The sequence below is a fragment of the Lithobates pipiens genome, unplaced genomic scaffold (genome assembly GCF_037356315.1).
Source record: "Lithobates pipiens isolate NorthernLeopardFrog02 unplaced genomic scaffold, aLitPip1_a1.2 Scaffold_3, whole genome shotgun sequence".
Taxonomy (NCBI): Eukaryota; Metazoa; Chordata; class Amphibia; order Anura; family Ranidae; genus Lithobates; species Lithobates pipiens.
In genome coordinates, this window is record NW_027507790.1 from 202,365,094 (window position 1) to 202,509,272 (window position 144,179).

Below are 144,179 nucleotides of genomic sequence, written 5' to 3' on the forward strand. Positions count from 1 at the left end.
ATGATCAGGTATAGATAATAGTTCCTTCAGGCCTGGGTTATCCCATAGTGGTGTGTGTGAATGTGTGGATGGTGCTTTCAATCTACGTCTAGCTATTTCCCATATTTTACAATGGTTGTAAAGTAATTCTCTATTACCCAACACCCAAGGGTCTACTGGGTCTCTAAATAGTATTTGAAAGGGATGGGTGTATGCACGGGCATATGGGGCGCACACCAAGACAAGGTAACGATCTTTATCCTGTTTGTCTAAATAATAGAAGTGAGATAATTGCACCGCTAAATAATATATTGAATATATTGAATAATATATTGAAATCGGGCAGTGTCGTGCCCCCCAGATCCATGGGAGTTTTCAACGCTTGCCATGACAATTTGTGTCAACTGGTTCCCCACACAAAGGAGTTCAGGATAGCTTCAAATGCAGCACCAGAATCTTAGCCAGGATTTTAATATCTAGTTGGAGAAGGGATATCGGGCAGTATGATTCAGGGAGTTCAAGATTTTTGCCAGGTTTGGGTATGGGTACTACACAGGCCTCCCCCATGGATTTGGGTAGAGAGCTGACCCTGAATATGTGGGAAAATAACTCCCGCAATCTAGGGATTATGGTGTCGGCGTACTTTGTGTAAAATTCAAGAGTGAGCCCATCAGATTTGGGTGCTTTTGATGGTTTGAGATGGGACATTGCCCTGGATATGTCCTCTTCAGTAATGGGGGCCTCCAGCATATCTACCTGCGATGGAGAAAGCGTGGGCAAGTCTATGCCAAATGCATTGCATTTTACTGAAAATTACAGAGCTACAGATTGAAAAGGAAAGGTCATTGTTAATAACTTTCAATTACAATATGACTTGTGTTGCAATTGTTTATGCTATATTATTTTTTAATATATTTTTTATTTTTGCTATTTTGTGTCCATTGAAAGTAGAGTTACCCTTTAACCACCTCAGTACAGTGCAGTTACACCCCCTTCCTGACCAGACCAATTTTCAGCTTTCAGCGCTCTCACACTTTGAATGACAATTACTCAGTCATCCAACACAGTATCCATATGAAACTTGCGTCCTTTTTTCCACACAAATAGAGCTTTCTTTTAGTGGTATTTAATCACTAGTGGGTTTTTTATTTTTTGTGCTATAAATAAAATAAAACGTAAATTTTGTGAAAAAAATGCCTTTTTCTTCGTTTCTGTCATAAATTTTTGCTAATTAGTAATTTTTCTTCATAAATTTTGGCCAAAATTTATACTGCTACATATCTTTGGTAAAAATAACCCACATTAGTATATATTATTTGGTCTTTGTGAAAGTTATAGAGTCTACAATCTATGGTGCCAATCACTAAAAATTCATCACTTCTGATCAGGCCTTCAGTACATCAGGTGTATCTCATTTCTTGAGACTCTAACTAGTCAGGAAAGTACAAATACCCCCCAAATGACCCCTTTTTACAAAGTAGACATCCCAAGGTATTAAGTAAGTAGCATGGTGAGTTTTTTTAAGTTGTCATTTTTTCCCACAATTCTTTGCAAAATGAAGATTTTTTATTTTTTTTTATTTTTTTTTACTAAATTGTCATATTATCAGGTTATTTCTCACACACAGCATATGTATACAACAAATTACCCCCCAAAATACATTCTGCTACTCTTCCCGAGTACGGCGATACCACATGTGTGAGACTTTTACACAGCCTGGCCACATACAGAGCACCAACATCGATGTAGTACCTTCAGACGTTCTACGAGCAAAAATGACGCATCTCATTTCTCAACCACCTATTACACTTTTGAAGGCCCTGGAGTACCAGGACAATGGAATTTCCCATAAAATCACCCCATTTTGGAAAGCTAACACCCCAACGTATAATCTGTGAGGCATAATGAGTCTTTTGAATGGTTAATTTTTTTCCAGAAGTTTTTGGAATATGTGGAAAAAAATTAAAACGCATTTTTTTTTACACAAAATTGTCAATTTATAAGATATTTCTAACACATAACATGTATATAGCAAAAATTACACCCCAAAATACATTCTGCTACTCCTCCCGAGTATGGCGATACCACATGTGTAGGACTTTTACCCAGCCTGGCCACATAGATGGGCCAAACATTGAAGTAGTACGTTCAGGCCTTCTAGGAGCATAAATTACACATCTTATTTCATTCCTACCCATCACACTTTTGAAGGTCCTGGACCACCAGGACAGTGAAATTACCCACAAAATGACCCCATTTTGGAAAGTAAACACCCCAACGTATATTCTATGAGACATGGGCTGCAAATAGGTACTCGGGTACTCTGATGGGCTGGAGATAGGTACTCGGGTACTCAGATGGACTGTGACAGGTACTCGGGTACTCAGATGGACTGGAACAGGTACTCGGGTACTCTGATTGCCTGGTGACAGGTACTCGGGTACTCTGATGGCCTGGTGACAGGTACTCGAGTACTCTGATGGCCTGGTGACAGGTACTCGGGTACTCTGATGGCCTGGTGACAGGTACTCGGGTACTCTGATGGCCTGGTGACAGGTACTCGGGTACTCTGATGGCCTGGTGACAGGTACTCGGGTACTCTGATGGCCTGGTGACAGGTACTCGGGTACTCTGATGGCCTGGTGACAAGTACTCAGGTACTCTGATGGCCTGGTGACAGGTACTCTGATGGTTTGGTGACTGGTATTTGGGTACTCTGAAGGGCGGTGACAGGTACTCAGATGAACTGTGACAGGTACTCGGGTACTCAGATGGGCTGTGACAGGTACTCGGTACTCTAATGGACTGTGACAGGTACTCGGTACTCTAATGGACTGTGACAGGTACTCGGTACTCTAATGGACTGTGACAGGTACTCGGTACTCTAATGGACTGTGACAGGTACTCGGGTACCCTGATGGGCCGTGACAGGTACTCGGGTACCCTGATGGGCCGTGACAGGTACTCGGGTACCCTGATGGGCCGTGACAGGTACTCGGGTACTCTGATGTGCCGTGACAAGTACTCGGGTACTCTGATGTGCCGTGACAGGTACTCGGGTACTCTGATGTGCCGTGACAGGTACTCGGGTACTCTGATGGGCCGGGACAGGTACTCGGGTACTCTGATGGGCCGGGACAGGTACTCGGGTACTCTGATGGGCCGGGACAGGTACTCGGGTACTCAGATGAACTGTGACAGGTACTCGGGTACTCAGATGGGCTGGGACAGGTACTCGGGTACTCAGATGGGCTGGGACAGGTACTCGGGTACTCTGATGGGCTGGGACAGGTACTCGGGTACTCTGATGGGCTGGGACAGGTACTCGGGTACTCTGATGGGCTGGGACAGGTACTCGGGTACTCTGATGGGCTGGGACAGGTACTCTGATGGGCTGGGACAGGTACTCGGGTACTCTGATGGGCTGAGACATGTACTCGGGTACTCTGATGGGCTGGGACAGGTACTCGGGTACTCTGATGGGCTGGGACAGGTACTCGGGTACTCTGATGGGCTGGGACAGGTACTCAAATACTCTGATGGACTGTGACAGGTACTCTGATGGACTGTGATTGACAGGTACTATGAGGGGTGGTGACAGGTCCTCTTTATTGGGGGGGGGGGCAATCAGTATGTTTGGTGTACACTGTATGCGGTAACGAGATGTTACCGCAATCTCCTCCTCACACACGATCGGTGTGTGAGGAGGAGAACCCGGTAACATCCCGTTACCGCGGTTTGTTTACATTTTAGTGATCGGCTGTGAAAGGATCACAGCCGATCACGTGGGTAAACAGCCAGCCAATGGCTGTTTACTAGTGTCGGTGACGAGCAGTGTTCCCGGGGAACACGCCGCCACCGACGTGCACGCGCAGCGCGCTCGCGATCGCGCGCATGCGCCGTGCACGTAGGGGGTGTGACCATCTGTGATCGGCCGTGACTTCATCACGGCCGATCATGTGGTAAACAGCCATAACGAATGGCTGTTCACCCCCTTCGGTGGCGAGCGGTGTCTCCGTGACACGCCGCCACCGAAGAAACAGGGATGCGTGCCGTCATTTGACGGCCGGCGGTCAGCAACTAGTTAAACAACATATGTTTTGTTGGAGCTAGGCTATAAATACATTTGTGTAAGTGACATATCATGCTAAAATACATGCTGCTAGGACAGAAAAAAAACTGTTAATGTGCCAAAAGCATAATGTGTTAATACTTTACTCTTTAACATGAAAACATTTTGTGCTGACATTTTAAAGTGGTGTTCCTCTCAAAAATGTAAGGTCAGCTTGTTTGGTTCCCCTCCTCCAGTTCCACATTTGGCACCTTTCGGGGGGGGGGGGTACCTGTTTCCTGTTTTTGACTTCCGGGAGACCTGGCTGCGACGAGATGCGGCGAGATCCCCCAGAAGTTCGGCCCCCTCCTCCTTTCTCCGCTGCTGGGCCAGTTAGAAAGTGCCACGTGCTTCGTGCATTCACAGTAGGGAACCGGCTGTGAAGCGGAAAGGCTTGAAGGCCGGTTTCCCTTACCACGAATGGAGGCAGCAGCACCAGAGACCCGATCAGGTGTCGACATTGTGGGATCCCTGGACTGGTAAGTGCTCTAATATTTAAAAAGTCAGTAGTTACAGTATTTGCTGACTTTTCATATTTGGAGGGTGGTGCTGGAGCTCCGCTTTAAGCACATGGTCTCAGCCTTGCCTACTTAATTTCTGATGGATTACAAAGAACACGGACCTCTCCTTATCTCCATAAACCTTCCTTGTGTACAGGCAGAGAGCACAGGATGTTAGCGGCTTACAAGATCTCTGGCAGGATAAACAGGTATTTTTTTATACTTATTGAACAGATATAAATAAAAAGTAAAAAAGATGCAAAGATAAAATATAAATAAAATATCCTGGCATTAACAACGCATAAAGTGGGGTACCCCCTAAAAAAAAAAAATTAAAAGTCAGCAGCTACAAATACTGCAGCTGCTGGCTTTTAATAATCGGACACTTACCTGCCCCAGGGTCCAGCGATGCGGGGGAACGAAGCCCCCCCCCTCGCTCCCCGCTCCGCTCGCGGCGCCGTCATGCATACTGTGGGCACCCGGCTGTGGCTTCACAGCCGGGCACCCACTGCGCATGCGCGAGCGGCGCAGGGAGCCGTGATATGCTGTACAGTCACCTGGGACACATGACAGGTCCCAGGTGAATGTGCGGCGCGAGGGGAAGTGATGTCACCAGCAGAAGGCAGATTACGAGGGACCCCCTAGCAACCGGTATTTAGAGGTGAGTAAAAAATTTTTTTTTTGCCAATTATTTTTTTTTATTTTTTTTACTAATTTTAAGCAGCTTTTATTTTTTTGGTGGCAACACCACTTTAATAAACATATAACCAAAGATGTTAAAGTGCAAAATGTACCATACATGAACCCAACATTCATATATAATAAAGTCCCAATGAAAAGTCCATAGGGTAAATGAAGTGCTCTGCGATCCCTGAGAAACGTAGGACTGCTTCAAAGACTATACACCATCACCAAAAGAAGACATTTCGGTGATTGCTTAGGATTGCTCATCACAACAGCCATGCAAAGAAGAAGGGATTCTCATAGCATAACACCGTTTTTATATGAGACCATCCCCACAAACAATACAAATATGCTTACATGATAAAACAGATCAAACAGAATTAGAGATATTTGCGTCAATACCGCACAGTGCTTAGTCAATTCTCACCACTTTCTAAGATGTTGTTTGGACTTGGTGAGACCCGGGAAGACACACGCCCTCTGAGGAAGACGTGATTACGAAATGCGTTAGGCGTGTTCATGCAGCTCTCCTGTCTACCAGCCTCAGCGTGTGTCTTCCTGGGCCTCACCAAGTCCAAACAACATCTTAGGAAGTAGTGAGAATTCACTAAGCGCTATTGACGCAAATATCTCTAATGCTGTTTGATCTGTTTTATCATGTAAGCATATTTGTATTGTTTGTGGGGATGTTCTCAAATAAAAACGGTGTTATGCTATGAGATTCCCCTCTTCTTTGCATGGCTGTTGTGGTGAACAATCCTAAGCAATCACCGTGGTATATGCAAGAAGAGGATTTCAGATCGCAATATAAAGCCGAGTCCAGGTTTACCCACAATAGGATTGCTGTCCTTGGCAGGATTCCAGTCCAGATTAGTGGCATATGCAGTACTCTCCGGAGATTTTAAGGCTCATTTTTAACCCATTTGGGGTAAATGCATTACGAAAGGGGACCACTTCGAACACGAGGTTTCTTCTTTTGGTGATGGTGTATAATCTTTGAAGCAGTCCTATGTTTTAGAGGGATCACGGAGCACTACATTTACCCCTATGGACTTTGCATTGGGACTTTATTATATATGAATGTTGGGTTCATGTATGGTACATTTTGCACTTTAACATCTTTGGTTATATGTATTTTAAGCGCTGTTAATGCCAGGATATTTTATTTATATTTTATCTTTGCATCTTTTTTACTGATTTATTCTTATAACAGTAGCTATAATGCACTGACATCTTTTTTCCATTGTGAGTGCTTGGATCAGCAATACGTTGTGTTTCTGATACTTTTTGATTATTGAACAGATATAGCAAAAACCACTATCGTTAACAGACCGAAAGAAAGCAAATAGTGAACGTTCGTTGTTATGGTTTACATCTACTTTTTATTAAGCAAATCAGTTTTCTTGTATATAACAGAAAATAAAAGGTAATTTCTTTATTTATTGTTTCTCATATAGACTTTTTCTTCAGCGCTTGACATCTGAAACACAAAACGTGACCTACAAAAGAAAATGGTGTTGATTTTAAGTATATTACGGAGTTCACAGATGTATCAATGTACAGTTACTCACTCTCTCTTTTATGACCTTTCCCCAGACACATGGGCCTGACCTTGTGCAAACATTTCTGTGGCATTACCTACCAGACATTTATTCATGAAGAATAAAATAGAGAAGGACAGAGAAGGAGATACAGGAGAGATAAATAAGTAGTAGTCTAGACAGACAAACACACATACCTGAAGGCTGTTCAAGAAACCATTCATTTTTCTGTAGATGATAACTGACACTGTCGAGGGTTATGTGAAGAAAAGAGCAGAATTTTATAGAAGGAAAGGCTAAGAAGAGAATTTTCATTCTTTATGAATCACTCATCAAATCTGGTAATCATCAAAGAGCGTTGAGTTAATTACCTAGATTTATATTACAGTACAGTATGTGTGCTTATTTAAAAAAAAAAAAAAAAAAAAATATATATATATATATATATACAGTACATCTGGAAAGTATTCGCAGCTCTTCATTTTGTCCACATTTTATTTTATTTACAGCCTTATTCCAATAGCATTACATTCATTATTTTCCTCAAAATTCTATAAACAAAACCCCATAATAACAATGTGAAATAAGCTTGTTTGAACTCTTCGAAAATGTAAAAAAAAATGTAAATAAAAAAATAAAATCACATGTACATAAGTATTCACAGTCTTTGCCATGGCACTCGAAATGGAAACAGAGGCACCACTCTAAGTGCAGTATTAAAAAAGTGCTTTAATAAAAACTTAAAATTAGGTACTTACAAAAGTCATAGATCATAGAGTCCATTTCCGGTGCGTTTTCCTCTGGCGGAGCGTTTTAAACATCTCTCTGAGAGAGAAACTTACTGGATTTATATTTTGGATTCTCTTGCTCCTGGAGGTTTGAATGAGGTCATAGAGGTGAGAAGTCTAATTTAATAGCTTCCCTTCCCCCTCATTCAGACCCTTCCCCCCCCCCTTTTTTTTTAGCACCTTCCTTTTTTCCCCCCTTTTTTCATTGCACATTTTTCTTATCTAGTTGTTTTTGAATCCCCTTGATGTATGCTTAAGAACAGTGGCATATATGTAAGTCCATAAGAAAAGTCCCCCTGAGAGGTCTGTGGTTCTTTTCAATCTTTTTGGTCCAGTTTAGATCTTAAAAAAAATGTTTTTTTTAATTTATCAAATCAACTCACATTTGTCCCTCCATCTTATTTATGTTCCTTCTTTTCCCGAAGGGACCTTGAGTTTTCTTTTTCCTGGGACCTTGAGTTTTCTTTTGTTTTTTAGGTCAACTACATCATAAACAGTGTTCTTGTTCTTTCCTTTTTCATTTTGAAAAAAGTTTTTCTTCCTTTTTTTTCTTCTTTTTTCTTTTTCACTCATATTTTTTTTATATTTTTATATATACATTTTTATTTTTATTTTCATCTTTTCATTTTTTTTTTTTGGAATTTGCTTTTTCTTTTTCTTTCTATTTTTATTTCGATTATTATTTTCATTTTCATTTATATTCTTAATTATTATTGTGTTTCCATTCCTATGTTTATCCTAGTTTCAACAATTAATCTTCATTTTCATTTTTATTTTCACTTTTTCATTTTTTCTTTTATTTATCATTTATTAAACATTTATTTTTATTTTTCACTTTTAATTTTTAAAATTTTCATTTTTGTTTTCATTAGTTTGTATTTGATAAAGTAGAAACAATCTGCTGTACGCATCCTTTTATATAATATTTTCTATATATACACAATTGTTTAGATAATTGTCAAGTATTCCGTGTACATCTCATTTGCATATGGACTGTTATTGCTTTCCCATTTTTGCATACTATCCACAAGTGACCCAGTGTGTCCCTTATCAGCACCATTAGAACGCTGGTTGTTTTGGTCAATCGGGGCCTTTTCCTGGCCAATTAACTCCGGTCCAATCACTGCCCACGTTAGGCCTGAGGAAGGAGCGTAGCTCCTCAAAAGCGTTGGCTATTCATCCATCCGCTCCAGCACCCTGAAGTGATGTCATTCCCCTGGTTGTCAGCGTGCGTTCCACCGACCGGAAGTGTCAGCAGTGTGTGTTCCAGCTAGCTCTACTGAATACCACCATCCTCCAGTTCACAGAATGAATCCACTCCATGGATGTTTGGCAGTTTCTTGTTTACTCGCCTATTGCTAGTGTACTTTTGTGAGTACCAAATTTTACGTTTTTATTAAATCACTCTTTTAATACTGCACTTAGAGTGGCGCCTCTGTTTCCATTTCCAGTGTTCCTAAAAGATTGCTTTGCTGCTTCTTAGTCTTCAAACATGGCTGCCTTCTACAGTTGCTGGTTTTTTAAAGGGATTGTAAAGTGAATAAAAAAAAATAAAAATAAATAACAAACATGTTATACTTACCTCCACTGTGCAGCTCGTTTTGCACAGAGTGGCCCCGAACCTGCTCTTCTGGGGTCCCTCGGCAGCTGTCTCTGCTTCCTCCCGCAGGTGCTTCTCACGTTCATGCGAGCTCCCTCGCATGGTGAGAAGCATCTGCGGGCGCGCTCCCGTGATACAGCCGGCGGCTATAGCCACTCGCTGTATCACACGGCCCCGCCCCCCAGTGCTCCGCGTCAGTGGATGTGATTGACAGCAGCGCGAGCCAATGGCTGCGCTGCTTTCCATCCATCCACTCCAGCCAATCAGCGGCCAGGCTGAACGGTGGAAAGGACGGACGCGGGGGCGACTTTCGAGGGGTGCGGTAAGTAAAACGGGGGGGGGGGGGGGCTGGGGGCGCAGGCACTGTCAGATGTTTTTTCACCTTAATGCATAGAATGCATTAAGGTGAAAAAACATTTACCTTTACAACCCCTTTAACTACATGATATGGACTTTCATAAGCTATGACTTGTTTTCTTGTCATTATTCCTCTTGTGACTGTTTATATGCTATTTTAATTTGCCCTTTCCCCCCTCCTTTCCCCCCCTTCCCCCCGTCCTTCCCCCCCTTCCCATCCCACCCTTTTTCCCATCCCCCCCCACTCCTCCTTTCCCCTTGTTTATGAGCAATCTGATGGTGAAATATACAGTGTAAGAGTTAGCGCTCACCCTACCCACCTGTATGTTGTTTTGCCATGACACTCAAAATTGAGCTCAGATGCATCCTGTTTCCAATCCTTGAGATGTTTCTACAACTTGATTGGAGTCCACCTGTGGTAAATTCAGTTGATTGGACATAATTTGGAAAGGCACACATGTGTCTATATAAGGTCCCACAGTTAACAGTGCATGTCAGAGCACAAATCAAGCCATGAAGTCCAAGGGATTGTCTGTAGGCCTCCGAGACAGGATTGTATTGAGGCACAGATCTGGGGAAGGGTACAGAACATTTTATCCAGCATTGAAGGTCCCAATGAGCACAGTGGCCTCCATCATCCATAAATGGAAGTAGTTTGGAACCACCAGGACTCTTCCTAGAGCGGGCCGCCCGGCCAAACTGAGAGATCAGGGGAGAAGAGCCTTAGTCAGGGAGGTGACCAAGGACCCGATGGTCACTCTGACAGAGCTCCAGTATTTCTCTGTGGAAAGAGTAGAAACTTCCAGAAGAACAACAATCTCTGCAGTACTCTACTAATCAGGGGTGCAAGGTAGAATGGCCATAAGGAAGCCACTCCCCAGTAAAAGGCACATGACAGCCCACCTGAAGTTTGCCAAAAGGCACCTGATGGACTCTCAGACCATGAGAAACAAAATACTCTGGTCTGATGAAACAAATATTGAACTCTTTGGCCTGAAGGGAAAGGGTTTATGTCTGGAGGAAACCAGGCACTGCTCATCACCTGGCCAATACCATCCCTACAGTGAAGCATGGTGGTGGCAACATCATACTGTGGGGATGTTTGTCAGCGGCAGGAACTGGGAGACTAGTCAGGATCCAGGGAAAGATGAATGCAGCAATGTACAGAGGCATCATTGATGAAAATCTGCTCCAGAGCGCTCTGGACCTCAGACTAGGGTGAAGGTTCCTCTTCCAACAGGACAACTACCCTAAGCACACAGCAAGATAACAAAGGAGTGGCTCCCGGACAACTCTGTGAACGTCCTTTAGTAGCCCCAGCTGGAGCCCAGATTTGAACCCGATTGAACATCTCTAGAGAGATCTGAAAATGGCTGTGCACCAACATTCCCCATCCAACCTGATGGAGCTTGAGATGTCCTGCAAAGAAGAATGGGAGAATCTGCCCAAAAATAGGTGTGCCAAGCTACCGTAGTAGCATCATACTCAAAAAGACTCTAGGCTGTGACTGGTGCCAAAGGTGCTTCAACAAAGTATTGAGCAAAGGCTGTGAATTCTTATGTAAATGTGATTTAAAAAAAAAAATATATGTAGCACTAACCCCCGAAGGAGCTGCTGGTTATTTTTGGGCTTACCGTTACCTTCCGTTCTCCTTGTGACAAGTCTAGGGGATGTCCCGTAGTAGACGACCCAGTAACTTGAGACTGACAATAGATCCAACTTGGGATCAGAGGGTTGGAAAAGATAGTTCAGGTACTCTCAATGTCAAAGTCCAAAAACGTTAAAGAACTTGCTTACTTTGACTGCATCCAGAGAATAGCCATTCACAGCTGGATGAACATTCAGGTTGGACAGTCCCTCTCTCACATGGCCTAGCAGCCAACAAGGTGCTTACTCAGGAACAAAGTCTTTGTCACAGACGTTGTTGCAGAACACGTAGGGAAACTAAGCTGTAGAACACTTGTGGGATACCTGGATCTTTCAGCATGCTTGGCAATATCCACAAGACTGGATTCTTTTGGTAACTTCAGCCCTTCCAGGTTCTTGTTAAGAAAACCAACCTGTGAAAGGTGTTCTTCTAAAGAGTCCTCCCCTGGAATGCTCGAAGTACAATGGGTCGCTCCCGAACCGGAGACGGCACCCAACCACCTCAGAATCCTCCTTTAGTTTCCTTGCCCTGGGCTAGCCAGCCCCGAGGCATCATAGTTGGGTGGATCCGCACCCCAGGCCATAGCCTTACTGGGGGCTGGTCAGGGGGACCAGGACCATGTAATCAGCACATCACACTGGACCAGAACCCTGAACCACGTGACGTCCGCATCTTAAATACCCAGAGGGCACAGCGAGAGGGCCACTCCCACTGACCTGGCTCCGAAAGAGCGTAACTTAAGCGCCTGACCAGACCACAGTTCCATGCCTGCCACCTGAGACAGTGCCCCCTGTGGCCAGGCTGAACATCTCACATCTCACAGTCCAGTCAGACTGATACAGAAGTCAAATTTAGACAAATAATGCCCAAACCTAACTGCAGTTTTTGTAGAGTTTAATTTCGAAAAACACGCCGCTACAAATATTTTTAAGAAATTTGCAGATTTCAAACAAACTTCTTTCATGTTGTCATTATGGGGTATTGTTTGTAGAATATTGTGGAAAATAATGAATTTAATCCATTTTTTTAATAAGTCTGTAACAAAATGTGGAAAAAGTGAAGCGCTGATAATACTTTCTAGATGCACTATATATATATATATATATATATATATATATATATATATATATATATATATATATATATATATATTATATATATACAGTATATAAATATATATTATAGGAAAAAACAATATTATTTCCTAAACTCCCCTTTCACAGCAAAAAAAATTTAATACAGTATATAATTCCTACAACTGCTCTTTGTAATCAAGTCTGAGTATGCACCCACTGGTAACCTTAAGCAAGTCTACTCACTAAAACATGTCCATGGTGCATATATAGGCTGCCATGCCCTTCCTGACATGAAGGTCTGAAATCTTTTTTTTGTTGTGCTGCAAAATGGAATAGTGATTTGCAAAATTGCATTGACATTGAAAAATAAAATGTTCAAGTAAGGTGTTTTTAAAAAAAAACAAATGTTTTGCACCAGAATACTATCAGAGCAGAGAAAGTAGACTTTTGCAGTCACCCTCACCATTGGTACCATTTATCCAATATATACTACATAAACATACAGTAAACTCAAGTGTTTCCATGGTTGGCATTGATTGGATTTCTGGTTCACTTTTAATATGTCCCAGAATAACCCAACATTGGAGGAGTTGGAGCAATGTGTAACATTTGCTATCACATTTCCCTGTTCAAATATTAAAACAGTAAACGCTGTATAACAGAATTACTAAAACAATACTATGGAGAGAATTTTGGAGGCACCATGAAACCAACATAATACTAAAATACAAAAAGTTTATTGTACAATTATTTTAAAACCAAGTTTGCTTGTTTGTTGAAATTCATACAAAATACATGTCCATATACATAATGACCATGAACAAGAAAAAAGAAGACTCATGGATGATAGAATGAACCCCAACCTGTTTCAACTTTCAAAGGGGTTTGTACAGTAAGATGGATAGATTCTGAAAAGCAGATAACCAAAAAGTAAAAAGAAATACACACCTAAAAATATGACATTCTAGATTACAAAGATAACTCACAATGTGGTTGATGGAGACCAAACACATTCAGCCACCCTGGGACTTCCCCAAGCAACCCAGCAGCCAGGGGGAGATTCAAGGGACTATGGCCTAGTGGCAAATAAATTGCACATAAATAAATCAATAACCTGTACTATAGGAGAATATGAGAGAAATAATAATGCATTCTATGGTTCCAAGATGTATAGTATCTAGAACCAGATGTAGCTAACCCCACAAGAAGATAAGGGGGAGGGGCTTATGTAGCCAAGAGTAATAAAAATGGGGTAGCAAAAAACAGTTAGGTTGGACAAATCTATAAAAATAATGAAAAAAAGAGTTGAACAGAGTTATACAATTGAACAGCTCAAATGCTACGCATGACTACAAGGTAGACTTACTTGATAAATAGAACCAGCAATGTACTGTAAGCTAGACATGGGCGCCGCCCAAAAATTTGTTTTGTTTCATACAAATTTTTAATTTTTTTTTGTAATTCGTGTACGAAATTCAATTCGGATTCGTACGAAATACAAATATTTGTTAGATTCTCAAAATTTTCGTTAAAATAATGAAAGTTCGTTATGATGAATTTATCATTATGAGGGGCTACCCCCATCCCTGTGCTGTGCTGACTTCCTGGGTTTTTAACTTTTAGGTTTGTTAACTTTTCGTAACAATTACGAATGTTCGTTATGATAAATTTATCATTATGAGGGGTCCCTACCGCCCTTGTGCTGAGTTCCCAGTTCTGTACACCTGCTGTGTCCATTATGAGGTACTCCCACCATCCTTGTGCTGAGTTCCTGGGTCTGAGTGTACACCCGCTGTGCCCATTGTGAGGGGTTCCCACCATTAATGTGCTGTGCTGACTTCCTCTGATTGGTGAACAAAACACCAGTCATGTTTCTGTTAATTTGGATCCAAAATTCCGAAATTCGTTAACAAAATTTCGTATTTCAAATGAAATTCGTAAGCATAGAAATTAGCATAGGGTTCCCACCATCCCTGTGCTGAGTTCCTAGGTTTATAAACCCGCTGTGCCCATTATGAGGGGTTCCCACCATCCCTGTGCTGACTTCCTGGGGTTTTAACTTTTAGGTTTGTTAACTTTTCATAACAATTACGAATTTTCATTATGATGAATTTATCCCTGTGCTGTGCTGACTTCCTGAGGTTTTAACTTTTAGGTTTGTTAACTTTCCGTGAAAAAAATACATAAAGTGTAGCGCTAAAATTCAAAGAATAAGTGGCCTGACTGTATCCATACAAATAGAAGAAGCCGCGCTGAGGTGTTAATCTAATAGGTTGCTGCTGTCCCCCAAATTCTCTGCCCCCTTAGGAGGCAGTGAATTTACAGCTGATATATATATAGGAATAGGGATCCAGGCGCTACCTCAAGAATTTATATAGGTTACACCCTAATAATATAAGGTGATCTGAGGTCTATCTGCTATGTTGAACCTATATCCCGTAAAGAACGGGGGAAGAGAAACCGCAGAATCCTCCACAGTAAAAAACAAAGAAGCCAAACTATATAGTCCAAAACAACTGGAAAAATCTCTGAACTTATATATAGCTTAGGTGTATAGTAACAATCGCAGGGTATAAAAACCCTCTATTGTCTATATACGCCTACTAGGTCTATGAGGGTACTGTATAATAGGTATCTTACATCATTGATACATAATTAGACATAACCAAGCAATAAAGTTAAAGAGACAATAATTGACCTATATACTTCAGTATAGTTTCACATTTATCTAACTCTATATAATTTGTTCAATCCTCATTACGTATGGTGCAATCAGTCCACATTAGGAATTTCCAAACAAGTATACCAGGTGTCTCAGTCCGATTCACTGGAATAGTTGGATATTAGGTAAAGTTCACATCAAATGTAAAAAAATTGCAGAAAGAGGATGAGTGTGCAAAGGTGCAAAAAATGTGCAAAAATGCAAAAAACACAAAAAAATCAAAAAAAATCGAAAATGTGCAAAATACCAAAAAATTACAATAAAAATTTAAATATTATGAATAAAGATAAATAAAAGTATGAGTGATGAATAAACCTGTGCAAAACCAAAGTGCAAAAGGGGCATATGCTCAAAATACGTTATACTCTAATGTGCAAAAATATGCAAGAAATCCCAAAGTTCACAAAGTTCCTTAAGAGAAAGTTCTATATACAACGCATTTTCATACGGCTGGACCATAAGGTGACATTAGTGCTCAAAAGAATCGGTGACTTCTGTGCTCACCCCCTCAGGTCCCCATTCACAGAATCCCTATACCCGCAAGGGCTAATTGTGCGTGTAAATTCCAATCTTCAGACGCTTGTCAGACAGATCATAGACCTTGTTTCACTTTTCTGTTATACAGGTGATTCCTCTTTTGGTCAGATGCAGGCAAGCCAGTAGATCCTCAGTAGGGATGAGCCGAACACCCCCCGGTTCGGTTCGCACCAGAACTTTCGAACGGACCCCACGTTCGTTACGAACGTTAGAACCCCATTGAAGTCTATGGGACTCGAACGTTCGAAATGGAAAGTGCTAATTTTAACGGCTAATATGCAAGATACTGTCCTAAAAAGGGTTTGGGGACCTGGCTCCTGCCTCAGGGGACATGGGTCAATGCCTAAAATGTTTTTAAAAATGTCCGTTTTGGCAGGAGCACTGATTTTAATGATGATTAAAGTGAAAAAAAAAGTGAAATATTCCTTTAAATATGGTGCCTGGGGGGTGTCTGTAGTATGCCTGTGAAGTGCCACGTGTTTCCCGTGTTTAGAACAGTCCCTGCACAAAATGACATTAAACGGAAATAACACCATTTAAAACTGCTTGCGGTTTTAATGTTATATCTGGTTCCTGCAATATGGTTGAAAATCATTGAGAAAAATGGCATGGGTAACCCTTCCTGCCCATTACCAGCCCCTTTGGGTCTTGTACGCATATTAAGGGGAACCCCGTACCCATATTAAAAAAAGGAAATGCGTGTGGCCCCCAGGCCCTATATACTCAGAACAGCAGTATACAGGCGGTGAAAACAAGACAGGGACTGTGTAGGTTTGTTGTGTTAAGTTGAATCTGTTTGTAATTTTCAACTGGTACATTTTTAAAGTGTAGCTCCAGTCAAAAAAACTATTTTTAAGCTTTTTGGAAAACATAGGGAAGGGTTATCACCCCTGTATAATTTGTTTTGTCGTCCATCTTTTTTCATCTCACTTGCTGTTGTCTCCTTCCGTTTGCAAGTAGGAGATGTTTGTAAATTGGATGTTTGAAAGTAGGGGCCTGCCCTATATGCTCTGCAGAAATGGCGGAACAAGGTGTTGGTTTTGCCACAACATTGTAAGCCCTCAAAGTGACTCTTGGTGGGCACTGGAGCGCCCTGCTGTGAACGATTATATCAAGAATTGTAATTACATGCCATTGTTGAACAGTGGTAGAAAAATTGACCTTTGGTGGTTGTGGTGCTGGTGCCACAACACTATAAGTCCTCACCGTTACTCTGGGTGGGCACAGGAAGGGGCCCTCCTGTGAAATATTATATCAAGAATTGTAATTACATGTCCCTGTTAAACAGGGGCAGAAAAATTGGGCCTTAGGCACTGGTGCCATCACACTGCAACCTCTGCCATATACTCTAGTTTTATTGCAGGAATTAGCCCTGCTGCAAAGCATTGCATCAAAAATTGTACTTAAACGCCCCTGTTAAACAGGGGCAGAAAAATTGGGCCTTAGGCACTGGTGCTGGTGCCACCACACTCCAACCTCTGCCATATACTCTAGTTTTATTGCAGGAATTAGCCCTGCTGCAAAGCATTGCATCAAAAATTGTAATTAAACGCCCCTGTTAAACAGGGGCAGAAAAATTGGGCCTTAGGCACTGGTGCTGGTGCCACCACACTCCAACCTCTGCCATATACTCTAGTTTTATTGCAGGAATTAGCCCTGCTGCAAAGTATTGCATCAAAAATTGTACTTAAACGCCCCTGTTAAACAGGGGCAGAAAAATTGGGCCTTAGGCACTGGTGTTGGTGCCACCACACTCCAACCTCTGCCATATACTCTAGTTTTATTGCAGGAATTAGCCCTGCTGCAAAGCATTGCATCAAAAATTGTAATTAAACGCCCCTGTTAAACAGGGGCAGAAAAATTGGGCTGCTGGCATCACCCAGAACCAAAAATGTTCTTCCAACATATCAGCGGAGGAGGAAGAGGATAGACAATCAACATAACAGGACAGTCACTCAGCATCAGCATAGGCAGTCTTGAAGGGATGTGGTATTTCAAAAAACATTATTCGGTTACATCAGCTTCAGGTGCTTGGTAGCTGTGGGTGATCCAAGACTGATTCATCTTGATGAAGGTCAGTCGATCAACTGATTCGGTGGACAGGCGCACCCTGTGATCGGTAACAAAGCCACCAGCAGCACTGAAGGTGCGTTCCGAAAGAACGCTGGATGCAGGACAGGCCAGTAGCTCAATTGCATACTGTGCAAGCTCTGCCCAGTGATCCATCCTCAAGACCCAGTAAGCCAGAGGATTTTCAGTGGGAAAGGTGTCCAAGTCTGACCTTGTCCCTAGGTATTCCTGGACCATGTAAATTAGGCGCTGGCGATGGGTGCTGGAACCAATCATACCTTGGGGCTGCGGACTAAAAAATTGTCTGAAAGCATCAGTCAGACGGCCACCTTCTCCACCGCTCCTTCTGACTGATGCCTCAGCAACAAGTTGTCCAGGACCAGGAGTTTGTGACCTCTCAGTCTCTGGGAACGCGTTGCAATGAGCTTTCTGCAAGGCCTCCCGGAGATGTCTCATCCTCTGCTCCCTCTGCGATGGCAAGATAAGGTCGGCAACCTTACCCTTGTACCGTGGATCAAGGAGAGTGGCCAGTCAGTAATGGTCCCTCTCCTTGATCCGAAGAATACGAGGATCCTTCCGCAGGCTTTGCAGGATCAGGGAGGCCATGCAGCGTAGGTTAGCTGAGGCATTCGGTCCGGAGTCCTCTGGGTCACTAAGGACAACATGATCCGCAGCTACCTCTTCCCAGCCACGTACAAGTCCACGTGTTTCTTGGGACTGTAAATCATCCCTATAAGACTGCTGCTGCTGATGCTGATGCTGAGTGCCAGCCTCCACCTCCATGCTGACACAATCATCCTCCTCCTCCTCTTCCTCCTCCTCACCCTCTTCCTGTGTGATGGGTGGCACAGCAGGAACACTGTCTGGATAAAGGGGGCCTTGAGAGGCAAGGAAGTCCTCCTCTTCCTGCCTCTGTTCTGCCTCAAGTGCCCTGTCCATTATTCCACGCAGCGTATGCTCCAAGAGGTGGACAAGAGGTACAGTGTCACTGATGCATGCACTGTCACTGCTCACCATCCTTGTGGCCTCCTCAAACGGTGACAGGACAGTGCATGCATCCCTGATCATGCCCCACTGGCGTGGTGAGAAAAAACCAAGCTCCCCTGACCCTGTCCTGGTGCCGTAGTCGCACAGGTACTCATTGATGGCCCTCTGCTGCGTGTGCAGCCGCTGCAGCATGGCCAATGTTGAGTTCCATCTGGTGGGCATGTCACATATAAGGTGGTTCTTGGGCAGGTTCATCTCCTTTTGGAGCTCAGCCAGCCGAGCACAGGCATTAAATGATCGGCGGAAATGCACACAGACTTTCCTGGCCTGCTTCAGGACATCATGTAAGCCGGGGTACCTGCCCAAGAACCGCTGCACCACCAGGTTAAGGACGTGAGCTACACAGGGCACATGGGTCAGTTGTCCCTGTCGGGGGGCGGAGAGGAGGTTGGTGCCATTGTCGCAAACCACCATTCCTGGCTTAAGCTTGCGTGGCATCAACCACCTCTCGGCCTGCCCCTGCAGAGCTGACAAAACATCCGCCCCAGTGTGGCTCCTGTCCCCCAAACAAACCAGCGCAAGCACGGCATGGCATCGTTTTGCCTGCGTACTTGCGTAGCCCCTGGAACGCCTACGGAGCACCGCTGGTTCTGAGGACAGAGCACTGGAAGAGGCCATGGAGGAAGAAGAAGAGGAGGGGGTGGAGGAGAGAGGTGTGTCACAACCAATAGTAGCATTTTGAAGGCGTGGTAGCGGAACAACCTCCAACACTACTGCACCTTGTCCTGCATCCTTCCCAGCTGACAGAAGAGTGACCCAATGGGCCGTGAAAGACAGGTAACGTCCCTGTCCATGCCTGCTGGACCATGAGTCAGCGGTAATATGCACCTTACCACTGACCGCCCTGTCCAGCAAGGCAAGGACATTGCCTTCCACATGCCGGTAGAGAGCCGGAATCGCCTTCCGTGAGAAAAAGTGGCGTTTGGGGACCTGCCACTGAGGAACTGCACATTGTACAAACTCACGGAAGGGGGCCGAGTCTACCAACTGAAAAGGCAGCAGTTGAAGTGCTAGCAATTTAGCCAAGCTAGCATTCAACCGCTGGGCATGTGGATGGCTGGGAGTAAACTTCTTCCGCCGGTCCAGCAGCTGGGGCAGGGACATTTGCCTGCTATAATCGGATGTGGATGTACCACTAGCAGAGTTCCCGGAAGCACTTGGCTGTGACACACCTAATTCTACACCTTCATTCCTCTCAGAGCAGGTTTCAGAGAGGACTGAAGGTCTAGTGGGGTTGGAGATGCCAGCTGATGAGGAGCAAGGAGAGGTCCGCTTTGTTCTTTGGTGTGGGTCTTTGAGGTACGCTTGCCAACGAGCTGCATGGCAGGTCAACATATGTCTGGTCAAGCATGTGGTGCCCAAGCGGCTGATGTTTTGGCCACGTGAGATACGCTTGAGACATATGTTGCAAATAGCAGCGGTGCGATCTGATGCACTCGTCTCAAAAAAGGCCCACACCAAAGAACTTTTAGAATAACGCGCAGAGGAAGCGCTCTGCGCAGGCGGAGCTCTGCGGTGTGATTCAGTCGGTGGGCTGCCCCTAAGCTGGCCCCCGGAGGGCATCCTGCCTCGTTGGACATGTGCCTCCTCCTCCTCCTCCTCCTCCCTCCTTCCAGGCACCCACGTGGAGTCAGTGCCCTCATCATCCCCTCCCTCTTCATCGCTGTAGCAAACCTGGCAGTATGCTGCAGCTTGTGGAACATGACTGCCAGATTGCTGTCCTTCTTGAGCATCCCCTCTCTCTGCGCTCACGCTACTGCCTTCCTCTAGCTGAGTGTCATCATCAGAGCCCACCAAACACTGGGCATCCTCCTGGAGCATGTACCCAACACTGTGCTCAAAGAGTTCAGGAGACTCCTCAGGAGGACGTGGTGGGTCTAGGGAAGGAGTCACTGATGATGACATTGAGAGGAGGGAAGACGATGCGTTGGCAGCTGCTTTGCTACTACCCTGAGACTGGGTGAGAGAGGATGAGGAGGATGAAGAGGGCTTGGTCATCCACTCTACCAAGTCGTTGGCATGTTGCGGTTCAACATGTCCAGCTGCAGAAAAGAAGGACAAGCATGTCCCATGGCCACGTGCTGATGACAATGCACCGCGTCCACGACCAGCACTGTTGTCTCTAGACACAGAGCCTGCTTGCCCTCTTTTATCAGCTCGCGCCTGTCTGCCTCTCCTTGCTGGCCTTCCAGACATTGTAATGGCCTGAAGGGAGTTGGGTAAAACAGTAGTTGGGTAGTTTATATTGTGCTGGAGGCACACAACACCCACTAACTCCTGCAGATGCCTTTTTTTATAGAACAGCAGAGATAAACGGGTATATACAGATGTATACTGTGCTGTGCTGGAAGCACACACAACTTCCAATAACTCCTGCAGATGGCAATTGGGCTCAAATAGAGAACAGCTATGTAGGTGGATTATAGCGGTATGTACTGGGTACAGAGCACGCAGACAGCACGCACTATCTCCTGACACTACTGACTGCAAGCTCTATTATTAAAGATGGACCACTAGCTATATAGGTGAGGTGAATATCACAGTGTATACTGCGGTCAGGGCACGCAGACAATAACCAGAAAACAGCAGAGTTAAAGGGGTATATACAGATGTATACTGTGCTGTGCTGGAAGCACACACAACTTCCAATAACTCCTGCAGATGACAATTGGGCCCAAATAGAGAACAGCTATGTAGGTGGATTATAGCGGTATGTACTGGGTACAGAGCACGCAGACAGCACGCACTATCTCCTAACACTACTGACTGCAAGCTCTATTATTAAAGATGGACCACTAGCTATATAGGTGAGGTGAATATCACGGTGTATACTGCAGGCAGGGCACGCAGACAATAACCAGAAAACAGCAGAGTTAAAGGGGTATATACAGATGTATACTGTGCTGTGCTGGAAGCACACACAACTTCCAATAACTCCTGCAGATGGCAATTGGGCTCAAATAGAGAACAGCTATGTAGGTGGATTATAGCGGTATGTACTGGGTACAGAGCACGCAGACAGCACGCACTATCTCCTAACACTACTGACTGCAAGCTCTATTATTAAAGATGGACCACTAGCTATATAGGTGAGGTGAATATCACAGTGTATACTGCGGTCAGGGCACGCAGACAATAACCAGAAAACAGCAGAGTTAAAGGGGTATATACAGATGTATACTGTGCTGTGCTGGAAGCACACACAACTTCCAATAACTCCTGCAGATGACAATTGGGCCCAAATAGAGAACAGCTATGTAGGTGGATTATAGCGGTATGTACTGGGTACAGAGCACGCAGACAGCACGCACTATCTCCTAACACTACTGACTGCAAGCTCTATTATTAAAGCTAGATCACTAGCTATATAGGTGAGGTGAATATAGTGGTATATACTGTGGTCAGGGCACAGACAATAACCACTACACAACAGCAAGATAGGAAATCAGCCAAAAACGATTGGTGTGTAACTGTGTTGAAGGTACACAGAACACCCACTGCTTCAGACGCCAACACACTACACGAGGCCGCCTCAAAGGCGGCCTTATATAGTGTGGGGCGTGCACTACACAGCCTGAGCTATGATTGGCCACAGGCAGGATGCCTGTGGCCAATCATGGCTCTCCTCGCTGCTGGCGATGCGATTGGCCAAGCATGCGGGGTCACAGTGCATGCTTGGCCAATCACGAGCCAGCAATGCACTGCGCCATCGCAGTGCATTGTGGGCCGTGCGTGCCACACAAATTTTGACGCGAACGGACCAAGAGTTCGGATTTCGCCGAACGGACGAACAGCCAATGTTCGAGTCGAACATACGTTCGACTCGAACACTAAGCTCATCCCTAATCCTCAGGGAGATGAAAAGATATATTCCATAGTGCAGTAACTTTTTGTCACCAAAAAAATGCTTTTTATTAATTAAAAAGTTTTTAATTGCAAACCGGCCCAAAGGCCATAAAAATCATCAAAAAATAGAAAAATGCAATAAAAATAAAATTACAAAAATTAAAAAAATCATCAAAAACCATAAATAATAATAATTAAAAGAAAAAATGTATTGTAAAAAATTAATTAATTATGTATAAAAGCGCCAGACTAAATGGCCAGGACCACCAGATAAATAATGTAGGGGACAGGAATAGTTCAATTGAGTATAACAATTAGGTTCCGGAGAGCGTCTCAAATCTAATGTGCTGGAGATAACCTAATTGCTCAAAAGAACGCTGCCCCCATTCATTATATAGAAAAATATATATATATAAAAACAGAGTTCTAATTGTAAGCTCCAGTTTGTGTTGCAAGAAGCAGCGGGGAGTCAGCGTGCATTCCAGCTGCGCTTCACGCAGACTGCCAACCGGAAGTGACATAGTGTGCGTGGCTCCGTTGTACGCGTTTCGTCATAGACGTCCTCAGCGATATATATATATTTGTCCGGAGAGAGCTCTTGCGTATGCTTAGGAACGTAATGCCTGCGATTCTATTCATCTGCTGGCATCACTAAGCGTGTGTGACCCATGGAATGTATGTTCTTTTGGGTCTGAAATTGAGTATGCTATATATGTGATGGTATATTAATTATTATATATTCACTCACGTTTTTCACACATATATGTGGTCTTTGGGCATGGATACAGTCAGGCCACTTATTCTTTGATTTTTAGCGCTACACTTTATGTACGTTTTTCACTGTTTGAACAAAGATATCTGTTTTGTTGTGCTAGCTGCTATGGATGAGCCGAACACCCCCCCCCGGTTCGGTTCGCACCAGAACTTTCGAACGGACCTCAAATTCGTACGAACTTTAGAACCCCATTGAAGTCTATGGGACTCGAACGTTCGAAATTAAAAGTGCTAATTTTAACGGCTAATATGCAAGATGCTGTCCTAAAAAGGGTTTGGGGACCTGGCTCCTGCCCCAGGGGACATGGGTCAATGCCTAAAATGTTTTTAAAAATGGCCGTTTTGGTGGGAGCACTGATTTTAATGACGATTAAAGTGAAGAAAAAAAAGTGAAATATTCCTTTAAATATCGTGCCTGGGGGGTTTCTGTAGTATGCCTGTGAAGTGCCACGTGTTTCCCGTTGCACTTGCGGTTTTAATGTTATATCTGGTTCCTGCAATATGGTTGAAAATCATTGAGAAAAATGGCATGGGTAGCCCTCCCTGCCCATTACCAGCCCCTTTGAGTCTTGTACGCATATTAAGGGGAACCCCGTACCCATATTCAAAGAAGGAAATGCGTGTGGCCCCCAGGCCCTATATACTCAGAACAGCAGTATACAGGCGGTGCAAACAAGACAGGGACTGTGTAGGTTTGTTGTGTTAAGTTGAATATGTTTGTAATTTTCAACTGGTACATTTTTAAAGTGTAGCTCCAGTCAAAAAAACTATTTTTAAGCTTTTTGGAAAACATAGGGAAGGGTTATCACCCCTGTATAATTTGTTTTATCGTCCATCTTTTTTCATCTCACTTGCTGTTGTCTCCTTCCGTTTGCAAGTAGGAGATGTTTGTAAGTTGGATGTTTGAAAGTAGGGGCCTGCCCTATATGCTCTGCAGAAATGGCGGAACAAGGTGTTGGTTTTGCCACAACATTGTAAGCCCTCAAAGTGACTCTTGGTGGGCGCTGGAGCGCCCTGCTGTGAACGATTATATCAAGAATTGTAATTACATGCCATTGTTGAACAGTGGTAGAAAAATTGACCTTTGGTGGTTGTGGTGCTGGTGCCACAACACTATAAGTCTTCACAGTTACTCTGGGTGGGCACAGGAACGGGCCCTCCTGTGAAATATTATATCAAGAATTGTAATTACATGTGGAAAAATTGGGCCTTAGGCACTGGTGCTGGTGCCACAACACTGCAACCTCTCCCATATACTCTAGTTTTAGTGCAGAAATTAGCCCTGTTGCAAAGCATTGCATCAAAAATTGTAATTAAACGCCCCTGTTAAACAGGGGCAGAAAAATTGGGCCTTAGGCACTGGTGCTGGTGCCACAACACTGCAACCTCTCCCATATACTCTAGTTTTAGTGCAGGAATTAGCCCTGCTGCAAAGCATTGCATCAAAAATTGTAATTAAACGCCCCTGTTAAACAGGAGCAGAAAAATTGGGCCTTAGGCACTGGTGCTGGTGCCACGACACTGCAACCTCTCCCATATATTCAAATTTTAGTGCAGGAATTAGCCCTGCTGCAAAGCATTGCATCAAAAATTGTAATTAAACACCCCTGTTAAACAGGGGCAGAAAAATTGGGCTGATGGCATCACCCAGCACCAGAAATGTTCTTCCAACATATCAGCGGAGGAGGAAGAGGATAGACAATCAACATAACAGGACAGTCACTCAGCATCAGCATAGGCAGTCTTGAAGGGATATGATATTTAAAAAAAAAATATTCGGTTACATCAGCTAAGGGGGTTGGCAGCTGTGGGTGATCCAAGACTGATTCATCTTGATGAAGGTCAGTTGATCAACTGATTCGGTGGACAGGCGCACCCTGTGATCGGTAACAAAGCCACCAGCAGCACTGAAGGTGCGTTCCGAAAGAACGCTGGATGCAGGACAGGCCAGTAGCTCAATTGCATACTGTGCAAGCACTGTGATCCATCCTCAAGACCCAGTAAGCCAGAGGATTTTCGGTGGGAAAGGTGTCCAAGTCTGACCTTGCCCCTATGTATTCCTGCACCATGTAAATCAGACGCTGGCGAGGGTTGCTGGAACCGATCATACCTTGGGGCTGTGGACTAAAAAATTGTCTGAAAGCATCGGTCAGACGGCCACCTTCTCCACCGCTCCTTCTGACCGATGCCTCAGCAACACGTTGTCCAGGACCAGGAGTTTGTAACCTCCCAGTCTCTGGGAACGCATTGCACAGACCTTTCTGCAAGGCCTCCCGGAGATGTCTCATCCTCTGCTTCCTCTGCAATGGCAAGATAAGGTCGGCAACCTTACCCTTGTACCGTGGATCAAGGAGAGTGGCCAGCCAGTAATGGTCCCTCTCCTTGATCCGAAGAATACGAGGATCCTTCCGCAGGCTTTGCAGGATCAGGGAGGCCATGCAGCGTAGGTTAGCTGAGGCATTCGGTCCGGAGTCCTCTGGGTCACTAAGGACAACATGATCCGCAGCTACCTCCTCCCAGCCACGTACAAGTCCACGGGTTTCTTGGGACTGGAAATCATCCCTACAAGACTGCTGCTGCTGCTGATGCTGAGTGCCAGCCTCCACCTCCATGCTGACACAATCACAGTCCTCCTCTTCCTGCCTCTGTTCTGCCTCAAGTGCCCTGTCCATTATTCCACGCAGCGTATGCTCCAAGAGGTGGACAAGAGGTACAGTGTCACTGATGCATGCACTGTCACTGCTCACCATCCTTGTGGCCTCCTCAAATGGTGACAGGACAGTGTATGCATCCCTGACCATGCCCCACTGGCGTGGTGAGAAAAAACCGAGCTCCCCTGACCCTGTCCTGGTGCCATAGTCGCACAGGTACTCATTGATGGCCCTCTGCTGCGTGTGCAGCCGCTGCAGCATGGCCAACGTTGAGTTCCACCTGGTGGGCATGTCACATATAAGGCGGTTCTTGGGCAGGTTCAACTCCTTTTGGAGCTCAGCCAGCCGAGCACAGGCATTAAATGATCGGCAGAAATGCACACAGACTTTCCTGGCCTGCTACAGGACATCCTGTAAGCCCGGGTACCTGCCCAAGAACCGCTGCACCACCAGGTTAAGGACGTGAGCTACACAGGGCACATGGGTCAGTTGTCCCTGTCGGAGGGTGGAGAGGAGGTTGATGCCATTGTCGCAAACCACCATTCCTGGCTTAAGCTGGCGTGGCGTCAACCACCTCTCAGCCTGCCCCTGCAGAGCTGACAGAGCTGTGGCTCCTGTCCCCCAAACAAACCAGCGCAAGCACGGCATGGCATTGTTTTGCCTGCGTACTTGTGTAGCCCCTGGAACGCCTACGGAGCACCGCTGGTTCTGAGGACAGAGCACTGCAAGAGACCATGGAGGAAGAAGAAGAGGAGGGGGTGGAGGAGAGAGGTGTGTCACAACCAATAGTAGCATTTTTGAGGCGTGGTGGTGGAACAACCTCCAACACTACTGCACCTTTTCCTGCATCCTTCCCAGCTGCCAGAAGAGTGACCCAATGGGCCGTGAAAGACAGGTAACGTCCCTGTCCATGCCTGCTGGACCATGAGTCAGCGGTAATATGCACCTTACCACTGACCGCCCTGTCCAGCAAGGCAAGGACATTGCCTTCCACATGCCGGTAGAGAGCCGGAATCGCCTTCCGTGAGAAAAAGTGGCGTTTGGGGACCTGCCACTGAGGAACTGCACATTGTACAAACTCACGGAAGGGGGCCGAGTCTACCTAATGAAAAGGCAGCAGTTGAAGTGCTAGCAATTTAGCCAAGCTAGCATTCAACCGCTGGGTATGTGGATGGCTGGGAGTGAACTTCTTTCGCCGGTCCAGCAGCTGGGGCAGGCACATTTGCCTGCTATAATCGGACATGGTTGTACTGCTAGCAGAGTGCCCGGAAGCACTTGGCTGTGACACACCTAATTGTACACCTTCATTCCTCTCAGAGCAGGTTTCAGAGAGGACTGAAGGACTAGTGGGGTTGGAGATCCCAGCTGATGAGGAGCAAGGAGAGGTCCGCTTTGTTCTTTGGTGTGGGTCTTTGAGGTACGCTTGCCAACGAGCTGCATGGCAGGTCAACATATGTCTGGTCAAGCATGTGGTGCCCAAGCGGCTGATGTTTTGTCCACGCGAGATACGCTTGAGACATATGTTGCAAATAGCAGCGGTGCAATCTGATGCACTCATCTCAAAAAAGGCCCACACCAAAGAACTTTTAGAATAATGCGCAGAGGCAGCGCCCTGCACAGGCGGAGCTCTGCGGTGTGATTCAGTCGGTGTGCTGCCCCTAAGCTGGCCCCCGGAGGGCATCCTGCCTCGTTGGACATGTGCCTCCTCCTCCTCTCTCCTACCAGGCACCCACGTGGAGTCAGTGCCCTCATCATCCCCTCCCTCTTCATCGCTGGAGCAAACCTGGCAGTATGCTGCAGCTTGTGGAACATGACTGCCAGATTGCTGTCCTTCTAGAGCATCCCCTCTCTCTGCATTCACGCTACTGCCTTCCTCTAGCTGAGTATCATCATTAGAGCCTACAAAACACTGGGCATCCTCCTGGAGCATGTACCCAACACTGTGCTCAAAGAGTTCAGGAGACTCCTCAGGAGAACGTGGTGGGTCTAGGGAAGGAGTCACTGATGATGACATTGAGAGGAGGGAAGACGATGCGTTGGCAGCTGCTTTGCTAGTACCCACAGACTGGGTGAGAGAGGATGAGGAGGATGAAGAGGGCTTGGTCATCCACTCTACCAAGTCGTTGGCATGTTGCAGCTCAACATGTCCAGCTGCCGAAAAGAAGGACAAGCGTGTTCCATGGCCATGTGCTGATGATGACGATGCACCGCGTCCACGACCAGCACTGTTGTCTCTAGACACAGAGTCTGCTTGCCCTCTTTTATCGGCTCGCACCTGTCTGCCTCTCCTTGCTGGCCTTCCAGACATGGTACTGGCCTGAAGGGAGTTGGGAAAACCAGCAATTGGGTAGTGTATATTGTGCTGGAGGCACACACAACTTCCACTAACTCCTGCAGATGGCAGATGGCTCAAATAGAGAAGAGCTATGTAGGTGGATATAGCGGTGTATATTGGGTTCAGAGCACGCAGACAGCACGCACAATCTCCTACCGCTGACTGCAAGCTCTATTTAAAATGAGCAAGATAGTTTGCTATATAGGTGGATATAGCAGTGTATACTGTGTTCAGAGCACGCAGACAGCACGCACAAGCTCCTACCGCTGACTGCAAGCTCTATTTAAAACGAGCAAGATAGTTTGCTATATAGGTGGATATAGCGGTGTATACTGGGTTCAGAGCACGCAGACAGCACGCACAGGCTCCTACCGCTGACTGCAAGCTCTATTTAAAACGAGCAAGATAGTTTGCTATATAGGTGGATATAGCGGTGTATACTGGGTTCAGAGCACGCAGACAGCATGCACAAGCTCCTAACACTGACTGCAAGCTCTATTATAAAAGATAGATATATCGCTAGCTATATAGGTGAATATAGCGGTGTATACTGCGGTCAGGGCACGCAGACAGCAACCACTACAGAAGAGCAAGAACGAAAAATCGGCCGATAACGATACACAGAACACCCACTAACTGCTACAGCTGGCGGCCTTATATAGTGTGGGGCGTGTACTACACAGCCTGAGCTATGATTGGCCACAGGCATCCTGCCTGTGGCCAATCATGGCTCTCCTCGCTGCCGGCGCTGTGATTGGCCAAGCATGCGGGGTCACAGTGCATGCTTGGCCAATCATGAGCCAGCAATGCACTGCGCCATCGCAGTGCATTGTGGGCCGTGAGCTCCACACGAATTTGGCGCGAACGGCCCATAACGTTTGTGAATTCGCCGAACGGGCGAACAGCCGATGTTCGAGTCGAACACGAAGCTCATCCCTACTAGCTGCTATTGGATAATCTGACAACGCAGTGTTTTTGATTTTATTTTTGTTAACTTTTCGTAACATTTACAAATTTTTGTTATGAATTTGGATCCAAAATTCGTAAACGAAATTTAGTTGAATGTACGAATTTCCAGAAAGTCGTACGAATTTTCGATTCGTACGAAACTAATCGCACATGTCTACTGTAAGCCCAGGAAGGTAGAAATTCTCTAAGAAAGGCATGCAGGTATACAGTTGCGTTGCCAAGAAACAGTAAGGATGGGGCTGCCGAAGAATCTTTAAAGTGTAACGCCACTTTTGTTGAGAAAAAAACCTTTCCTCTCCTTTTTACATTACAAGGATTTTGACAAACTTTGTTGCAGATCCCTACCTTTTGTTATTCTGAAGAAATCCATGTGTGTTTGTCTGTGCCGATGTGCATAAGTGAGTCTAATGGGAGGGGATTCTTAATTATCAATCCGCTGCTGCAACTGCGCAGCTCAATGTGATTTCCTATTGGGATTACCTCACCAAAAAATACATTTTTGTTACAGGGGATGCCTGATATCTGATTTGTATCTTAGTGCAGACTTCTGGGAAAATCAGTGAGCCAATCACACAAGCAGGAAATTATGTTTATGGGGGGCTATCTGTACATATTCTGTGTACAGAACACCTCCAGGTAGCCATATTGCATTGCATTCACATAAAATTGCAGAGCTGCAGATTGAAAAGGAAAGGTAATTTTTAATAACATTCAATTACATTATGACTTGTGTCGCAATTGTATATGCTATATTATTTATTTTTTTGCCATTGTTTAGTTGAAGAAAGTGGAGTTACCCTTTAATAGGCATCTCTATAAGAGAAGTATTTACAGTAATAAAAGGAAATTGCTAAAACATGCCTTCCAAAAGGTTATATAGCAACAAAACCATGCAAAGGGGCAGTAAAGAATAATGTATGGAAGTCAAAGATATTTACCAAAGGTTATGAAGGTAATTGAGACTGAAGTAGTTGAAAATCTATCACATAAGGAACCCAACCGATCCCATAAGTTGAGGAAATGTATAGTGCCTACATGAAAAAACAAAACAATAGTATAAGAGGATATACAAATGGATTGGGATCAATCAATAGAGGGGTTAAATTGTAATGCATTATTTAAAGGGGTTGTAAAGGTTTGATTTTTATTCTCTAAACAGGTTTCTTTAAGCTAGTGCATTGTTGGTTCACTTACCTTTTCCTTCGATTTACCTTCTAAATGTTTTTTTTCTTTGTTTTCTTTGTCTGAATCTCTCACTTCATGTTCCTCCTCAGTAAGCTGTTCAGTAAGCTGTTCTGGCTGACTAAACACCAAGAAAAAAAAAATTTAGAAGGGAAATCGAAGGAAAAGGTAAGTGAGCCAACAATGCACTAGCTTAAAGGAACCTATTTAGAAAATAAAAAATGAAGCTTTACAACCCCTTTAAGCATTTCTCTAGAATTTCCAAACTCATTATATACTCTTGGAGTAAAAATTGAATAATGTTATTATTTATGGTATTAAAGTTTGAAAACTACAGATTTAATCATCGTGATATATAACCAATGTTAATTTTGACATCAAATTTGGATTTAGTTTTAGTTATAATCTTCTGACTAAAATGCCATTTTAGTTTTAGTCATATTTTAGTTATCTGAATTGTTTTAGCCGAATAAAATAGTGTTATTTCGTCAATGAAATTAACACTGCTGGATAGTATATAATGATTTCTGCACACCAGTTACAAACCCGCTTCTTTAAATGGTTTAAACACTAACCATATAAGATTGTTTCCTAACCAATTGAACCCTATAGGCTCTACTATTAGGTCTTTGTCACATACCTGGTCGGAGGTTGAAGTGCTGAGAGGGCTTCCCTTGTGGCTAAGTGCAGAGTGCCCCCTGAAGGTGGTACAGGGAGTGCTATACTTACAGAAGCAGGGGTTGCCAGCTGCAACAGGCTGAAGTGATGAAGCGATGTCCGCTGGAAGGCGGCTCATGAGCAGGGTGGACTGCTGGGTGGGAGTCCCTCAGGAGTACCAGATAAGACTTGGCAGCAGGGAGGGCCAGGAGCAGAGTCAGGAGCCAGGCCAGAAGTCATACACAGAGGATCAGCCAGGGGTAAGCAGGAGTCATACACGGATCAGCAGGCAGAATTGGAGTCACTGGAACAAGCCCAGGGTCAAAGCCAGGAATTGCAGATAAGATATGTCAAAGGTAAGCCGGGTCGGTAACAGGAAATCCAATGATAGCAGGAACTCAGGAAACACAGGGAAGCTGAAGATCATCCAGAAGTGAATAGTTGTTGCTGCAGGCTGTAAATAGGCCACTGAGTCTATCACATATTGCGTGCGCTTTGGCATACACGCATGCGCACTGGAGAATATAACTTCCTGACCATTCTTGCCTGTGTGTGCATGCACGTTAGCATTGGCAAATTTGTGTTTGCCAATCTGTGATTCTGCTGGCCATTGATAGATATACCAGTTCTCTTGTTCTCTGACAGCCTTTAAAGGTGAAACTTGTTGGAGGGAAGAACGTGTGTGGTCTAGGTTTAGATCAAAGGAGTGAGAAGATGGAGCATATGTGTGCCTTGAACTGGCCTGCATCAATAGTTTCTGTAAGCATTGTCTGAATGTCATGTATATAACCCCTGAAGCATAACTTATAGAAGTTCGCCTACACAGATATGAACTCTTTCAACTTAAGTGATTTATTGCCCTTGGCCCATAAACATCCACATATGAGCCAAGAGCTGTGTGAAGTTTAAGCCCTTATCTGGGATCCATCATGTTTAGATGTTGGTTGATTGGAAATGTTGGGTTTTAGGAAATATTTTGTCCTAAAATGTTTTGTCTTGCCTAACAACTAAGCTCATAGAGCCCTTGAGACCTTATACATCTCCATCTTGAGTAAGTGTATAGAGTCTCTTACTTAAAGAACTTTTAATCGTACAAAGGTTATCTTGTCTTGGTATTAATAGCATAAAAGCAGGTAATAAAAGCTTGTGAAAAGAAAATTAATCTCTTTCCAACATTTTACTAAATGGTAGAAAGAATCTAATAGCCAGGACCAGCAAAGACAAGATTCTTTTAAGCACTTCTCCCTAGAAGCACTAGGGTTTTTGGTTTGAATACCAACCACGACACTGCCTGCCTGGAGGTTGCAGGTTCTCCCTGTACCCGTGTAGGTTTCCTCCAGGTACTCCGGTTAAATCCCACACTTCACAGACATACTGGTAGGTTAATTGGATCCTGTCTAAATTGGCCCTACTATGTGCATGCATGAATGTCAGTTAGGGACCTTAGACTGTAAGCTCCTTGAGGACTGGCTGTAACAGAAAGAAAAAAGAGGCGCGCCTCTGAGAGTAGACTGTTGTGTATATTTATTTAAAAAAGCCATACAAACGTGCGCTCACAATTGTTGGTAAAAAGACAGGCTCATAGAACATCAGCAGGCATCTGTGTCTCAGACATGCTGCTGGAGTAGGCTGGAGGGCCTGCCAATGTCCGCTGCCGCAAGGAAGAAGGAACTACGAAGCTGACAGTATCTCTTCAAGATGGTGCCGGAGCATGGCGTGGTCCGCAATGTGTGCGTGATGACGTCACCGGGATACCAGGAATTCCTCTTCTCTTGAATTTATGTAGCACAAATTGGTTTTACCCCACGGTGTGGGATCCCTACCTGGTGCACCTTCATACCCCTTCTTTCCATTCCATGAGGGCAGAGACTGATGTGAATGTTCAAAATATAAGTAAAGGGCTGCGTAAATTGATGGTGTTATATAAGTACCTGTAATAAATAAAAAAAATCAATAAAAACAACCTCATAACCAACACCTTTCAGATCAGACCCATGCCTCAACATCCCATAGAAAGACTGGTACATTGTAGTGTGAGATGTTGATGGGTGGTAATGTCCTGGCTTGGATTTATTCTTCCTTTTTGAGAAATGTATGACTAAAGACTGTCATTCCTGCTTTTATGGAAGATTTGATGAAGATATTGTTTTAATTCAATTTGCTCCAGACTGGAAGTGCTGAGTAGGGATGAGCTTCGTGTTCTAGTCGAACGTACGTTCGACTCGAACATTGGCTGTTCGGCCGTTCGGCGAATTCCGAACGTTTGGGCCGTTCGCGTCAAAATTCGAGTGACGCGCGCGCGGACCACAATGCACTGCGGTGGCGCAGTGCATTGCTGCCCCATGATTGGCCAAGCATGCACTGTGACCCCGCATGCTTGGCCAATCGCAGCGCCGGCAGCGAGGAGAGCCATGATTGGCCACAGGCATCCTGCCTGTGGCCAATCATAGCTCAGGCTGTGTAGTGCACGCCCCACACTATATAAGGCCGCCTTTGAGGCGGCCTCGTGTAGTGTGTTAGTTAGCATCTGAAGCAGTGGGTGTTCTGTGTACCTTCAACACAGTTACACACCAATCGTTTTTGGCTGATTTCCTATCTTGCTGCTGTGTAGTGGTTGTTGTCTGTGCCCTGACTGCAGTATACACCACTATATTCACCTCACCTATATAGCTAGTGATCTAGCTTTAACCACTTAACAACTGCCCATTGCTGATTAACGGCTTCAGGGCGGTTGTTTAACTCTGAGAGGCCGTTAATTAACGGCCTCCCAGAATTCTGCTCTCGCGCGCCCCCTGGGGAGCGCACTCGAGAGCATCCGTGACCGCCGGGTCCACGGATCACGGCTCATAGCGGCCGTTTACCACGTGATCGCTCCGTCAAATGACGGAGTGATCACTTGTAAACAAACCGGCGTCATGTTATGACGCCGGTTCCTCCCTCCCCTCTCTGTACCGATCGGTACAGCGGAGGGGAAAGAGATCGGTGTCAGCAGCGATGTGGGTTGCATCTGCAGTGCCCACATCGCTGCTCACCGAATTTAACCCCTCAATTCCCTGCCAATACTCTGCAATACCAGTGCATACTCTGCAGTACCCTGCCATTACTCTGCAGTACCCCGCCATTACTCTGCAGTGCAGTACCCTGCCATTACTCTGCAGTACCCTGCCATTACTCTGCAGTACCCCCCATTACTCTGCAGTACCCTGCCATTACTCTGCAGTACCCCCCATTACTCTGCAGTACCCTGCCATTACTCTGCAGTACCCCCCATTACTCTGCAGTAACCCCCATTACTCTGCAGTACCCCCCAATACTCTGCAGTACCCACCATTACTCTGCAGTACCCCCAATACTCTGCAGTACCCTGCCATTACTCTGTAGTACCCCCCAATACTCTGCAGTACCCTGCTATTACTCTGTAGTACCCCACCAATACCCCGCCAATACTCTGTAATACCCTGCCATAAATTGCCATACCCAGCCATACTCGGAGATACCCAGCCATACTCGGTGATACCCTGAAATACCCAGCCATAGACGCCCCCCACCCCTCACCGCCCTCCGGTGCTTCTACCAACTCGCCAGTACGATCAAAGCCAGAATCTTTTTTTTATTTTTTATTTCAGGCTCCCCAGCCTAGAGGTGAGAAGTGGGGTCATATTGACCCCCCAGATTTCACTGTAAAGAGGACCTGTCACCCCATATTCCTATTACAAGGGATGTTTACATTTCTTGTAATAGGAATAAAAGTGATCAAAAATATATTTTTGGGGAAAAAAACGTCAAACTAAAATAAATAAAGTAAAATGAACAATAAAAAAATAAAATAAAAATTAAAACGCCCATGTCCCCATGTGCTCGCATGTGGCACACATGTGAGGTATCGCCGAGAATGTTAGAGCGAGAGCAATAATTCTAGTCCTAGACCTCTTCTGCAACTCAAAACATGTAACCAGTAAAAAAAAATTTAAAGCGTCGCCTATGGGGATTTTTTAAGTAGCGACGTTTGGCGCCATTCCACGGGCATGTGCAATTTTGAAGAGTGACATGTTTGATATCTATTTACTCAGCATAACTTCATCTTTCACTTTATGCAAACATTGGGCTAACTTTACTGTTTTTTTTGTTTGTTTTTTAAGCACAAAACTGTTTTTTCCCCCAAAAAAACGCGTTTGAAAAATTGCTGGGCAAATACCGTGTGAGATAAAAATTTGCAACGACCACCATTGTATTCTCCAGGGTCTTTGCTAAAAAAAAAATATATATATAATGTTTTGGGGTTCTCTGTAATTTTCTAGGAAATAAATGATGATTTTTACATGTAGGAGAGAAATGTCAGAATTGGCCTGGGTGCTCCAGAACGCCTGATGGCGCTCCCTGCATGTTGGGCCTCTGTATGTGGCCACGCTGTGTAAAAGTCTCACACATGTGGTATCGCCGTACTCGGGAGTAATAGCAGAATGTGTTTTGGGGTGTAATTTGTGGTATGCATATGCTGTGTGTGAGAAATAACCTGATAATATGACAATTTTGTGAAAAAAAAAAAAAGGAAATAGGCCGTCAGTACTTCAGGTGTGATCAATTTTCAGATATTGGCACCATAGCTTGTGGACTCTATAACTTTCACAAAGACCAAATAATATCCACAAATTTGTACTTATTTTTACCAAAGATATGTAGTAGTATGAATTTTGGCCAAAATTTATGAAGAAAAAATGACTAATCTGCTAAATTTTATAACAGAAACGAAGAAAAATTCATTTTTTCGCAGAATTTTCGGTCTTTTTTTCTTTTATAGCACAAAAAATAAAAAACTGAGAAGTGATTAAATACCACCAAAAGAAAGCTCTATTTGTGTGAAAAAAGGACAAACATTTCCTATAGGTCCAGTGTTGCATGACTGAGTAATTGTCATTCAAAATGTGAGGGCACCGAAAGCTGAAAATTGGTCTGGTTATTAAGGGTGTTTAAGTGCCCAGTGGTCAAGTGGTTAATAATAGAGCTTGCAGTCAGTAGTGTTAGGAGATAGTGCGTGCTGTCTGCGTGCTCTGTACCCAGTACATACCGCTATAATATAGGGCAGGCCCCTACTTTCAAACATCCAACTTACAAACATCTCCTACTTGCAAACGCAAGGAGACAGCAGCAAGTGAGATGAAAAAAGATGGACGACAAAACAAATTATACAGGGGTGATAACCCTTCCCTATGTTTTCCAAAAAGCTTAAAAATCGTTTTTTTGACTGGAGCTACACTTTAAAAATGTACCGGTTGAAAATGACAAACAGATTCAACTTAACACAACAAACCTACACAGTCCCTGTCTTGTTTGCACCGCCTGTATACTGCTGTTCTGAGTATATAGGGCCTGGGGGCCACACGCATTTCCTTTTTTTAATATGGGTACGGGGTTCCCCTTAATATGCGTACAAGACCCAAATAGGCTGGTAATGGGCAGGGAGGGCTACCCATGCCATGTTTCTCAATGATTTTCAACCATATTGCAGGAACCAGATATAACATTAAAACCGCAAGCAGTTTTAAATGGTGTTATTTCCGTTTAATGTCATTTTGTGCAGGGACTGTTCTAAACACGGGAAACACGTGGCACTTCACAGGCATACTACAGACACCCCCCAGGCACCATATTTAAAGGAATATTTCACCTTTTTTTTTTCACTTTAATCGTCATTAAAATCAGTGCTCCCGCCAAAACTGCAGTTTTTAAAACTTTTTTTTGCAGTGACCCATGTCCCCTGAGGCAGGAGGCAGGTCCCCAAACCCTTTTTAGGACACTATCTTGCATATTAGCCGTTAGAATTAGCACTTTCCATTTCGAACGTTCGAGTCCCATAGACTTCAATGGGGTTCTAACGTTCGTACCGAACGCGGGGGTCATTCGCAAGTTCTGGTGCGAACCGAACCGGGGGGGTGTTCGGCTCATCCCTAGTGCTGAGTAGTCTCACAGGTTTCTGCTGTTGAGTGTGCCAGAGACCTGGGCTTTCTGATAAGCTTTGATCACAGCTAAAAGTATGTGCAGATGCCTTGTAGTAACGTTTCTAGGCTTGCATTACTTGCTCATAATTTCTTCTATGACAGGTTCCATACAAGAAGCACTAGCAGCAGAAAAATTTATTTATTTAATACCACAAATCCTGGTTTTACTCTGTGTAGCCATCTATAGCACAAAGACAAATGGGTGTATTATAAATGTACACGGTTATTTATGTTTAATGGTTTAAATGGTAATGGGAGAGCAGAGGGGAGAGGATGGAATCTTTTATGGACATCACATGGTTTACTACATTTATGGAGCATTTTTAGTCACATGTACTCGATACACAAATAACTGTAATATTTTAGGAAGCTTTCAAATCATTCTTTTCACATTGACCATTTTACTGAATTTACTAACCTATCGAAGGTATTACAAAATGTATGTATGTACAATAAAGTTTATAACACTGATTATTTGTAATTTGTAATGCCAGTAAGAGATTCTTTCAGAGCTTAAATAAACTTTAGAGGGCCGAGGTGTGTAGAAACTGCTGGTCCCTATAAACACATGCTTCTCTCTTCTATTTCGTTTTGACACAGGGCTCATTTTAAAAACTTGGAGTTGATACAAGAATATAAAGATATTTTTACTTTGCCCTTTGACAGTGTCTGTGTAAGGCCACCCCCTCCCTCCTTGACCCCCTGATACTAACCTCTCCAGTATTTCCCTAGTGCTTCTTCAATTATAGATAGCTCTACTAAATTACTTTGTGTTGGCTGATGTTGGGCCTCCAATCCCAAAAGACGAGGGTTGTGGGGAAACACATCGGGCGGAGCTAAAGTGGGACATCACCACGCACAAGTCTGCCTTCCTTGTATTTAATATGTATGGTTACTGACTGATTGGATGTGGAGGAAGGTACCAGACATACACTCCAGCAATGGGGACACTGTGGCTACATCTTACTGATAGGGTCACTGAGCAAACCGGATGCCTGATGGTGACAGCGTTGGCTATCCAGGAGATACATATCTCTATAATTTTAGATATCCAATGTTTGATAAGAAGCCAACTATACTTTTTATGAAGACCACTTTTATTTGCACTGGAGCACTTATATTTTTGGAGCACTGAGCAGGTTGAAAGCACCTGGACATTGTATGATTGAATATACATTTATTAATTATAGACTTTTTTGATTATATGGTTATTTGATTTGCACACATATGGATTTGATTATATATATATATATATATATATATATATATATATATATATATATATACATACACCCATATATATATAAAGGTTCTGCAGCTGCAGGCTTGCCTGTTTCCCCACCTTTCTAGAAATCTCTGGATCATAGTGGGGGAGAGGGTAGAGACTGAACTGGTCTGTATACAGCCTCAGCCAATCCCTGGTTAGGAGAGCAACCAGCAAGGGGGCTGAGAGGGGTATGGAGGGGCTGGAGCAGAGAGTAGCAGGGTCATTTGCCAGCTGGAGATTGACCCAGCCTGGAAGTGCTGTTAAACTCTCCAAGGCCCAGAGAAGCTTTAAGTCGTCCTGGATGATTCTAGCTCACCAAGGAGCCGAAGGATCACCCCTCAAGTTGCAGGAATAACCGGACAACATCCAAAGAGGATCTTTCTAGGAGGCTTTTGGGACAGTGTAAGTTGACGCTGGAAGGCCTCCAGATTGCCAGTGATTCAGTGAGTAGGCCTAAGAGGAATCTTGGGAGAAAGACTGTTGTCCTTGCAACCGTACTTGGGACAGTTCCAGACCTGCTGCCAGGGTTGTGTCCATAGTGGAAGCTCCCTGTGTTGAGTTATTGCTACTTTCTGTACAGAAGACTGCTATATTTCAGTTAACTGTTGCAAGATAGTGTCCTCCTTCAAGTTGTTAGTTCTGGGTATCCCAAAGTTTTTCCCAATCCCTATCTCCGTTAGACAAAACAAATAACAATAACAAAAAATACACTCTCTGCCTGATTAATGTGTAAGGACTGAGTGGGACTTGATGCACCTAGCCAAAAATACTCAATGCCTGTCTGTTTGCACAATCCAGTGATTAGAACCTGGGTTAACAGTGGGACCATTCAAGGGGTTTGCACTACACCTTTATCCTCCAGCACTGCCCTCAAAGTCCACCTCCCTGGACTTTCAGGTAAATGATGCCCAACCTCATTCAACTCACTTTTTCTGAGCCCAGTGTATCATGAATACATTCTCAAGGGAAGCATAATTATGTCAGTCTGCATTCAAAAGAGAATGCTGCAGAGCCCTTTACCTAAGCCTGGACTAACTGTATCCCTTCCACGGTATACTTACTGTGGCCTGGCTGCATGAAACAACGTACCTGTACGTTGTTTCTTCTCCCTGGGTCTGGAGGGTGTGCGCGCCACCGGAGACCCGCTTCTGCTGTGATTAAACACAGAGGGTCCGGTGGCCGAGATGGTCACTGGTCACCTGCGATCATTCATAGGAGAGGCAGAATGGCGGTCTGCCTATGTAAACAAGGTAGACCGTCATTCTATCACAGAGGAATAGAGAGATCTGTGATTCCTGCTAATCCGAACACACGCACACAAACATATCAAAACACAGTGTCTTAAAAAAGTATTGGTGGTTTTAGCCAGGTGGAGGGGAGCAGCCAGATGGAAGGGAGGACAGAATATGAGCAGCCAGGTGGAGGTGAAGGCAGAGTGAGAGCAGCCAGGTGGAGGGGAGGACAGAGTGGGAGCAGCCAGGTGGAGGGGAGGACAGGGGAGATGCAGCCAGGTGGAGGGGAGGATAGAGTGGGAGCAGCCAGGTGGAAGAGTGGACAGAGTGGGAGCAGTCAGATGGAAAGGAGGACAGGGTGGGAGCAGTCAGGTGGAGGGGAGGACAGGGTACGAGCAGTCAGGTGAAGGGGAAGACAGGGTGTGAGCAGCCAGGTGGAGGGGTGGACAGGGTGGATGCAGCCAGGTGGAGGGGTGTACAGGGTGGATGCAGCAAGGTGGAGGGGAGCACAGAGTGGGAGCAGCCAGGTGGATGGGAGGACAGGGGAGATGCAGCCAGGTGGAGGGGAGGATAGAGTGGGAGCAGCCAAGTGGAAGGGTGGACAGAGTGGGAGCAGTCAGATGGAAAGGAGGACAGGGTGGGAGCAGCCAGGTGGAGGGGAGGACAGGGTACGAGCAACCAGGTAAAGGGAAAGACAAGGTGGGAGCAGCCAGGTGGAGGGGTGGACAGGGTGGATGCAGCCAGGTGGAGGGGAGGACAGAGTGGGAGCCGCCAGGTGGAGGGGAGGACAGGGGGATGCAGCCAGGTGGAGGGGAGGACAGGGTGGAAGCTGCCAGGTGGAGGGGGGAACAGGATGGATGCAGCCAGGTGGAGGGGAGGACAGGGTGGATGCAGCCAGGTGGAGGGGAGGACAGGGTACGAGCAGTCAGGTGAAGGGGAAGACAGGGTGTGAGCAGCCAGGTGGAGGGGTGGACAGGGTGGATGCAGCCAGGTGGAGGGGTGTACAGGGTGGATGCAGCAAGGTGGAGGGGAGCACAGAGTGGGAGCAGCCAGGTGGATGGGAGGACAGGGGAGATGCAGCCAGGTGGAGGGGAGGATAGAGTGGGAGCAGCCAAGTGGAAGGGTGGACAGAGTGGGAGCTGTCAGATGGAAAGGAGGACAGGGTGGGAGCAGCCAGGTGGAGGGGAGGACAGGGTACGAGCAACCAGGTAAAGGGAAAGACAAGGTGGGAGCAGCCAGGTGGAGGGGTGGACAGGGTGGATGCAGCCAGGTGGAGGGGAGGACAGAGTGGGAGCCGCCAGGTGGAGGGGAGGACAGGGGGATGCAGCCAGGTGGAGGGGAGGACAGGGTGGAAGCTGCCAGGTGGAGGGGGGAACAGGATGGATGCAGCCAGGTGGAGGGGAGGACAGGGTGGATGCAGCCAGGTGGAGGGGAGGACAGGGTGCGTGCAGCCAGGTGGAGGGGAGGACAGGGTGGAAGCAGCCAGGTGGAGCGGAGGACAGGGTGGATGCAACCAGGTGGAGGGGAGGACAGGGTGGATGCAACCAGGTGGAATGGAGAACAGGGTGCATGAAGCCAGGTGGAGGGGAGGACAGGGTGGGAGCAGCAGGTGGAGGGGATCACTGGGTGGGAGCAGCCAGGTGCAGGAGAGCACAGGGTGGGAGCAGCCAGTGATAAGGTCCTGTAACTCTATGGAAGCCTGCATCCCTTGTACTCTCCCACTCGGCATGTTGTGGGCTGCAGTGCACTCTCGGGAAATCGTCCTGGGCCTGCTGGTATCCGGGACTACATGTCCCATAATCCTTTAGTTGTTAGATTCCCAGCCATGGGCTCTGAATGTAGCCAATAGGAGCGGGCATTGCCAGGCCGGGTGAATGAGAACTGCTCAGTTCAAGGAGGTGAAGGAGGGATGGAAATCCCCAGTAGCTGCAAGCTGCGGCTCTGCCTGTGGCCCTTCACAGAGCTTGTCCGTTTTGGCGCCGCTGCCCTGTATCCTGTGGCAGCACCCGCTACAGACAAAAAAAGGCATTTTAATTGGGGGGGCACATTTTAATGTCACCACTGGTGAGAGATGATGTCATCTCTCTGATCCCTCACCCACCAGCCTGCTCACTTACCCGCAGCAGCGGCTCACTCAGCAGCCTGTCCACTAAGTCACAGACAGCCTGCTCACTATTTTCCCCCGGGGGGGGGGGGGGGCAATTGCCCCGTTGCCGCCCCTGAATCCGCCCCTGGACCGACTCCAGTGGAGTTCAGTCTGGTTGCCCTGGTCTCTGTGCCCCTTACTGGTAATTGGAGGACATTGCTTATGCTTTCCTATGTTTTAATTGTGGCTATTTCTTCAACTTCTAACTACTTTGAAACAGAATTTTGCTTCTTGCTTCCATATACACCCTGAAGAAGATTATGAAAGTCATTTTCAAAAAGCGTTGATGAGGCACTGTATGAGGCATGCTGTTTGATGCTTTCAAGTGGGAAGTACATATATATGTCTGTATACAATAGCCACTTCAACTATGTATTGTATGTTTTTTAAATAATTTCTTGTGATATAAATAAAGTGTTTTGTAAAAACTTTTTAAACAATACACTCTAAATTGTAATTAATTTGGGTAATATTATCTGTTGCCATGTAAAGACCCATTCATGAGGGTCCTTGTTCCATGTACAGTAATACGAGCATAATTCGTTCCAGAAGAATGCTTGTAATCCAAAGCACTCATATATCAAAGCGAGTTTCCCCATAGGAAATAATGGAAACTCAGATAATCCGTTACACAGCCATTGCTGGTCTATGCACTACTGCATGTGGCCAGAGGTGCGGGGACACCAGAGACACTCTGAAACACTTGGAGACACTCAGAGACCACTTGGAGACGCTCGGAGACACTTGGAGACGCTCAGAGACATTCGGGAACAGAGTGTTTCCAAGTGTTTCTGAGTGTCTCCGAATGTCTCCGAACGTCTCCGAGCATCTCCAACCATCACTGGCATCCCCGCATCTCTGGCACCCCCGCATCTCTGGCCAAATGCGGTACTTGAATCCGGCTCGTCTTTTGCGAGACAACGCTTACAAAGCAATTTAGGATTTTTTTTTAAATTAATAAACTGCATTATTTACAATCCGAGGTTACCATATGAACATTACACAACTATATAATACATGTAAAACAAAACCAAAGAACATTCCTAGCTCAACTCACCAGCCAATCTGATGCCAACCAAATTATTTGGTGTAACAATTTGCAATAAAAACAAGGGTTTAGTTAGCATACATTTTCAAAAAATGCCTAAGCTGCAGAGCCGCTCCAAGGCACCTGTCATGGTTATGCAATAGAGTTGGTCTGCTTACCTGTTTCCATGTGTTCATCTCTAGAGACCAGCCGACCCTCACCTGACTGCTTTTGTAATCCATCCTCTGGCATGACTAGTCCCTAGCTCCTATCAGAGAACTCTATATTAACCTGTGCACTGCAGGCCAACCCTGCTGATCAACCATTGTGTATTCCTTTGTGTGTTAAGCTTCCTGTTACCTGCCGTGTGCTCTTCTGTTGTTCCGTTACCGACTTTGGCGTGTCCTTGACTATCCCTGTTTGCCTGTGATCCTGACCTATTGGCGTGTCCCTGACTATTCCTGTCTGCTTGTGGCCCCGACCTTGGCTTTATCCCTCTCTATCCCTGTCCTCCTGTTGCCTACTGTGGGTGCGAGCTGGGGGACCCTGGGGGTCGCGACCTGGAGCCAGTTGCAGTCCATCCTCACCACTAGAGGCTCTGGTGAACACCTGCTGGCTCTTAGACTCCATGCCCATGGGAATCTTACGCTCTAACCCCAGTGGGATCTGTCTCCCGTCCGCAGCAGTCAGCCGTAGGGTACACAACCTTGCGGTGCACTCCTGATCCCTACGGTGTGCATCTGTCACCTCGCCTCAAGGTGACCTGAGAGTTTGATCAGCCATGGACCCGGCTGACGTGCCGCTTCCTGCAGATGATCCATTGCAGAGCTTAGTTCGCAGACTTGAGACCCAAGAATCGCATCAGACCCAGGTGATGCGATTCCTTCAGGATTTGGCATCCCGTGTTGAACAGGTTCAGGCCTCATTAGGACCCCCGGTTCAACAACCTCAACCGCTATCTGCCGTTGCACCTATCGCATCAGTCGCAGCCACACATTCATTACAACTACCAGCTCCGGCCCGTTTCTCTGGGGACTCCAAGGCTTGCAGGGGGTTCCTTGGCCAGTGCACAATTCATTTTGAACTTCAGCCCCAAAACTTCCTTTCCGATCGGGCGAAAGTAGCATATATTATATCCCTCCTATCCGGCGAGGCACTAGCTTGGGCTGCCCCTCTGTGGGAACTGAATGATCCAGTGGTTTCTAGCCTGTCTGATTTCTTGAAACTTTTTCGGAATATCTTCGAGGAACCGGGTCGCGTCTCCTCAGCGGCTAGCGCTCTTTTACGTCTCCGTCAAGAGTCTGCTTCTGTGGGACAGTATGCTCTTCAGTTCCGTATCCTCACAGCTGAATTGAGTTGGAATAATGAGGCCCTAGTTGCAACCTTTTTACATGGCCTCTCTGATAGAGTGAAGGATGAATTAGCAGTAAGATCCCTTCCTGCTGATCTGGACAGTGTCATCACCTTGTGTAACCAGATCGATATTCGCTTTCAGGAGAGGGCTCTGGAAAAAAGACGCCAGCACTCCCCATTCTTTAGGCAGCCTGAGCCCCCAGTCCCTTCTCTTCGATCCGAGGAGCACCCCCTGCCTACTAAGGAACCTATGCAGTTGGGCTGGACTAAGTTATCTCCCGAAGAACGTGCTAGGCGCAGAACTCTGGGCCTATGCCTCTATTGTGAGGCCAAAGGTCATTTCTGTGACACTTGTTCTCTTCGTCTCAGGGCTAATACATCTGGAAGGTGGAGTATTAGACCCTGAAATATCACCTTCACCTTCTCGTCTTCTCCTTTCTGTGTTGCTTCATGTCAGTGCTTCCTCTCGTTCGGTCTCAGCACATCTGGATTCCGGAGCTGCTGCCAATTTCATGGATTGGGAAACTGCATCCTCCATGAGACTTACCCTTTTGCCCCTTACAACGCCATTGGTGGTCTTGGCGATTGGTGGCACTGTTCTCCCAGGGGGCCCTATCCGCTTCCAGACTCTTCCTGTTAAGATGTCAGTAGGGACACTCCACCAGGAGTGGATATCCTTCCTTGTCTTACCTAAGGCTTCATCTCCTATCATATTAGGTCTTCCTTGGTTACGGCTCCATTCTCCACACGTTGACTGGTCTGCTGGACAGATCCTGGCTTGGGGTCACTCCTGTTCCTCTTCCTGCCTACTCAAGGGTACCCCAAAAGAGAAACTTCCTGTTACCACCATCCCAGTATCTTCTGCTCTTCCCGCTGTATATAGCGATCTCTGGGATGCGTCCTGCAATAGTCGGACTGATGCACTCTCTAGGTCATGTGGTACTCTGGATGAGGGGCCCACCTATGAACCTGAGTCGATCATTCTCTCCAGTTTGCATAACCATTTACCCTTGCCTGTCCCTAATCTCCCTTGGTCGCACAGCCAGGCTAACTTGTCTGCAAGTTCCACAGTTGCTATGCCCTGTGATGCGATTGAGATGGTCGCTACACCTGACAATATTAGTCAGTCGGCCTCTGCACCAGTTATGCCAGTCCAGCCCATGCCCAATGATATTCCTGCTTCTTGTTCAGGACCTTCGGTGACCCGGCCTCACCCTACTGCTACTATGTCCGTTCAAACCCGTTTAAGAGGCTCAATCCATCCTTTGGATAGACTGCCACATTCGGCCATGTGGGGTTTTCAATCTTTTTCTCAGGGTTCTTCTGTTTGTGTTTCAGCTATCCAGCTTGACTCTTGTGACATGTCACCTTCTAACCAACCTGACCTCTGGGTTCCACTGACCTCTGCCCAGTCTGGTGGTCCTGTTCTAGATGCCCAGCTCATCTTTAAGGGTCTGGGGGACCCTGCTCAGGCTCCTGATCTTCTCATGCCCTTACCCATTCCTAAAAAGCCTTTAGTCCTCAAGTCCTCTTGTCCTCTTCCTACCTCGGTTCCAGTCTCTGAGGGTAATCTAAAATAGGAGGTTAGTCAAGTTTTGGATGCCCAACTCCGTAAAGGCATTCTTCAGTACTTCGTACATTGGAAAGGGTTTGGCCCTGAGGAGAGGTCTTGGATCACTGCATCTGAGGTCTTTGCTCCTAGTCTGTTGAGGAGGTTCCATCTGGAGTCTCCCTTTAAGCCTGGGCCCAGGCGGAGGAGGGGGAGGCCTCGTAAGAGGGAGGGTACTGTCATGGTTATGCAATAGAGTTGGTCTGCTTACCTGTTTCCATGTGTTCATCTCTAGAGACCAGCCGACCCTCACCTGACTGCTTTTGTAATCCATCCTCTGGCATGACTCCACCCTAGCTCCTATCAGAGAACTCTATATTAACCTGTGCACTGCAGGCCAACCCTGCTGATCAACCATTGTGTATTCCTTTGTGTGTTTAGCTTCCTGTTACCTGCTGTGTGCTCTTCTGTTGCTCCGTTACCGACTTTGGCGTGTCCTTGACTATCCCTGTTTGCCTGTGATCCTGACCTATTGGCGTGTCCCTGACTATTCCTGTCTGCTTGTGGCCCCGACCTTGGCTTTATCCCTCACTATCCCTGTCCTCCTATTGCCTACTGTGGGTGCGAGCTGGGGGACCCTGGGGGTCGTGACCTGGAGCCAGTTTCAGCCAAGTCCATCCTCACCACTAGAGGCTCTGGTGAACACCTGCTGGCTCTTAGACTCCACGCCCCAGGGAATCTTACGCTCTAACCTCGGTGGGATCTGTCTCCCGTCCGCAGAAGTCCACCTTAGGGTCCACAACCTTGCGGTGCACTCCTGATCCCTTCGGTGTGCATCTGTCACCTCGCCTCAAGGTGACCTGACAGCACCCCAATACTATCTGCAATCCTAACTCTTGTAAATTTTGAAAGCCTCTACAGTAGAAGCACATGCATTATAATAGATAGATGGAGAGCAGGTGAGCCTGGAGGTAGCCCAGCCCTCTTTAAAGGCACAGGGAAGCACTGGTCACCCAGCACATAGCACAATGGCAGCAAAGGTGTCCAGTGTGCACCCTCACCAATATTACATCAGTAACAAACAAATTGCCACTGTCCCCACCTATAACTGGCCTTCACAGCGAGGAGCACATGTAAGGGCAACGCATGCACAACAATACTAATGTAATTTGATAAATGCATAGAACCATGTTTGACATCTTTCTAGCTGAATATCCAGCAATTAGCACTGGGATCTGCTGGTAATTTACAAGTGACACCATAAGTTGCATGGTGTCACTCACCCACCATCACAATACATCCTACATCCTTGACAGCATCAGGACACACTCAGGCTTTGTAATCACAAGATGTAGCTAGCATGGGGAGCAGGGGCTGAGCCACATCATGGGTTGTGTGATGTTGCTTGTAAATGGTTGTCAGTTTCCAGTGCTTATTGCTGGAAAACAGAAGAGTGCAGACAGATGTCAAACATGGTGCTATGCATGTATCAAAGTTCATGTGTTACTTGGCTGTTAAATGTTCATGAAGTAATTCTAGGTGATCTTCCCCTTTAATTGCAAGCATTTAAGGCTAGAAGATACTATGAGATACAGAGTACGTAAAATGTTTGGTTTGCACAATCATAAGAAGCTGCGGGCAGTTTTCTGTCTTTAGTTAAATGCTGAGTTTGAACAAAGACCCAGAAGTTGCTGACGGTATCACAATACAGATTAGGCAGTGGGATTCTATTTCCATGTGAACTTCGGGGTCACAAGTGGAATCCTCATCAACTTCAAACTTCTATCCATTGTTCAGCGGTCTTTGAACTCCAACACCTGTCATTTGCACACACCCGGAGAGGCCGCTGCCACTTGTGTAAGCCAACAAAGAAAATATTTTCATGAGCAGCATACATTAAAAGCCAGTCATAACAGTAATGTGATAAGAGTGGCTGATGACAGAAATACACAACGGGATTTAGTTTAACTATGAATAGTGCTAAAGTGCTATTTCATTTCTCATCAAAACAAACGTGTTAGTAATACGCGACTATTGAAAGTGTTAAGACCCTAATCGCCATCGTTTTCACAATAAAATGTTCATACTCAATAAAAATATATCTTTATAAATAAACATGACATGGGTCATGGACAAAAGGCAAGCCATTTATATATATTTTTTTCCAGTTTTAGGCTGGTTTCACACCATTGTGAATTAGATGCGGATTCCTCCCGCTTCCAATTCACAATAGCAGGAGATTTTGACTGACTCTATATGCAGCTGGTTTACATATCTCCGATGCGGTTCCGGTGAGAATTTGCATGGGAGCCCTGTGCTTCTTATTCTGTTTCAGGCCTGAATTCAGCCAAAAATTCAAGCTGAAATCAGACCTGAAACGGTGAACAAGGACGCACCGGACCCCTCCTGGGAGCCGCATGCGTCGATGGTGTGAACCCAGCCTGAGTGTTACTACCTGCCAACAAAGGGCCTCTTAAAGTCTTGGACAAATCCTTGTATATTAAAGAGGAAGTAGTCTTCCTCTTTAATTGTACCTACAGGTAAGCCTATAATAAAGCTTACCTGTAGGTACTGTAAATATCATCTAAACCTGCACCGTCTAGGAGATATTTACTATATACACTGCCGCTGACATGATCGGCACATGCGCACTGAAGGAACGGCCTGCTCGTGACGTTTCTTCAGGGCCCACGCCGTGACCGCACGGGAGTGACGTAATCCTGGCTCCAGCCAATTACAGCACCGGAGCCCACAAACACAGAAATAACTCTGGGAAACATGTCAGCCGTGTGAGTGGTGTGCCGACGACGATCCAGGGCTTCGCTCTAAGGTAATACATACTAGCTCATCATGCCTTTGTCTTGCAGGATTTTTTTGGGGGGATTTTTTTTTTGGGGGAGATTTACAAGCTCTAACTCCTTCATGCTCAAAGGTAAAACAAATCTTAATGCCTAAGCCCAACTTTGCAACTTTGACATGTGTTAATAAAACGTACATATCATCACAACTTCTTTGTGCATCCAGGTGCATTATACCGCTTTTATTTAAGGACAAATTGGGCTTTCATTTGGTGGTAAATGGTAATGGATATCTCCTGGATTTTTTTATTATCAAAAGATAACTGGCCCAAAATAGTAAAACAAAATATATTTTTTTAAATGTATCTATATATTTCTTGTTACTACTATAACCTACCACCAAAAAACAACCCAAAATACCACATATGTGTATGTCATTTGTTGTTTGTACTCATAGTACAGCCCAGAATCCATAGTGCGCATTTTTCTTTTTTTTATCCTACCTAAAACACACTGACACTGACACTAACTGACACGGATAGTAATTATAAAAAAAAAAATTCGGTCTAAAAAATACTGACCCTGACCTTGACCCAAACACTAACCCTGGTACTTTTTTTTCTCTTTTTTTTTACTTTTTGACTCCAGATCTCATATTTAAGAGGTCCTGTCATGCTTTTTGTCTATTACAAGGGATCTTTACATTTCTTGTAATAGGAATAAAAGTGACACATTTTTTTTAAGGAACAGTGTAAAAAATGTAAATAAAAGGTAAAATTTTTTAAACATCGCCTAAAGAGATTTTTAAGGGTAAAAGTTTGTCGCCATTCCAAGGTGCCACAACACTATAAACCCTCACAGATACTCTTGTTGGGCGCAGGAACAGGCCCTGCATTGAAATATTATATCAAAAAATGTAATTACATGCCCCTGTTAAACAGGGGCAGAAATAGTGGGCCTTGGGTGGTGGTGGTGCCACAACACTGCAACCCCCTCACAGATATTCTTGTTGGGTGCAGGATCGGGCCCTGCATTGAAATATTATATCAAAAATTTTAATTACATGCCCCTGTTAAACAGAGGCAGAAAAATTGGGCCTTGGGTGGTGGGCCAAGAGTATCTGTGAGAGGTTACAGTGTTGTTGGGTGCAGGAACAGGCTCTGCTGTAAAATATTAGATGAAAAATTGTAATTACATGCCCCGGGTAAACAGGGGCAGTAAAGTTGGGCCGTGGGTGGTGGTGGTGCCCTAAACCTAAAATATTGTTGGAAGCTAGCATCATCAAGATTGAGGAGGAATAGGATAGTCAGCATAGCCAATCTTTATGGGATCCTACATCCATAGCAAATTCAATCAGTTATATCAGCATCAGGTGCTTCATAGCTGCTGATCCAAGACTGATTCATTTTTATGAATGTGAGCCTATCAACAGTCTATGGACAGGTGCATTCTTTGATCCATTACAAACCCTCCAGCAGCACTGAATGTGCATTACAAAAGCATGCTGGATGCAGGACAGGCCAGTAGCTCGATTGCATATTGAGCTAGTTCTGGCCACTGGTCCATCCTCATCCTAAAGACCCAGTAACCCAGTGGATGCTCTGTTGGAAAGGTCTCCAAGTCTGCTCTTGCCCCTACAGTAGATATTTCTGCACCATGTAATGTAGATGCTGCCGATGGTTGTTTGAACTGATCAGACCTGGGCGCTGAGGACTGAAAAATTGTTTAAAGGCATCGGTCAGTAGGCCACCTTCTCCACTGCTCTTCCTCTGACTGAATGAAGCCTCAGCAACACGTTGTCCAGCACCAGGAAATTGTAACCTCCCAGGGTCTGAAAATGCATTGACAAACCTTTCTTCAGGGCCTCCTGAAGATGTTTCATCCTCTGCTCCCTCTGCGAAGGTAGGATGAGTTCTGAAACCTTAACCTTGTAACGTGGATCAAGAAGGGTTGCCAGCCAGTAATGATCCCTCTCCTTAATACCACGAATCCTAGGGTCCTTTTCCAGGCTCTACACAATCAAGGCGGCCATGCAGCGTAAGTTTGCAGAAGCATCCGATTCTGAGTCCTCTGGATCACTAAGGATCACATGATCTGTAACTACCACCTCCCAGCCACGTACAAACCCTTGCGTTTCTGAGGACTGAAAACCATCCCTTGAAGACTGCTGCTAAATATTATCTTCTACATCCATACTGACACAATCCTCCTCCTCCTCTTCTTCCTGTGTGTTTGGCGGGCCTGCAGGAATGCTATCTGGATAATGTGGGCATTGAGAGGTAAGGAAGTCCGCCTCTTCCTCCCGCTGTTCTGCCTCAAGTGCCCTGTCCATGATTCCATGAAGCGTGTGCTCCAACAGGGACAGTGTCACTGATACCTGCATTGTCGTTGCTCACCATCCTTGTGGCCTCCTCAAATGGTGACTTGACAGTGCATGCATCCTTGATCAGTAGCCACTGGCGTGGCGAAAAGAAGCCAAGCTCCCCTGACCCTGTCCTGGTGCCATACTTGCACAGGTACTCATTGATGGCCCTCTGCTGTGTGTGCAGCTGCTGCAGAATTGCCAACGCTGAGTTCCACCTGCTGGACATGTCGCAAAGGAGGCAGTTGGTGGGCAGGTTGCATTCCCTTTGAATGTGAGCCAGCCGAGCCCTGGCATTATATGACCAGCGGAAATGACCACAGACTTTTCTGGCCTGCCTCAGGAGATCCTGTAAGCCTGGGTACCTGCTCAAGAACTGCTGCACCACCAAATTCAGGACGTATGCCAAACATAGATTATGGGTCAAGTATCCCTGTCAGAGGGCAGAAAGAAGGTTGGTGTCATTGTCGCATACAAACATTCCTGGCTGAAGCTGGCAAGGCGTTAACCACCTCTGAGCCTGCCCCTGCAGAGCTGACAGAATCTCTGCCCCAGTGTGGCTCCTGTCTCCCAGGCAGACCAACTCAAGTGTCGCATGGCAGCATCTTTTAGCCTGACTGCTTGCATAGTCCCATGCACACTTACGGCACACCACTGATTCAGAGGATAAATCTGCAGATGAGGCCAAAGAGAAAGAAGAAGAGGAGGGGGTGGAGGAGCTACGGCAGAATCACCACTAGTATTTTGGAGGCGTGGTGGCGGTACAAGCTCCAACAACACAGAACCCTGTCCTGCATCCTTCCCAGCTGCCAGCAGAGTTACCCAGTGTGCCGTGAAGGAAAGGTAATGTCCCTACCCATGCCTGCTGGACCATGAGTCAGTGGTAATATGCACTTTACTGCTGAGCATCCTGTCCAACAAGGCCAAACCATTGCCTTCCACATGCCGGTAGAGAGCCGGAATGGCCTTCCGTGAAAAGAAATGGCATTTTGGCACCTGCCACTGAGGTACAGCACATTCCACAAATTCACAAAAGGGGGCAGAGTCTACCAGCTATAAAGGCAGTAGTTGCAGTGCTAGCAATTGGCCAAGCTAGTATTTAGACGCTGAGCATGTGGTTGGCTGGAACCAAATTTCTTTTTATGGTTCAGCAACTGGGGTAGGGAAATTTGCCTGCTAAAATCAGATGGTGGTTTACTGCTAGCAGATTGGCTGTGAGTACTTGGGACATCTATTGCTATAACTTCATTCCTCTCAGCTTTTTGAGAGGACTGGAAGTATAGTAGGGTTGGAGGAGGAGCAAGGAGAAGTTCGCCTTTTTCTTTGATGTGGGCCTTTAAAGTGCTGTTGCCAACGGACTGCTTGGCAGTTCATCATATGTTTGGTCAAGCATGTGGTGCCCAAGCTGCTGCTGTTCTGGCCATGCTTGATCAGCTTCAGACATAGGTTGCAAACAACGGTGCAATCTGCTGCACACGTGTGGAAAAGGCCCACACCGAGGAACTTTTAAAAGTCAGCGGTGAGTCAGCAGTTCCAGGTCCCGATCATTAGTACGGGGCTCAGGATCACGGTGAGACCTCGCTCTCTGTGCTGGGATAACACCATTGGGCACAATCCCAGTACAAGGGGAGAAACACAAATATGCGGCCCCATGGCAAAAAGCCCGGTCCAGTGGGGCAACATATTTGTGTGACATTGTCCCAAGTCGTGACAGTGTGAACCGAGCCTCAGGCCTGCTACCTGAGAGGGCGATCACATGGATGGAGAGGGGCCTGGATTTGGAGCCCAACCTGTAAAGCATGGGGACTGATTAGTCATGGAGAACCTCCAGATGTCTTAAGGGACAGGAAGAAGCTTGGATGTGGAGCTTGGGCCTCACTGGAGTATGGTGTCTACACAGGGTGCTGGTAGCTGATCATTCTAGTGCTTTACAGTCAGGAGCTACAAAGTATGCTGTGTTGGCTTTAAGGTTCTTTATTTTAGTGAACTGTGAGTACTTTTTTTGTTGTTTGTAGAGTCTGGTGGTTTATGGCTGTCTTGTGCCCTTTAACTCTCTCCCTGAAGTGTTAGGCTGCTTTCACACTGGGGCGGTATTCAGGCGTTACAGCGCTATAAATAGCGCCTGTGTAACGCCTGAAAAAAACCGGCCCCTTTAACTCCAGTGTGAAAGCCGGAGGGCTTTCACACTGGAGCGATGCGCTGGCAGGACGGTGAAAAAAGTCCTGCCAGCCGCATCTTTGCAGCGGTGAAGGAGCGGTGTATTCACCGCTCCTATACCGCTGCTACCCATTGAAATCAATGGGACACCGCGGCAATACAGCCGGCAAAGCGCCGCTGCAGCGGCGCTTTGCGGGCGGGTTTAACCCCTTTTCGGCCGCTAGCGGGGGTTAAAACCACCCCGCTAGCGCCCGCACACCGCCGCTAAAACGACGGTAAAGCGCCGCTAAAAATAGCGGCGCTTTACCGCCGACGCTGCTCTCGCCCCAGTGTGAAAGCAGCCTTAGTGTAAGCTAATAAATTCCTTTTTGTTTAAAAAACCTCCCTGGTGGTACGATTATTTCAGATTTTAGGTGCTGAAAGCGGTACCATTACTTTGCATGGAAATTTGGCGTTTTATATTGTAGGACTGTAATTCTTAGAAACAATTCACTTAAATCTGTCCAAACAAGAGTCTAATAGACATCCTGGGTATGATAAAATTTGAAATATGAAATCATAAATTATAATTAATCTATCTATCTATCTATCTATCTATCTATCTATCTATCTATCTATCTATCTATATATATATATATATATATATATATATATATATATATATATATATATATATAAAATAAAATAAATAACTATAAATAATTTTAACAAATAATAATATAATAATAATAATAATTATTCAATAATGTAATCAAATCAAAAACACTGAAATGTGCTGAGTTGCAGAATTGTCGCTGTCATTACTTTTAGTGTTTGATGATGAATTTCCCTACAAATCATTATCGCTCAATTCTGCGAGTGATTCTAATTTATTATCGCTGTTTTCTAACTGGTCTATAAGCACTTTTCATGTAAACGGACATTTTTTGGTTGCTATAGACAATCTCCAGATTCCAGGCATAAAGAACAGTATTTATAATATAAAACTGTATGCAGGACACTGGACAGACCACTAGGGACAAAGGGGATGTGTAATTATTTGATACAGTACTGTATCTATACTGTGTTTTTTACTTTTTGAATTTGGCGCCGAACTCCGTCCCCTGTGTGTCGCAACGCTCGCAGGGAACGGAGCTCGGCGATGTGACAGATCAAGCGAGACATGGCGGCTCGCAGGTCACAGTGCGGGGAGACATCGCTGGATCCAGGGGACAAGGTAAGTAAACCCCATCCATGGATCCAGCGATGGGGTCCCGAGTCTGGCTTGGGAATACCGCTTATGGTATTTAAATCTTACCCCGAGCCAGATTCGGGAATACCACCAGGGAGGCTACAGTGACTGGACCCCATTTGTTCATGTCCCACCATTGCCTAATTAATCTACTCCTTGAGGTGAATGTCAGCCAACCCTGTCTCTGTGGGTACCTTCACACCCCAGTGGTCAAATGGGGGGGGGGGTGCTACATTATCTTGGGGAATGTTTGTGCCTATGGTGATGGAAAAGGGGACACCACAAGCTTCAGCCTGTCTATGCTGATACTAATGGGCAAATCTTGTTTGAATGAGATAGGTGAATCTTGTTTAAACGTGATGGGTGAGTCTTGTCTGTGCCTATGGAGGTGGAAGAGGGGACACTACAAGCTCCAATCTGTCTAGGGGTCAACAGTAGTAATTTAGCAGAAAAATCCATCCCAACCAATCAACTTTATCCCAACCAGACTCAGCCAGAGAGTGTTAGTTCGGGTCAAAGAGGGCCCAAGAAAACAGTGCAGTGTTATCTAAGGGCCGGTTCACACAGGGGGCGACACGAGGCGACACGACTTGCCATGCCGCGACCTGACAAGTCGCCCCCGTTCTGTACAATGGAACCGTTCTAAGAGGAGCGACTCGAGTCGCTCCGACTCAGAAAAAAGGTTCCTGTACTACTTTTGGGCGACCTCGGGGCGACTTGCATTGACTTCTATACAGAAGTCATTTGCAAGTCGCCGCTGAGGTCGCGGCAGGTCACGGCGAGGCAAGTCGTGTCGCCTCGCATCGCCCCCTGTGTGAACCGGCCCTAAAGGTAAAGTAAATGACATAATGTTTTTTTTTTTATTATTTATTATGGTTAGGGTTAAAAATATATATATATATATTGTATTATTTTTTTATTTTTTTAAATAGAGATCACTAGCTAAAACTGCAATGTGCAAAAAGAACTGAGTGAGTCATCATTGTGATCATTGTGACGCTTATCATGAGCTCATTCCGATCTTTCAATCAGACAAAGCCAGCCTAAAGGCAGGTAGCTACTGCTGTGTTGTATATACAGATATTAAACAGAAGTTTACAATTGTATACAAAAAAAACAAACAAACAAAAAACAACTAAAATAGAAAGCATTTAATGGGTTTTCCTTTTTTATCTGCATTTTGTTTTATTTGAACACTGCAGGGAGCTCAGCTAGGGAAGCTGATAAAACAGTATGCACCACTTGGAGCTTTTATATCTTAATTATCAAGAGTGGAAGGGAAAATTCTGCAGGTAAATTACATCAAACATCAAAAACAATAAAATAAAATGAATGGTGGAGTGGATGCTCCGGATCATTTCAATAATGACATAATTCATTAACCAAATGGAAAACAAAACAGCCAACGGGACAAATGTGACCACCGCTACAGGCTGCCTCAAAAAAAGCCATAAAACATTGTAAAAACAAAAAGCTTCAGTAGTTCTGAAAAGCAGGAAACACATAAGTTCCCTAATGATTGCAGTGCTGTCTTTGCAGAGAAAACACATTAATAACCTGCGACTGCACAGATTCACATTGACTTGGTGTCAGGCAGCTGTGTTGGAAAATGGTTGAGCTGGCCAAAGCTGTTTTAGAAATAATCGGTTCTGCAGCTGATATTTATACAGACACACAGGGGAATTGTTCTGAATTACTAGTGACCCAAATCCAAACATGAATAAGGAGAACTTATCTGTCCGCGGTTACTCGCTGTTTTATTACGCTATTATCTTCCCAGAACGCTGGACCTGGGACAATAGAAAAGTGTACTGTTTCCAGGACTGGATGGGTGAGGTGAATTAGGTCAGAAGCATGAAATAACAAGAGATTAGGGCCGAGGGGAGATATGACGTGAAGCACCCACAGTTTACATTGCGGGAAAATCCAAGCGGAGATATAGCCAGAAAAACACATTGGGTGTGTAAAGTGAACCCATTCTCTGATTTGAACTTTTAAACGTAAACATCTTGCCTATTTTAATTTACCAGAATTTGTTTCTTCTGTGCCCCACTCTGGTTTAGTTTTGCTTTGCTACTGAAGTTTGACTTGACTTTGTCTTGACTTTGCCTAATGGCTAACCTTCAACAACTGCCATTCTCATTAGACTTGTGCACAATGGAAAATTTAATTCAGTTTCGTTGTTGTTGTTCGACACATATATTCATTCTGTTATATGCATTATGTTAATTCGTTTTCAGATAATTAGTTATTTCTGTAGAGTGTCGATATTCATTATACTGAATCTCGAATCATGTCGAATTCATTCATTATATCCGCTATAATTTCTTTCATTGAAATTTGATATTTATGTATGTATATATATTTGTGATAATGATTTGTGGTTTGGAAAGTCGTTTGTTTATTGAATCTATTAACACTAGGGATGAGCTGAACACCCACAGTTCGGTTCGCATCGAGAACATGCGAACGGACTTAAAGTTCGCGTGAACATTCTAACACTGGTCAAGTCTATGGGACTCGAACATGAGAAATAAAAAGTGTGAATTTTAAAGGCTAATATGCAAGTTATTGTCCTAAAAAAGGTTTGGGGACCTGGGTCCTGCCCCAGGGGACATGTATCAATGCAAAAAAAGGTTTAAAAACTGCCTTTTTTTCGGGAGTCGTGATTTTAAGGATGCTTAAAGTGAAAAAATAAAAGTGAAATATTCCTTTAAATATCATACCTGCGCAATGTCTATAATATGCCTGTAAAGTGGCGCGTGTTTCCCGTGTTTAGAACAGTCCCTGCACAAAATTACATTTCTAAAGGAATAAAAGTCATTTAAAACTGCTTGCGGCTGTAATGTAATGTCGGGTCCTGGCAATATGGATGAAAATTATTGAGAAAAACGGCATGGGTAACACCCTCAGCCCATTGCCAGGCCCTTTGGATCTTGTATGGATATTAAGGGTAACCCATCCAAATTAAAGAAAGAAAAGACATGGGGCCCCCAGGCCCTATATACTCTGAATAGCAGTATACAGGCTGTCCCTGGGTTACAAACAAGATAGGGACTGTAGGTTTGTTCTTAAGTTGAATCTGTTTGTAATTTGGAACAGGTACATTTTTTAAGTGTAGCGCCAGCCTGTCTGTGCCCCAGTTTAGAAGATTTCACCTCACTTTCTGTTTCAATGACAATTGGATTTTGAAAATTTGGGGTTTTTAGGGAAACAAGGATTGGTGATAAAGCATCAGTGGATACACCTTTTTCCCATATTAACTCTTACAGGAGAAAATTTCCCTTCTTAGGGGTAGATTTCCTCTAACTTCCTGTTGTCTCCCTCCGTTTGTAAGTAGGAGTCATTTGTAAGTCGGATGTTTCAAAGTAGGGGACTGCCTGTATATACTGTACAGGCTGCCCTATATACTCTGCAAAAATTTAGGCCTTAGGTGTTGGTGGTACCAGAACACTGTAAGCCCTCCCAGTTACTCTTGGTGGATGCTGGAATGGGCCCTGCTGTGAAATATTATATCAAGAATTGTAATTACATGCCCCTGTTGAACAGGGGCAGAAAAATTGGGCCTTTGGTGGTGGTGGTGCCACAACACTGTAAGCCCTCACAATTACTCTTGGTGGGTTCTGAAACAGGCCCTGCTGTGAAATATATCAAGAATTGTAATTACATGCCCCTGTTGAACAGGGGCAGAAAAATGTAGCCTTTGGTGGTGGTGATGGTGGTGCCACAACACTGTAAGCCTTCACAGTTACTCTTGGTGGGTGCTGGAACAGGCTCTGCTGTGAAATATTATATCAAGAATTGTAATTACATGCCCCTGTTGAACAGGGGCAGAATAATTGGGCCTTTGGTGGTGGTAGTCCCACAACACTGTAAGCCCTCACAGTTACTCTTGGTGGGCGCTGGAACGTGCAGTGAAATATTATATCAATAATTGTAATTGCATGCCCCTGTTGAACAGGGTTAGAAATATTGGGCCTTTGGTGGTGGTGTGGTGGTGTTGCTGGATAAAGGGGGCCTTGAGAGGTAAGAAAGTCCTCCTTTTCCTCTCTCTGTTCTGCCTCAAGTGCCCTGTCCAATATTCCATGCAGCTTGTGCTCCAACAGGAAGACAAGTGGGACAGTATCACTGATGCATGCACTGTCACTGCTCACCATCCTCGTGGCCTCCTCAAATGGTGACAGGACAGTGCATGCATCCTTGATCATTAGCCAATGGTGTGGCAAAAAAAAGCCAAGCTCCCTTGACCCTGTCTTGGTGCCATACTTGCACAAGTACTCATTGATGGCCTTCTGCTGCGTGTGCAGCCGCTGCAGCATTGCCAACGTTGAGTTCCACCTGGTGGGCATGTCATAGATGAGGCGGTTCTTGGGCAGGTTGCATTCGTTTTGAAGGTCAGCAAGCCGAGCACTGGCATGCCCACAGACTTTCCTGGCCTGCCTTGGGTGATCCTGTAAGCCCGGGTACCTGCACAAGAACTGCTGCACCACCAAATTAAGGAGATGAGCCAAACAGGGAACATGGGTCAAGTGTCCCTGTCAAAGGGCGGAGAGGAGGTTGATGCCATTGTCGCAAACCACCATTCCTGGCTGAAGCTGGCATGGCGTCAACCACCTCTGAACCTGCCCCTTCAGAACTGCCAGGATCTCTGCCTCAGTGTGGATCCTGTCCCCTAAGCAGACCAACTCAAGCACCACATGGCATCTTTTTGCCTGAGTGCTTGCGTAGCCCCTAGAACACCTACGGAGCACCGCTAGTTCAGAGGACAAATCTGCACAGGAAGTGGCCATAGAGGAAGAAGAAGAGGAGGGGGCGGAGGAGAGAGGTGTGGCAGAATCTCTACTACCAGCATTTTGGAGGTGTGGTGGCGAAACAAGCTCCAACATTACTGCACCCTGTCCTGAATCCTTCCCAGCTGCCAGCAGGGTTTCCCAGTGCGCAGTAATATGCACCTTACCGCTGACCGACCTGTCCAACGAGTCCAAGACATTGCCTTCCACATGCCTGTAGAGAGCCGGAATGGCCTTCCAAGCAAAAAAAATGGCGTTTTAGAACCTGCCACTGAGGTACCGCACATTCCACAAATTCTCTAAAGGGGGCAGAGTCTACCAGCTGAAAAGGCAGCAGTTGGAGTGCTAGTAATTTAGCCAAACTAGCATTCAGCCACTGAAAATGGGGATGTCTGGGACCAAATTTCTTTTGACGGTTTAGCAACTGGGGTAGGGAAATTTGCCTGCTACGATCGGATTTAGGTGTACCACTAGCAGATTGCCCGCAAGTGCTTGGGACATCTAATTCTATACCTTCATTCCTCTCAGTGCAGATCTCTGAGAGGACTGAACTGAAGGTATAGTGGGGTTGGAGGTCCCAGCTGATGAGGAGCAAGGAGAGGTCCGCCTTGTTCTTTGGTGTGGGTCTTTTATGTACTGTTGCCGATGGACTGCATGGGAGCTCGACATATGTCTGGTCAAGCATGTGGTGCCCAAGCAGCTGCTGTTTTGGCCATGCTTGATACGCTTCAGACATATGTTGCAAACAGCAGCAGTGCGATCTGCTGCACACGTCTCAAAAAATGCCCACACCAAAGAACTTTTCAAAAAACGCGTGGAGTCAGCAGCGCCCTGCACATGCGGGGCTCTGCTGTGTGATGCAGTCAGTTGGCTGTCCTTAAGATGGCCCCTGGAGGGCATCCTGCCTAGTTGAAGATATGCCTCCTCCTCCTTTCTTCTATCAGACACCCATGTAGAGTCAGTGACCTCATCATCCCCTCCCTTCTCGCCACTGTAGCAAACCTGGCAGTATGCTGCAGCTGGGGGAACATGACTGCCAGTTTCTTGTCCTTCTTGGGCATCCCCTCTCTCTGGGCTCATGTTACTGCCTTCATCCTCAACCTGGGTACCATCATTGGAGCCTTCAAAGTGCTGGGCATCCTCCTGCAGCATGTACCCGACACTGTGGGGAACTCCTCAGGAGATGATGGTGGGGCTAGGAAAGGAGTGACTGATGCCATTGAGCCGGTGGAATAGGCCACTTTGGCAGCTGCATTGGCCAAAGCTCTCTTAGCCTGGGTGACAGGGGATGAGGCGGATAAGGACGGCTTTGTTATCCTCTCTACCAACTCTTCTGCATGCTGTGGCTCAACACGGCCAGCTGCCAAAAAAAGGACAAGCGTGCACCACGACCACGTGCTGAGGATGCACCATATCCATGACCAGCACTGTTGGCTGTAAACATAGAGCCTACTTGCCTGCTTTTAGTGGCCTGTGAGCATCTGCCTTTCCTTGGTGGCCTTCCTAGACATGCTGTAAAATCGGATTAGCAAAACACTGCCTGAAGTTTACTAGAAAATTTTCACCAGGAATGGCCTGCAGTCAGGTATAGGCTTGGCTACACTAGAATGTAGTGGATATATATGTAGGAGACAGTATATATATCTTTATGCACTGCAGATCACTAAATCACCTGTCTGGCCTGCCTGCCTGAAAGTGTATTTGAAAATGTACACCAGCAATGGCCTGCAGTCAGATATAGGCTTGGCTAGATTATAATTCAGTGTATATATATGTAGGAGACAGTATATACAGTGGTGTGAAAAAGTGTTTGCCCCTTCCTCATTTCCTGTTCCTTTGCATGTTTGTCACACTTAAGTGTTTCGGAACATCAAACCAATTTAAACAATAGTCAAGGACAACACAAGTAAACATAAAATGCAATTTGCAAATGAAGGTGTTTATTATTAAAGGTGAAAAAAAATCCAAACCATCATGGCCCTGTGTGAAAAAGTGATTGCCCCCCTTGTTAAAACATACTATAACTGTGGTTGTCCACACCTGAGTTCAATTTCTCTAGCCACACCCAGGCCTGATTATTGCCACACCTGTTCACAATCAAGGCATCACTTAAATAGGAGCTGCTTGACACAGTAAGGTCCACCAGAAGATCCTTAAAAGCTACACATCATGCCGAGACCCAAAGAAATTCAGGAACAATTGAGAAAGAAAGTAATTGAGATCTATCAGTCTGGAAAGGGTTATAAAGCCATTTCCAAAGCTTTGGGAATCCAGCGAACCACAGTGAGAGCCATTATCCACAAATGGCGAAGACATGGAACAGTGGTGAACCTTCCCAGGAGTGGCCGGCCGCCCAAAATTACCCCAAGAGCGCAGCGACAACTCATCCAAGAGGTCACAAAAGACCCCACAACAACGTCCAAGGAACTGCAGGCCTCACTTGCCTCAGTTAAGGTCAGCGTTCATGCCTCCACCATCAGGAAAAGACTGGGCAAAAATGGCCTGCATGGCAGAGTTCCAAGGAGAAAACCACTGCTGAGCAAAAAGAACATCAAAGCTCGTCTCAATTTCTCCACAACACATCTTGATGATCCCCAAGACTTTTGGGACAACATTCTGTGGACCGATGAGACAAAAGTGGAACTCTTTGGAAGGTGTGTGTCCAAGTATATCTGGCGTAGAAGGAACACTGCATTTCATAAAAAGAACATTATACCAACAGTAAAATATGGTGGTGGTAGTGTGATGATCTGGGGCTGTTTTGCTGTATCAGGACCTGGAAGACTTGCCGTGATAAAAGGAACTATGAATTCTGCTGTCTACCAAGACAGGTGTCTACCAAGAAGGAGAATGTCCGACCATCTGTTCGTGTACTCAAGCTGAAACGAACTTGGGTTCTGCAGCAGGACAATGATCCTAAACACACCAGCAAGTCCACCACCAAATGGCTGAAGAAAAACAAAATGAAGACTTTGGAGTGGCCTAGCCAAAGTCCTGACCTGAATCCTATTGAGATGTTGTGGTATGACCTTAAAAAGGCCGTTCATGCTCGAAAACCCTCTAATGTAACTGAATTAGGACAATTCTGCAAAGATGAGTGGGCCAAAATTCCTCCAGGACGCTGTAAAAGCCTCATTGCACGTTATCGCAAACGCTTGGTTGCAGTTGTTGCTGCTAAGGGTGGCCCAACCAGTTATTAGGTTTAGGGGGCAATCACTTTTTCACACAAGGCCATGATGGTTTGGATTTTTTTTCACCTTTAATAATAAACACCTTCATTTACAAATTGCATTTTGTGTTTACTTGTGTTGTCCTTGACTATTGTTTAAATTGGTTTGATGTTCCGAAACACTTAAGTGTGACAAACATGCAAAGGAACAGGAAATGAGGAAGGGGCAAACACTTTTTCACACCACTGTATATATATATATATATATATATATATTATGCATGCAGATCACTGAATCACTTGCCTGCCTGAAAGTATATTTGGAAACATACACCAGGCACTACCTGCAGTCAGATATAGGCTTTACTAGACTAGAATGCAGTGTATATCTATATATGTTAGAGACAGTGGGGGTTATTTACGAAAGGCAAATCCACTTTGCACTGCAAGTGCACTGAAAGTGCACTTGGAAGTGCAGTCGCTCTAAATATAAGGGGTAGATATGAAATGAGTCTAAGCTCTGCTGATTTCATCATCCAATCATGTGCAAGCTAAAATGCTGTTTTTTTTATTTTCCTTGCATGTTCCCCTCGGATCTACAGTGAACTTACTTCCAAGTGCACTTTCAAGTGCACTTGCAGTGCAAAGTGAATTCTCCTTTGTAAATAACCCCCCCTGGATATATATTTTATACAATGCAGATCACTGAATAACTTGCCTGCCTGCCTGAAAGTGTATTTGGAAACGTACACCAGCAATGGCCTGCAGTCAGATATAGGCTTGGCTAGACTAGAATGCAGTGGATATATATGTAGGAGACAGTATATATATTTTATGTACTGCAGATCACTGAATCACCTGCCTGCCTGAAAGTGTCATTGAAAACGTACACCAGCAATGGCCTGCAGTCAGATATAGGCTTGGCTAGACTAGAATGCAGTGGATATATATGTAGGAGACAGTATATATATTTTATGCACTGCAGATCACTGAAAAACCTGCCTGCCTGAATATGCAAAGGCAAAAAAAAAACGGCGTGGGTTCCTCCTCCGAGAGCATAACAGGCCCTTAGGTCTGGTATGGATTTTAAGGGGAACCTCCTACGCCGAAAAAACGGCGTGGGGCTCCCCCCCAGATCCATACCAGACCCTTATCCGAGCACGCTACCCGGCCGGCCAGGAAAGGGGTTGGGGACGAGCGAGCGCCCCCCCCCTGAGCCTTACCAGGCCGCGTGCCCTCAACATGGGGGGTGCCTTGGGGAAGGGGGGCCTCGCGGCCCCCCCACCCCGAAGCACCTTGTCCCCATGTTGATGAGGACAAGGGCCTCTTCCCGACAACCCTGGCCGTTGGTTGTCGGGGTCTGCGGGTGGGGGGCTTATCGGAATCCGTGAGCCCCCTTTAATAAGGGGGCCCCTGGATCCCGGACCCCCACCCTATGTGAATGAGTATGGGGTACAATGTACCCCTACCCATTCACCTGTGAAAAAAATGTAAAAAAAAAACACAACACACAAGGGTTAAAATAGTAATTGCACAGCTCCTGGGGTCTTCTTCCGTCTTCGGGGGTCTTCTCGCCAGACTCTTTTACTAGTGGAGGAGCCCGGCTTTCTTCTTCTTCGCCGCCCTCTTTTTCCGACTTCGGGAGTCTTGTCCCCCTCTTCGGGGGTCTTGTCCCCCTCTTCGGTTCTTCTTGCCGGGCCACCTGTCGCTGTCTTCTGTTCTCTTCTCTTCTTCTGTTTTTCTCTTCTGGAGATGTTGCCTCATCGCTGTCTCTGGTCACAATGACAGGACACGTGGTGTGCGGCGACTTATATAGGGACATCACCAGATGATGTCCCTGCCCATTATGATGTCACAGTCCCAGAGGATGCTTATTAAAGGGGACTCACGGATTCCGATAAGCCCCCCGCCCGCAGACCCCGACAACCAACGGCCAGGGTTGTCGGGAAGAGGCCCTTGTTCTCATCAACATGGGGACAAGGTGCTTTGGGGTGGGGGGCCGCGAGGCCCCCCCTTCCCCAAGGCACCCCCCATGTTGAGGGCACGCGGCCTGGTATGGCTCAGGAGGGGGGGCGCTCGCTCGTCCCCACCCCCTTTCCTGGTCGGCCGGGTAGCGTGCTCGGATAAGGATCTTGTATGGATCTGGGGGGGACCCCCACGCCGTTTTTTCAGCGTAGGGGGTTCCCCTTAAAATCCATACCAGACCTAAGGGCCTGTTATGTTCTCGGAGGGGGAACCCACGCCAATTTTTTTAAATAAATTTGGCGTGGAGTTCCCTTTTGAGAGCTGATAATTCTGTGAGATTCGCCTCCGTATAGACGGAGATCCGACTTGGAGGCGACCTCCATTGAAATCAATGGGTACCAGTCGCCTACAAGTTGGATAGAAGTAGTACTGGAACCTTTTCTGAAGTCAGAGCGACTTCAGTAGTGTGGTTTAAGACGGCTCTCATTCACTTACATTGATTTTTACATGTAGCCCGACTAGGGGCGACCTGAAGTCGGATCTGAGTTGCCCCTGTGTGAACCGGCTCTAAGGCAGAGATGAAAGAGTGATGACACAGGTCACCTCAGGGAGATCCTATCCATGTGAGATATACTTTTGTATGTCGTTAGTTGTGGTGAGCATATGCATAACGGGATACCGCACCACCACATTCCACAGTGGAGGTAAAGTCAAGAAAAAGGTATCATGTTCTGACACATTTGTAAAGATAGCCTTAGAAATAATAAACTGGGATCAGAAATTAGGCTGCAGTCTAGCCATCTACAGGGTATATTCATGCTGCTTTTATGTGGTACTGTGTATTAGCACCTTAGGTATGTGACATCAGAAGATGCCACCTCATTCCATTTGTGGTTATTAATTCCTGTGGGAAGCAATAAGAACCAATGACTGAGCTTTCCGGAAGGAGGAACTGAGGGTAAAAGACTTTGTCACATTACCACTTGGATAATTTATGTAGCAATGACACTTTGGACAAAGTGTCTGTCATGTACAAATTTAGTTTTTGCCTCAGAATGGTAATGAGGTTCTGAGGAGTCTGGGGAAGGGTACTTAAGATGTTGAAGTCACGTGTTCGAGGTTCATTCGTGAGGCCCTAGCGGTCTGTTCCTGATTCTGGCCGAATTTGCGCTTTTTCCAGTACTGCCAAGGAGACAGAGAACGTTCCAGGTACTGAGGAAAAAGGTTCCTGTTCACTTCTGTTACCAGTTACTCAAGGTCAAAGATTTCACAGGTTCTGGATCAAAGTGCTGACTGCCATAATCTCTGGCTAGAGATTTGTTCAGCCTTGAAGCGCCCGGCTGCGAGTGGCTACTCTCTGAGTAGTATTAGAGACTTTCTGATATTAGCAGTTCAAGGTGCCTGAGTTTCTTCACCCTTTCCCTCTGTTCCCATACGAGACTATGTTGTTGGATGTTACCCCTGCAAATAAAAACCTTTTCAAAAGCATTTTTATGGTGTCAGCGTCCAAAGATGTTGGGTACTAACTCTAGACATGGAAGAACCAGCCAAGCAGAGGTAACCGGTAAGCCCAAAAGTCAAGGCCGCCCTGCCAAGGGTTATGGCCGCTACATTTAGAATTAACCAAGTCATAAATACACTTATGAAGCCATTCATTTGAAAAATACAAGTCAGAACCTTGTATCTCTCAAATTCCCAACACCACATGAAAGCAGCAGTTTATCACTGAAATGCTCATGCAACAGACAGAGAAAAAAGAGATGCTCCAACTGCCAGCCATGTCCTAGGAAACAAGATGGTAGTTAGTCCCAACTATTTGCCCGATCCCAGAGAACAATGGCTAGGACTTTTCCATATGCTGAACCTGTGCAGCAGAAATTAGACAGAAGTGTAGACAAGTGACATAGGGACTCTATCAAATTCTATTGGCAGCAGCAGCCGAACCCAATTATCTTTATCAGGGAACAACTACACAGTACACTATAGAAGTTCATGGAGAACTTATGTATGGCTGGGATTAGGGTTCAGTTCACACCTGAGCAATTGAAAGTGTTTTTCTAGGAATTTTCAATGCTTGACATGAGAATGCCTATTTTATCCTATGGTGGCTGTTTAAGCAGCATTATGTCGCTCGATGCTCAAAAAAATATATGAGCTTCTTAGGGGCAAAGTCGCATTTTCTTGTTTTCATGGGAATGCCTTAAAAGTGTGATTAATGCATGCTTTTCATGTGATTTCTTGCCTCTCCTTCTCCCAGTAACTAGCTTTCCATTGGCTAAAACAAAAACACTCAAGCCTAGAAAACTCATAAAAAATGCTTGAAGAAGCTCAAGTGTGAACTTAAGCCCCATACACACTATCAGATTTTCTGCTGAGTTTTTCCTTCAGATTTACCAAAACAATGTAGTGCAAGGGAGGAGGGGAGAGGAAGGGGGGAGAAAGAGAGGGAAGTAGAAAAGAAAAAGGGGAAGGGGAAGAAAGGGCAGGGAGGGGGAAGGGGAACAGATGAGTATGCAGGTAAAGGATAAAACGGTAAAGGTCAAAAAGTGCTAGTGTAAAATTATGTTTCCTGACGCCTTCATGGCAGCACACACTGGGTTGTGACTCCGCCCCCACAACCTGACAGGATTGGATTAGCTATAAATTTGAAGGGGAGACACCCTGCTGCATTCTCTTTTTTATCCTCACCTGACAGGTTGGACGGACGGAGTTTTCCTGTTACAGATGAATAAGCCTCTACCGCATTCGCCCCAGCAGGTTCAAGCCTCTCCTGTTTGGAAGTCCCTCCTGTACAGTCTCTAAAGGAGCTTCTATGGAGGGAACCCCCGCTCTGGTGGTCTCAAGGGGTTACTAGATTTCTGGCATTACCAAAGCTTTAAAGAAGCTTTTTTACCTTTGCAGTGGACTCCCCTTCTTCCTTTACCTATTAATTCCTCTTATTTAAATAATATCCATCTTTTATTCCTATAGTAAGTGGTGGTTTATATTCCCTTTTTTTCTCTACCTTTGGGATTGCTGTCTCTTGTAGTCCCCTGTCATGGCCGCCGTTTGTTTCTCCTTCAGTGGTGTTTTCTCTATGCTGTAATTCCAGCCTAGATGGCGCTGTTCGGCCACTCTGAGCACGTGCAGTGCTAGTGTTTTTTTTTTTTTTTCCCCCTATGTTTTCAATGTGTGTTCCCTTATCCAAAATGGCGCCGGAACACTCGGGACGCTTCTGTGCATGCGCAGAGCGTCAATTAGCCGCCACAATGGCGCTATTTTTCAAATACAGAGCTGTATTTCTCTGTGATTCTGCTGTGCAATCTGCAAAACTTAAGGAAGGTTGCTGCCTCTGCATGTAGATCACTCTGCAGTCTCCAGGTAAGTCCCTGTGGGACTCCTATATATATTATTATTATTGTTATTATATTGTTTCTTGCAGATAAACTTTGTTAATAAATAATATATATATTTATATTTATAAGTGAATTGTGTGTGTGTATGTGTATGTGTATGTATATATGTGTGTGTGTGTGTATATATGTATATATATATATATATGTATATATGTACACATTATTTCTCTCTATATCTCAGGCCGCGTACACACGGGCGGACTGTTCGCCCAACTTTGTCCGCTGAACAGTGTTTGGGCGGACAGTCCGCTCGTGTGTGGGCTTTCAGCGGACAGTTTCAGCGGACAGTTGGACGGACAAGGTTTTTCGGAATTTCCGAAAAACTGTCCGCTGAAACCTTGTTTGAGTGAACAGTCCGCCCGTGTGTAGGCTTGTTCGTCAAACAAAGTTGCGCGCATGCTCAGAAAGGATTTTCACGCCGAAAGCTATAATGCAGTGTATAGGACGTCGTATTTTTCGTCCCGTCGTACGTGCCGTTCACGTCATCGCGCACGGTTTCAGCAAACTGTTCGTCCGTCGTGTGTGGCCATGTCCGTCCATGCTAAGTTTGAGCGGACTGTTTGCCGAAACTGTTGGACGGACAAAGTTGGGCGAACAGTCCGCGCGTGTGTACGCGGCCTCAGACTGTCCTTCACTCTCCTGGTATGGAATTTAGAAGGGACTGGAAAAACACAAAACCTTCTTTTCTAAGGATACAGAAATCTAAGGCCACCCCGGCAGGGGAACAGAAGGAACTTCACCAAGATCTGGTAAGACCATATAAAGGATTTATGGACATTGTCCACAATCCGATTCGGACACAGGTGGAAATTCAAAAACAGACTCCCACCAAATCATTTCCAGGCAACCAGAGTACCATCCTCAGTACCCCAAAGGGTTCTGCTAGTAAAGTATGTAGCAGAATTGAAACAAAAGGGAGCGATCCTGGAGGTCCCATCATGCCAAAAGGGAAGAGGGTTCTACTCTTCCTTGTTTCTGCTAAAAGACAGGGGATTTGCGTCCTGTATTAGACCTCAAGATGCTCAACAAGGATATCAAAGTGGAGGCTTTCAAAATGGAAAACTTTCAATCCATACTTCTAGCAATAAATCTTGGCGATTGGATGCTTTCAATAGATTTATCGGACGCTTATCTGCATATACCAATTCGTCCGGCCTTTCAAAAGTTTCTCCGGTTAGCCATAAACCAACATCATTTCCAATTCCAGTGCCTCCCATTCGGCATCTCTTCGGTACCCAGGACATTTACAAAAGTATTGTTACCGTTGGTGGCTTTCCTCAGAGAAAAGGGATTACACGTCCACCATTATCTGGACGACATCCTATTTTTAGCAAAGGATCAAGAGACGTTGATTCATTACCGAGAGATCCTCCTTACAACCCTCCAGAAGTGGGTGGATAATCAATTGGGAAAAGAGCTGTCTGCGACCCACACAAAATATGATATTTTTAGGGGCAGATCTAAACACCAAAACAAACAAGATACAGCTCCCACAAGAGAAGATCCGGCCTCTGATACAGAAAATGCAGAAGCTGCTATCAAGGAATCACTTACCAGCCAGAGCCTGTCTGAGTGTACTAGGGTCCATGTCCGCAACCATACCCATGGTGCGATGGGCACAGTGACACATGAGAACCTTACAGAACTCATTCCTCAGGCAGTGGGATGGAGTCTCAATGCGTCAGCCCATCTTCATCTCCAGATCGGTGAAGCAATCGATATGGTGGTGGACGTGCCCGAGCAATCTCAGGAAATACAAACCGATAGTCCCTCCAGACCCAGAAGTAGTCACTTCGGATGCCTGCCAGAACGGTTGGGGGGCCCACTATCAAGACCAGGCAGCCCAGGGCCAGTGGCATGTTCAGGCTCAAGGTTTGGTCTCGAACATTTTAGAGCTCAGGGAAGCCGTTTATGCCTTAAGGGCATTTGCACCATTTCTGACGGACAAGAATGTGCTCAGGACAACCAAGTAGCAGTGTCTTATGTTCAGAAGCAAGGGGGTACCAGGAGTGCCACCTTGATGGAAGAAGTTCGACCCATCTTGGAATGGGCTCAGATACATCTAACAAGTTTAAAAGCAGTGTATGTCCCAGCGGCACAGAACACCCGACTGCCTGAGTCGAGAAACGCTATCCAACAACGAGTGGTGGTTGAACCCTCGGACTTTCTCCCTCCTTACGGAAATCTGGGGCACGCCGGAAGTAGATTTAGCAGCCACTCCGACGAATACCAAGTGCCACAGATTCCTGTCAAGAGGTTCATTCCCATCGGTGGAGGGAGTGGACTGTCTAGTTCACCCATGGAACTTCAAGTTGGGGTATATATTCCCTCCAACTCCGTTAATTGTGTATCCAGGCTTAGGAGATCCTCGGTGACGGTATTTACGATTATTCCACTGTGGCCGAGGAGGCCGTGGTTCACGACTCTTACAGCTCAGCCTTCAACCTCCAGTTCCTCTCCCAATAACTCCGGATCTTCTGTCTCAAGGTCAATTTTTACATCCTGCATCAGAGAAATTGCACTTGATGGCCTGGAGATTGAGAGGGCTAGACTAAGAGCGCAAGGCTGTTCTCATGAAGTCAACCCTGATGCAAGCCAGGAAAGCCACTACCAATACCATCTATTCAAAGGTTTGGGGAAGATTCTGCTTCATGGCACAACAGAAAGGATGGAATTCCCTTTCTCCGCAACCCTCTCAGGTCCTGGAATTCCTCCAGTCGGGGGTCAACAAGGGTCTAAGCTTAAGTACCCTAAAGGTTCAGGTATCAGCTCTGTCAGCTAAAACAGATACTAAGTGGGCATTCCACCCATTGGTAATCCAATTTACAGAGCCTATCTAAACATTAAACCCCCCAGGAGGCCAGTCTTTCCATTATGGGATCTTTCAATAGTTCTCCATGCTTTCGCTTCTCCTCCGTTTGTTCCATTTGAAACTATCTCTTTATGGGACTTGACTTTAAAACTGTCTTTTCTCATTGTGATTACATCAGCTAGGAGAATGTCGGAGATCCAAGCATTAAGTTAGTTCTCTTTCCTGACAAAGTAGTCCTCAGACCTTCTGATTCCGAACACTTCATACCCAAAGTGGCAACTTCCTTCCATTACAACCATCATCCTTCCATCCTTCACGGACGATCAGGGTAATCCTCATCCACTAGATGTCAAAACAACCATCATGAACTACTTAACTGCTACCACCTCTTTTAGGAAAACTAACTCTCTTTTGATCATTCCCCATGGAACCAGGCATGGGCAAGCCGCCTCCTCATGCACTATTGCATCCTGGTTAGTCAGAACCATTAAAAAAGCTTACTCCACCCAGCATATGGCGATTCTTGAAGACATCAGGGCTCATTCAACTAGGGCAGTGGCTACCTCTTGGGCAGCGTATTGCAGGGTCTCACCAGAGACAATATGCAGGGCAGCAACGTGGTCCTCCAGGAATACCTTTATTTCCCACTACAAGGTGGATTCTGCTCATTTATCCATGGCCGACTTCGGCAGATCCGTCATTAGAGCCAATTCTTCAGCATTATAAGGAATAAATATTATTTTACTTGCACCCACCCAACTGGCGAGTTATTTCCCAGTGTGTGCTGCCATGAAGGCGTCAGGAAAATGGAAAATTGTATACTCACCTTTCCGTAATTTTCCTTTCCTGACGCATCTTCATGGCAGCACACAGTTGCCCTCCCTGTTTCTTTTGTGATGATATTTACAGAGAATGCAGCAGGGTGTCTCCCCTTCAAATTTATAGCTAATCCAATCCTGTCAGGTTGTGGGGGCGGAGTCACAACCCAGTGTGTGCTGCCATGAAGATGCGTCAGGAAAGGAAAATTACGGAAAGGTGAGTATACAATTTTCCATTGTCTGGGTGTGCACAAATCCTTGTTCGGTTCGTGCTAAACTAAAATAAATGTTAGAGAGTGGCAATCAAATATAGATTCTGATAGAGTGCCATACAAATAAAAACTCACAGTAATGAATGAATGCCTGAAACAATAGACATGCAAATCGTGGGTGCTGTGCAAAACTGCAATAAAATATGCTGACAATAAATAAATATATAACTTAAAGCGGGAGTCCACCGGGACTCCGCGATTTTTTATTTTTTTTTAAAAGCCAGCAGCTACAAATACTGCAGCTGCTGACTTTTAAATAGTGACACTTACCTGTCCAGCGCGCCCGCGATGTCGGCACCCGAAGCCGATCGCTCGCTCGGCTGCCGGGTCCCGCCGCCATCTTGGGTATGGGAATCAGGAAATGGAGCCTTTCGGCTTCATTTCCCGGTTCCCTACTGCGCATGCGCGAGCCGCGCGGCGCAATCCGGACGGTCCCCGCTGCCTCTGGGAGCTGTGTGTTTCCCAGCAGGCAGCGGGGCACTTGCTGAAGGGGGCGGGCGCTTGCGGAACGGAGGCGTAACCTACGCTCGTTCCGCAGAGCGCTAGCCCGGAAGTGGGTGCAGTTACCTGGATTATCCAGGTAACTGCACCCCCCTCCCCCCTGAAAGGTGCCGATTGTGGCGCCGGAGGGGGGGGGGATTCCGATGAGCGGAGGTCCATTTTAGGGTGGACCTCCGCTTTAAGGTGATAGTCCAAAATATATGACTAAAAGTGTACAGTGAGAATAATCACATAAGCACAATCCCATGTGACATGCCAAGTGGAAAAAACACAGATATCAATCAATCCAATATAACAAAATGCATGTTCCATGCGGTGTTTATAAAGTGCCAAGTGAAAAAAAAAAAAAAAAAATATACAGATAACAATCAATCCAATATAACAAAATGCATGTTCCATGCGGTGTTTATAAAGTGCAAATAGTGCTAGCAGCAAAAAAAACGTTACAACACAGGTGAAATGATAAACACATAAAAATAAGGTGCTGGTAATCAGTCTGGGATATTCAGTCCTGTGGACGTGCTGTGTTCTAAGGGGAAGCACTAGCTTTGGACTTCAGTGATCCATGCAGGCATACATGTGCAGTGACTTAATCCTCCTATTTATCCAATACATGGATAGATATACCCTTACCTCACGGCTGTGAGGTTACAGCCTTAATAGTATAGGTGGATAACTGGCTCCTGTTCCTGGGATAGGTATGCCTCACAAGATAAAGAGATAATGTCCCATAGTGTAGTAGTTTCAACCAATTGAATTTTATTTAAGTATAGTGACAGGGTACTCACATTCTGAGTGAATAAAAACTGCAGTAATAGAGCAACAAGCAGAGTAACGAACGGTGCGTTCCAATGTCCTTCCTATTGTCTCTCTCACTTCCTTCCTTGCGCATTCGTCACCGTCACGTGACTTCTTCAGGGAAATTTCCCTGAAGAAGTCATGTGACGGTGACGAATGCGCAAGGAAGGAAGTGAGAGAGACAATAGGAAGGACATTGGAACGCACCGTTCGTTACTCTGCTTGTTGCTCTATTACTGCAGTTTTTATTCACTCAGAATGTGAGTACCCTGTCACTATACTTAAATAAAATTCAATTGGTTGAAACTACTACACTATGGGACATTATCTCTTTATCTTGTGAGGCATACCTATCCCAGGAACAGGAGCCAGTTATCCACCTATACTATTAAGGCTGTAACCTCACAGCCGTGAGGTAAGGGTATATCTATCCATGTATTGGATAAATAGGAGGATTAAGTCACTGCACATGTATGCCTGCATGGATCACTGAAGTCCAAAGCTAGTGCTTCCCCTTAGAACACAGCACGTCCACAGGACTGAATATCCCAGACTGATTACCAGCACCTTATTTTTATGTGTTTATCATTTCACCTGTGTTGTAACGTTTTTTTTGCTGCTAGCACTATTTGCACTTTATAAACACCGCATGGAACATGCATTTTGTTATATTGGATTGATTGTTATCTGTATATTTTTTTATTTTTTATTTTTTCACTTGGCACTTTATAAACACCGCATGGAACATGCATTTTGTTATATTGGATTGATTGATATCTGTGTTTTTTCCACTTGGCATGTCACATGGGATTGTGCTTATGTGATTATTCTCACTGTACACTTTTAGTCATATATTTTGGACTATCACCTTAAGTTATATATTTATTTATTGTCAGCATATTTTATTGCAGTTTTGCACAGCACCCACGATTTGCATGTCTATTGTTTCAGGCATTCATTCATTACTGTGAGTTTTTATTTGTATGGCACTCTATCAGAATCTATATTTGATTGCCACTCTCTAACATTTATTTTAGTTTAGCACGAACCGAACAAGGATTTGTGCACACCCAGACACATAATTTTACACTAGCACTTTTTGACCTTTACCGTTTTATCCTTTACCTGCATACTCATCTGTTCCCCTTCCCCCTCCCTGCCCTTTCTTCCCCTTCCCCTTTTTCTTTTCTCCTTCCCTCTCTTTCTCCCCCCCTCCCCCCCCCTCCTCTCCCCTCCTTTTTTGTATTCCCCCATTTGCGCAACACTAAAACCACTTAATCGATATTGCTCAGGGAGTAGGTGAAGCTCCCCTCAGTGTTTGCAGCATCCCTCTATTCCCCTTGTCAAGGTGGTTGGCGCAGAGGTACTTTATACATTAAATGTAGTGAAAGGGCCTGCCTGATTGCATACACATTGAAACTCCTAAGGTTTGACCTCATATTATATGGTTTTGGTAAATCTGAAGGAAAAACTCAGCAGAAAATCTGATAGTGTGTATGGGGCTTCAGTCTATAAAGCAAACCCACAAATGTTACCTAAAAATACTTCTAAATTTCTCTCTCTCTTTATCCTGTATTATGGTATAAAGCCATTGATTTTAATATATAATGCTATGCGGTTGGATTTACAAAGACTGCAGCAAAAGTGACAAATTACCTTTATGCAGTTTATAAGGTTTTTATTTTTTTAAATAAAGAAATTAATCTTAGTTACTTGCTCATTCATCTGCTGCACCAAAACTAAATAAATATAGGAGGCTGTGTGGCTGTATTTTCTGGCCTGTTTATGAAACTTGTTGCATCTGAATTCAGTAATTTGAGTCACTGGCCTTTAAGCAGACCAGAAAAGTCAGGACTTCTGATTTGCATACCCATTTAGAGTCAGTGAAGTACTTAGCATGACAGCCAGAGAACTAGCATTTTCATCCATGTCCTTCTCCACCTCCTCCTAAGTATGCAATTAACATTATACCTGTAGTGCGGCTTTAAAAGCTGATCTCGAAAAATAAATACATGTATATAATTATATGCTCATTACAAAATGATTACATTTATTTTTAAATGCAGTTAGTGCATTACGTTACTTGATTTTTCATTTGGTATCAGCCTCCTTTAACCACTTTCAGACCGGACCATTTTGCTGGTCAATGACCAGAGGTCTTTTTACAATTTGGCACTGCGCTGCTTTAACTGGTAATTGCGCGGTCATGCAATGCTGTACCCAAACAAAATTTGTGTCCTTTTTTTCCCACAAATAGAGCTTTCTTTTAAAGGTATTTGACTGACTCTGCGATTTTAATTTTTTTGCGATATAAACGTAAAAAGACCGCAAATTTTGAAAAAAAATGATATTTTCTACTTTTTGTTATTAGAAAAATCCAATAAACTCAATTTTAGTCATACATTTAGGCCAAAATGTATTCAGCCACATGTCTTTGGTAAAAAAAAAGTCAATAACTGTATATTTATTGGTTTGCGCAAAAGTTGTCACATCTACAAACTAAGGTACGTTTTCTGGAATTTACGCAGCTTTTAGTTTATGACTGCCTATCTCATTTCTTGAGGTGCTAAAATGTCAGGGCAGTACAAAACCCCCCCAAATGACCCCATTTTGGAAAGTAGACACCCTAAGGAAATTGATAAGAGGCATGTTGAGCCCATTGAATATTTTATTTTTTTGCCTCAAGCGATTGAATAATGACAAAAAAAAATTTTTTTTTTTTTACACAAAGTTGTCACTAAATGATATATTGCTCACACATGCCATGGTTATATGTGGAATTGTACCCCAAAATACATTCTGCTGCTTCTCCTGAGTACGGGGATACCCCATGTGGTCGACTTTTTGGAAGCCTAGCCGCATACGGGGCCCCAAAAACCAAGCACCGCCTTCAGGATTTCTAAGGGCGTACATTTGTAATTTCACTCCTCACTGCCTATCACAGTTTTGAAGGCCATAAAATGCCAAGATGGCACAAAACACCCACAAATGACCCCATTTTAGAAAGTAGACACCCCAAGCTATTTGCAGAGAGGCATGTTGAGTCCATGGAATATTTTATATTTTGCCACAAGTTGCGGGAATATTACAAACTTTTATTTATTTATTTATTTTTTTCACAAAGTTGTCACTAAATGATATATTGCTCACACATGCTATGGGCATATGTGAAATGACACCCCAAAATAAATTCTGCTGCTTCTCCTGAGTACGAGGATACCACATATGTGGGACTTTTTGGGAGCCTAACCGCGTACGGGGCCCCGAAAACCAAGCACCGCCTTCAGGCTTTCTAAGGGCGTAAATTTTTGACTTCACTCCTCACTACCTATTACAGTTTTGAAGGCCATAAAATGCCAAGATGGCACAAAACTCCCACAAATGACCCCATTTTAGAAAGTAGACACCCCAAGCTATTTGCTGAGAGGCATGTTGAGTCCATGGAATATTTTATATTTTGCCACAAGTTGCGGGAATATTACTAACTTTTTTTTTTTTTTCACAAAGTTGTCACTAAATGATATATTGCTCACACATGCCATGGGCATATGTGAAATGACACCCCAAAATAAATTCTGCTGCTTCTCCTGAGTACGGGGATACCACATGTGTGGGATTTTTTGGGAGCCTAGCCGTGTACGGGGCCCCCGAAAACCAAGCACTGCCTTCAGGATTTCTAAGGGTGTAAATTTTTGATTTTACTCCTCACTACCTATCGCAGTTTTGAAGGCCATAAAATGCCAAGATGGCACAAACCCCCCCCCCCCCCAAATGACCCCATTTTGGAAAGTAGACACCCCTGAATTCAGGGGTACACTAGTGAGACTCACAGGTAAAAAAGCACCTAGGCTGTCAGCGACTGTATCAAAACGCTACAAAAAAAACTGTTAGCGATCGCAGGGATCAAGCCTGACTCTGCGAACGCTGCAGTTATGTGTGTTGTGTTTTGTAAGTGACAGTGATCGATCGATACTGCACTTGGGTGGGCTGGTCTGGGCTTGGCGGAGGGGCTAAACGCAGGTGCTAGCAGGTATCTGGGCTGATCCCGCTAACAATGCGCTTGGGAAACCTAAACTGCTGGCGACGCTAATATAGATCTGATCAGATACTATATTACTAAGGGAGGTGTATGCTTTGCGCGTGGGTGTTAGCGGTACTGGCACTAACCTGACGCTGCCTGGGGTGACGCAGACCTTATCTGACCCTCAAACTTATATCACCCGCCGGGTCATCAGGGGGTTAAACCTTTATTAGGTAATAATGGCGGGTGCCCTGAAACTATAAAAAAATAACTAACCAACCAGCGTCACCTGTAACAGTTATATGGTGATCACTGGTGAAAGGGTTAACTAGGGGGCAATCAGGGGGCTTTATGCGGTAGTATATGGGGGTCCCTGGCGCTATAAAAAGCTGCGGCGAATCTAAATACCTACCTGCCTAACTAGCGTCACCTGTGACACTAATACAGCGATCAGAAAAACGATCGCTTATTAGGCTGGGTTCACACTGGAGCGATGTGGGAACGCCACGAATCCGCGGCGGGTTCCCGCATCACACTGCCCTATGCGAACTGCTGGGAGTGTCAGTGAAATGTTAATGACACCCCCAGATCAGTTCGAATATCGCAGTGCGATCTGCAAACTCGGACAGGAATCGGATCGCATGGTGTGAACACCCATGCGATTCGATTCTGCTGCGGACCAAAAAAAGGGTCCCGTGCGAGTTTGCGGCGGGTGCGGCGGGTGCGACGCGAATTCAGCCATACTATCTGTATGGCTGAACTCGAATCGCACAGAGATCAGATGTGATTTGCACTGCAGTGCGGTGCGAATCACATCCGTTCTCATAAACCGCTGCAATGTGAACCCAGCCTTAGTGACACTGGCGACGGGGGGTGATCACGGGGTTAAACCTTTATTGGGGGGGTTAGGGGGTACCTTAGAACTAAAGGGGGCTAACACTAACTGCCCTAACAGTTATTACAGTCACAAATGACACCAATGCAAAAAAAAAAATGCAATTGGTGTCACTGTGACGGGGGGTGATCGGGGGGTGAAGGGGGGGTGAGAGTATACCTGGCATGTTCTACTGTACGTGTGGTGTGTTGGTGCAACTCACCGATCCTCTCTCCTCGGTGCCGGAACGAAAAATACCGACACGGAGGAGAGATTACATCACTTCCTCTGCCTGTGTTTACATTACAGGAGAGGAAGTGATGTCACGCTTCACTTCCATTTGTCAGGAGCGATCGCGAGGGGGTGGCCATGAACGAATGGCCGCCCCCTCATCCCGGATCGCTGCTGAACAGATACCGACCGCCGCTGGCACCGGGGGGGGGGCCCGATCGGGCTCCCCACCCGCGGGAAGGCAGGGACGTACATGTACGCCCATATGCCTGCCCGTGCCATTCTGTCGACGTACATCGTCGTGCGGCGGTCGGCAAGTGGTTAAAGAGGGAGTAAACCCTGATGGGTTTACGTCCTCTTTGTTTCACTGCAAAGGTAAAGCATTTAGGGGGTACAATGGACCGCATAGTAGACAGTGGTGCCTGTCTTTTTGCAAATATCTCCTAAACCGTGTAGGTTTAGGAGAGATTTCTTGGACCTACAGGTAAGCCTTAATCTAGGCTTACCTGTAGCTCAAAGTGGTCTGTAAGCATTTACAACCACTTTAAACCCCATTGCAGCGGCACTCAGGCAAGCTCTCACAGGGAGGGTACACATGTGTTGACATGGAACAAGCTGACAGGAGGAGAGAGCAGATGAGAAGAGGGATGACTTGTCACAGTGCTGCTGCTCTTTCCTTGTCCAATCAGAGGCTAGGAGTAGGCAGGTTAGCAGGTAGTATTGCTTTAGACTAAATCAAGTCATCAACCTTGTTCTACTGCCTGATAACTATGGATATCTGAAGAGTGGATAGACAGAAATACAACCCCTTTTGCAAGTAAAATAGCTTCCATAAATATAATGCATGTGTATATTTACCTGGAGTTCAGCTTTAACCATCTAGCGACCGCCCTATAGCAGTTTTAGCTGCATGCAGGATCATGTCTATATAGGTTATCCTGCACTCCTGGGTAGGGGGGCGATCCTGCTGTGATTACACACAGCACAAGCTGATCGTCAGGTACCGTGGATTCTATGTCTGCCAACACCCACTGATCATCAGCCAGAGAGACAGAACTGCAATCTGCCTATGTAACAGGGAATACCAATGGGGGGCTGGGGGGCGGGGGCAGTCCGCCCCCGGTGCCCTCCCTCCGCGAGTGAAGCGTGACAGCGGGGCACCAAGCACAGTTAGCCCTCACTGTCACGCTGTGACAGTGAGGGCATGGAGCAGTCAGCTGTGACAGGGTGTGGGGGTGTCCGCGTGTGGGCCTTATACTGGTGACTGACACACAAGGCCTGATTCACTCTGTGCTACTCACAGCCAGGGGAGAAAGACAGTGAGCTGCACTGAATAGAGGACGGGTGGAAACTGCTGGACTTAACTTTTTTAATTAACCAGCAAGTGATTGGTTGCTAGGTGGTCATAGCACAGTTCCCGCTCTCTGTTCTGTACTGCTGTGTCTCCAGCTCTGTATGCATGCTCCAGTAAGTTAGGAAGGAGCAATGTGTAACATGCAGGGGTCCTGAGCTGGGGGGTGGGGGGGCTGTGTGTAATGTGCAGGGTACCCAAGCTGGGGGGGAGGGGGGCTGTGTGTAATGTGCAGGGGTCCCGAGCTGGGGGGTGGGGGGGCTGTGTGTAATGGGCAGGGGTCCAGAGGTGGGGTGGGGGGCTGTGTAATGTACAGGGGTCTAGATCTGTGTGGGGGCTGTGTAATGTGCAGGGGTCCAGAGCTGTGTGGGGGCTGTGTAATATGCAGGGATCTAGAGCTGTGGGGGGCTGTGTGCAATGTGCAGGGGTCCTGAGCTGGGGGTGGGGGGGCTGTGTGTAATGTGCAGGGGTCCCAAGCTGGGGTGGGGGGCTGTGTAATGTGCAGGGGTCCAAAGCTGTGGGGGAGCTGTGCAATGTGCAGGGGTTCAGAGCTAGGTTGGAGGGCCTGTATAATATGTAAGGATCCAGAGATAGTGCGTGGGGGGCTGTGTAATGTGCAGAGGTCCAGACTTGTGGGGGGGCTGTGTAAAGGGGTCAATAGCTGCGGGGGGCTGTGTAATGTAAAGGGGCCCAGAGGTGCAGTTGTGGAGAGGGCCTACACAGTAGCGAAAAAGAGATATTGGGGAGTGCAGAGGTATGCAGGGGGCACAGTTGGGTGTTTTTACATTTTAAGGTTGGGGGGGATGCCACATATAGGATTCGTCCCAGGTGCCAAATGCTCTAGGTACACCCCTGCTATGTAAACAATTAAAAGCAACTCCACTGTTTAGTAAAACACTGGCTAGGCACACATTTAACCCTTTGATCATTCTTAGATGTTAACCCTTCCCTGCCAGTGTCATTAGTACAGTGACATTGCATATTTTTAGCACTGATCACTGTATTAGTGTCACAGGTTTACAAAAAGTGTCAGTTAGTGTCAGAATGTCCACTGCAATATCACAGTCCCGCTATAAATCGCTGATCACCTCCTTTACTAGTAAAATAAAATAAAAATAAACAAAAATATTCCATATTTTGTAGATGCTGTAACATTTGCGCAAACCAATCAATATACACTTATTGGGAGAATACACATTTGCCTAAATTGGTGAAAAAAATCTGATTATTTTCAATTTTTAAAGTTGGATGTGTTTTATAGCAGAAATACTTTTTTCCTCAAAATTGTCTGTCTTTTTTGCTCATAGCACAAAAAATAAAAAACGCCAATGTCATCAAAAGAAAGCTCTATTTGTGGGTAAAAAAACATCAATTTTATTTGAGTACAGTGTTGCACGACTGCGCAATTGTCAGTTAAAAAAACGCAGTGCCAAATCGCTGTTAATCTTTTGGAGGTCAAGTGGTTAAGCTCCATTTTTCTTTGCACTACCCTGTGGAAGTTAGCCAAGGAAGGTGGTCTGCAAAAAAATAAAAAGGAGAAAAAAACCACATGAAAGCATGCAATGATTGATTACAGTTAGTTGTATTTGGCAGTGTCTTCAGATTCTATGTCACATTGTTGCCAAAAGATAGTTCAGTGTGAGGCCATGCAGAGCGCAAACTCATAACCTAGGCAGCTGTAGCTGGTGGTTGTGTCTACTTGTTTATGCTTTGGGCAGAACTGACCACTTTTTGTTTTTCAGACAGATTAACCTGACTGTTCAACTCACGGGTCAGTGGCTGGGAAACAAACACACTTCATTGCATATTTCCCAGTGCAGCTCGTCATGGTATGAATGTCAATGTGGAATCTGAAAGGGCACTTAAGTGATATTTATTGTACAGTGCCAATTGAAGAACAATGCTCTGAAAGCATAAATATACTTCAGAAAACAAAAACATTCTTATGACCTGTCAAAATAAATGAACATTTTTCAAGGGCATGTAAAGCTAAAATAAAAAAAAGTGAAAATCAAAATACATGTAGAGTGCCTTGAAAAAGTATTCACACCCCTTGAAATTGTCCACATTTTGTCATGTTACAACCAAAAACTTAAAGTGGTTGTAAACCCTTACAAACAACTTTGACCTACAGGTAAGCCTAGATTAAGGCTTACCTGCAGGTCCAAGAAATATCTGAAATATCTCCTAAACCTATACGGTTTAGGAGATATTTACCCAAAGACAGGCACCGCTGTCTACGGTGCATGCGCCGTAGACAGCGTCGCGCAGGCGTACTGGGCAGGCCGCAGATCGCGGCGATATGCCGCGAGTGTCGGCTCCCTTGCGCATGCGCAGGAGTGACGTAATCGCTGCTCCGGCGAATCACAGCGCCGGAGCAGCGAGACCCGGAAGTCACTCTGGGATCCATGGCAGCGGCGGACATGAAGACGGAGGACCGCTTTGGGGGCTTCGTTCTCAGGTAAGTTATTCATAATGAGCTAGTATGCTATGCATACCAGCTCTTTATGCCTTTGCCTTACAGGGTGTGTGTTTTTTTTTTTTTTTTTTTTTTTTAGCCTTTACTTCCTCTTTAAATGTATTTTATTGGGATTTTATGTGATAGACCAATACAAAGTGGCACATAATTGTGAAATGGAAGGAAAATGATAAATGGTTTTCAAATGTTTTTATAAATAAATATCTTAAAAGTGTGGTATGCATTTGTATTCAGCCCCCTTTACTCTGATACCACTAACTAAAACCTAGTAGAATCAATTGCCTCCAGAAGTCACCTAATTAGTAAATAGAGTCCACCTGTGTGTAATGTAATTTCAGTATAAATACAGTTGTTCTGTGAAGCCCTCAGAGGTTTGTTAGAAAACCTTAGTAAACAAACAGCATCATGAAGGCCAAGGAACACACCAGACAAGTAAAGAAATAAGGATGTGGAGAATTCTAAAGCAGGGTTAGGTTATAAAAAAAATCCCAAGCTTTGAACATCTCACGTAGCACTGTTCAATCCATCATCCAAAAATAGAAAGAGTATGGCACAACTGCAAACCTATCAAGAAATGGCCCTCCACCTAAACTGACAAGCTGGACAAGGAGCGCAATCATCAGAATAGCAACCATGGTAACTCGGGAGGAGCTGCAGAGATCCACAGCTGAGCTCAGGTAGGAGAATCTGTCCACGGGTCAGCTATTAGTCGTGCACTTGACAAATCTGGCCTTTAAGCTATTGTTGAAAGAAAGCCATCATAAATCCTGTTCACAGTTTGCCTTGTGGAGGACACAGCAAACATGTGGAAGAAGGTGCTCTGGTCAGATGAGACCAAAATTGAACTTTTTTTTGGCCTAAAAGCAAAACGCTGTGGCGGAAAACTAACAATGCACATCACCCTGAACACACACAGTCCTGACCGTGAAACATGGTGGTGGCAGCATCATGCTGTGGGGATTCTTTTCTTCAGCAGGGACATGGAAGTTGGTCAGAGTTGAAGGGAAGATGAATAGAGCCAAATATCGGGCAATCTTATAAGAAACCCCAGTCAAAGTCCAGACCTAAATACAATTGAGAATACAATTAGTACCCTTTACACACACTTTTTTATGATTTATTAGTATATACTAATTTTAGGAGTAGCACTGACATATTGAGTTGTAAGAGTTGGCACCGAATCCCCTACTTTTTTTTCACAATTGAGAATCTGTGGCTAGACTTGAAATCTGCTGTTCATGGATGCTTTCCATCCAATCTGACATACCTTGAGCTATTTTGCAAATAATGGGCAAAAATGTCACTCTCTAGATGTGCAAAGCTGGTAGAGACATCCCGAAAAAGACTTGCAGCTGTAATTGCAGCAAAAGGTGGTTCTACAAAGTATTGACTCAGGGGGGCTGAATACAAATGCACCCCACACCTTTCACATATTTATTTGTAAACACTTTGAAAACTATTTATAATTGACCTTCCACTTTACAATTATGTGCCACTTTGTGTTGGTCTACCACATAAAATCCCCAAAAAATACATTTACCCTTTTGGTTGTAACATGGCAAAATATGGAAAATTTCAAGGGGTATGGAGTAATGGCACTGCTGGGACAGTTAAAGGGCAAAAAATGATAAACCTATTACAGGACAATTTTATGGTCCAGTTTATTGAGGCCCCAACTAGGAATGAAGCTCTGTTGGACCTGGTAATCTCAAACCATGCGGAGCTTATTACTAATGTCCAGATAAAGGAACACCTGGGTAGCAGTGATCATAACATGATTTCCTTTGATGTTAGCGCTAAACAAGAAATACATACGGGTAAGATAAAAACACTTAACTTCAAGAGAGCTAATTTTCCGAGGATGAGGGCTACTCTCCAGGACTTAGACTGGGAGAGAATATTCGCTTCAATGGGCACAGAACAGAAATGGGAATTCTTCAAAAAGACTGTTTGGGACCTCACTGCAAAGTATATTCCCATGGGCAATAAGTTTAAAAGGCTAAAAACAAAACCTATGTGGCTCACGGCCAAAGTTAAAAAAGCTATAAACTGTAAGAGAAGAGCTTTTAAAAAATATAAAAATGAAGGATCACTAGTGTCATTTAAATGTTACAAAGAAATTAACAGAATATGTAAAAAGGAAATCAAGGATGCAAAAATTCAAAACGAACGACAGATTGCAAAAGATAGTAGGACAAACCCCCAAAAATTCTTCAAATATATTAATAGTAAAAAGGTCAAGTCTGAGCATGTAGGCCCTTTACAAAACAATCTAGAGTTGGTGACTGGGGACAAAGAGAAGGCTAATTTATTAAACACTTTCTTCAGCTCTGTGTACACAAAAGAGCATGGGGGAGCGCATGTCCATAATGGGGGTGATAGTGACACAGCCCCAAATGATCCACAATGGCTCAAAAGTGATATGGTCCAGAAATACTTAGACAGAATAAAGGTGGATAAAGCACCTGGCCCTAATGGCATCCACCCACGGATCCTAAAAGAATTGAGCTCTGTAATTTCAGAGCCATTGTATCTAATTTTTAGGGACTCATTAATGACGGGAATAGTCCCACTGGATTGGCGCAGGGCGAACGTGGTGCCTATATTTAAAAAGGGATCAAAGTCTTTACCAAGTAACTATAGACCTGTTAGCTTAACTTCTATAGCTGGGAAGATACTGGAGCGTTTAATAAAAGACCACATCGACGAGTTCTTGCTGAACAAAAACACTTTAAGCAACAGACAACATGGATTCATGAAAGACAGAAGTTGTCAGACAAATCTGATTTCTTTTTATGAAGAGGTAAGTAAAACCTTGGACAGAGGGGTGGCGGTGGACGTGGTATACTTGGATTTTGCAAAAGCATTCGATACAGTTCCCCACACACGGCTCATGTGTAAGGTAAAGTCTACTGGTTTGGAAATATCAGTTTGTAAATGGATAGAAAATTGGCTAGAAGACAGAATTCAGAGAGTAGTGGTTATTGATTCTTACTCTGAATGGTCTAAGGTTATCAGTGGTGTACCCCAAGGTTCAGTGTTGGGACCCTTACTTTTTAACATCTTTATAAATGATATTGGGTCTGGGATCAAAAGTAATATTTCTGTCTTTGCAGATGACACCAAGATATGCAGTGGAATAACGTCTTTACAGGATGTCTCCAATTTACAAGCCGACCTCAATACACTGTCTAATTGGGCGACTATGTGGCAGATGAGGTTTAATGTTGATAAATGTAAAGTTATGCACTTGGGGCCTAAGAATATGCATGCATCGTACATACTAGGGGGAGTACAACTGGGGGAATCCATAGTGGAGAAGGATCTGGGGGTTTTGGTAGACCATAAGCTCAATAACAACATGCAATGCCAAGCTGCTGTTTGCAAAGCAAGCAAAGTCCTTTCTTGTATTAAGAGAGGTATGGACTCCAGAGAAAGAGATATAATTTTGCCCCTGTTCAAATCATTAGTAAGACCTCACCTGGAATATGCCGTTCAGTTTTGGGCACCAGTTCTCAAAAAGGATATCGGGGAACTGGAGAAAGTGCAGAGAAGGGCAACCAAACTGATAAGAGGCATGGAGGAACTCAGCTATGAGGAGAGATTATAGGAACTAAATTTATTCACTCTTGAGAAGAGGAGATTAACCACCTTCAGACCGGACCATTTTGCTGGTAAATGACCAGAGGTCTTTTTACAATTTGGCACTGCGCTGCTTTAACTGGTAATTGCGCGGTCATGCAATGTTGTACCCAAACAAAATTTGCATCCTTTTCTTCCCACAAATAGAGCTTTCTTTTGATGGTATTTGATTGCCTCTGCGATTTTTATTTTTTGCAATATAAACGTAAAAACACCGCAAATTTTGAAAAAAAATGATATTTTCTACTTTTTGTTATTAGAAAAATCCAATAAACTCAATTTTAGTCATACATTTAGGCCAAAATGTATTCAGCCACATGTCTTTGGTAAAAAAAAAGTCAATAATTGTATATTTATTGGTTTGCGCAAAAGTTGTCACATCTACAAACTAAAGTACGTTTTCTGGAATTTACGCAGCTTTTAGTTTACGACTGCCTATGTCATTTCTTGAGGTGCTAAAATGGCAGGGCAGTACAAAACCCCCCCAAATGACCCCATTTTGGAAAGTAGACACCCTAAGGAAATTGATAAGTGGCATGTTGAGCCCATTGAATATTTTATTTTTTTGCCTCAAGCGATTGAATAATGACAAAAAATTATTATTATTTTTTTTTTACACAAAGTTGTCACTAAATGATATATTGCTCACACATGCTATGGGCATATGTGAAATGACCCCAAAATAAATTCTGCTGCTTCTCCTGAGTACGGGGATACCACATATGTGGGACTTTTTGGGAGCCTAGCCACGTACGGGGCCCCGAAAACCAAGCACCGCCTTCAGGCTTTCTAAGGGCGTAAATTTTTGATTTCACTTCTCACTACCTATTACAGTTTTGAAGGCCATAAAATGCCAAGATGGCACAAAACCCCCACAAATGACCCCATTTTAGAAAGTAGACACCCCAAGCTATTTGCTGAGAGGCATTTTGAGTCCATGGAATATTTTATATTTTGCCACAAGTTGCGGGAAAATTACAAACTTTAATTTTTTTTTTATTTTTTTTTCACAAAGTTGTCACTAAATGATATATTGCTCACACATGCTATGGGCATATGTGAAATGACACCCCAAAATAAATTCTGCTGCTTCTCCTGAGTACGGGGATACCACATATGTGGGACTTTTTGGGAGCCTAGCCACGTACGGGGCCCCGAAAACCAAGAACCGCCTTCAGGTTTTCTAAGGGCGTAAATATTTGACTTCACTCCTCACTACCTATTACAGTTTTGAAGGCCATAAAATGCCAAGATGGCACAAAACCCCCACAAATGACCCCATTTTAGAAAGTAGACACCCCAAGCTATTTGCTGAGAGGCATGTTGAGTCCATGGAATATTTTATATTTTGCCACAAGTTGCGGGAAAATTACAAACTTTTTTTTTTTTTTTCACAAAGTTGTCACTAAATGATATATTGCTCACGCATGCCATGGGCATATGTGAAATGACACCCCAAAATAAATTCTGCTGCTTCTCCTGAGTACGGGGATACCACATATGTGGGACTTTTTGGGAGCCTAGCCGCGTACGGGGCCCCGAAAACCAAGCACCGCCTTCAGGCTTTCTAAGGGCGTTACAGTTTTGAAGGCCATAAAATGCCAAGATGGCACAACCCCCCCCCAAATGACCCCATTTTGGAAAGTAGACACCCCTAAATTTAGGGGTACACTAGTGAGACTAGGTAATAAATGGCGGGTGCCCTGAAACTATAAAAAAAATAACTAACCAACCAGCGTCACCTGTAACAGTTATATGGTGATCACTGGTGAAAGGGTTAACTAGGGGGCAATCAGGGGGCTTTATGCGGTAGTATATGGGGGTCCCTGGCGCTATAAAAAGCTGCGGCGAACCTAAATACCTACCTGCCTAACTAGCGTCACCTGTGACACTAATACAGTGATCAGAAAAACGATCGCTTATTAGGCTGGGTTCACACTGGAGCGATGTGGGAACGCCACGAATGCGCGGCGGGTTCCCGCATCACATGCCTCCCGGCGGCAGTTCACACTGCCCTATGCGAACTGCTGGGAGTGTCAGTGAAATGTTAATGACACCCCCAGATCAGTTCGCATATCGCAGTGCGATCTGCAAACTCGGATCGCATGGTGTGAACACCCATGCGATCCGATTCTGCTGCGGACCAAAAAAAGGGTCCCGTGCGAGTTTGCGGCGGGTGCGACACGAATTCAGCCATACTATCTGTATGGCTGAACTCGAATCGCACAGAGATCGGATGTGATTTGCACTGCAGTGCGGTGCGAATCACATCCGTTCTCATAAACCGCTGCAATGTAAACCCAGCCTTAGTGACACTGGCGATGGGGGTGATCACGGGGTTAAACCTTTATTGGGGGGTTAGGGGGGTACCTTAGAACTAAAGGGGGCTAACCCTAACTGCCCTAACAGTTATTACAGTCACAAATGACACCCGCCGGGTGATCAGGGGGTTAAACCTTTATTAGGTAATAAATGGCGGGTGCCCTGAAACTATAAAAAAATAACTAACCAACCAGCGTCACCTGTAACAGTTATATGGTGATCACTGGTGAAAGGGTTAACTAGGGGGAAATCAGGGGGCTTTATGCGGTAGTATATGGGGGTCCCTGGCGCTATAAAAAGCTGCGGCGAACCTAAATACCTACCTGCCTAACTAGCGTCACCTGTGACGCTAATACAGCGATCAGAAAAATGATCGCTTATTAGGCTGGGTTCACACTGGAGCGATGCGGGAACGCCATGAATCCGCGGCGGGTTCCCGCATCGCATGCCTCCCGGCGGCAGTTCACACTGCCCTATGCGAACTGCTGGGAGTGTCAGTGAAATGTTAATGACACCCCCAGATCAGTTCGCATATCGCAGTGCGATCTGCAAACTCGGATCGCATGGTGTGAACACCCATGCGATCCGATTCTGCTGCGGGCCAAAAAAAGGGTCCCGTGCAAATTTGCGGCGGGTGCGGCGGGTGCGACACGAATTCAGCCATACTATCTGTATGGCTGAACTCGAATCGCACAGAGATCGGATGTGATTTGCACTGCAGTGCGGTGCGAATCACATTCGTTCTCATAAACCGCTGCAATGTGAACCCAGCCTTAGTGACACTGGCGAGGGGGGGTGATCACGGGGTTAAACCTTTATTGGGGGGGTTAGGGGGGCACATTAGAACTAAAGGGGGCTAACCCTAACTGCCCTAACAGTTATTACAGTCACAAATGACACCAATGCAAAAAAAAAGAAAAAAAAAAAAAAAAGAAATTGGTGTCACTGTGACTGGGGGGGGCAGGGGTAATTGGGGGGTGATCGGGGGGTAAAGGGGGGGTGTGAGTGTGCCTGGCATGTTCTACTGTGTAGTGTAGTGCTTGTGCAACTCACCGATGCTCTCTCCTCGGTGCCGGAACGAAGAATACCGACACGGAGGAGAGAATACATCACTTCCTCTCCTGTGTCTACATTACAGGAGAGGAAGTGATGTCACCGGACATTTTCATTCGTCGGGAGCGATCGCGAGGGGGTGGCCATGAATGAATGGCCGTCCCCTCGTCCGGGATCGCTCCCGAACGAATACCGACCGCCACAGGCACCGGGCGGGGGCCCGATCGGGCCCCCGACCCGCGGGCAGGCAAGGACGTACATGTAAGCCCTTATGCCTGCCCGTGCCATTCTGTCGACGTACATCGTCGTGCGGCGGTCGGCAAGTGGTTAAGGGGGGATATGATCAACATGTTCAAATACATTAGGGGTCCATATAGTGAACTTGGTGTTGAGTTGTTCTCTGTACGGTTAACCCAGAGGACACGGGGGCACTCTTTACGTCTAGAGGAAAAGAGATTTCATCTTCAAGTACGGAAAGGTTTCTTCACAGTTAGAGCTGTGAAAATGTGGAATAGACTCCCGCCAGAGGTGGTTCTGGCCAGTTCAGTAGATTGCTTTAAGAAAGGCCTGGATACTTTCCTGATGGTACATAATATAACTAGGTACTAACATAGGTAAAGTTGATCCAGGGAAAATCCGATCGCCTATTGGGGGATCAGGAAGGAATTTTTTTCCCCTGCTGTAGCAAATTGGAGCATGCTCTGCTGGGTTTTTTTTTCGCCTTCCTCTGGATCAATTGTGGGCATAAAATTGGGTATCTGGATTGTACGTTTATTTTTTATTTTATTTATTTGTTTTTAGGGTTGAACTGGATGGACTTGTGTCTTTTTTCAACCTGACTAACTATGTAACTATGTAACTATGTAACTATGTATGAATACTTTTTCAAGGCACTGTATAAGCACCTCTTTTTGAAAACTTTTTTTATATGCTACTGTCCACAGTTCCATTTTATGGTACAGAAAACTTTAACATGAAATATGCATACATAAAGTAAACCCTAAAACAAAACTCTAACAAATTGTAGCAACAGGTTGAGATCTGCCCACGCCTTACTCTCTCAACCTGACAGGACCGATGTATGGATAAAATCGTAACTAACCCAGCCATATGCACATTTTTTTTTTGTTCTCCTGTGTCTGCAATTATCCATAGATCTTGTCATAATACACTGCTATATTACATAGTTACATAGTTAGTCAGGTTGAAAAAAGACACAAGTCCATCCAGTTCAACCAAAATAAATAAATCATACAATCCTATATACATAATCCTTCATCCGCAGTTGATCCAGAGAAAGGCAAAAAACCCCAGCAAAGCATGCTCCAATTTGCTACAGCAGGGGAAACAATTCCTTCCTGATCCCTCGAGAGGCAATTGGATTTTCCCTGGATCAACTTTACCTATAAATGTCAGTACCCAGTTATACTACGTATATATTTAGGAAAGAATCCAGGCCTTTTTTAAAGCAATCTACTGAGCTGGCCAGAACCAGAAGTGAGTCTATTCCACATTTCCACAGGTCTTACTGTGAAGGAACCTTTCCGTATTTGGAGATTAAATCTTTTTTCCTCTAGACGTAAAGCGTATCCCCTTGTCCTCTGTGATGACCTTAAAGTGAATAACTCAACACCAAGTTCACTATATGGACCACTTATGTATTTGTACATGTTGATCATATCCCCCCTTAATCTCCTCTTCTCAAGAGTGAATAAATTCAGTTCCTCTAATCTTTCCTCATAGCTGAGCTCCTCCATGCCTCTTATCAGTTTGGTTGCCCTTCTCTGCACCTTCTCCAGTTCCCTGATATCCTTTTTGAGAACTGCTGCCCAAAACTGAACTGCATATTCCAGATGAGGTCTTACTAATGATTTGTACAGGGGGAAAATGATATCTCGCTCTCTGGAGTCCATACCTCCCCTAATACAAGAAAGGACTTTGCTGGCTTTGGAAACCACAGCTTGGCATTGCATGTTATTATTGAGCTTATGATCTACCAAAACCCCCAGATCCTTCTCCACTATGGATTCTCCCAGTTGTACTCCCCCCACTATGTATGATGCATGCATATTCTTAGCCCCCAAGTGCATAACTTTACATTTATCAATATTAAACCTAATTTGCCACTTAGTTGCCCAATTAGACAGTGGATTGAGGTCAGCTTGTAAGGATGTTATTCCACTGCATCAGGTTTCCAAATCCTATTTTCACAGCTACTTATTTTGTATGCTCCTTATTGGTTTGCCTTATCTGAGAATCTCACCACACTTCCAGATAGCACTTGTCACTAAACCAGGAACTGGAGGAAAATCCAAAGTGTTACAGTTGGTCCTGTAATGGGAAGTTGTCTTGCTTGTGTATTTTAGGTTACTCTGTGGTAAAGCAAGGAAGCAAAAACCCCATAAATCATATTAAAGTGCTTTTACTAAACAAGAATTCTGTACATATAAACTATTTATGATTGTAGGAAAATAATACACAGCATGCAAAGTATTACTAATATGCTTACAACACTCAAAGGCACACATTTTCTACTGTTTTTAACTTTGACAATAGTCTGTGTGCGATAGGAATATAATAAAAAGTTACTTACAGTAGCTTGGGTTATAGTTCATGAATTCTGTAACAAACAGGACTCCAGGCTCTACTCAAGTAATTGCAGGAAACTAGATTTAGATTAAGGCTGCATTCACACCTGAGCATATCGATTTACTGGCATTTTTTTAAGCTTTTTTGCCATTTTTACAAGTCTTTTAAAATCGTTTTAGAAGCATATTACAAGTGTTTTACAGCTTTAGGTGTTTTTATTTAGCCAATAGAAAGCACTAGGGGGAAGAGAGGGGGAGGAAATTAGGGGTGGAGAGCTGCCTTTTGAGCAGAAAACGCTCATAAAACAATCAAATCAGGCATTTCAATTGAAGTCTATGGGGCCAAAAACTGCTTGTAATCTCCCCAAAAAGAAGCTCATGTACTTTTTTGAGTTTCAAGTGTTTTGCCTCAGATGTGAACAGGGACCATTGAAATAAAGGATATTTGGCATGTTGAGCATTTTAGAGCTACAAGCTTCAAGCAGAAAATCACTGAGGTGTGAACGGGGCCTTAAGCCCCGTACACACGAGAGGTCTTATGTCCGACAGACTTCCGAAGGAGTTCCGTCGGAGTTCTGCTGGAATTCCGACGGAGTTCTGACAGACTTTTCGGCTGAGCGGACTTGGCCACACACGATCACACTAAACTCCGACGGATTCGAACGTGATGACGTACGACTCGGCTCGAATAAGGAAGTTCATAGCCAGTAGCCAATAGCTGCCCTAGCGTCGGTTTTAGTCCGTCGGAGTAGCATACACACGAGCGGATTTTTCGAAGGGGACCGGGTCCGGCGGAGTTCCTTCGGAAAAATTTGAAGCATGTTCCATATTCTAAAGTCCTTCGGACTTTGGCGAGTCAAAAGTCCGTTGCAGCCCACACACGATCGGATAGTCTGACGGACTCAGTCCTTCGGACTTTGGATGTTGAAAAGTCCGCTCGTATGTACGCGGCATTAGTGTCATCAGATGTAGATTTAGCATCATCCCCAGGTAAAGTTCCTTCTTTGGTCTATATGTGTCCAATATAAAGGAAAAAAGTCGCTACTAAAAAAGCTGTTGTGATCAGTAGAGTTATAAGTCCTGCTTGCTGTGAAGGGAACTGAAGTCTCTAAGATAGCCAAGGTAACACCATCCACTCTCATGCAACCCTTACCAGATACCAGATCACCAGAGAGTGGATGGTGTCACCTTGGTTATCTTAGAGGCTTCAGTTCTTGCCACAGCATGTGAGAATCCTAACTCTACTGATCACAACAGCTTTTTTTCTTTTGTACACATTTTGTCACTTTTTTCCTTTTTATTGGACATATATTATATTATAATATTATCAATGTGATATTCATTACACTTTTATTGTTATCACTGATAGCTGATACTTCACATGAGAATATTTTTGTTTATATAAGTGCTGCACTTTTCTGCTTTTTCTTTATGTTAAATGCCGGGTATAGTATTTCAGCTGCTATTTACCCATAGTGCGGATTCTTTTATTTTTTTTTTAACTCTCAGGCCTCATGCACACAGGGTGTTTAAATAAAAAAAAGCTGCATAGCCAGTATCAATGCCAGGAAAAAGTGGCTGTAAAAATGTGCTTTTAGAAGCGTTTTACATTGGTGTCACTGCGCATTTATCTGCTTTTAGCAGCATTACCGTTTAGCAACGTTTATCTGCCCTCTTCTATTTTCCACACCCAAATCCAATTACCACAGTGTGATGCTGCTTAATGCTGTATACAGTGTTAACACGCTTTAGCTTAACTCTGCTACTCCAGAATGCCCTGGCTTGAAAACGTCTAGTCCACGTACAGCTCCTAAAAGCCTATGTGTGCATGTAGACATAGAATAACATGAAGAGGCATTTTGAAGTCGTAAAAAAAAGTCTGACGTGCTAAAAACTGCAGTATAAACGCCCTGTGTGCATGAGGCCTCATAGGTGAATTTTCTTCTCATTTTAGGAAGCTTGTAATGTCTTCAAAACAAGAAGTGTGGCTAAATTCCTCCCACTGGAGATACAGAAAACTATAGCAACCTGACAGATGTAACCCTTCCCAATTCTTTCCAAAACAAAAAATAGTTTTAGATAGTGTTCCTTTTTTAATAACTATGGATAGATCAGTGCTTATAGAAGCAGCAAATAAATTTGGCTTATGGGTACACTAAAATCTAATCTTGAAGAAAGACCCTTTGTTCTTCGGTACATAATACAGCAAAGAAAAAGCTCGCACAAGCATAAAAAAAAAAAAAGCTGGATTCATTACAATTTTACCAGATATGAAGTGTTGTAACATTGACATTCCGGTGCAAAAACATTGACTTTCACACATACCTCTCTTTGGGATAAATAAATATTGAGTTAATGTTTAAAAGAGACAGTAACTATTTACTAGAAAAAGCTAACTTTTTTTTTGGATGTAACATACAGTAGATTTATTGTTTGTCACTGATAATTAAAAATGCTAAAAAAAAGTATGTGACATATAAGGTATTTAGGCCCAAATCTGTGGAAAGACCTCCTTGACCTGGGATGATGCTTGGACATATTCAGGCTGGGCTACACATTGCCAACATTATGTTATTATTAGTTATGAGAAGACTGGTTCTCCCAATCTGTAATTCAACCCATTTGACCACAGCAATTGCCAATATTCTTGGTGAATCGATTTGCTCAACACTGAGCAAGATTGGGCCCAAAACATATCCTTGGGGGATGTGAAACACATTTAAATCATGGGCAAAAGTCATCTGTGACCATAATGAGCTCGGACAAACCCCAAACTGTGTGGCGAGAAGTCATATTGCACACAGTGCCACCCTGATTTTCCACAAAATAGGCAAGTTGGTAACAGGGACAGTCACAGAGTTACATCTCATGTCTGTGTTAGGCTCTTTTCACACCCCTTGTCACCTGATCTGACACTATCATCTAATTCATTCCCGCATTCGTCTGGTGGATCAGATGGCAGTTGGGTGTAAACAGACAATCGGTCTGTTTATATCCAACCGCCCATAGAAGAGAGCAGGCTGCGTCTGTGTCTGCTCTACAGATTTAAAACTACTCTCCTGGCTGCCTGCACGGACATGCACCCCCTCCCCCAACACCCTCTGGCTAAACGCTGCCATAAAAAAACCCTACTTAATTGTCAATTTTACTAAATCCTTGGTGATATGGCGTTTCAGTCCCAGCACCTCTTCTTCCTCTTTATGCAGGAGGTGGGATTCTTTCTTTGGGTGTTCATTTCACTGCCTGCGTGACATGGGCACTTCCTATTGGCTTTCCTTTCCTCTTTAAGATCTTGAGAGGATCCCACCACTGGAAAGCCAATAGAAAAGTGCCCACGTCACGCAGGCAGTGAAATGAACACCCACCTTATACATTGTATCATTACTGCTCAATCACTGGCTGCTAAAGGTTACAGAACACATTATGGCTCACTGATTATTGGAGGTTACAGCACATGACTTCTGCTTATTTATTGGTTGCTAGAGATTACTGTACATCAACACTGCTCACTGATTGGTTGCTAGACGTTACTGGATGTCCTTACCACTCACTAATTAGTTGTGGGAGGTTACTGCACTTTATTACTGCTCACTGATTGGTTGCTAGAGGTTACTGCATATCCTTACTGCTCAATGATTAGTTGCAGGAGGTTAGTGTACATCATTACTGCTCACTTATTGGTTGCTTGAGGTTATAGCACATCATCTCCTCACTGCCTGCATACAATGGACTGGGGAGGTGAGGGAACCCATCAATAAACAGAAAAACAGAATATAGACAGGAAACTCATAGGGATCTTAGGATCAGTGGCAATGCTGGGGGAAGGGGGGTGTGACAAGTGGCAATGCTGGGGGGTTAATAGGATCAGTGGCAGTGGGGGGATTCATTAGGAGACAGTGCACTGTGTAAAATTTTGAATCATTTAGAGCAAAGCTGGAAATATTTGGCAAGTATATACTGGGGGATTCTACACTGACCACCAATGTAATGGGGAATTTACAATCACCACCATGTAAGGTGACACAACTACACTGACTTCCAATGTTAGGGAGGATTTACACAGATCACCAAAGTCTAGGGGATTTACACTGACCACCAGTGTAAGTGCAATTCTGCACTTACCACCAATGTAAAAGAAAATTACACTGATCACCAATGTAATGCAGAATTTTCACTGAAAACCAATGTAATGGGGGATTTTACATCAACAACCAATAAAGGGGGGTTTCTACACTGGCCACCAATGTCATGGGGATTTACACTGGCCACTAATGTAATACGAGCATTCACAGTAACCACCAATGTAAGGATGAATTTACACTGATCATCAATGTAAGGGGGGCATTCACACTGACCACTAGTGTGAATGAAAGGGTTGTACACCAAGCCCCAATGTAATGAGAAGATTTACACTGACCACCGATGTAACTGAGACATTTAGCCTGCGTTCACATTTGTGTGTGTCAGGAATGCATGCAAATTTCTTTCCTGACACCACAGAAATGTGCTGCCCTTTAGCAGATAAACAGCAGTGCCATTAATTGTTAATGACACCGTCACGCATCTGCTGAGATGTGTGTATTCACATGCACCAAACTTCATGGTGCTGTGGCACCATGTTATTTTGAAAAAGGGTTCCACCTTCAATTTGCTTACCTTTGTAGAAAAGGCTGATGTTAGGCTTAATGAGCAGAGTTGCAGGCAGGACTTTCAAGCATGCCCCTTTACCTCCCCAGTGGGTAGCATTCAGCAGAAGTGATGGAGGATGTGACCTCAGAGGGGCATGATATACATATGAATTCCACCTCTATTTTCATATCAATGCAGCTGGTCCACTGTTATTTACATATTAATGCCAATGCTATTTACATTCAATGCAGGTTATTTACATGTAAACACAGGGTCTGCATGTGAGTCCTCTGTACACGGCAATAGGGCAGAGCTGGGCAGCATTAGTAACAGAACTTCACACTGAGATATCGGGACACAGCACGGGACTAATATTTCAAGGAACAAGGAAATTTGGATAGTTGGCAAGTATAAGGCAGCAGCTTTGGGCCCCACAACAATGATGGGGCCCAGGGAAGCTGCCTCTTTTGCCCTGCCTTAAAGATGTGCTGCTGGCCATAGGTTAAGTATATCCCTACTCCCAGAGACAGGTTCAAATAAAAGTCTGAATGATTAACAGGCAGAGTTGGAAGGGGTTTAATTTTTTATTTGAAACAAAGGATTAAAACTTCTTCATTTGCAGGGTACCTATGTTTTATTTATACATTTATTTCTTTTGAGACAGGGTCACTATAATGGACCAATAGGCACATGTGAAGAGTAATACTGAGCTTGACTAAAACGTGCATAAACAATCAGCTATTTATAGCTGTGGACATAGGTGTGCGCACAGGGTGTGCCAGTTGTGTCTGGACACACCCTAATTACCCCGTGCAACGCAGATTCCTCATGCTGCCCGAGCCAAAAGTGAGACATCAGGGGGCTGTTTAGACCCCTGATAATTCACAAAAGCCCCCCACCATGGCTCTTAAAATTATTGTAAAAAAAAATTTAAAAGTAATATTGTTACAAAATAAATATAAAATTTGTAAAAAATTATAAATAATAAATATAAAAAAATCCTGACACTGTGCTCTGCCCTACTGACACCATCCACTGCTCTACTGACTGACACCAATCTCTTCCCTATTGACACTGTTCACTGCCCCACTCACACACGTGTGTTTAAGTTTTGGGGCGCACACCTTAATGCATTAGGCTGCGCACACCTATGGCTGTGGATTATTTTGACATGTGATTTTTACAGTAGGTAATCTCTGCTTATGCACTTTTCTTCATACGCTCAGTTTAAATAGCTCGGGTTTATGATAGATTTACTTCAGTGCCTGAATTTATGGTGAGACAGGAAGAAAACCATAGCTTTCACCCAGCCTGACATGGGTGTCAGACCTTTGTGAGATAACGTGACTTAGAAAACAAACATGAGCAGTCTCTTCCTGGCACACAGTAGTCCTGCACACACCCATCTTCTTACAGACAGTCACAGGATTATCATGACCCGATCTTGTGATATATACTCTTCTCTTAATAGCTGCATTCTCATCTCCAACATTTATACGCTGCTGGCTCCTATAGGTTACACATTAACCTTGCAATTGACTGCCAACATGTTTTAATTCTAACATAAAACCTATAAAGAAAACTTTAATTGCACACAGATGGTTATGCAGCAAATGCCCCAATGACTCCAGACAGTAATCTGAACTGTCAGTAACAGCCGTGGTGTTAATTATTGAAAAATTGCTGGGATTTTCATTTTGTCCATTACGTTTTCCTGTTCTTCAGAACCGAGCCCTTAGGTAACCTTATTCCAAGCAGTCTTTTGATCATCATGTGAGCTAAATGTACCAGTCTGCCTCACCTCAAGAGAGACTCTGCAGAAAACTAGATGACGTTAAAAGAGCACACCAGCCAAATGTAGAAATCTCAAAAATTACATTACATGTATTAAATAAAGGGCTGAACAAATTCCAAATCAATTAAAGGAGTACTATAACCAGAAAAAAAATCACTAATAAAGTTATATATCAGGTTGATCTTTCTATCTTTCAAGCTGGGTGCCTGCTATAAATCCTGGAAATCCTTCAAAAGTAGAATTTCGTTTTAAAATATTACTTCGGATTGTTCATTGACTTGTGCTTCATCCATGTAAGGCTACAAGTTCACATTAATGTCCCCCCCCCCCCGACAGCACATAATCACATTTCCTTTTCCTCCTTACTGCTTGGGAAGAGTTGTTAAATTGGGAATGTGACAGACCTAGCCTGGACAGAGGCTTTTAGAGAGGACTGAATGCTAGCCTCTTGTTTCCGATTATGAGCCATGGATTTTAAGGGAACAATACTCTTTGTGAGGTGTATGCCTGGGGACCTTGAAGTAATGTTACTTTGGATTCAAGTCCATGTCCCCCCAAAACACACAGATTCTGGGAACCCTGTATATGCCATATTATAGTGATGGCTTCATAATGTTGAGGCTCATAGAAATTGCTGATGTCATCGACACCAGCCACCTGTCTGTCTGTTGTCTGCTAGATTGTATTTATTGTAAATAAGTCTAGTATGGATCTAAGAGTCATTAGATCCCCATTGTTGTTTGTGTTAATTAACTCTATTGTTACTCTATTGCTATTGTGTGAAGGAGTTCTGTGTTGATTTGTGATAATATTAACTGTGTCTTCTGAGCTACAAGACGGCAAGTCTGGCCTAAAGGTCATGTCTCTGAGCCATCTAGGCTGTCTAAAGGGATTAGTTAATTAGCTCATGTTAATTAGGTTTCTGGTCACAGGTGTATTTTCAGAGTAATATGAGCAGGAGGTATGCACCTCTTCTTTTACTGTATATAAGATTTGTATTCTTTTCAATAAAGTCCAATTCCTGCTTGACCCTCAACACAGAGCCTTGTCTCGTACTTGGGGGAGAATTATTCGTGTGGGTTTCTTGTTCGGCTGATTAGAGTGTTCGGTTGCTGCCTTTGTGTTCAGGAATGGTAGTCCTACACTACTTTAACCCCTTTCTTACTCGGGGTGTGGTTACAACTGGGTGTCGTTACAGGGAAGAAAGACAAGTAAGCTTTTAGTCGCTGCAGAAGAGCTTACACACAGTTGAGGACTGTCTCCCTGCTTCCATGTGACAGAGCTGAACCAATCACCAAACTTTAGCACCGATACCTAGAATTTACTGTAACCTACTCCTCCATACCTGGAAGACCTGGGTATTTATTTGTTCATAGGGGTTACATTGATTGAGTATATGTTAAATATATGGAGCTGGGGAGGGAGGGGGTAAAGTGCATCTGTTACTTTACTCTTCATTGACATAGCATTTGGTTTACTTTAAGAAATGAAAGTGAACCGTCACTTCTATAATACACTTTATCCTAGTGGAATCCCCCTTCACCACTAAAAATTTGAGATTTTTATTTATTTATTTATTTTTTGCTCTGGCCCACCACCCCCCCCCCCCCCCCCCCTCAGCCTCCATGCCTTTTCCTTTTCTTGTGAAGCCTCCTGCACGTCACATATCCCAGAAGGCATCTAATTCAATAGAGCAGCTGGAAAGGGACAGATCTGTGGCTGGAGGGGGTAGATTTGGATGTGCTTCATCAAGAGGCTGGCTGCCTGAACCAGGAAGAGAGGGCACCCAATGACAGCACAGAAGAAGCTGGCTGCACGGAATCTGGTATGCCCCTGAAGACTGGTAGGTCACAACTGGACAACAGTAGATTTACCGGGTTGGTAAGTGAGGACAATACAACTTACAACACAGGGGGAGTGACCCAGATAGCAAAGATAACTAGCCATAAATTTGTGGCAGTTTTGAATTGTAAGTCTGTTAACTTACTGCACGTTTTCACGGGCAAATTGTACACTTGCAGAGCTCTTGAAGAGCAAGTTCTAGTTGACACGTTTCCAATTTGTAGCAAATTTACATGGCAAATCTCTAGCAAGAGCAGAGTTGCAGTGGTGAGTCTACAGCAAGAGCTCTGCAAGTCTACAACATGAAAATTCGGCCACAGTGACCCTTGTGGTGGGATGACTATTGAACAACATAACTGAACCAGAACTTGCAGCAGACTTGCAGAATGTTTGCAAAGAAAGTTGATCTGGAACCATGCAATACGAACTTGCTGCAATTGGGCAACAAACCTGTGAAGCTTGGCAAGTCTAGCAATAGCTTAGCAAGTAATTTTCAAACTTGCAGCACAATTGCTTGCTATCTGGGGAAATTCCTCCTTTCGGTCAAATTATTTCTCAACTACAGCTACACTTCTCTAGCATTTTCCACCCTTTTAGTCACAAAAACAGTAGCTAAACATGGAGATATGAGTATCATTAAAATATTTCTAAGCATCTGTGAAGAAAAAGTTTCTCCACAAACACAAGCTCAGCACCCCCTCATTTTACTTGTGATCAAAAGACACCCTTGAAATTACATCTCAGTTCTGCGTAGTTAAATCATACTAACACTGTCAGGCTGATGGTTGTTTGTACTCAAAACAGGCTTATTTCATTAGACTGACCACCATCCACAACCCTCATCTACATCCTGTATGCTACTGAAATGAAGCCATAACTGCAATTACTGTTTTTTATTTGATAATTGGGACACTCATTTCTACAACCTAAATGTCAAAACAATCGGTATACTTTGAAAAATACTGCATTATTCCGATCCTGACCATGTTGTTAAATTAAGTTTATTAAAGAGGAAAACCTCTTTTTTTCCCTCATTTTGTATTTTTTGCATTTTGTTGCAATTGTATTCTTTATATAGTATAAATACATTTTAAGTTACAGTAAGTGAGTGAAAATTTGTAATCATTCTTTGCAAGGACAGACAAATTGATAAAGTGTGCTTTATGTTTCACTGTATATATTGCTTCAAATGTGTTCAATTTGCCTTATTTTACTTTAACAATGCAGCAAAACAAGAGCAACATTGAATTAAAATGTAGCAATAAAATGTATATTAAAGTGATTGTAAAGCCTCGCTTTTTTTTCTAAGTTATACTTACCTCCTCTGTGCAGTTGGTTTTGCACAGAGCAGCCCGGATCCTCCTCTTCTTGGGTCGGTCTTTGCTGTTCCTGGCTCCTCCTCCTATTGAGTGACCCTCAGCCAGTAGTCTGCTACAGGGGACACCCGAGCCGAGTCAGAGCTCCATGTATCCATTCAGACACAGAGGCCTGACCTGGCCCCACCCCCGCTCTCTCCTAAATGGCTGACTGATTTTGATTGACAGCCGAAGGAGCCAATAGCACTGCTGCTGTGTCTCAGCCAATCAGCAAGAGTCTCTGGGACAGCTATGACACTCGTGGACATCACTGGAGAGAGAAGGGGCTCAGATAAGTAATTAAGGGGTGGTGGGGACACTGCTACACACACAGACTTTTTTTTATCTTAATGCATAGAATGCATTACGATTAAAAACCTTCTGCCTTTACAACTCCTTTAAATGTGTTAAGCTACAAAAGATTTACAGTGTGACAGTGTGCATCCAGAAGATTGCTGACGTATTTTATCAGCTCAAAATTTTGGGCAAGGTCACTATGTTCATGGAAGCAGAGTTGTTACCCCTTAAAGAAAAAAAAAATAGATTCAGATAAGTCAGTCTTACAAATCATAGTAAAGAGACCATTGTGTGATGGGGACCCTAACATAACCAAGTGTTGATTTATATAAAAGTAAAACAGCCACTATAACAGTTTTTTTTGCCCCCTGTAATGTAAAGACAAAAGAGAGAAGCCTGCATCTGTAGAGAGGCATCCTGTCGGCACATGCTCACTATAGTTCACTTGAGCTCAGGAAACCACTTAGTAGACTGTGTGGTGACCCTGATCTGGAATGGGTTCAAGGTCATTCTAGCAGACATCAAGTATATTAAAACATTACCCTTACTGCCTTGCTTCACAGGCACAACACCTCTTTTCAACCCAAATCTCCTATGCAGAATTTCCTATTCTCCCTCTCTGTTCTGTTATACAGATTTGTGCTGAACTGGCTTCTGGGAGTCTTTGTTCTGCCTCTCTGAATAATATCAAGCTTGTGTTACGGTTAATGCTGATGGTTTTATTTAGTTCACATGTAGATAATCAGTTCCTGTAACCGATCTTTGTTTCTGAACTTCTACTAAATTGTGGCTCAGAAAACACTTCCTTCCGCACTTAATTTCTGTAACATTTCTCTGGTAATTCTGTGAATTTTTTTTTCAGTTTTTGCATTTACTTGTTTTTCAATACTGTAACTATATAGAAGTCTGTTTTACAATCTCAAAGGCCTAAAATCCTAGCTCACCCAAAATTGATGTTCCAAATCTGATGCTGGTGAGTTTGAGTTACATATCCACCCACCTACGGTGAGGCGTCTCACTTTTTCGTTTACATTTTCTTCCATTCATTAAGCAGAATGCCAGAGGATGAGAGAGACCTTACCGTGGTTGGATGCAGAACCAGCCAAAACATCCAACTAGAGGTTCACACCACTAATGTTTATGAGAGTTATAGGAGTCTCTCTGTACCAGAAGATTAAAGTGTGTCTAAACCCAGAACAAAAATTATTATATTGAAGCTTACAAGTTCTTAGATGTGGTGACTATATGGGTTTCCTCTTTTTCAGGCTGGGTTCAGCTGGTTATCTTGCCGGTAACTTCCTGTTCTAGAGTGACACCACTTATTTACAGTACTGTATCTATGGAGGAGTAGTGTTGACACCCTAGGACAAGAAATGTATAAGGACCATAGAACACCTCCTATCCTCATTTCAGTAATATACAAGGGGTGTTCTGTAGATCAGTGGACATCAACCTTGGGGAGATGCAGACTTGAATACTACAATCACTGAGCAGCAAATGATATCACCTGTGATGTATTTCAGTTATCTTGCAAACCTGGCCTGTTAGTGGGCCCTGAGGACAAGGTTGATGACCACTGCTGTAGATCACCGAACTGAACTGAGCAGGGATGATAACAAGGATTGGCATTTCAGTGCAGCACAGGAAATCAGAAAGTCACTGCATCACTAGCAAGATCAACAGGTATTTTTTGCACTTATCAAACAGATACAGTGCCTTGAAAAAGTATTCATAATCCCTTGACATTTTCATATTTTGTCATTTTACAACCAAAAATGTAAAAAAAATGTTATTGGGATTTTATGTGATAGACCAACACAAAGTGGCACATGATTTTGAAGTGGAAGGAAAATTATAAATGGTTTTCAATTTTTCTTACAAATAAATATCTGAAAAGTGTGGTGTGCATTTGTATTCAGCCCCATTTTATTCTGATACCCCTAACTAAAATCTAATGCAACCAATCGCCTTCAGAAGTCAATACTTAATTACCTATTTAGTAAATAGAGTCAACCTGTGTTTAATTTATTATCAGTATAAACACAGCTGTTCTGTGAAGCCCTCAGAGTTTTTTTTAGAGAACCTTAGTGAACAAACAGCATCATGAAGGCCATGGAACACACCCGACAGGTCAGGGATAAAGGTGTGGGGAAGTTTAAAGCAAGGTTAGGTTATAAAAAAATATCCCAAGCTTTGGACATCTCATGGAGCACTGTTCAATCCATCATGCGAAAATGGAAAGAGTATGGCACAGCTGCAAACCTACCAAGACGTGTCTGTCCACCTAAACTGACAGGCCGGGCAAGGAGAGCCTTAATCAGAAAAGCAGCCAAGAGGCCAATGGCAACTCTGGAGGAGCTGCAGAGACACTCCACTGCTCAGGAGTGAGAATTTGTCCACAGGACAACTATTGTCCACTATTAGTCATGCACTCCACAAATCTGACCTTCATGGAAGAGTGGCAAAAGGAAAGCCATTGCTGAAAGAAAGCTTTAAGAAGTCCCGTTTGCAGCTTGCGAGAATCCATGTGGAGGACACAGCAAACATGTGGAAGAAGGTGCTCTGGTCAGATGAGACCAAAATGTAACTTTTTGGCCTAAAAGCAAAACGCTATTTGTGATGGAAAACTTCACATCACCCTGAACACACCATCCTCATCCTAAAACATGGTGGTGGCAGCATCATGTTGTTGGGATGCTTTTCTTCAGCAGGGACAGGGAAGCTGGTCAGAATTGATGGGAAGATGGATGGAGCCAAATACAGGGAAATATTAGAAGAAAGCCTCGTACATTTCCGATGAGAATTGTGTGATGGCAGGCTGTTGGTGGAAAATCCGACCGTTTGTACGCTTTATCGGACAATTGTCGTCTGATTTTCCATGGACAAATGTTGGATGGCAGGCTTTAAAATTTTCCACGGACAAATGTCTGTTGTTGGATTTTCCAAGCGTGTGCATACAAGTTCATCGGACAAAAGTTCAAAGTACAAACACGTATGCTCGGAACCAAGGACGAGCCAGAAGCGGTCGGTCTTGTAAACTAATGGAGAATTAACATCCGTGATGCGGCAGATTATGAGATCTCGAACTGCAGCGCACATTCTCTTCTACTTTAATGGGATAATAAGCTGCTTTGCTGATGGTACTGATGGAGTAATTGCAAATTAATTTTCAAAGGCTTTTTTTTTATAGTGATATCAAGAATAATATTATTATGCTTGTTATTTTTTCTTTTTGGTACAAGTTACCACAACCCCATTATCCCCTCGTTTTTAAGATCAAAGATACAACTATGTTGGTGTCCCTTGTTATTTTACATTGTATTTTTTTTTATGTAATTGCCTACTCCCAAACTATCATTTGAAGTAAAACACATAGCCAAGTATTATTCTCCACAATTTTTCTATTGTGCATTAAAAAAAGAAAACTAGAAAAAAATAGACATGCTATCTATCAATAGAACTTAACCAAAAAGTGCATATAGAAAATATACCAAATATACCAAATCAAATCATTATTCAACCAAAAAATAAAATAAAAACCTTGTGCATGTATCCTGGTACTTAATATAGGGCCAAGTGCCAAGAGTTGGTGAACGCAAGGGTCCTTCACCCGGAGATAAATCCGAAAATCATCTGGATTATTCTCCAGGAGCTCCCACAGCAAAGGCATATGACACAATTGGTCATGATTAATAAAGCAACCAATTTTTGGTCCAAGAAATCCTCCTCTTCCTGTTCCCGGACTGGACTTGGGTCAAAGCAATAACTCCAAGGCCAGTAATAAATAACACGCTATCTCCTCCAATTCTGCAACATGGCTGGTTGAGGAATGGCCATTCAGAAACAAGCAAAAAAGCGCAAAGTGAAAAGCACAAAGTGAAAAGCACAAAATGAAAAGCGCAAAACGAAAAGCGCAAAACGAAAAGCGCAAAATGAAAAGCGTGAAATGAAAACTTCTACTAACATAAAATTAGCAGAAGGATCCCAAAGGATGGCACTAAATAGCTGAAAAACCATGTAGTACAACACTGCAATCGTGTTTGTTGGCCCACAATTCCTTGCCGTTTGTATGCAAGACAAGTTCCTGGCCAATGCCCTTCGGACAAAAGTCAGAGGTTTTATCAGCGGAAAATCCAATCGTGTGTACGAGGCTTAAGACTCTGCAAGAGATTAGAGAGTGGGGTGGAGGTTCACCTTCCAGCAGGACAACGAACCTAAACATACAGCCAGAGCTACAATGGAATGGTTTAGATCAAAGCATATTTATGTGTTATAATGGCCCAGTTAAAGTCCAGACCTAAATCCAACTTAGAATCGTGGCAAGACTTGAAAATTGCTGTTCACAAATGCTCTCCAATTAATCTGACAGAATTTAAGCTATTTTGCAAAGAAGAATGGGCAAAAATGTCACTCTCAAGATGTGCAAAGCTGGTAGAGATACAGTGGGGCAAAAAAGTATTTAGTCAGCCACCAATTGTGCAAGTTCTCCCACTTAATAAGATGAGAAAGGACTCTAATTGTTATCATAGGTATACATGACAAAAGGTTAAAAAAACAAAAATCAGAAGACTCAATGGACTACTTGGTATTTTTTTGCCAGCTCCATAGGTTACAAGTCAAAGCAGAGGAGCTTACAAAACATTACAGAGTTTCAACTCTAGAGGTAACAAAACTGACCAGGGAGGCCAATATAAAGCATTCTGTAGTTCCATCTCTAGAGGGCACAAATCGGAGCAGAGGGAATCACACAAAACTTATGGAATTTCAGTTCTAGGTGGCACAACTAGAATATTGACTGCCCATATAATGCATCATGGACTTCAAACTCTAGGGAGCACAAACATTATTAGAGAAGTTGGATTCCCAAAATGTCTGCTTTGGTTGGTACAGCATCACTAAAGGATTTGTAAACCTAGATGTCATGATCACTTAATGCCCCTGAAAAAAAGAAGTAGAACAAGGGGATTCTGGACTTTTTAGGCACCATAGACGAAACAATAACCATAACGTAAAATCATAGACTTTATTTGTTTAAAATGTCATTGTATCATATTTAATACAACAAAGATTTAAAACCTTTTATCACAACAATACTCGTAATATCTTGTGTAATATACAATAATTACCTCGACTATGCTTTATACATTTTCCAAAGATTCTGGAAATAGTAATAACCAATATATGTTTACTTTAATAATCTCATATAAAGAAATTAGTACTTGGGGTATACAATATACTGTTTGGAGGAAGGGCTCAACATGTTTCACATGGATTGCACGCTTCTTCTGGAGCGTATTAATGTGACTGATAAAGCAATAAAAAATAAACATGAACAACAATGAATTATACATATAGATATCAATCATATTCAACATATTATGCAAAAAAAGAAAAAGAAGGAAATCCAAAGTGCGAACATGCTTATGTGGTGTCAAGGATTAAGCCCGGCGCCAAGGGTTCACCAACCAAGAACAGGAGGTAAGGAGCAATATGGTCACCATGGGGATGTGTATAACATAGGGGATACTAAAAAAAAATCCCAAACTATAAAAATGTACTCAAAGAGCTGCTTCCATATAGGAACTGTAGAAAATTGGACTACATCACGTAAGAGAAACGCTACATATCCATCAATTTATAATAACCATATGAAGAAAAGGGTTAACAATTCATGGAACAGGCCACAGCCTGAGGCAAGATTGAGTCCTAAAAGGGTCCACAGATAAAAGAGGGGGTTAGGCAGCTAATCATTTATAAATTTGTATAAAAAAAAGTTTTTTTTTAAATTTAGTATGATAATCCCTTGGCCAAAATAATCCCAAATCTCTTTTATCAATAATTAACTAATATTATATTATAAAATAAATGATTGTGTTATTGTGTAATTAATTTTTAAAATTAATGCTCCAGTATCAGAGTGTGAATCTAAAAATATATGTGAGTCTCTAAAGTGGCAATATATATAATATAATTAAATTTATTAAGTGTTAAAAATTATTAACTAAAGTGGTGTAAACAAAAACTGTGAAAAAAAAAACAGCCAGTACCCAGGTGTTGGCTGTTGCTTTTCCTCTGTCTTTGTTCACCTGCAAGATGATTGATCTGATCAATCACCTGATATAAGCAAACCAAACACTCTATCCCTTGCTTGTGATAGAGACAGTTACCTGCATTGTATCCTGCATCCTGATCAAGCCTCCCTTTTTGTCTACCTTGCTTTGCTGTTGGATTTCCCTGTGTATGACTTGGATCGGATATTGAACTATTCCCTGAACTCAGCTTGCCTTATTACCCAGGCTGTCATTGGATCGGATTTTGGACTATTCCCTGAACTCAGCCTGCCTTATTACCTGGACTATCTTAGAACCATGCTATCTGTGTGCTAAACTGCAAGTAGTCTGTTGTTTGCTCTGTTCGCGTCTGCCCTAGTGTGGTGGCCAGGCACTATAGCATTGTGTATAAGTCCTGGGGGCAACTAAGTACCGGTAGGCCTGCTTGTCTTAAGGGAAAGGGGGCTGCTATAGGTGAAGCACAAAGTAGCTAGCTATGGTGCCTGAACACCGGCATTGTGGTAGACGTGACATTGGGTCCTTAAAACTATAGAATAAAGACACGGACTGAGTGACATGGGTTTAATAGGGCCACAGCAGGCAATTTTATTAACCAAAGAATAAAATAACATCACATTAAAACATACTAATAAGTGCAAATTCAAGAATGTAATTCTTACAATGTCCAACAACAAGGGGTCTTTGGGTGTCCTTAAGGATAAATTTTAACTGGAATCCTTCATACATTCTGACATCACACATACTCCTATTCCTCCCCCCAGGGGACCTAGCTCCTGGGAGAACCGCCACTAACCAAGTGGAGGCACCATAACCTAGATGGGCCCTAATTACTCACTGACCCCCCAAAAGACCTCCTGACTGTCCAGTTTTTATATAAACTCAATCATACCCTGAGACACAAAACATTCCCACTACCTGTACACTTCGGTAAACCCTAACACGAGGGCGGGCAGATGGGAACTTACCTCTTCTCCTGAACTCCTTGGAATGAGCAAGAACTACCTATCTGCAAAGACCCTCACATCTGCACCCTGCCCAACCAGGCTCTGCCTCCAATCAGCTAAGGACTACACCCCTTCCCACCACACTGACCTAGCTGACCTTTCCTGACTCTGTTCCTCCCTTAGTCATGCAGCCCCTTCGTCCATTTTCTCCTCCAGGTCTCACTATATGAGTTGTGACTCATATTAACAAACTATGTCCACATGATACATGTTCTTCACTACAGGTATCATATGCCTGATGAAGGAGTCCTCCAAAACATTGCACTATGTCCTCTGTGATGTGATTATTCTTCAATAAAGATTTCCGACACTATTTGACAATCCAAGGTGTGCTGGTGAATATGTGCATTTCATCTGTGATGTCTCTAGCTCCAGATAGTTGTTGCTGCAGCACCTGCTACTCCTAAAGCCTCATTGAGGAAAGTGTGAGATGGGAATATTGATATCTCTTCACTACAGGTAAGACACTTATACCAGTGCTGCTGTAGGACATGGCCACTTACCTTGTGACCGCATAATATGTATAAAAGTAGCTGTAAAAATGTTCTGTTCATTTTATGACTTGTAGCACAAGCTGACACTGGTTGTTATGGACAGTGCAAAAAAAACATATTTTAGACAGTTGTAGGCACATTTAGAAATGGTTTTAGTCATGGCAGCAGTCCTGTGGATTTAATTCATGAGAGTACAGCCAACCAAATGACAGAAAACTTGTGCAACAGGGAATTTTGTGTGGAAAAATTTGTCTCAGCCAAAAAAAAAAAAACTAAATTCAGGTGATCCATCCACTTACATTTAACAGACTTGCCAATCTCTTGCTGGACTTACTAGACCCCTTTTGTGCTCACATGTGCACTCTTTGTGTGAGCTTTGTGTTTGCCAGCGAATGAGCTCGGTCGCAGGGCAACTTGAGGAAGACAGAGATCCTATTCTTACACTCAAGGCTTTTCTTCCTCTTTTCACCAAGACACAATTTACCCAATCTGCAACCTAGGGTCAAGCTGTGTAAAACAAAAAGGAGGCACAAGACTCTTTGTTTACTTTCACCAAACTGACAAAGTGGCTAAGATTTATCTGCCGCTGAGATAAATGTTTTAAGCAGGTCATCAAAAGAGAGGCATTAATAGAATGTTCTGATGTAAACATGACTCCTTTAAGAACCAACACAATCATTTAGGGAAAAGCACTGGAAAAGCCTTGGTATACATGCATAAGTACAAGATGACTCATGCCTTTGGTAAAAAGGAAGTTCCATGTAGCTGCATAAATGGTGCTATCATTAGGCATTACACTCTACCTGTGTATTCCAGATCTATGAAAATCCTAAACAAGTTTTCAACCCAAAGAGCATTTAGGTTAAAGCAGATCTTCACAGCATCTTAGCACCACAATTCAAAAACACTACTTAATTCATTTTTAATATTCAAAGTAAACTCCCCCATCCATCCTTGACTCCATCCTTAATTTTGTTGAGAAGTCACTTTAAAAAACAACCCCCTGGCATTTCTGGCTGCGGACATCTTGAGTAAGGACAGATGATTCATGTAGCATTTACTTCCTGGAATCCATCTGTCCTTAGCTCATGCATGCATGCAGGAGAATGTGCTTAGCTGAGAACCCCCCCCCCCCCCCCATCCTCTCCTCCCCTCCTTAAGACTCCTGGGAAGCATGACACCAGGAAGTAACTGAAGAAATGTAAAAAAAAAAAAAAAGTTTAAAACCAGTAAAAATGTTAAAATGTTATACTTTCATTTTAGATACTAATGTTAGATGTAGATGCATGAGGATTACAAATAATCAATGTTGAATAGGAGAGCGAAGTTCCACTTTAAAAAAGGAAAATCAGTAAAAGTCTAAAAACTCCTAACGCTGTAATCAGAAATTTGCAACTCAAAGTGTATGTAAACAGTGATTTCTCTTATTTGCTCCCCTTTGGTCTGTTAAATATATAATTAAAACATTTTTTTATATCTGTTTTATAAGTGCAAAAAAAATTCAAATCTTCTAGGAAATTCAGAACTATCGTATGTCCTGTGCTTCCTATGCTATCTGAAAAAAATCAAATCCTCCCAATTCTTATCTTACGGCAGTATTAAACCCAACCAAAAATGTAATACATTGCAGCTTACCAACCATTAGATTTAAGGGCTGCATAGGTTTCCTTTTCTTAGGCAGGCCATAGATGTTGCAAATGTATTGCCTGCAATCACGGGTCACAGGAAAAGCTATTTGCACAATTCCCCCATCATTGACAAGGGAATCCCTCCTGCTAAGACACTGTATTCTCCCAGTGGGGAGGGGGGCTGAGATAGCCGTTCTCACTGGGAAAAGACAGTGATTATCGCAAGTGGCTTAGTAGCTGCTAGCGATAATCACAAGTAAATCTGGTAGGCTGGCTGTACCCAAGTTGATTAATCGATCAACGTGGTACATTCAGCCTTCCTACACATGGTTTGAATCTCGGCCAGTTCCTGCTGAATCGGCCGGGATTTGGACCATCTATGGTCAGCCTTAGACTTTTTCCCTTCTATTTTTACCTAGTGATCTGGCCAGTAACATATGTAGCACCCGCTAGGTTGCTAGATAGTGAGTAGGATTTTTTGTACAGGATAGGTAAATTGGCAGGCTGAATGTGAACTGTGTGCCTGGCTGGACAGGGCGACAGATGAACCACAACACTCAGCAGCCCTTACAGGGATACCGCTATATTTGGGGGCTCATCTGGGATCATCTGCTCACAATCAACCTGCCAGCCATTGGCCCTAGCAACCGAAGTTGATCGAACCAGGGGAACTGCACTTTGTTCCACCAAATTGAGGAATTGAACCCAGGGGAAGGATTTATGTGCTCTGCCTTCATTCGGTGCTATAGTATTGACTGGCTTTTACCATATTAACCAGCGAGATATGCTGTCAAGTTAGTGGTGCCTACTTACCCAATTGCCCAACCACAGCTGGGAAAGACACTTATACTTTAAACCAGCAATTCAGTAACTTTCTACCATGTGCTGTCACCTGTGCTAACCACGGCGGGCGATCACGCCCATGGATTACAAATATGTCCAGTGATGTGCTATTGCTGGACATCTTGAACTTTTGCTCCAAATTCCTGCTTCATACAGTAAAGTGTGCCTGGAGATGTCTACTGTTGCCCAGGGTGATCAGGGTAAGCCGTGAGTGCAGAACTGTGCTAAAAATGCTCCCTTCAGTGAGACATGGGCTAAAAATGTTATTGTTTCTACCAGCAACCACCGCAAAAGTCAGCGGTCATCTGCCCTCAGTTGCTCGGGTGCAGTCGGTGCTGAGCGACATACCCAGACAAGTTAGTTAGTTGCTAGTTCCAGTGTGCCTGCAAACTTCAGTTCCTCTGACAAGTGATTATGCTGAGGAATGAGTCTGCCTAGCAGTTTTGCAGCTTCCAGTCTGTATGGAAACGAGGAGGTGATGCCACACCCTAGAGGAGACCCAGTGTTCCCTGCTAGCAGACACCACAAGGCAGAGGAGCAAGATGGCGGAGTGTGCTCATGTATTCCCAGTGCTGACCTGGTTGTCTGATCTGCAGGAACAAATACTGGTGGACACTGGTGTTTGGTTGGAGAATCGCAGGCGATTCACCCTTGGGATGATTGAGAGGACAGAGAGGCTGTGCCTGCTGTGTCCAGAATGCCAGATACCGACCACAGTGGTCAGTGCATGGGTCCAGTGCGGTCATTGCTGCGAACCGCTCACACCACTTGCATCCAGCCAGCAGGAGCCACAATATTACATTGTGGACCTGCAGTCAGCACTGTGTCGTGTGCAGCCACGGAAGTACTGGAAGGCGGGGTGTAGTCTGAGCCTGGTGAATCCCCTGCGAACATCTGCGACAACAAGAGAAAAGGAGTTGGTTGTGGCCTGCAGCCTGGTCAGGAACTTAGCAACTGTAAATACTGCCCAGCAGGAACCAGAAATTGTCCCTGAAATGCTGGCTGCTTCTATGTGTTCTGCTGACCCCACCTGAAAGGAGCCAGTGCAGGAGGGAGATGTTCCCTCAGGTGAGCCAGGAGGGGAATGTGAGGATAATTTTTTTCCCATAAGTAGAGCTTTCTTTTGGTGGTATTTGATCACCCCTGCGGTTTTTATTTTTTGTGCTATAAACAAAAAAAGAGCGACAATTTTGAAAAAAACGCATTCTTTTTTACATTTTGCTATAATAAAAACCCCCCAAAAATATATAAAAAAAAGATTTTTTCCCTCAGTTTAGGCCGATACGTATTCTTCTACATATTTTTGGTAAAAGAAAATCACAATAAGCAATTATTGATTGGTTTGCGCAAAAGTTATAGTGTTTACAAAATAGGGAATAGTTTTATGGCATTTTTATTAATATATATATTTTTTTACTAGTAATGGCGGTGATCAGCGATTTTTATCGTGACTGTGACATTATGGTGGACACATCGGATATTTTTGACACATTTTTGGGACCATTGTCATTTATACAACAATCAGTGCTATACAAATGCACTGATTCCTGTGTAAATGACACTGGCAGTGAAGGGGTTAACCACTAGGGGGCAGTGTAGGGGTTAAGTATGTCCTGGGGAGTGATTCTAACTATGGGGGGGTGTGGCTATGTGTGACAAGTCACTGATCTCTACCCCCGATCCTAGGGAGCAGAGATCAGTGACACTGTCACTAGGCAGAAAGGGGAGATGCTTGTTTACATTAGCATCTCCCTGTTCTTCCTCTCCATAAGATGATCGCGGGTATCCCCGCAGACATCAAGTCCGTGGAACCCACGACCCAACTCCTGCAGCTTGCCACGTGCGCCCGTGGGCTGCCTCTTAAGGGGGCAATGTATAGGTATGTTAGTTTGCCTGTATGAGCCCTTCTGCCGACATATATATCGGAGTGAGGCAGTCGGCAAGCAGTTAACATCACTACTCCGGAGAAAAACTGCAGTTTTTAAAACTTTTTTTTTGCATTGATACATGTCCCCTGGGGCAGGACCCAGGTCCCCAAACACTTTTTATGGCAATAACTTGCATTTAAACCTTTAAAATTAGCACTTTTGATTTTTCATGTTCAGGATTTTTCATGTTGAATGTTTATTGTATACGCTTTTATATACTTGAAGACATGTAAGTGCAATATGGCTATTTTTTTATTAAAGTAATTTACAGTATTACACTATGGTGGTTCCTTTCTCTTGTATATGGGAAATGAGCGACATGTGTATAGGAGGATAATTATTGCCTGAGTGGAACATTGGAAAACGGGGCCTGCTTTCTCTGACAAATAGACCCTGGCTGGGTGATAAGCCATTGGCAACATCTGATCTCTCACAAGGGATCAAAGCAGCTGGTAAGCGGCAGTGTTGTCATTGGTGGAGGATCCCTGTTCTTTCCTGGGGCACTTCTTTGTGGGTGTTGTGTTTAACATCACAGTGGAGACCTTATGAAACATTGTCTAACCTGAAAAGTGGTCTATTTAACTCTTCACGTAAAGAGAGTTTTTCTTTCAGAGACAATATCTTGATTGTCTTGATATCTCCATAATGGTTGCGGTTTATATTTATATTAAATTCGTATTTACATGCACTTTTTCACTATTATGTATTTAGTTTATGTCACATGGGTTAGTAGTATATATATGGTAATAGATTAACGTCCATTCACATTTATTTATTTATTCATTTATTTATTTATTTATATTACACTATATGAGTCAGAGATTATATAGTTACTCACATATTGTAGCGCAGCTTTTTGAAAATCTTTTGATATTATTGTGTGTATCTCACATTTGAGTTGTAGCTTTTAATTTAATTTATTCACGTCTCACTTCAGTGGGTTTTTTTTATTCAGTTTTCATGTCACAGTTTATTCCAAAAAAAACATTTTTTTTATTTTTCATTTTTTTTTATAGACAGCGCTGTATTGCCACTTTTTTTAATTTCACTAAATTGAGAACTCTGGGTGACTATAGGGATGTCAGTTGAGAACTCTGGGTGATTATAGGGATGTCAGTGTTGTGCAGCAGTCTTTCATTCCTGCACTGACATTGCACCAGCTGATAATTAAAAGCCAGACCCTCCCATTCAGAATCAGTTTGCAAAAGACATAAGGAAACACACAGCTATTTCTTCTGAGCAACAAGAAGTAGAAACTTGCTACAAAGTTTGTTAAAATCCCTGCAATGTACAGTATATTGTCCCCCCAAAGGGGAATGCTTTTTGTTGTAGTTACTCTTTAAACATATTTTGTAAATGCAACTTGTGCATGAACCTGAATTTGCCCCCAGTATGAACCTTTAACACTCCCCTGTACAGCAGAACTCAGACTGGGGTAGCACTGGAAGCCAATGCATATGGCAAGTATCCTGCTGATAGGAATAAAGAGCAAAGGGATGAGTTCATTGCTTTTTTCCAATCACATGCAGGGGGCTGTCCTAACTGAAGCAGGGAAAGGAAAGGCTGAGCAGAAATAAAAATGATATGGAAGTAAAACATATCATATATCTATATATCCCAGTCTTAGTCCATAGGGTCCATGAGTTGGCCCACCCTTTGCAGCTATAACAGCTTCAACTCTTCTGGGAAAGCTGTCCACAAGGTTTAGCAGTGTGTCTATGGGAATGTTTGACAATTCTTCCAGAAGCGCATTTGTGAGGTCAGGCACTGATGTTGAATGAGAAGGCCTGGCTCACAGTCTTCACTCTAATTTATCCCAAAGGTGTTCTATCAGGTTGAGGTCAGGACTCTCTGTAGGCCAGTCATGTTCCTCCATCCCAAACTCGCAAACTAGTTCCAGTGAAGGGAACTCTTGAGGCATCAGCATAACCAAAATACAACACACAGCTGATAATGTCTAAAGTGAGTAAACCCCTAGGTGAAAGTGTCCAAACTGGGCCTAAAGTGTCAATATTTTGTGTGGCCACCATTATTTTCCAGTACAGCCTTAAACCTCTTGGGCATGGAGTTCACCAGAGCTTCACAGGTTGCCACTGGAGTCCTCTTCAACTCCTACATGATGACATCACTTTGCTGGTGAATGTTAGAGACCTTGCTCTCCTCCATCTTCCCTTTGAGTATGCCCCACAGATGCTCAATAGGGTTTAGGTTTGGAGACATGCTTGGCCAGTACATCCCCATTACCCTCAGGTTCTTTAGCAAGGCAGTGGTCATCTTGGAGGTGTTTGGGGTCGTTATCATCAGTCTCCGAAGGGAGGGGATCATGCTCTGCTTCAGTATGTCAATTTGATGAAATATGCGGCGTATGGTCTGAGCACTGACAGGCTGACCCCAAACCCCTTCAACCTCTGCAGCAATGCTGGCAGCACTCATACGTCTATTTCCCAAAGACAACCTCTGGATATGATGCTGAGCCCGTTCACTGAACTCCTTTGGTCGACCATAGCGAGGTCTGTTCTGAGTGGAACCTGTCCTGTTAAACCACTGTATGGTCTTGGCCACCGTGCTGCAGCTCAGTTTCAGGTTCTTGCCAATCTTCTTATAGCCTATGCCATCTTTATGTAGAACAATTTTTTTTTTCAGATCCTCAGGGAGTTCTTTGCCATGAGATGCCATGTTGAACTTCCAGTGACCATGAGAGTGTGAGAGCGATAACACCAAATGTAACACACTTGCTCCACATTCACACCTGAGATCTTGTAACATTAATGAGTCACATGACACCAGGAGGGGAAATGGCTAATTGGGCTAAATTTGGACATTTTCACTTAGGTCTGTGCTCACTTTTGTTGTCAGCCATTTAGACATTAATGGCTGTGTGTTGAGTTATTATGAGGGGACAGCAAATTGACACTGTTATACAAGCTGTACACTCACTACTTTACATTGTAGCAAAGTGTCATTTCTTCTTTCTTTAGTGTGGTCACATGAAAAGATATAATAAAATATTTATAGAAATGTGAGGGGTGTACTCACCTTTGTGAGATACTATTCTGACTGGTTTACCGCTTTAATTCCAAGCCAGTGAAATACAGTATTTAACACCTACAGTGGCTGAAAGTATTTTTGTATCTAATAGCAAACTTGGCAGGCTATCCAGATGTAACCTGCCAAACCTGTATGGCTTCCAGGCTCTGGAAAATTGTTTATCAAGCTCCTTCCCAGCTCATTAACAGTATTAACATTTCTGCTAACACATGCATTACTTTTACTATACCGAGTAAACAAGTCAGCTATGGGAAAATGTACTATGTTGACGAATGGACTTCAGAAGCTTTTTTCATTGGGTATTATCACAGTGTGACATATAAAATTCCAGCTCTAACACCAGGCTGTCTGTGAAAAGCTCAGCATGGTTAATAAAACAATATTACATTTAAAACAAAGGACTGGGTGGAAGAGCAGGTTCAGATTTTGCTGAGATTGGGGTTGTCAATACAGTCGTGGAAAATTCTCATATAAAAGTAGAGTATTCTGGTGGTAGCATTCGGTTATACGTAGAATTTTCATCTGTGTATTATTGCTAAGGATAGAAAAAGTTAAAGCTTCACTCCATCCTTAGTTTAAATAGAAAGAGAAGAATTCAAATTTTTGTCATTTTGATTTCTGTCTGTGACCTCATTGGGGGGATCCTTCTTTCATTTCCTGTCCATCTGACACCAGGACAAGAAGAAGAGCTTAAAGATTCTAACCCTTCCCACTCCACTAAATGTTTTTATATTTGTTTTTGCTTCCATTGGGGAGGTTTACCATCACTTCCTGTAACCATGATGGGCTTGTGTTACATGAAGTGTATTTGAGTACAACCTTTATTTTTTCGTAGTCTTTATTTATTGGCTATTTAGCTTAAAGTGATTGCAAAGTCTCGTTTTTTTAAATAACAAACGTGTTATACTTACCTGCTCTGTGCAGTGGATTTGCACAGCCTGGATCCTCCTCTTCTTGGGTGCCTGTTCTGTGCTCCTGGCTCCTCCCTCCTGTTGAGTGCCCCACAGCAAGCAGCTCCATTTAGACACAGAGCTGCAGTTTGGCCCTGCCCCCTCTCTCTCCTGTTTGGCTAACTGACTTTGATTGACAGCAGAGGGAGCCAATGGTGCCACTGCTGTGTCTCAGCCAATCAGGAGATAGAGTCCTGGACAGCCGAAACACTAGTGGACATCGCTGGACAGAGATGGGGCTCAGATAAGTATTAGGGGGTCCGAGGGGGGCTGTTGCACACAGAAGGCTTTTTATCTTAATGCATAGAATGCATTAAGATTAAAAAAAAAAAAAAACTTCTGACTTTGCAACCACTTTAATACTTTAGGGACATGCCTGATGTCCATTTATACATAAATATGTAGTGCTTCCCCAGAGGAGCTGCTGTATTGTCTTGTGATTTCTCTGCACACCTGCAGGTGACACTCTACGCTTGCCCAGCACTTACAGACACACCTTGAGGTATTTCAAAGATTTATTTAGGCCAAGCATAACCTAAAAGAAGAAAGGATTAGCAAGTGTACTTATACAAACAATCAATACGACAATAATGTATGTCTGAAACACCAGCAGTATTCTGACTATGGCGACTTAACAGAGCTGAATTGCTTTTACCTAGCAACAGTATATAAATACAGTCCTAACTTGCTATAACAGCCCCCACTTTATCCCACTTGCCGGTGAATGTTGAAAAAGCCAAAAAACACTTCCCAGCAGACAACATATGAACTTGTGCATTGTTAGTCTCCCAGGGAGCCCTCTTTTGGGTCTCTGGACATGTGCTCTGATTCAGTCCTCAGACAGGGATAGGAGTTGCTGTGATGTCTCTTTTTCAATCCTGCTTATAGTCCCTCCTTTCATTCCTTACAAGCAGTGGGGAGCTCTGTAGTACAGTCTGATCTCACCAGGCATCTGAATCACACCTCACATCCTCCCAGGGAGAAGGTTCTTTCGTCTTTTTGCTTCTGTGAGTTATCACCTGATTGTGGTCAGCTATGGCTAAGATCCTTTCAGCCAGCAGCAGCATCTCAGTCCTCTCAGCAACCTCCAGACCCTCCTTTGCCCTGTTTCAGCAGCCAAACACTGTCCTTTTAGGATTAACCCAGACCCAACCACGATGGCTTCAGAGCATATAACAATGTTCACTCTCCTGCGCTGTTCAGTAAGTTCCAACATGTTAATCAGACTCTTATCTTCACATGTTAGTTAGCCTATGTGGATAATCCATACCTCGCTGCCTTCCACAGACTGAAAAAGTCCAAATGAACTGAAAGCATATAAAAACACAGAGGGCGCGTAGGCCTAGCGCATTATCCTCAATTCATGTTTTTATTGAATAAAATAAAGGTGAATATACTCACAAACCTGTACATGTGTCACAAGTACTGGTTTGTGAGCATATTCACCTCTATTGTATTCAATAAACACATGTATTGAGGATAATGTGCTACACGCCCTCTGTGTTCTTATATGCTTCCAGCCAAGGTGGCTGTCTGCTGCACTGGAGACAAACCATAGACGAGCATTGCAAAGTGGTCTCCCTAAAAATGTCTACTGCACTTCTGCATTAATCCACACTGCAGAAGGATAATAGAGCAGCAACAAAGGAAGACATTCCACAGCAGCTACCAGCTACAGTCTGTTGTGCAGGGTATTGATATAATGTGCTGGAAGCTTCTTGTATACAGCAATACGCTTTACTTTCATGGAGAATATTAGATCATGTCTTACAGCATTAAACAGGAACAGGAACTGAAAAACAGACAAGTGCACACAGAGGAAAAACAGTACTTCCTCCCAATACATTATTTCATAGATACACACTATAATACTGCAGAGACACCTGCTGGATAGATAGGTATAATGCATACATTATTGTCAGTTTATTAGCAACCATGCTGTTGTTCTTTCCAACACAGTCTAGCTTACATATAGATCAGTTTCCCCAACTATTTGTGACATTGGCAATGCCTCATTGGGACTTTGAGCCTATCTATTCAGCAAAGGTTTCTGGCCTTATGTATTAACTGCACATGCGGAACCCATTAAGATATCCCTAGTGGTGGAATCATATTTGGACATGTATTTGTTTCTAATAAATACAAGGTGCAGGGTAACCCACAATTATTATACTGTAAATCTACTTAATCAAAATCATATATTCATAAAAACATTTCCCAAAAAGCTGACAAGGAGTAACAGACACCTAGGGCACTGTGTCAATACAATGAGCCATGTTTTATATCCAGCGTTGGCTGACATCAGGGATCTCCTGCCATATATCTGCCAGCAGATGATGCTGACATGCCCCTAAGTACACCACATCCTCCTTGACTAGAAGGAGAATGTGAGATGGAGAGGGAATGGAGTCAGTTGCCAGGGGCTCATTCGTTATTTCATAATTTCCTTCTGCGTATACCAATTACACATTGCCATATTTAGGCTCATTTCTTAAATTATATTTTTAGGAAAATAAGTTATAATAAAGTATGTCCCAAAATAGAAAACAAAATGTTATTTTAGCATTTCAATATCTGAATCAAATCAACTTTTATTCCACATATGCTATAGATTTCCTGCTACTCCAAATGGAAAAACAACTTGGCAAGCTGTACAAACATGTATAGGAGCACAAATCTATAAGAGCTGAACAGACCCATCTGGTTTGCTTTGACTGAGGTTTCCAGTGTAGCAGAGTGACTACATGTCCTTCTATGGAAGAATACAGCAAGGATGAGGATTTTCCACTGATCTCCATCAGGATAGCAAGTCCGGCTGCTGAAGTTCTAAAGCTCTCAATGCATTTGGTTTTACAGAAAACATTTCCATTGTTTTGTCTCTGTTTGTTTTTCATTTTCATTGAAGCTTAGTGTTGTTACTTGACTTGGAAAAGATACAACTCTAAAAATATTGCATGTTATATTTGTGCTGTTATTTTTGTAATAAATATTTAATTTGAAACAATGTACAAAAGAAAGAAAAGAAAATATGTTGCAGCATTCAGTGCCTTGAATCTTTACTACACACAAGCTCTAGTGGCAAAAACACATCCAGTTTTCATGTTTAAATGCCCAATTTTAGCCTGTGCCACTTCCTCCGTAAGGGTGGGAGGGATCTTTTTTAAATGAACAAAGGGATGTAGATCAACTCAGCAGACCACTTTTATGCTAACCTAATACAATATGAAAATAACACTTTAGCGAGTGCTCATGTACAGTACAATGAGCCCCAGAGTCCCATGTAAAACTCTGGATAAGTATATGCATGTATTTATTGCTGTTGTCAGATAAACTACCATGTAAATCATTGTTCTGTTCAATACCATGATTATAAGAATCCAATTTAATGTTATATCTTTTAACATAAAACGTTTTCAATTTTTTAGCATGGAAAAATAAAATAGATAGGGTAAATAACCATTCGTGTTTTGCAGTCCCCCTGAGGAAAAATCTAGGCCAGACAAGCATAAAACTGAAATTAGGACTTGGGCATAAGACTGTCATTTAATGTGCTAATAAAATGTGATTTATTCAGGTCAAAATATTTCATGACTCCAGTATGAAACTGGTGATGGGAAGAGATTTCCACTTCTCTTCAGGGACAGGGAAAAGTAGATTGACAGGCATGTTACTGCTGCCCACTGGGTCATTTATATTTTATTGCTTTGTAGTTATCTTCATGAAATAATAATAGCAATTTGGAAAACTGATTTACATAGTTTGAATCCTCCAAGGCTTTTAGTTTCAGTTACTTCTAAGCGAACATTACATTACAAAGTAATAGATATATATACATTGGGAGAGATTTACTAAAAATGGTGCACACAGTATGCATCATATGCTAAACAACTATGGATAAAGAGACATATGTAAAGAAAAAATTATATTATATTTAATTATATTTTGAGAATATATTGTATTTCCTTCTTTTTTTTTTTTTTTTGTCCATGTTCAAGGATAACACATTTTAGTTGTGCATTGAGTTTCTATATGTCTATATGTCTACATAGTGTACTTCTTCACACCTGTAATTTAATTTTTTATTTTTTTTTGCAAAAGTTCAAACTATAGAAACATTGACCTCTTAACTACTATGCTGATGTCTGCCCTTTTCTTTCATAATTTAAACAACTCATGTCTTCGTCAGTGCTTTCGGCAAGTGTTCATAATGCAAAATCAGAAAAACAAAGGCTGCCTTTGTTGGTGGTTTCAGCACACCTGTTGGGGAAAAAAACAGCATGGTTTGATTGGTTAAAAACAAAACTGTAAATCATTCAATCTCACAATTAAATTTGTTGAAAGTTATCAACTGTTAATTACAGTCATCTATGACCTAGAACGACACTAAGGCAATGAGTTGTGTTTAATTATCTTCTACAGCTACTTTGAAAATAAGAATAACCTATTAGCGTGGGAAGTGCATTAGGCCAATGAGCTTTTGGTATTCTATTTACTTTTGTCAGGCTTCTCCGGGGAGGGGCTGGGCATATAGTCTGACAATTTTTGTATGTGCAATTGTGCTACTAAAATGACCTGCAATTGACCGTGATTAATCAATAGTGATCACTACTCATGCAATTAGATCTAGTAGCAATCAGCACAAAACTGAAGAACTGGATTACCTTTAGCAAATAATCGATACTGCATGCTGCACTCCATTGTTCCCAATGTGCAGCACTCACTAGCCATAAATTGCAGGGCAATCAGAGGCGAGCATCACGCCCAGCCAGCAATGAGGCTTATGAGGGGGTGATTTGATACAAAGGGGGTTATTTACTAAAGGAAAATCCACTTTGCACTGCAAGTGCACTTGGAAGTAAAGTCACTGTAGATTTGAGGGAGACATGCAAGGAAAATAAAAAACAGCATTTTAGCTTGCACATGATTGGATGATAAAATCAGCAGAGCTTCCCCTCATTTCAGATCTACCCCTTAGATTTAGAGCGACTGCAATTCCAAGTGCACTTGCAGTGCAAAGTGGATTTGCTTTTCGTAAATAACCCACAAAGTCTGGTCCAGGATAGTTGAAAGGAGCTCCTTTAACTCTCAAGAGCAATTTAAAGCTCATTGGGCCCACTTTAATTTTGCCTTTTGCTTTGTCTTCATCAAAATCTCCTAATTTTCATAAAGTAAAATAGGAAGTCTCAGTTTTACCCATCCCTAGTGGACCCTGTCTATGAGAAACTATGTTGTGATCACTATTAGTCTCCTGTGTGGTAAGCGATGTAAGCCTGCACCTGTCTGTGCTGTCTATTTAGTCTTTACTCCATATCTTGAGCTCCAAGCTGTTTGAGATATCTACATAGACCTCAAAGAGATACCATATAAATCTGGACATCTGAAATTTAAGGAGGTTGACTACGCCAAACATAAAACCATTGTGCCTAAAGCCAAAATGAATCATGGGACATGTAGTTCTCCCTTCAGATACTTGCTTTGCACCCATGTACCCCAAGACTACACATCCTAGGGACCTTTGCTGTAACATGAATTTTGCTGGGAGTAGCTATAAAACGAGCGGAAAGCCTGGGCAGATGCTCTCTTCCTCCTGGGCCTGACGCAGTACCCCCTCCTCAATGACCCCTCTCCCTTGGAGGGCCACTGGGCTTGAGGGGAAAACATCTATGGAAATTGCAAAGGAGGACAGGGGCATGTACATCCGAGGATGAAACCCAGGAGCATTCCTCCAGACCGTACCCCTTCCAATGCACCAGGTACTGTATGTGCCCATTGAACCTACGGGAGTCAACAATGGATTGTACCTCATACTCCTCATGGTTCTCAACCTGAATAGGGTGAGGGCGTGGCACCAAGGTGGTAAATCGGTTACAGACCAACGGTTTCAATAAGGAAACATGAAACACATTTGAGATGCACATACTAAGAGGAAGGTCCAATGCGTAAGCCACTGGTTTAATCCTGCGAAGGATATGGAAAGGCCCAATAAACCGAGGTGCAAACTTCAGTGAGGGAACACAAATCCGGAGATGACAGCCAGACCCTGTCCCCAACCTGGTAGGAAGGCGCAGGCAGGAGTCTGCAATCAGCATGGAGTCTGTAACTATCATTAGCATGACGCAAAGCCTCCTGGACTTGTACCCAAGTGGAACGAAGACCACAGTGATGCTCCTCTAACACAGGAATACTCTGCGAAACAAACGAGTCAGGCAACAAGGAAGGTTGGAAACCATAATTCACCATAAATGGAGACAATCGGGAGGCAGAATTCAAGGCACTATTGTGAGCAAACTCTGCCCATGGTAATAGGTCTGACCAGTCGTTATGGTGGTCAGAAATCTAGCAACGTAGGAATTGCTCCAAGGACTGATTGGCTTGCTCTGCGGCTCCATTAGACTGCGGGTGATGCGCAGAAGAGAACGCAAGCTGGATTCCCAACTGTGCACAAAAGGCTTGCCAGAACGGGTAGACAAACTGATTGGCCCTGTCCGAGACAATCACCTTGGGTAGCCCATGTAAGCGAAAGATCTCCCGAGCAAAAATGGAAGCCAGTTCCTTAGAGGTAGGCAACTTCTTAAGTGGAATACAATGACACATCTTTGAGAGGTCAACCACCATAAGGATAACAATGTTGCCTTGAGAGTTGGGCAACTCCACAATGAAATCCATTGACAGGTGAGTCTAGGGCCTCTCTCCATTGGGTATGGCTTGTAGGAGGCCCACTGGAAGGTATCGTGGAGTCTTACTCTGAGCACATTTGGGACAGGCAGCTACAAAGGCAGTAACATCAGCCCGTAGACTAGGCCACCAGAATTGTTGGGAAATGGCCCAAATGATTTGATTCTTCCCAGGATGGCCAGCTGCCTTGGGAGAATAGTAAGTCTGGAGCACAGCAGTACAGAGACTCTCTGGGACAAAGCAGCAGTCACAAGGTTTCTCAGGAGGAGCATGGACCTGAGCAGCAAGAATTTTGTCACTCAAAGGAGAAGTAAGACTGGTGCGAACCGTAGCCAAGATACGATCAGGAGGAATCATAGGAACCGACACCGACTTGGAAGTGGAGGAAAATTGTCATGACAAGGCATCAGCCCTTACATTCTTAGTACTGGGTAAGAATGAGACAATGTAATTAAAGCTTGACAAGAAAAGAGCTCATCGCGCCCTTCTGGGAGAGAGTCGCTTAGCCTCAGACAAGAATGTAAGATTCTTATGGTCAGTAAGAATAAGAACAGGCACAGTGGTACCTTCAAGGAGATGTCTCCATTCTTTCAGGGCTAAAATGATCGCCAACAGCTCTCTGTCACCAATCTCATAATTGCACTCAGCGGGTCACAATTTCTTGGAAAAGTAGCCACATGCATAGCGTTCTCAGAGTTAGGACGTTGAGCCAGAAGGGCGCCCACTCCAGTTTCAGAAGCATCAACTTCTAGGATAAAAGGCAACGGAGACCAACTCTGTGAATTACCGTCCTTTCTGGTCATATCAGTCAGGGGCTTGACCAGAGACGAAAAGTTACGAATAAACTTCCGAAAGTAGTTAGCAAAACCCAGGAAACACTGCAGAGGACTTCAACCCACGGGTCGAGGCCACTGTAGGACTGCCGAAAGTTTCTCTGGGTCCATCGAAAAACCAGCAGTGGAAATTACATAGCCCAGGAATGTAACCTGTTCACGATGGAACTCGCACTTCTCCAGTTTACAATAGAGATTGTTCTCTCCTAGTTTCTGAAGCACACGACAGACATCTGTGTGGTGGCTCTCCAGGGACTTGGAAAATATGAGGATATCATCGAGATAAACCACCACACATAACTGCAACAAATCTCGGAGGACATTGTTAATAAATTCCTGAAAAACTGCCGGGGCGTTACAAAGGTCAAAAGGCATTACCAGGTATTCATAATGGCCTGTTCTGGTATTAAACGCAGTTTTCCACTTGTCGCCCTCCTTAATGCGCACAAGAATGTATGCCCCATGTCTCAAGTCAAGCTTTGTGAAAACTGTTGCTCCCTTGAGGCGGTCAAATAACTCTGTAATCAATGAAATCGGGTAGGCATTCTTAATCATGACACGATTGAGACCCCTATAATCTATACAAGGTCTCAGTTCACCGCTCTTCTTCTTCACAAAGAAGAAACCAGCACCAGCAGGAGACGAGGATGTGCGGATGAAACCTCGAGAAAGTGCGTCAGCAACATACTCCTCCATGGTCTTATCCTCCAAGACCGACAAAGGGTAAACCTGGCCACGAGGAGGTATGGCACCAGGTTGAAGGTCAATTGCGCAATCATAAGGGCGGTGTGGAGGCAAACTAACGGCTTGACCTTTATAAAAGACATCGCCAAAATCGCGGTACTCCTCCGACAGGGAGGGGAGTAAAGCAGTGCACAGGACCTTGGATACCTTCAGGAAGCATGTCTCACTGCATTGTGGTGACCAGGAGAGAACCTCAGCACGGAGCCAATCAAAAGAGGGGTTATGCCTCTGTAACCAAGGATAACCAATAACCAGCAGAAATCTGGGTGGGGAAATAACTTGGAATTGGATTATCTCATGGTGAAGAGCCCCTACGGCCATGGACAACGGAACCGTCTCATGAGTCACATGGGCAGGCTGTAAAGGTCTCCCGTCAAGAGCCTCAATGGCAAGTGGAGTGTCACGCAGCTGCAGCAGAATCGAGTGCTGCGAAACAAATGCAGCCCCAGAGTCGATTAGAGCCTGTATCTCGATGGACGACTCAGCCCAAGAAAGGGTGACCAAAACCAGGGGCTTTTCCTTCTGGATAACTGGGGACGAAACAACGCCACCTAAGGTCTATCCATGACAGGACCTCAAGGTTCGGGTGTTCCCTGGACGGGTAGGACAAGACTTCAAAAAGTGACCTGCCTGGCCACAATAAAGGCACAATCTCTCCCTCCTCCTAAAGGCTCTCTTATCTGCAGAGAGATGCATGAAACCCAGGTGCATGGGTTCATCCTCACTGACCAACTCGGTACCAGGAGGCATGGGAGGTGACGGAGTCATGGGTGGGACTACAAAGTTCGGAGGCAAACATACAGGAGGCTTCCGCAAGCGCTCCTTAAAAGAAAGTCTTTCTCTGAGTCTGGAGTCAATGAGGATGGCAAATGAGATCTAGCTCTCCAGCTCAGTGGGTATATCTCGGGCTGCTATCTCATTCTTGATGGAATCCGAGAGAGCATGAGAAAAAGAAGCCACGAGGGCCTCATTGTTCCAAGCAACCTCTGCTGCCAGAGTACGGAATTCAATGGCGTAGTCGGCAACAGTTCTCCTACTCTGTTTGATGGACATGAGGCACTTGGCAGCAGAAGCGGAGCCTGCGGAAACGTCAAATATCCTTTTAAAGGAGGCCACAAACTGAGGGTAACTCAAGACAACAGGTTTTTGCTTCTCCCATAGAGGGTTAGCCCAGGCCAAGGCTCTCTCAGAAAGCAAAGATATCATGAAACCTACTTTGCTTCTGTCCATGGGAAACACCTGGGGCAGCATCTTGAAGTATATCTCAACCTGATTGAGAAACCCTCTGCATTGAACTGTATCACCCCCCAATCGCTGGGGAAGCAGAGCGGAACCAGACATACCTCTTATAGAGGTAATACTCGAGGCAGGTGTCTACACATGGCAAATTGATCCATGTGGTGATCTTGATCTTCCAATCTGGAAAAAATATTACCAACAAATGGATTGACTGTATCTTCTGAATTCATGGCCTTCGCCCACTGTCAGAAACCATGAATCAGACCGAAACAGAAGTACAATTAAATCACACTTGTTTATTAAATAAAAATAAAAAGGTAAATAGGAAAAGCGTAGTCTAAGTATAGCAAGAGTCCAGTAACCGGATAGAGTAGTCAGCCAGGCCAGAGTTCAATAACCAGATCGGGTAATCGGCCAGGCCAGAAGTCAGGGATCCAAGTAGAGCAACAGCAAGCAGGATAAGGAGCCAGAAGGGATGTCAGCAAGCCAGTCTTTAAACATAACCGCAGGAGATGGTTTCTTGTGATGTGACCAAGGCGAAGGCAGAGGTGAAGTGAGTGGGACAGCTTTAAGTAGGCAGGTCAGACGAGCATGATCAGGAACAGCTGGTAACTGTGGAGAGAGATGAGTTCTGGCAATTAGCCAACAGCTGAGCTGCCAGCCCAGAGAAGGAAGGGCTAAGCCAGTCCTGACAACCAGAAATGTTGTTTCAATCCACGTTTGCTCAAGAAAAAATATAGAGAGAACCGGACCATGGCATAATATCGTTATCAGAAAGCGTCATTACGATGAAACGTACGTCGAGGCGCATTCCGGTCACATCGTTTGGTCCAAACTTTTGGTTCCCGAGATCCAGGGGGTGGAACGCATGCCAATTCAAGCAGCGGAAGCGGCACGGCTAGGTTCCAACTCACCCGGTCTGATACGTTCCTTCCCTCTAGTGCCGAGGCATTGGCACTTTTAAAGTAAGAGGCCATTTGGCTATTTTTGTTTTTTATGTTATTTTAAATAAAACAATATTATGCCATGGTCCAGTTCTCTCTATATTTTTTCTTGAGCAAACGTGGATTGAAACAACATTTCTGTTACACCTAAGCAGAGTTTCCCCATCAAGGTTGGCTGTTCCCTAAACCTGCTAAAGCTGTACTTGAACTTCGTTTTAAACAAAGGGGTCAAGGTGAGTCGGTGAGTAGGCTACTTACCATAATTCACCAGGTGACAAGTTTGTGCATTTCTTCTAAGCGGTGACGGGGCATACAGAATTCATCCCTACTTCAGCTTCATCACTTTTTCTTTTTTATGTACATGGACATTTTCTATAAGGTCACTGTTTGAGTTGATTTTTTTGTATTCAATTGATATTGCAGCATGTATTGACTAATAAGATACTTGCAGTACTATTAAGCACTAGAGCACTTTATTGTTGTTATTTAACGTTTACTATATTCAGCGCCCCCTTATCACTTACAACTAGGGATGAGCTTCATGTTCGAGTCGAACGTACGTTCGACTCGAACATTGGCTGTTCGTCCGTTCGGCGAAATCCGAACTCTTGGTCCGTTCGCGTCAAAATTCGTGTGGCGCACACGGCCCACAATGCACTGCGATGGCGCAGTGCATTGCTGGCTCGTGATTGGCCAAGCATGCACTGTGACCCCGCATGCTTGGCCAATCGCAGCGCCAGCAGCGAGGAGAGCCATGATTGGCCACAGGCATCCTGCCTGTGGCCAATCATAGCTCAGGCTGTGTAGTGCACGCCCCACACTATATAAGGCCGCCTTTGAGGCGGCCTCGTGTAGTGTGTTGGCATCTGAAGCAGTGGGTGTCAGTAGTGTCAGGAGATAGTGCGTGCTGTCTGCGTGCTCTGTACCCAGTACATACCGCTATAATCCACCTACATAGCTGTTCTCTATTTGAGCCCAATTGCCATCTGCAGGAGTTATTGGAAGTTGTGTGTGCTTCCAGCACAGCAAAGTATACATCTGTATATACCCGTTTATCTCTGCTGTTCTATAAAAAAGGCATCTGCAGGAGTTAGTGGGTGTTGTGTGCCTCCAGCACAATATAAACTACCCAACTACTGTTTTACCCAACTCCCTTCAGGCCATTACCATGTCTGGAAGGCCAGCAAGGAGAGGCAGACAGGCGCGAGCCGATAAAAGAGGGCAAGCAGGCTCTGTGTCTAGAGACAACAGTGCTGGTCGTGGACGCGGTGCATTGTCATCAGCACGTGGCCATGGGACATGCTTGTCCTTCTTTTCTGCAGCTGGACATGTTGAACCGCAACATGCCAACGACTTGGTAGAGTGGATGACCAAGCCCTCTTCATCCTCCTCATCCTCTCTCACCCAGTCTCAGGGTAGTAGCAAAGCAGCTGCCAACGCATCGTCTTCCCTCCTCTCAATGTCATCATCAGTGACTCCTTCCCTAGACCCACCACGTCCTCCTGAGGAGTCTCCTGAACTCTTTGAGCACAGTGTTGGGTACATGCTCCAGGAGGATGCCCAGTGTTTGGTGGGCTCTGATGATGACACTCAGCTAGAGGAAGGCAGTAGCGTGAGCGCAGAGAGAGGGGATGCTCAAGAAGGACAGCAATCTGGCAGTCATGTTCCACAAGCTGCAGCATACTGCCAGGTTTGCTACAGCGATGAAGAGGGAGGGGATGATGAGGGCACTGACTCCACGTGGGTGCCTGGAAGGAGGGAGGAGGAGGAGGAGGAGGAGGAGGAGGCACATGTCCAACGAGGCAGGATGCCCTCCGGGGGCCAGCTTAGGGGCAGCACACCGACTGAATCACACCGCAGAGCTCTGCCTGCGCAGATCGCTTCCTCTGCGCGTTATTCTAAAAGTTCTTTGGTGTGGGCCTTTTTTGAGACGAGTGCATCAGATCGCACCGCTGCTATTTGCAACATATGTCTCAAGCGTATCTCACGTGGCCAAAACATCAGCCGCTTGGGCACCACATGCTTGACCAGACATATGTTGACCTGCCATGCAGCTCGTTGGCAAGCGTACCTCAAAGACCCACACCAAAGAACAAAGCGGACCTCTCCTTGCTCCTCATCAGCTGGCATCTCCAACCCCACTAGACCTTCAGTCCTCTCTGAAACCTGCTCTGAGAGGAATGAAGGTGTAGAATTAGGTGTGTCACAGCCAAGTGCTTCCGGGAACTCTGCTAGTGGTACATCCACATCCGATTATAGCAGGCAAATGTCCCTGCCCCAGCTGCTGGACTGGCGGAAGAAGTTTACTCCCAGCCATCCACATGCCCAGCGGTTGAATGCTAGCTTGGCTAAATTGCTAGCACTTCAACTGCTGCCTTTTCAGTTGGTAGACTCGGCCCCCTTCCGTGAGTTTGTACAATGTGCGGTTCCTCAGTGGCAGGTCCCCAAACGCCACTTTTTCTCACGGAAGGCGATTCCGGCTCTCTACCGGCATGTGGAAGGCAATGTCCTTGCCTCGCTGGACAGGGCGGTCAGCGGTAAGGTGCATATTACCGCTGACTCATGGTCCAGCAGGCATGGACAGGGACGTTACCTGTCTTTCACGGCCCATTGGGTCACTCTTCTGGCTGCTGGGAAGGATGCAGGACAAGGTGCAGTAGTGTTGGAGGTTGTTCCGCCACCACGCCTCCAAAATGCTACTATTGGTTGTGACACACCTCTCTCCTCCACCCCCTCCTCTTCTTCTTCCTCCATGGCCTCTTCCAGTGCTCTGTCCTCAGAACCAGCGGTGCTCCGTAGGCGTTCCAGGGGCTACGCAAGTACGCAGGCAAAACGATGCCATGCCGTGCTTGCGCTGGTTTGTTTGGGGGACAGGAGCCACACTGGGGCGGATGTTTTGTCAGCTCTGCAGGGGCAGGCCGAGAGGTGGTTGACGCCATGCCAGCTTAAGCCAGGAATGGTGGTTTGCGACAATGGCACCAACCTCCTCTCCGCCCTCCGACAGGGACAACTGACCCATGTGCCCTGTGTAGCTCACGTCCTTAACCTGGTGGTGCAGCGGTTCTTGGGCAGGTACCCCGGCTTACATGATGTCCTGAAGCAGGCCAGGAAAGTCTGTGTGCATTTCCGCCGATCATTTAATGCCTGTGCTCGGCTGGCTGAGCTCCAAAAGGAGTTGAACCTGCCCAAGAACGGCCTTATATGTGACATGCCCACCAGATGGAACTAAACATTGGCCATGCTGCAGCGGCTGCACACGCAGCAGAGGGCCATCAATGAGTACCTGTGCGACTACGGCACCAGGACAGGGTCAGGGGAGCTTGGTTTTTTCTCACCACGCCAGTGGGGCATGATCAGGGATGCATGCACTGTCCTGTCACCGTTTGAGGAGGCCACAAGGATGGTGAGCAGTGACAGTGCATGCATCAGTGACACTGTACCTCTTGTCCACCTCTTGGAGCATACGCTGCGTGGAATAATGGACAGGGCACTTGAGGCAGAACAGAGGCAGGAAGAGGAGGACTTCCTTGCCTCTCAAGGCCCCCTTTATCCAGACAGTGTTCCTGCTGTGCCACCCATCACACAGGAAGAGGGTGAGGAGGAGGAAGAGGAGGAGGAGGATGATTGTGTCAGCATGGAGGTGGAGGCTGGCACTCAGCATCAGCATCAGCAGCAGCAGTCTTATAGGGATGATTTACAGTCCCAAGAAACACGTGGACTTGTACGTGGCTGGGAGGAGGTAGCTGCGGATCATGTTGTCCTTAGTGACCCAGAGGACTCCGGACCGAATGCCTCAGCTAACCTACGCTGCATGGCCTCCCTGATCCTGCAAATCCTGCGGAAGGATCCTCGTATTCTTCGGATCAAGGAGAGGGACCATTACTGGCTGGCCACTCTCCTTGATCCACGGTACAAGGGTAAGGTTGCCGACCTTATCTTGCCATCGCAGAGGGAGCAGAGGATGAGACATCTCCGGGAGGCCTTGCAGAAAGCTCTGTGCAACGCGTTCCCAGAGACTGGGAGGTCACAAACTCCTGGTCCTGGACAACGTGTTGCTGAGGCATCAGTCAGAAGGAGCGGTGGAGAAGGTGGCCGTCTGACTGATGCTTTCAGACAATTTTTTAGTCCGCAGCCCCAAGGTATGATTGGTTCCAGCACCCATCGCCAGCGTCTAATTTACATGGTGCAGGAATACCTAGGGGCAAGGTCAGACTTGGACACCTTTCCCACTGAAAATCCTCTGGCTTACTGGGTCTTGAGGATGGATCACTGGCCAGAGCTTGCACAGTATGCAATTGAGCTACTGGCCTGTCCTGCATCCAGCGTTCTTTCGGAACGCACCTTCAGTGCTGCTGGTGGCTTTGTTACCGATCACAGGGTGCGCCTGTCCACCGAATCAGTTGATCGACTGACCTTCATCAAGATGAATCAGTCTTGGATCACCCACAGCTACCAAGCACCTGAAGCTGATGTAACCGAATAATTTTTTTGGAAATACCACATCCCTTCAAGACTGCCTATGCTGATGCTGAGTGACTGTCCTGTTATGTTGATTGTCTATCCTCTTCCTCCTCCGCTGATATGTTGGAAGAACATTTTTGGTTCTGGGTGATGCCAGCAGCCCAATTTTTCTGCCCCTGTTTAACAGGGGCGTTTAAGTACAATTTTTGATGCAATGCTTTGCAGCAGGGCTAATTCCTGCAATAAAACTAGAGTATATGGCAGAGGTTGCAGTGTGATGGCACCAGCACCAGTGCCTAAGGCCCAATTTTTCTGCCCCTGTTTAACAGGGGCGTTTAAGTACAATTTTTGATGCAATGGTTTGCAGCAGGGCTAATTCCTGCAATAAAACTAGAGTATATGGCAGAGGTTGCAGTGTGATGGCACCAGTGCCTAAGGCCCAATTTTTCTGCCCCTGTTTAACAGGGACATGTAATTACAATTCTTGATATAATATTTCACAGGAGGGCCCCTTCCTGTGCCCACCCAGAGTAACGGTGAGGACTTATAGTGTTGTGGCACCAGCACCACAACCACCAAAGGTCAATTTTTCTACCACTGTTCAACAATGGCATGTAATTACAATTCTTGATATAATCGTTCACAGCAGGGCGCTCCTGCGCCCACCAAGAGTCACTTTGAGGGCTTACAATGTTGTGGCAAAACCAACACCTTGTTCCGCCATTTCTGCAGAGCATATAGGGCAGGCCCCTACTTTCAAACATCCAATTTACAAACATCTCCTACTTGCAAACGGAAGGAGACAACAGCAAGTGAGATGAAAAAAGATGGACGACAAAACAAATTATACAGGGGTGATAACCTTTCCCTATGTTTTCCAAAAAGCTTAAAAATAGTTTTTTTGACTGGAGCTACACTTTAAAAATGTACCAGTTGAAAATTACAAACAGATTCAACTTAACACAACAAACCTACACAGTCCCTGTCTTGTTTGCACCGCCTATATACTGCTGTTCTGAGTATATAGGGCCTGGGGGCCACACGCATTTCCTTTTTTTAATATGGGTACGGGGTTCCCCTTAATATGCGTACAAGATCCAAATAGGCTGGTAATGGGCAGGGAGGGCTACCCATGCCATTTTTCTCAATGATTTTCAACCATATTGCAGGAACCAGATATAACATTAAAACCGCAAGCAGTTTTAAATGGTGTTATTTCCGTTTAATGTCATTTTGTGCAGGGACTGTTCTAAACATGGGAAACACGTGGCACTTCACAGGCATACTACAGACACCCCCCAGGCACCATATTTAAAGGAATATTTCACTTTTTTGTTTCACTTTAATCGTCATTAAAATCAGTGCTCCCGCCAAAACGGCCATTTTTAAAAACATTTTAGGCATTGAACCATGTCCCCTGGGGCAGGAGCCAGGTCCCCAAACCCTTTTTAGGACAGTATCTTGCATATTAGCCGTTAAAATTAGCACTTTCCATTTCGAACGTTCGAGTCCCATAGACTTCAATGGGGTTCTAACGTTCGTAACGAACGTGGGGTCCGTTCGAAAGTTCTGGTGCGAACCGAACCGGGGGGTGTTCGGCTCATCCCTACTTACAACCCACTTCTCACATATACTTTAAGCCTTCTGAAAGTATCCTGTCTGATTGGAACCTTGCAGCCTGCTTGAGAAGTTATTGATTGTGAGATAGGGGACCTAACTTCCTGTCAGTCGCCTTGAAAATAGCTATGTGTAGCTTGTCACCCAACAATGACTGGCCTACATTTAGCATTTTGCACTATCCCTGTCTGAACGATGAGTCAGCCACCCATGGGTAGAGCCACAGGGTCCTCTTCATACGGAATAGATCAAGGCTAGGATTGGACACAATCAATTGGTGTTCCCTAATTGTAATCAGAAGGGAGCTTAAATTCCCCCAGTGCTGATATTATGCTCTCCTTGTCTTGCTTAGTTTGCACTGCAGCTTCAGTACTCTCTACTGATATGTTGAAGGCCTTCACCATCACTGTTAGGGCTATTGCTGGTCAGCAGGCTCCACAGGAATTTAGGTAAATTTTCTTTAAAACCATGTTGATGTGTCTATCTAGCTCTAGCACATGTCTGAACAACACTACGTCATTCACTAATCTTCTCCCCCTACTCACTGTCACAATAAAAAAAAATGTCCGCCTAGTCGTGTCATTCATTTAAAGAGTTCTATGAATGTGAAAAAGTACCGTCAGGCTTGTAGTTCTTAATGAACCACCAGGGTGCTATTGAGAACTCTTATGTCCCGTAAACACGATTGGAAATTCCACCAGCAAAAGTCTGATGTGAGCTTTTGGTCCGAAATTCCGACCATGTGTACGGGGCATTAGTAGTTCATTCTTTCTTATTGTCAATGTTGTTGCCTTATGAGTATCAATACATTTTTGTTATTGTGTTAAAGCTTTCACTCATAGTCAAAGAACTTTCATTAACCCAAATCATATCTGAGAGATATTAAATCTCAAATATAACTTACAGGTAACAGTGTGAAATGACCTATCTGTAGGATGTACGGCCAGGCAGCTCACAATGATAGTCTGTAGGTAGTAGTCCTGCATGGCACCCATGATCTTCTGATCACGGGTGCAATGTTTTCCAGGCTCCTACAAAAAAATAGTAAACGCACATTTTTTTACCCGCAAGAAATTGTGCATTTATTTTTCCTTTAGGTCATACTTTAGTTAAGTGAAAACGTATTTTCTTGTATTTGCTGTTTGAAGGCACAAATAATGTCTCATAAATCCTTTAACGTATAGCAGAGAATGAAGTCTGTCTGATATTATGTCCTGGACAACATAACAGTCAATGCATTTACAATAGATCCATCCAACACTCAGTCCTCTCCCCATCTACTTCTTTAATTAGAGGAGGTTGCTCCCTGCTGATGTGAAGGGGATGTACAACAATCATTGTATGCATTGTGACAGCTCACAATCAGAAAAGAAGTACAGACCAAGAGCATAACTTCTTTATTGTCCAGGTTGAAAGCATTATAGGACATTATTTTCTCTTCCAAGCAGTGCATCACAGATCAAAAAACTGATAAGAGCTACTTGGTTTTTTGTTTGTTTGTTTTAGATGTTTATTGCTGCCATTTGTGTTTTAGCAGTAGGCCTTTTTAAATGAGTCATCTGTGTATTTTATATAAATACACATTTTAAAATGATTATTACTTGGAAGTTTAACATTTTGTGTAAAGGTTTGTAAATCTCCACCTGCTGGCTGCTAATTTACAAGTGTGCCCCTACAGTTCTGGAGCACACACTGGTGACCTAGTGGGTGGCTGATGGAACCACAGCGTGGGAGGCACAGGCATCCAACACAACCAGAAGTGTTGGATGCTGAGGATTCCAGTGATGGGAGCAGCAAACATTAGATTCACTTGTGACTGGAATAGTAAGTATTATTAACCCTTTCCAGCCATCGGAGCTAACCCTTTAAAGGTCCTTTAGACATCCCAAAGAATAAAATAGTAATCGTTCACACAATATTAGTGCAATGTTTTATGAAACACACGATTTTAGTAACGGCATCTAAACGCAATATATTATCCAGGTTTTTGGCAAAATATAATAGATAAGCTCAAACAGATAAGATACCAAACATGTTAAACCTTAAAATTGCATGCACCTGTGAAATGGCGACAAACTTCGGTACCCTATATTTTGCATTGGTGATACTTTAAAAGCCCCCAACTTGGTTGGAGTTAACCATGAATAAAGGCTCTAGAATTATTGCTCTCACTCTGGCACCCAACGCTTTTATGTGTAGGTGTCCCACACCCATGCATTTACATTTGCCCCAGTAGAAGTCCGTATTAGACGAAACGCATCGGGCGAGGTACTCTATTCCGCATATTGCTTTTATCACATGTGATTGTTTTTATACATTTTTATACATTTTTTTGTACATTGGTTTTTACCTATTAAAAGCCGTCTTTTGACCTGCACTATCGGAGCCCCCCTTTTTTTTTATTTTTTATGTGTACCGATGCAAGTGCTGCTGAGCTTCACCATTTGGTTCCAGCACCCTTATTAGGGTTGGTTTAGGTCATTCATTTGCCATCACTGGAGTCCCTGCCCTGGTACCGCCTGCAGTATCCATTATATCCATGGTCGATACCGTGTGAAGTTGGAGTAAGGCCAATCCGGGAATTTCCTGACATTGGATATACAGTCATAGTGGACCTGTCCCATAAGTGCATTCATGCTCGATTGACTCGTCGTCTTACGATAGTCGAGTCCAACATCTCTTGGAAGCGTATATGAACATTGATGTTTATTTTGAAGACGCCTACAGTTTGATGACTCTCTGGGCTGTGTGACATCCTGTGTATTCACCTATGTATCTAGATGGACATTTTGGTGTTTCAATTATTTCTATGTGGACTTTTTCTCTCGTATTACTTATTTTTTGTCTGATTAATCTCACTCACCAGTTTGCACTGTTTATATTTTTGATTTAGCGCTAGATATTCACCACTATTACTGATTTGAATTTTTGTCACATTCTGTATAGCTGCTTTTTCCTTGATTCAGTTTATTTTATAGGAAAGGCGCAATAACTCTTTGTATTTCACATTTACATTTGTACATTTGCGTATGTGGGGGTGGACTAAAAAATTTGGAAGGGAGGGATTTTAGGTATTTTGGTGGAACGTTAATTTTTTACACTTTTTGCTTTTTTTGTTTTTAACAAAATTTTCTTTTCATCCCATAGTAGACAAAAAGTTCTCCCCCCCCCCCCCCCCCCACACACACATTGTTATCAGGTCCATACAACATACCTGCCAGCGAATAGGTTAAGGGTGCAGAGGTATGAAAGCATAAAAAATGCTTCTGAATAGCAGAGTAGTTGCATTTTTTTGAGTCTTATGTCCACATTTCACAGGTGCATGCTAACAACCAGAAAACGCACCGGTAACACATCAAATCACATGCGTTTTGTTATGCATTTTTTTGAAGGGAGCAGTGTGAATGCCTAACCAGCAGTTTAATTTGTGATAAGGCTACAGTATGTCACAAAAGTGAGTACACCCCTCACATTTTTGTAAATATTTTACTATATCTATTAATGTGACAACACGGAAGAAATTATACTTTGCTACAATGTAAAGTAGTGAGTGTACAGTTTGTATAACAGTGTAAACTTGCTTTCCCCTCATAATAACTCAACACACAGCCATTAATGTCTAAACTGCTGGCAACAAAAGTGAGTACACCCCTAAGTGAAAATGTCCAAATTGAGCCCAAAGTTTCAATATTTTGTGTGGCCACCATTATTTTCCAGCACTGCCTTAACCCAATTGGGCAAGGAGTTCACCAGAGCTTCACAGGTTGCCACTGGAGTCCTCTTCCACTCCTCCATGGCGACATCACAGAGCTGGTGGATGTTAGAGACCTTGCACTCCTCCACCTTCCGTTTGAGGATGCTCCACAGATGCTCAATCGGGTTTAGGTCTGGAGACATGCTTGGCCAGTCCATCACACATTTACCCTCAGCTTCTTTAGCAAGGCAGTGGTCATCTCAGAGGTGTGCTTGGGGTCATTATCATGTTGAAATACTGCCCTGTGGCCCAGTCCCTGAAGTGAGGGGATTATGCTCGGCTTCAGTAAGACACAGTACATGTTGGCATTCATGGTTCTCTCAATGAATTGCAGCTCCCCAATGCCGGCAGCACTCATGCAACCTCAGACCATGACACTCCCACCACCATGCTTGACTGTAGGCAAGACACACTTGTCTTTCTACTCCTCACCTGGTTGCCGCCCAACGCTTGACACCATCTGAACCAAATACGTTTATCTTGGTCTCATCAGACCACAGGACATGGTTCCCGTAATCTGTGTCCTTAGTCTGCTTGTCTTCAGCTAACTGTTTGCGGGCTTTCTTGTGCATCATCTTTAGAAGAGGTTCCTTTTTGGGACGACAGCCATGCAAACCAATTTGATGCAGTTTGAGGTGTATGGTCTGACCACTGACAGGCTGATCCCCCACCCCTTCAACCTCTGCAGCAATGCTGGCGGCACTCATGCATCTAATTCCCCAAGACAAACTCTGGTTATGAAGCTGAGCAGGTGCACTCAACCGCTTTTGTCAACCATGACGAGACCTGTTCTGAGTGGAATGTGTCCTTGTAAACTGCTGTATGGTCTTGGCCACCATGCTGCAGCTCAGTTTCAGGGTCTTGGCAATCTTCTTATAGCCTAGACCATCTTGATATAGAGCAATAATTCTTTTTTTCAGATCTTCAGAAAGTTCTTTGCCTTGAGGTACCATGTTGAACTTCTAGTGATCAGTATGAGAGAGTGAGAGCGATAACACCAAATTTAACACACCTGGTCCCCATTCACACCTGAGACCTTGTAACACTAACAAGTCAAATGACACCGGGGACGGAAAATGGCTATTTGGGCCCAGTTTGGACATTTTCACTTAGGGGTGTACTCACTTTTGTTGCCAGCAGTTTAGAAATTAATGACTGTGTGTTGAGTTAGTTTGAGGGGACAGCAAATTGACACTTTTATACAAGCTGTACACTCATTACTTTACATTGTAGCAAAGTGTCATTTCTTCAGTGTTGTCACATGAAAAGATATATTAACCACCTTAATACAGGGCACTTACACCCCTACACTTTGAATGACAATTGCGCGCGGTCATGCTACACTGTAACCATGTGAAATTTTTAAAATTTTCTGCACATAAATAGAGCTTTCTTTTGGTGGTATTTAATCACTCCTGGGTTTTTTATTTTTTCCTAAAAAAAAAAAAAGACCAAAAATTCCCAAAAATGTGTTTTTCTTAGTTTCTGTCAGTAAATTTTGGAAATAAGTAAATTTCCTCCTTCACTGATGGACGCTGATGAGGTGGCACTGATGGGCACTGATAGGCTGCACTGATGGGCACTGATGAGGTGGCACTTATGGGCACTGATTAGGTGGCACTAATGAGGAGGCATGAATATGCTGCACTGATAGCTGCCACTGATATGTGGTACTGATAGGCAGCACTAATGGGTGGCACTGGGCACAGATAGGTGGCACTGGTGGGTACAGATAGGCAGCACTGGTGGGCACAGATAGGCAGCATGGATAGGAGGCACTAATGGGTGACACTGATGGGCATTGCCAGTGAGGTGAAGAGCGCCAATTACCGGCATCTCCGTGTTTCCGTGCGATCACATGGTTAAAGAGTCAAGGCTGCGGCTCATTACACAGATCAGGGTCGCACCATGTCCTGGCAACACAGCGTGGCCACGATCGCTGCACTGCACGCCCCTGGGGGCACGTGAGAGCAGTCGTTCTGGGAGAGCCGCACTGTACAGCCATCATTTGACCGTGGGCGGGCGGCCAGTGGTTAAAATATTTACAAATATCTGAGGGGTGTACTCCCTTTTGTGAGATACTGTATATTGGCCACTTTATCAAAATGTTAATAATTGCCTTTGCAGAGTATAATTGTTATATAATATATATTATTATTTAAATTGTTAAAGAACAATTGCAATGCATTCAGTTACCTACTAATGTTATCGAGTATACAGAGCAACTGTGCTAAATTCATGTTGGCTCAGTTTAGGCACAATGGCTGATGATTCATTGCTGCCGACCATTAAGTGTCTTGAGCCCTTTCTGCTTGTCAGCTTCCCCCGGTGGATTGAGATGAGAAGCTGAATCAGGGCTGAAGGTAAGTATTTTGCCCAGTGGGCAGTATTCCCAGGGGTGAGGGAACTTATTAAAGGAAAAATGCAAATTAAAGTACAGTTACAGTCTAAAATGGATTGTAATGTGTGTTGTCAGTTTAAGGCACACTGAGAGGGCCTAACATAATTGCCTCAGTTACTTTGAACCAGAAAATCACCACTAGTCAAATTTTGCAGTTGTAAAACAATACCTGGTGAAAAGTTAGTGAAACCCTGCTATCTGTACAGAAGAAAAGACCCCTAGCGGTTTTGTCCAGCGTTACTGTATTTCCACACACTGGCTAAGGGCCCGCTATCTCGCTGTGTGCCTTTTGTCATACTATGACTTTGTGCGCTTCTGTGCTCAATGCCAGTTATTGTCCTGTTGCATGAATTTGAATATATTACAGAGTCAGAAATACTGCATAATAGAGAGCTAATGTGACATTTGTTTCAGTACCGCAGCAGAATAATTTTATTCAGAAATATTATTTCTGACATTTTGCTTTGGGTTATTTTCACATGCTTAGATATTCTGTGAAAGGGAAGTTAAAGTTCAGGAACATGTGCAGATTAGCTTATTAATTCATTAATATTCAATGTAATCACAGCTCTGTGTTATACCCCCGTTTATATTCTTCCCCCAAGATTTTCTGCTCAGAAACATTGCAAAGCAAAGGGATCAGACACAGTCTCCTGCTCTGCACCTCTAGATAGTTTTAATTTTAAACAACTTATTTAGCAATGATTACCTAGGGAGCATTCACCAATCCATCAGTGGGAATCAGTTGAGTGACACCACTCCTCGCTTGAAGATTTTATTTGCTCAAAGTCCAGAAGAGACGGTTGTGGAATATATTATACCCCAAAAAATAGCAGTGTAGAGTTCCTTTTACCCCAAAATATAACATAAGCCTGTCTCATAGGCCAAGGGTGTGCTTTTAAGCTGAGACCAATCGTTAGATTACTTCTATTGAAGGGACATTTTGGAAACCTTTTTTCTTCCTTTTTTTTTCTCAAACTGTGGCTACAGCCATTAGGCTGGATAGGTATCCTATAAGCCGCACATTGCTGCAAGTTCTTTATAAAGGAGTATGTGGCAATCTCAGCCAGGGCTCCAACCAGGCCATGCCTACAATGTGTTTCGCTCCACCCCCGGAGCTTAATCATGGGGATGATCGCATCCCCATGATTAAGCTCTGGGGGCAGAGCAAAATGCGTTGGCGGCATGGCCTGGTTGGAGCCTGGCTGAGATTGCCACATACTCCTTTATAAAGGACTTATAGGATACTTTTCCTGCTACATGGTGACATCTGGAGCTAAGACAAGCTCTGTTACTGGCTGACACTGCCAGCAGTTGGTATTGGATGAGGACCCTCTAAAGAGCCTCAGCAGCATCTATACCTTCTATCTGGTTCACAGCCATTAGGCTGCAACTACTGATCAGTGTATTTCAATAGCTACAGGTGCTGGCAGGGGGATTCTTCCTGCTACCACATTCGTGTTCAGCCTGCGGACTAAGCTTTAGAAGGATTCTATCAGAATATCACTGCTGCTAATGACAGATGTACTGAGTGTTTCAAGACTCTTTCTGCCTTACTTCTCTACTTGGTGAGTCACTGACCAGTACCGTATATACTCGAGTATAAGCCGAGATTTTCAGCCTCTTTTTTGAGGCTGAAAGTGCCCCCCTCGGCTTATACTCGAGTCATCGCTGTCTGCCCGCTCGATCAGCGTGTCGAGCAGACAGACAGCGGCCATTCTATTCTAATTCAAAAGCCGCGCCTCCGGCTCCGCCTTCGCCTGTGATAGGCGGAACACTGAATTTCCCAGCAGCCTGTGTTCCGCCTATCACGGACATCCGCTCATCCTCGTACTACGGACGAGGATGAAAGGATGGCCGTGATAGGCGGAACACAGACTGCTGGGAAATTGTGTTCCGCCTATCACAGACAGGGAGGCGCGGCATTTGAACAGGAAAATGGGCGCCGACGAAGAGCGGTGATCCTGGGACGGGACCGGACGGAGGCTCGGCTCGGCTCGGGACGGGACGGGACCGGACGGAGTCTCGGGACGGGACGGGACCGGACCGGACGGAGGCTCGGCTCGGGACAAGACGGGACCGGACGGAGGCTCGGGACCGGACGGAGGCTGGGGACACAGGTAGGCTGGACACACAAGGCCTCACACACACACACACACACACACACACACACACACACACACACACACACACACACACACACACACACACACACACACACACACACACACACACATGGATGGACACACACACAGGGATGGACACACACACAGGGATGGATGGATGGATGGATGGACGGACACACACACAGGGATGGATGGATGGATGGACGGACACACACACAGGGATGGATGGTTGAATGGACGGACACACACACAGGGATGGATGGATGGATGGACACACACACACACACACAGGGATGGATGGATGGATGGACACACACACACACAGGGATGGATGGATGGATGGACACACACACAGGGATGGATGGATGGATGGACACACACACAGGGATGTACAGGCATATCTCACCCTCGGCTTATACACGAGTCAATAGGTTTCCCAGTTTTTTGGGGGTAAATTGGGGGCCTCGGCTTAATACTCGGGTCGGCCTATACTCGAGTATATACGGTAATATGTTTTTGTTTTCAGGTTTTGGACCAGCTATATGCTCATGCTTGTTTGAGGTCAGTGACTACCTAAAACAGTGACTACCTTCAGCTTACGAAACATTAATGTAAACAGTAAATTGAAGATAAAATACAGTAAATAACAGAATTATGAATGTGGTATACTTAGCGTATGCGATACACAGGACCACTTGCTAAGACAATATTATTTTCAGTAGCAGTAATTAAATGAAACAAATAATAATGCCTAGAAAAAAAGACAGATGGTGAAAGATTCTCTCACATTGGTGTTAAGTGGAAAATGTACCTTTTACATTGATGGTCTGTGGAGATGTGTTGCCCCCCCTCCCCTTACACTGGTTGTCAGTGGAAAAAATGCTCCATACATTGGTGGTCAGTGGGCAGAATGCACAATTTATTGATACCTTAAAAGATCATTGGTGACAGAAATTGCTCATTGCTCAAGAAACCCTTAGCAACTCATGGAACCTCGGTTGATAAAGGCTAGCCTTAATACTGTAGAAAAGAAAAAAGGATGACAACCTCAGATCATATACCTTAAAAAAAAATGTGTCCATGGCAAATGCTTGCCTTTTTATCCCAACAGGAGCCTTAAATGCACTTAGCTGTTTGGTTTATTTAATAGGTCAAAGAGGCGTGTTAAGTGCACTTCATGTATAAAGTCTACAACCTCCAAAGCATCTGGCAAACTCTTTACTATTCAAAATTTTTTGGAAACGTGGATTGCCTGCTTCCCCAACATTGGTTCCTCAGTCGGGTAGTGACACAAGGACTGGCGGGAGAAACCACAGGATGCAGCTAGGGACACAGGCATTTAACACTCCAGGCAGTGTTAAATACTGAAGAATTTGCCAAGTGCTTTAGCGTTGGACAATGGAGCCTGTTCTCAACACCCACTGGATAGTTAAGTACTTACAATCTTCTTTAATACTGTATGAAGTTGCCGGCCCTCTGCTGTATGGGCAAATTGTGCTTCACTATCCCTGCTATCTATGTTCCAAGAAGAATGTGGTGACAAGGGTCAGGCACTGACCTCTTAGAAGCCATAGTTCCCTCTTGCGCTTGTGTTTTACTATATACTTTGACAATCCCCATATCCATCCCTCAATGTCTAAACAATTCACCAGTGCTCTAGAAAAATCATGAACTGACACTTTTTAATTGTGTGTGCAGGATAACAACTGCTGCATGCAGGCTGACAACTATATGCAATTTTACACAAGTGTTGTCGGTTCTCCAGCGGGAGAGCTCCCAGTCTGAAGTCTTTACTATCTCCCTGTTATTCTTATTATTTATTAGTATTGTTATTATACAGGATTTATATAGCGCCAACAGTTTGCGCAGCACTTAACAAAATTAAGGCAGACGTAACAGTTACATAACAATTTGGTACAAGAGGAATCAGAGGGCCCTGCTCATTAGAGCTTACAATCTAAGAGGGAGGGTCAAACTGATACAAAAGGTAATAGCTGTGGGGGATGAGCTGATGGAAAAAGTAAACCGTGTATTAGTTAGAAGCAGGATAGGCATCTTTTAAAGAGAAGGGTTTTTAAGGATCGTCTTCAGATGGATAGATTAGGGCACAGTCGGAAAGATTGAGGTAGGGAGTTCCAAAGGATGGGAGAAGTTCTGGAGAAATCCTGGAGGTGAACATGGGAGGAGGTAACAAGGGAGCTAGAGAGTAGGAGGTCTTGAGAGGACCG

General features: G+C 44.3%; 1 long non-coding RNA gene across 1 annotated transcript; it reads right to left on the reverse strand.

The window, feature by feature from the left end:
• Positions 1-30,890: 30,890 nt before the first annotated feature.
• On the reverse strand, positions 30,891-91,398 carry LOC143940021 (uncharacterized). Its single transcript, XR_013263809.1, has 3 exons — positions 91,279-91,398; positions 90,949-91,057; positions 30,891-33,005 (listed from the first exon to the last, which is right to left on the reverse strand). It is a non-coding gene; the product is annotated as an uncharacterized LOC143940021 (long non-coding RNA).
• Between the last annotated feature and the right edge of the window lie 52,781 nt (positions 91,399-144,179).